We start from the raw sequence: 119,474 nt of genomic DNA, 5'->3' as shown, positions 1-119,474 counted from the left end.
GCCACCTATGCAAAGTTCACATTTATATAAACCCCCACATGCTGTATTTTACTAATGAGGAAACACATAGTTGAGACATATATAAAGGAAAAAATAATAAGAGAACCAAATAAAAAAGGGAATTATGGTTAATTCATTTTTAAGCATTCTTCACTCTTGCAACATCAGAGAAAGTTCAGTCTTTAGCTCTAAAAAGGCTTTAAAGATTTTAACAAAGTTGAAATTATAATCTTTACTGAAATTTTCCATTTAGAAAGCCTGATTTGAGGCGCCTAGGTGGCTCAGTTAAGCGTCCCACTCCTGATTTCAGCTCAGGACATGATCTCAGGTCATGAGATTGAGGTCCTGCTTCCAGCTCTGTGCTGTGTGTGGAGCCTGCTTAAGACTTTCTCTCTCCCTGTCCCTGTGCCCCTAAGCCCCCAACACACATGTGCAGGCTCTCTCTTTCTCTCTCTCTCAAACAAAACAAAACAAAACAAAACAAAACAAAAAACAAACAAAAAAAACCTGATTTACAGTTATATAAACTAAAAAGTTGCTACTGCAGGCTAGGTTGGTGTGTGAACTAATTTGGAGAAGACCTACCAAGTGGATTTTATCCCTCCAAAACCATACCTTGTTTAGGATAATAGATTTGATCTATCTACTTCACTTCAGTCCCAGGGCCAACATTATAACTTTTGTAGGTGCTCAGCATTTTTGCATATGTGGGTCTTTTTCTCCATAAAATATTTAAAACTCTGTTTTTCAACTGGTACAAAAGACAAATATGTTCGTATAATATATTAAAACAGTTTCTCAACCTAAAAATTATTTTTTTCCCTTCTAAATTAAAAAATAAATTAAACTCTTTGTGAGCCCCTAAAGGCATTATGGCCCTAGGGACGATGCTTACTATGCCCCATGGATGGTTCACTTTGTCCCTACCAGGGTGCCAGCTGGGAAGAAAGATTACTCAGAGTTTTGGAGCTAGAGGGATTTTCAAAGTAGAAGTTCAGGGGCAGACTGGGAGGCTCAGCAGTTTAGCGCCCCCTTCAGCCCAAGGCCTGGTCCTGGAGACCCCAAATCGAGTCCTACCTCAGGCTCCCTGCATGGAGCCTGCTTCTCCCTCTGCCTGTGTCTCTGCCTCTCTCTCTCTCTGTGTCTGTCATGAATAAATAAATAAAATCTTAAAAAAAAATAAAGTAGAAGTTCAGTGTTTTCTTAAGTTCTGGGCCAAATAAACACTATATTGAAACAAAAAACACTATTGGAACACATCTAATTTGTGCAATTCAAGGATGGACAGTCTATCTTCAGAGATCTTAAATTTGAATTAAAAGTCAGAGCTTAAAAAAAAAGTCAGAGCTTTACAAAGGGTATGTGTTGACAAAATATCAACACCTTTACAGTAAACATTGTATTGAAATACAACATACATGCAGCAAAGTACACACATCAAAAGTGAACAGCTCAGTGAGTTATCACAAAGTTAACATTCTCAAGTAACGCTACCAGAAAATGCTACCAATATTTCAACATGGAGAATATACAAGATATTCTTTAGAATTTGGGGCTGCAAATATAAAAAGCATGGTTTAATATATACTTTCATTCTAAAAATAAATGACTAAAATGAATGTATAAGTGTTCCATTTTCTTTTATGTTACCAATCATGTTTATTACAGATATCCCTCGTCGTGTCTTGGAACTCCATTCCTAATTCTTGACCCTTACCTATTCCTGAGCTGTATATCATTTGTGACCTTCCCTCGCGTCATCACTGATGTGCCTAATCCTGAGACTTACCCTGTCATTCATTCATTCACAAATATTTGAGGACCCATAATGTACTCAACACTGTGTTAGGTATTGGGATATAGCAGTGAACAAGTCTAGACCATCCTGGAGCTTCGAAGTTAATACAAGAGTCATAGACATTTCATGAAAAGTTATTAAATTTAATTGTGATAAATACTAAAAGGAAAAATATAACATGCCATGAGAGTGAATAACAGGGAGACCTAATCTAATTTTGGTGGTAGTTTATTCATTCTTTCCCTTTTTATTAGACTAAAGATGGTAATGATCATACTAATGACTATGGCAGCCAGAATGAGTATGAGACTTTGTATAAGAGGCATAAACAGGGGCAGCCCGGGTGGCTCAGCCCTGGTGGCTCAGCGCCGCCTTCGACCCGGAGTGTGGACCCGGGATCGAATCCCGTGTCAGGCTCCCTGCATGGAACCTACTTCTCCCTCTGCCTATCTCTGCCTGTCTCTCTCTCTCTCTCGTGTGTGTGTCTCTCATGAATAAATAAATAAAATTTAAAAAAGAGGCATAAACAGTTTCCTGCTAAATAATGAATGAAATTGTTATAAACCGTTATGCTATATTTTTTTTGTTGGTGTTAAAATGTTCGGATTTTTATGCTTCAGAAATGCACCATCAAAACAATAGCATCTTTGTGTCCATGGTATCCAAATCACTGTGTCAAATGTCCTTTTATATGTTTGTTCTCTCTCTCTCTCTCTCTCTCTTACACACACTCACGCACCACTGCCCCCACTATCGCTGCCACCACCACCACAGCGGATCCCCAAATCACAGTTTTAAGTAATTTCTAGATCTCTACATTTTTTTCCTCTTGATTTCAACAGAAACACCAGTTTATTATTTTTATTTATTTATTTTTTTAACGATAGTCACACAGAGAGAGAGAGAGGGAGAGAGGCAGAGACATAGGCAGAGGGAGAAGCAGGCTCCATGCACCAGGAGCCCGACGTGGGATTCGATCCCGGGTCTCCAGGATCGCGCCCTGGGCCAAAGGCCGGCGCTAAACCACTGCGCCACCCAGGGATCCCAGAAACACCAGTTTAAAACACTTGGCCACTTAAAAATTTTTATGGATTTGTATCAAATGGAATCAGAAAGGGGAAATCATATCACTGCCTAGTTGATCCCTTTAGCCAACATTATTTATACGTGTCTGACAGGAGCTAGCTCACAAAATCACATATGCATTTCATCTGTTCTTGCGTGCCTAGGTTCTGTTTGTGCGTCAACTGCTCAGTGAGCAGGTAAGGCGGGCCAGTTGGAATAGTGCCACTTTCTATGCATATAGTCAGTTCCTTGTTCTTAGAGACAAATGTATTTTCAATTTTTCAATATATGTATTTTTCAATAGGCTAATGGGGTTATACTTTATCACATCCTTGTCTTGTTTTGCCTATATCAACATTCTCTGTTGAAATATTCTCCAAGTCTTTGTGGTTGGCATTCCGTGGTAAATACTCCTCTACCTCAGAGACATCTCTAGCCTCTGTTGACAGAGAGAGGATAGAAACCTACAAGAGATCAACCTAGCCACCTCTTTTCTGTATCAGGGTAATTCATTTCCTCGTCTGGCCTATCACACAATTTCTTCAAGCTGACTGCTGCCATTTGGGGATACTCCTTCACTGCCTATTGGGTCTTCTTTCTTCTCACCAAGCTTCCTACTTACAACTTTTCTTAATGATTTTACTTTTAGTCCTTGAGTATACGTGCCTTCCTGTTCAGTTTCAACAGGCTTAAATTTTGGCCCTAATTAAGTGAAAGACAAGTACATGACTCCACCATTCTCTGAGGCATAGCTGTGGCAGGGAATACAAACAAGTCCAGAAAATCAAGGAGGATTTAAGTACAGCCATGTCAGTTTCCCTTTTTTCACCAGATATGAAATTGAGGTGCTTGAGTTTGGGAATATTTGGAAATGTCTCTTTTTTCCCTATCACCTAGCCTAGCACCTGACAGCTAGCAGGGACTTAGCAAATGTTTGCCAAGCGAATGAATTTCTTTTCTTTACTGTCTCATGTATTCCTTGGGCCAGCATGATTTCCTCTGCAGAAATAAGATGGACTTAGGTTAGAAGCTTACGGTGTGCAGTGGCTCAACCTTTGACAATGGTGCAATGGCTATCCTTTCTATAGTCTCCTGAGGAGGCTCTTCTCATCCCATGGAGAGGGTCTCATTGGCAAACTCTTTTCCTCTAGCATCATTGTATTTATGAAGAAAAGGATTTTGTTTTGTTTTTTTGCTTTGCATTTTGGCTAACATTTCAACTATTTCCTCCTTGGGTTAATTTAAAATTTTCAGGTAGCTACCATCTGGTCTCATGGATTTTTCTGCATTTAGTTTGTTCCTAATTTCCAGAATAGCCTGGGCATTTGCCAGTATTTTCCCAAGCTCCTTGTACCTGTATACTTCAAAAGCAATATGGGAGTGGATGACTTAACTTCTTTCCTAAAAATGTTGACATATAATTTGTTTACTCACTGTCATATTATTTTCCTTTAATAGGCCCTGCATAGCATGAATTTCAAGTGGTTGTTTTTTTGTCTTTAAAGATACAGCTTTTGAGGTACCTGAGTGTCTCAGTTAAGCACTTGACTCTCGGCTCAGGTCACGATCCCAGGGTCCTGAGATCGAGCCCTGTATCAGGCCGCACTCAGCACAGAGTCTGCTTGAGATTCTCTTTCCCTCTTCCTCTCCTCTCACTCCCTGTCTCTTTCTCTCTGTAAATCAGTAAATAAAATATTTAAGAAAAAATAAAGACACAGCTTTCATATTACAGTCCCTGCAAGGTCCTTTTTGTCTTCATTTCTCATTGATACCACACCACTTACATTTGAATGAGGTGAAGTCTTTGTACTTTGCCTAGATTTTTTTGGAAAAAGGAAGAGAATATTTCCAACATAACCCTTTTAAATTTTCCAGCTAAGGATGCCAGGTTTTTTGCTGTTGTTGTTTAAATATGTAGTCATTTTGATAATATCTTTAATCTCAAGATTCATATCAGCAATCTTAAAGAACTTCTAGAATTATTATAGATTAATGGAGCTTTATGTAGTTTCATTGAAATTTTCTACATATGTACCTTTATTTATTTATTTATTTATTTTAAAAATAATTTTATTTATTTATTCATGAGAGATACAGAGAGAGGCAGAGACATAGGCAGAGGGAGAAGCATGCTCCCTGCAGGGAGCCCAATGTGGGACTTGATCCCAGGACTCCAGGATCATGCCCTGAGCCAAAGGCAGATGCTTAACAGCTGAGCCACCCAGGTGTCCCTATTTATTTATTATTTTTTAAAAAATATTTTATTTATTTATTCTTGAGAGACACACAGAGAGAGGCAGAGACATAAGCATAAGAGGGAGAAGCCAATGTGGGGAGGCCAATGTAGAACTCAATCCCAGGACCCTGGGGTCACACCCTAAACCAAAGGCAGACACTCAACCACTGAGCCACCTAGGCCTCCCTGTACTCTTATTTATCAAATACCTACTTACAGCGGTATTAATATATAAAATGGATTTGAACACGAAACATGACAAAATGTTTGATGGTATAAATATAAGCAAATAGAGCACTGGGATAGATGATTATCATTATCTGAATTGAGGAGTTTTAAAATGGAAAAATTGTCCTCCTACCTTGAACATAGCAAGCATGAAATAATTAAGAGATTGAGTCAACCTTGAAGAAGGTGCCTGGAGTCAGGCCACAGGGCTCTGTAATTGACTTTATGCTAACCAAGCAATAGTTCACAGGAAGAATTGATGTAATCTTGGGCTACAAAAATAGTAGTATAAAAAGAAAAAAAATCAGCCTGTGTTCTTATCACATCTATTGTGTGTTCTTTCTCCTAGGTATCAGGACATTGTTGTTTTTTTAATATAGGAAGGACACTGTCAAACTGTAGTATAATAGGGTGAGCAATACTAAATGCCACATCTTGAAAACAATGATAAAAACAAGACAAGGTGGCCAATGAGGTAGCATGAACAACGACTTCAAATATTTGTGGAATATCACATGAAATAGGGACTTATTCTAATTTAGCTGTAGAAAAAAAATACCTAGGGTCAACACTTGGAATTTAAGAGGCTGCCAGCTTTAGTTCAATATGAAAAGTTTTTGAAGGTCATGCTAACACAGTAGTGATGTAGCTTTGTCAAACAGTAAGTTCTCTGTTGCCAGCTGTGAAAGCAGATGTTGGATAAAACTGTCAGAAATCCCATCAGACTAGATGTTAAAATAATTCACAGTTTTCTCCTCTAAATCAGCAAAGGTTCCAGTTAGGCTAATTTTGCTGTCCAAAACCAGAGAGGTAAGGCTGAATTTTAAGTGCTGAGCTCACCTTCCAAACCTATTCAGAGAAAACTCCCCACACTTAACCGGTCACAGTAATACCGGTGACCCAGATAGTTGTGGCTAACATCCCCTGTGTTTTCATTTCTAGAGAAAATGTTAAGGAACACAACCTACCCACAGGAGCCTGAACCTGCACTTGTGAGATGGATGCTGGCCATCTTCCTTCTTTATCAGTAGATGTAAACATCTGCTGCAAGAGGGCCATTTATATAATTGGTAGTGCTAAGGAAGAAGTTGCGGGCAGGCACTTTTGGTTGGCTGACCCGCCTCTCATGAAAATGTTTCAAAATGAAACTGTTTCTCCTAACTTCCTTCTGGACTGTCATCAAATAGAAGCAGAATCCTTCAGAGATTCCCGGAAAAGCCTTTTCTTTCCTGATACAATCATTGCCACTCCCTCCTTCAGGACTGAATCATAAAGGAGGATTGAATCACTGTCCTGACAGTGGAGCTGCAGCAGCTAATGTATAGCCATGAGCAAAAGATTCTGGAGAACTCTAAAGACATCAGCACTATCAACAACTGAACAACAAACACTCCTTCTATTTATTTAAATATTTCTGCTCAGAATTTTTTTTTTTTGTTGCCAGCACTTGAAAACGTTCCTAACTAAGTCATGATCCTTCATGATTCCCCTCTTGGCAATGGAACATTTCTAGTCGTGTGATTGCTTGAGTATCTTATACAACTAATTCCTTAAAACAACCTTCATTTGTAACCGAGAAGTCTGAGGAACATATTAGATGTTTATGGAATCATAGAATCTTGGAAGGAAATTTCAGAGCTCATTAAATTAGAAAAGATCACAAGTACAGGAGTTTCCTTCTAAAAGATCCCTGATAAATGGTCATTCATTAATATGGTAATTCATAAACTGTTTCTGGAGTGGCTACTATATTTGAATACCTTTATTAAGAGATCTCAGTACAGGGGTGCCTCAGTGGCTCAGTTGGTTAAGCGTCTGCCTTTGGCTCAGGTCATGATCCCATGGTCCTGGGATCCAGTCCTGCATCAGGCTCCCTGCTCAGTGGGAGTCTACTTCTCATCCCCTCCTCACCTCTCCCTCTACCCCCACTCATGCTCTTTCTCTCAAATAAATAAAATCTTTAAAAAAATTTTTGAAAAGAGTTCTCAGTACCTATCAAGTTAATCTTTGAATAGTTCTAATAGAAATCATTTTGTTAATGAACCAAAATACTTTGATTTTATGATGGATATATTTTTTATTATTGTTTTTAAAGATTTATTTTTATTTTTTTATTTGAGAGAGAGAGAGCCAGCACTTGATCAGGGCTAGGGGCAGAGGGAGAGGAAGAAGCAGACTCCCCTCTGAGCAGAGAGCCAGACATGGGGCTTGATCCCAGGGGTCCTGAGATCATGACCTGAGCTGAAGGCAGGCGCCCCACTCACTGAGCCACTCAGGCACCCCTAAAACTCTTGCTTTTATAGCATAATCTCTGAAATAGTTATTACTGTAAGTTACAGAATAACTTATTACGGTATAAACTACAAGATCTTTGAAGCAGAAGGTAACAGTTTATATGATCTGCTGACATTACTGTTACTACAGTATGACGTTGGGCAAGCTATTTGTGTTAGTAATTCCCTATTTGCCCTTACCTTTCCCAACCCTCCTTACTCTCTCTCTCTGTGCTGAACTTTGCAGAGTATGACACCCTAGGCTCCCTTTCCTTCTGTCACTGGGAGGGTCTGGCCAATGGGTGGCACCTCCAGGAGGCTGGAGGGTGGGAGGAGACACAGTAACAGTAGAGAGGTCAGAAGCTATTCATTCCCTTACTAGACTTCCTCATTCCCTGTGGCTCTGCCACTGGCCGCACTGATCTGGAATTCATCTCCTACAGGATGACTTTCTCCCCTCACATCTTCATGAGGCTCCAGTAACATCCATCTCTCCCCTTTTCCTTTCGGATCTAGGTGTAAACATGACTTCCCACTGTTGCTGGTTCCTATCGCCATTATTGTACATCCTTTCTCTCTACTTTACCATCCTTCGTAGGTTTCCCTAGCCATTCCAAGCTTTGAAAATTGTCCTTTTCAAATATATCATCTGTTTCCTGTGGCCTCTCAACTGCTACATTTTTAAATCTCTCTGGACTTCAGTTTACCATGTACATGGGGATATTAATAGCTACCCCATTGAGTCCCCATGAGGGATTATATAATATTGCCTCTGTCATCTAGACCAATGTCTGGCACACAGTAAGTGTTCCATAAATATAAGACCTTATAAACATTACAGCTGAAAACATAATGAGCCTAGGAGGGTGTGCACCAAGATCATTCTTCCCATTTTTACCTACTTGCAGGAGCCTTTTTCTGATGCAAATATAGCCCAACATGCAGGAGTAGAAGGAACATGAAGTATTATCAGTGGCTGCAAGTGTAACAAGGAGCATTGCTTCTTTTAAGATCCTCATTCTCCCCTACCAAGCCCATCTATCTTTTTCTCCCTGGGTGTCTATTCAGTCAAGAATGAATAATAGGTAACACTCACAGGTTGAAAGTTGAAAGCAGTGCACTACATTCACTTTATGAGCAGTATAATTGCCTAAGAACAATTTAAAATACCATATCCCTATTGTTGATTCTGTTTTTATACATAACCAAATTAAGTGCTTATTAGCATGTCATATAAAGGAAATCTTTATGCACATTCTTTCTAATGTGTATCTTCTTTCCTTAGAATTAGCACATACTTCCACATATTGCTTATGAAATGGTTTTGTAGTTGGTTGCTTGCATATTGTTCTTCTCTGTGGCACATTTTTACCCATAGCACCTTGCAGAGTAGCCTGTCACTCAATAAATATTTGTTGAATGAATGGCACATATAAGTTAACAGGGACAATTGCTTTTATTTAGGATCCAGAATAAGATGCAGATGGCTTGGCAGATGGCATGTAAGGTCATGCAATGCCTTCCCAGGGAGTCTGAAGTTATTCACAGAAAGCCATTGCGTCACCACTGTGAGCAGCTTGAGCACTCCTGTGAATCTTAGCAGACACATTAGCTTGCGAGAGGATGATTAGTGGGGGGAGAGTGCAACATCCTGTCCCCTGTTTCCAAGAGACAATACATAAAAGTAAAAAATAATGGCTTGAGGATGCCAGCATTGGCCATTGAGAGAGCCATATCTTAAGTTGAACCACTGTCAGTGTCAACCACACAAAAAAATGATGTAGTTATTTCTTCCTGAGATCTTTCAGGTCAGATGTTGAATATGCTAAGTAATGGACAAACAAAAAAAGATGATTACAAATGATTTGAAGTCATGGTTGAAAATATGCCAGCAAACAAATCCAAGGTCTATTGAGAATTCTTTCATTGAGATCACATTCTTTTATACTGACTGCTGTCAGCATATTCAAAAGATATGCAGTGATTTAAACAGTATAGGTACTTGATTTTTCACAGTGCAAAGGAAATAGGATTTGTAGTCTTTACCCTGCAAGTCTTTGTTTCTGATGCAAAACAAAAACAAAAACAAAACAAAACAAACACTTTAGCATCAAATGCTTTGCAGCATAGTGAACATGACATGCTGGCATACTTCTTTATGGGGCTTCAGCCACTGCTATACCCCTGTCTCACATACTTTCCTCTCCTTTTTATCTACCTAAATATAAATGTGAAGCCTTCCATGATTACATTAAGGACAGGATAATTACCCTTCCCATGTGCTTCCCCTATGAAAATACCTTTGCACAGTAGACTTTGTCAGTAAACTGAGTAAATAGCATCATCAGGCAAACTTACATATCGTTAGTTAACATTATTTTGAAATAGTTGTCTCATGAGTTTCCTCTGGTCTTCCATTATTTTTCCCATCACTCCCAGTAGAACTAGAGGTGCCCCTAAGAGATTGCCTGGCTCCATTTATACTCTTCCCTGTTCCCAATGTGAAACAGATACATTTCAGGGGATGTTTTGATGTACTCTATGAGACACGAAGAGTAGGCCTTATTCACCTAACTTCTGGTGGCACTACCAGCAGACAACCTCTACCTGTCAAGCCTCTTTAGAGATGGCTTCAACTGAAGACAGCCTCCTGGCACAGTTGGCTTTCTGTGGTGAACCAGTTGTCTTTTTCCAATTTGGGACACTGTGAAGGGTTGTTCCATCTCCCCATAGGAGATGGACTCCCCATAGGATCAACTGAAGCTTTGTTTGAGGCTACATTGCTATTCTAATTCTCCATATGCCCAATTCTGTTTGTTTCCTTCCCTCACCCTTTCAGTGGTATTGAGACAAAGAACATCTCCTAATAAACCTCCTGTATGCAGATCTCTTCTCAGAATTAAGGAATTCAATCTGTGAATGGGATGAGATTGATGTCCTAGAAATCTTGAATTCCCAGATCTCCTTGCATCCTATGGGCCTTCAAAGAAAGGCTTATTTCTGTTAAAGACTATGTTCCTTCCTCCATTTGGAAATGATGCAGAACCTCTCCCCACAAAGACATGTGTCCTCCATTTCCCCAGGATCTGCCATAAGCTCCCATTTGTCCACCAGGTTATAACAAGGGTTGAATTATAACCAACTCAGGCAGAGACCTGCCGAGCCCAATAAGGAAAGGGGCTGCATCTCCAAATTGCTGCAGGGTCTGCTAACATGCACCTTTGGAACCTGGAGAGTACAGAGGCCTTGGATTTTGGGAGTGCTTGATCAGTGTAGGCAAAACATAAAGGCTGGGAAATGGAGGATTTATTTATTTATTTGAGATCACTTTGCTGAGATAGACAATTGAATACCTTGGCAAGGATTTGGGGAGATGGTCAGGACAAACTACTAGTCACTGAGCACACATGAGGTATGAATGCCAGAATTTCCAAATCATAGTGTGAGAAGAAATGAGAGAGCTCAGAGACATGAGTGTGGTAGAGGGAATCTATTATGAATACATTATGCAAGGGCCAAAGTCTCATCAGAGGACTATCGTCCACGAAAGAGCCCAGAGGATATACTGTTCGCTGAAGCAATACAGACTGTCTTGGTGAGAGGGGTACCAGCATGAGTGCCAAGGTCAGAGGAGGGAGGCTGAATAGCAAGATTTGTGGTGGAGAGGCAAGAGCCTTAACACAGCAGAGTTAAATGGCAGCACTTAATGATTAGAAATCAGATACATTTTAATAAGTAGAAGATTTGGAAGGGCTCCTAAGTGGGGTCTGACTGTCGAGAGTCATGCAAGTGGTTGAGAGAACATGGTATCTCTAGGGGCAAATAATGGACAGCTAGTAAAAGTACTACTTAAGCTGTGCAATTAAAGGAAATAAAAAATGAATGATTGGGAGCCTGAGGACAGTTGGCCCCCCAAAGTTATGATACCTTGCCTAGACCTGAAATAGCTGCTGGACTTGGAAACTACTGGCCAAAGAAGAGACTTGATTCCCAGAAGTAAGGACCCTGATGTACCCCAGCAAGTGTGCATATTATGATTCTTCTGGGTTTTTCCCAGTCCTTAGTTTTAAGCTGCTAAATCTGGGGGCAATTTGTAACAGCAAAAGATAACTGACACAGCTACTCTGGCCACTTTGTGCACAAGCCCACTGAATAGCACAGGGGTGACTGGGGGAAGACCCAGAGTGAATCATCTTTCCTCCTAATTATGAAACACTTTTTCCAGAGTTGGAGCCTTTGGTGACAAACATTACTCTTCATACATTGGATCTGGCCATAACATTTCCCCAAACTTGTTGGTCGCTGATCCTCACCTTTTTTTTTTTTTTTTTGCTCCCAAGCCCAAGACCACCAAGTCAAACCACTAATTCTTCGCAAGATGGTGTAGTTCTTGATTTTGGAACAATTGTCCATTTAGGTAAAGAGAGCAAAGATGTCTACGGCCTAAAGTTTTGCCTACTGATAAGACTTACCTTATCCATTGCCTTTAAAGTGATGCTTAGTGTGGATACAACTCTCCAGCAGCTCACTTTCAGTTGTTACCAGCAAACTGAGCAGAATTATCTCTAAATTACATGGTGGTGGGTGGAGGAAGAGAAGGTGGTATTCCAGGAGGAGACACACATGTCCATGCCTTTAGACAAGAACTTGGGGTTTGAGTATCTCATTTGTTTTTTCAGCTGACAAGTGTTGTTAACAGCCTACAATCTACTTCACCTTATAGTCATTCAATACCTCATGCCCCTCATATGCCATTGGTGACACTCACTTCTGAAACCTTGCCTTTGGTATATATTTAATTCCAAGGGAACCCAGGAGATAGTTTTATTAGATGTTTTGTCATGGCAGGTCATGGGCGACCACTTTTCTGTTCCTGAAGAGTGACTGCATGTTCCCTACCTCCCAGATTTTTTGACAGTTCTGTGCTATAGAACCTGCTGGTACCATTTTTTATAAAGTCAGGATTCTTACTTAACTTAATCGACATTGGCTGAATTAAACTGAAAAATAATTTATTGAATAAATAATAGATTGCTGAAGAATTTTGGCAAAAAAAAAAAAAACAACGAAGCAGTCAGAAAATGGGCAAGTATGAAAGGGGATGGCATAGCCAGAATCAAAAATAAAACCAGTTTTGAGAAGCAGACCAGTGAGAAGACTAGTAATAATGCCACCAGACATGAACGCTGCAGCTTGCACCCACACTGTTATTGGCACTGGGCACTGGCTATCACCATGGTGATATTGCCAATCCTACTTCCAGACACTGATGTTTTTGCTGTCGTGTCTACAGCAGAAATAATTCCCCTGATTCTTGATGTCACTAGTTCCAGACTCCAAATCCGAGTCAGATACATTTGATTGTCTGAGCCTGGTTCACAATCTCAACAGTAACCTCCACAAGAGGCTCAGAAAGCAACAAACTGACCTTTTTGGCTTTTATAGGAGAAGGACTCCAGTTCCTATTCACACTCCTGTTTAGAGAATTTCTGAAACATAGAAGGGAGGTCAGGTATTAGGGAAGCAAAAGACAAATGGCCTCTGTATAAGATCCCTCTGCTCTCTTGATCCCTGGTACACATCTCCCATTATATTTTATGTCCATTTTCTTCGGGAATTCATTTGTGATAGGATTTGAGATAATACATTTCCTTAACTTGAACATGCTAACTGAACTTCTGATGAACTACAAAGCTGAATAACAAAAAAAGAATTACATTTTTTTCAAATAAAGAAATTTGTACAAAAGAAACTCTAAGTTACAGAAACATGCAAATGTTTGAGAGTTATTTGTTTTAGTAACTAAAAATCCATAATCAGTTCCAGAGTATTAGAAATTGGCAATGTATTATATGCATACAAATGAGTTATGAAAAAGAATTGCGTCAGAACCATTAGAAATGAAGTTAACAAATTCAGATTCATAAAACTGAGTGAATATTTTGAAGGTATTAGACTCTGAACAGAAGGTCTTTCACAAAAGAGTGAATCATACCAAATGAAAAATAATTTTACATCTTCTGAGACAACTTCAAATGAAATGTTTAAATATAATTTGGCCTCTGGCTTCCTTTTCACAGATGAGCCTTGACTAAATACAGAGAAGACATGAAAACCTGAATATACACATTACAGAAGACAGACAGAGTAAGTTTAAAAGACTCCTTTTACCCCTTGACTGATGGCATTAATGACTAAAAGAAAATTGCCACAGACTTATCAAAAAGACTTGGACTTGTTTCATCATCCTATTCCAAAGACATATGTTAATGAAGGTTATAGGTAGGAAATTTTTTCTGTACGGATATGTGAAGTGGGTGGTTGGGTTTTGAGCAAATCTGGAAAGGTCATGGTGCCTGTCCAAACAATTGCAAACACCAAAGAGGGGGTCTGAAATACGGGTTCTAACAAGAAATATGCAAAGTAGACATGGATGTGCAGGAAACATGCTCCAGAGACCATGGAGTCTCCAGGATGATCTTCAATCATCCTGGCCCAGACAAGCAACCCTCACCAAATTCACCTACCAGTGACACTTTCAAGTTGGTGTACTATCTATTCTTTAAAAGATTCTCTACTATTTTTTTTTACAAAGAAATTAATCACAAACAGAAGAAGTATATTATTTACCTTCATGCACCTTCATGAAGGTGCACCTTCATGCACCTATTTCCCAACTTCAAAAAGGATCAATATGTGACCATTTCCACCCTTCTCATATCATTTTGAAGCAAATACCTAACCATGTACTTGGATCTGCAAATGTTCTAGTACATATCTCTAGAAGTTAACAACTTAAAAAAATGACTGAAATTCCATTATTACAAATAAAATGAACATTTCCTTAGACTTATTTTTTATAAAGATTTTATTTATTTATTCATCACACACACACACACACACACACACACACAGGCAGAGACACAGGCAGAGGAAGAAGCAGATTCCACGCAGGGAGCCTGACATGGGACTCCATCCTGGGTCTCCAGGATCACGCCCTGGGCTGAAGGTGGCGCTAAACCGCTGAGCCACCTGGGCTGCCCTTTCCTTAGCATTATTAAATATCCAGTCGGTGTTTTAATTTCCAATAATCTCATAGATGTCATAAATATAAGCATGTTCTCTTGGAAGGTAGTGGGATCAAAATCCAGATGAGGTTCATGCATTACGATTGGTTGATGTATTTCTCTAGTCTTTCTCCATCCATAAGTTCCCCCCCTTTTTTTCCCATTTGAAAGTAGTCATTTATTAACTGACCATATTACAAAAATAATCATGTGGAAACCTTAGTTCATCCTTCTAATAAGCCTATTGATCTGGTCTTCCCTGTTGCCAGCATCTCCACCTTCTACAAAATGGGTGGTCTTTTTCTTCATTCCCCTGCATGGAGAAGATAATTTGAAGGCCCATAAAAAGTTGTTTGCTTCTTTGAAACATTTTCCAACAGTATAGATCTCGTGAATCAGATCCTCCATGCAGATGATGCCATATTTATCAAGAGATCAGGCAATCAATGTGTTATGTGTCAGGACAATTTGCTTCTTGTTGATCTTGTCATAACCATACTTGTAGATCAATTCATTCACCTACTTCAGCTTTGGGTACCCCCATGCTACAATCCTTAGCATGTTAACTAGCATGAAGTAACTAGCATGAAGCCTTGTTGAGCTTAACAAAGGTGCCATTGAAGATCTGGCAAAGGCAAAGAAGCTGTAACACCTTTCGAACCTTTGGGCTCACATCATGGATACCTCTGATCCTGACAACAAATGCCAATTTGGGTTCTGCAGGCACGTAGAAGTTGCCTGCTTTTCTCGTCATCCTCGCTATTCAAATCACAGTTCTGTACATCTGCCTATATTCCTTGTGGTGATGTTCAGCTTCTTTTTTTTTTTAAAGATTTTATTTATTTATTCATGAGAGACACACACACACGCAGAGGCAGAGATACAGGCAGAGAGAGAAGGTGGCTCCATGCAGGGAGCCTGGCATGGGACTTGATCCCAGGACTCCAGGATCACACCCTGGGCCAAAGGCAGACGCTTAACCGCTGAGCCACCCAGGTGTCCCATGCTCAACTTTTTTCATAGATAAGCTCCCTCCTTGCCTTTCGAAGCATCTTTTGGGCAAACTTTTTTTCTCAGACATTTGATCTTCAACTCTATGAAATTCCTTCGCTTTTTCTTAAGGGTTGCTGGCATAGTAGGAACCTTCTTTTTCTTCTCTTCTGCACCCTCATGGTTCTAGCCAAAAAAGAGGCCATAAGTTCCCCATTTATCTTTGTTTTTCTGTTCCCCCACAACCTCCACAACTTATTTGTGGAAGAAATCAGGTCATTTGTCCTGTAGAGTTTCCCAGTCTGGAGCTGTGAATTTCTGAAAACAAAAAATAGCAAGATAGGAAGTGTGACTATTCCCAGTTCTGTGCTCCTGGCCCCTAAGAGAAGTCTGACTGAGCCATGTAAATTCTTTGGGATTTTGTGCCACAGAGTCCATGCAATGATACAGAGCAATGAGGATGGGAAATTTGCCTCTAAAATCCCTAGGTGGCGCAGCGGTTTGGCGCCTGCCTTTGGCCTAGGGCGTGATCCTGGAGACCCAGGATCGAATCCCACATCGGGCTCCCGGTGCATGGAACCTGCTTCTCCCTCTGCCTGTGTCTCTGCCTCTCTCTCTCTCTCTCTGTGACTATCATAAATAAATAAAAATTAAAAAAAAAATAAATAAAATTGACAACATATACTTGTCCTGGTGCAAGGAGGAAGGAATGAAGGTAAGAGACAGAAGAGGGAAAAAAAAGAAGCACTGGAAAGAGATTCATCTGTGCCTGTGAGGAGCTGTAGATTGTGAGGTAAAATTGGGAAAAAAAGAGGCCAGGGGGAATTGCTGGTATTTCTATGAATAATGTTGAGGTCACAGAAACAGAGAGAAGCTTTTACTTTTTTATATAAGTTAGACACATGCTAATCTTTCCCCCAAACCTTTTGGTGTTTTTTTTAAGAAGCCAAAGAAATATTGGAATTACTTTTATTTGTGATTATTTTTTCATAAGACTGGTGTGTGGGGTTGTTTTGTTTTGTTTTAATGTGACACTGAGCAGAAGTTGGAACACATGAATTCCCAGTTCCTTCCCTTTGATCTATTTCCTCAGGGTTTTTCTTCCAGAATGAAGTGCAGGATGGTATTTTGCTAGCTGGAAGTCAATGTCTGTCCTTTCCCTCACTCCACTTTAGTAGGGCTTTTATCATTTGGTAAGATTTTGGCTGCAAGTAATAAAAACCTTACCTTGAAGTTGCAAAAATAAAGCAAATTTAAAATGTCATATAAAAAGGAGCTGTGAGGTAGAGCAAATTCTTCATACACCTTCCATCTGTTTGCTCTCCAATAACTCAGTTTTGCCCTTCTTTAGCAACTCTTGGTTTTAAGATGGCTGCAACAGTTTTAACAATCCTCCTCAGCAAACAATTTCCAGAGGCAGGAGACATTTTTTTTTCCTTCTCTAGTTCTCTTTCAACGCAAAAAAATCCTTTTTCAGAAAGTGTAGCTCATTTACCAGCCTTCCTCTCTTGTCTCATTCTCCAGAACTGGGTTTCATGCCTTTTCTTAAGCCAATGATTGGCAAGAGAAATAAAATTGCCATGATTCTATTGGCTAGGACTAATCAAGATCCACACTCTTTGGGCTGGGAATCGTAACACTTTCCATGAGTGCAAAGTTATGTGGAGAGCAAATATTAGAACAGGCTCTGTCACCATGGAAGGGTGAGGTGAGGGGATCCATTCCATAGTGTCTGCTATAGGCCTTACCAGGCACCACACAGGGGAATAAAAATAATACTGTAGAAATAAAGATATTCATAGAGAAGAGAAAGTTTCTTTTTAAAGACTTATTGGGCCCTCCTTTCCCCAAACTCCTGCTCCCAGATATCCCCCAGCTTCTCACTAAATACCCTAAAACTATAGAATCGAAAATATTTTATTTATGGGAATGAAGTGACTGAAGAGATTATGAAATGCCTTCACTTTTATCAGAGTAGCACTGCCGATAAGCCTCAGGAAAGCCTGCTAGGCTGGGACATGAGAAATTTCAGCTTTGGCAATATTTTTATTCTTTAAAATCATAAGGGTCAGAGCTGGGCTCAGAGGGGAGAAAGCAAAATTAAGATGGGTGATTCTCACTTCATATCATGCTCAGAATGGCAGGGATTCTGCATAGACAGTGTTATAGGAAATGGAACAGGTACATTTGAAAGGAGTATCTATTTTGTTTTATCTATTAGAACCTTGGCATAAAAGTTAGCAGTGGGATAAGAGAGAAAACAGGTAGAGAAACGGAGGAACTGAGTCTCCAATTCAATTGTCTAGAGGCTTCCTCAGAAGAGTGGCCAAGGGAGAAGGAAGAAAGTTTTAACAAATAGGCTTGATCATGTAGGCCTCTGGATTCTAGAAATAAAATTTAACATTTTATCATTCATTCATTCAACAAATATTTCAAACTCACCCCTTTACTCCTTCTGCTTTAGCTGTACTCAATCCTGTTAGCATAGACGAACCATAGACTATTTCAGCTATAATCTAGGAATATACTTGTATCTCGTTCTTCTCTATGTATAACATTAATTACCTCTTTGGTCTTGTGTAATCACATGGTGTATTGAGACACAGTTCAATTTTTTATCCCTACTGAGGCATTCAGACATGTACTAAATAAGATTATTTCTTCCACTATCTCTTTTCTCATGCTACAGGCTTTTCCTGAATAAGTTCACCTATTCCCAGTCTTTAAACTCCATTTACATTGATGACTTTCATCTTGGTATGTTCTGCCCAAACTTATTTCCCATTATTAAACCTTATACCCAACTTCTACTTGAATATGTAGATCTGAAAATCTCATAGGCTTCTAACATCATCTATCTCCACCAAAATGGATCTCTTCATTTTGCTCCCTGCTGAACCCTTCTCAGGTAATCCCAATATAAAACATTTGTTGACTAATTTATTCTACCAAGCCTGGTCCTGGGTACTTTGAGTAATCAAATGATGCATATGCCACAGTTCCCTTAAGATATTATTCCTTGGGGTTTCACCTTCTAATGAAATAGGAGAGGAAAAAAAAGTCAGTGACAACTCCTTTGTCTTCTAAAATTCTGCATTCTTGGTGACATATTTAAAGTGGTATATGTTTTAACAGTGTAGGTTTTAGAAAGAACACTTCTGCTTTCATTTCAATGGATGTGGCTGAAGTAAGGGATTAGGGTTATGCCAAATAAAGTAAATGACTTAAAAGCCAAAATGGCATGATGAAGCAATGTTATTTTTATCAAGATGATTGGTCTGATTGGTGGTGACCTTGAAAGCTTTCATGAAGGTTTTAAAATGACATGAATTAGGGGGACAAGATGGAGAAAGCAGTGACTCATCGTATTAAATGAAAAAAAATGTCTTAACAAGAGGAGAACTCAAGTGGACAGAAAATGAATTCAGAAAGAAGACTTGGCTCACATAATTAGCTTTCAGAGACTCAATCTACTTCTCATCTGATAAAATCTTTCATGATTATATGATATAAAAGTCTGTATTCTCTGTTATTTCTAAGTATAAAACGTTCCTGTAGTCTAATTTCTTGATGAAGATGATTTGAGAGTAATGCCTAAATTGTGATTTTTGTGAAATGTTTATACATATGGGTTAGTGATGATCATAATACTGACATACAAAAAAATTAAAATGGTTAATGTGGCTAAATAATCACTACTAAGAAAAAGTGAGTGTTTATTATGTGGTCCTTATGTCACAGATACTGCCCTTTAATCAAGCAGGTTGGAAATTTGTAGGGAAGTGAGTCATACTCACGAGCTTCTTCTATGCGAGGTAAATATTGATAAGTTCTGCAAAATATAAGCACAGAGCTATGGGAATTCAAATAAAGAGAGTTCATATATAATAGTGCTAACAAGGAGGTCTTCACAGAAAAGGAATCCCTTGAGCAGGGTCTGCCTGCTAGATCATGATGCTGGTCTATGAAGTGTGGGGTAGCAGGCAGGAGCAAATGAGCATGAGGAGCTGGACAGTATGCAGTGGGAGTGTGAGATAGCAAATTCCATCCCTTTTAAGGCTAGGTGATAAATCAGGGTCATGATAGAAGAATAAAAGAAGGAACCAGAGAAATAAGTAGGGAGTATGGTAGTAAGCTGATTAAAGGGGGTCTAGATAAAAATAAAGGATAGATATTTGTGGTGACCTCTCTTTGGATCTCTGTGTGGGTTTCTATTACTGAGTTGTGTTTATTTCAAGAAGTTCAAAGACAATAGGTCAGAGATTTGTTTCAAATATAAGGGTATGCATTATACCTAAATTTGGATAAAGACTTGACTGTCTTGAGAAGCAATAACAGATCCAGTTTAGCTGGTATTTAGTCTATGTTTAGAGAAAGAGAGATATTCAGACAGGACCCTGGAGGATAGTTGCATTTAGGTATTGGAAGGAGGAAAAAGAGCCAGAAAATAATCAAGCAGTGGTGAACTGTTGCAAATAAATATATACAAGAGATACACAAATAGAGAAAAGACCTTTGAAAGACCAGTTTCACTAAGGAAAAAGCTAAATTTCAAAGTGGATCCCTTCCACTGGGGATGTGCATAAGCATAGTAATTAATAATGCAACTCTAACTATGCTCACAACAGGAGCCATTTCATAATTCATCCTTATTTCATTCTTGATAGTTTCAAAATACAAAAGGGGGACACCTGGGTGGCTCAGCAGTTGAGCATCTGCCTTCGGCTCAGGGTGTGATACCTGAGTCCTGAGATGGAGTCCTGCATCAGGCTCATTAATGAGGAGCCTGCTTTTCCCTCTGTCTATATTTCTGCCTCTCTCTCTGTGTCTCTCATGAATAAATTTTAAAATCTTTAAAAAAATACAGAAGGAATAGATTTTGCTAATTACTATATTTACTTGTTTTGAAAATGTTAACTTAGAAATTTAGGATCTTGGACAAAATTACAGATCATCCTTGCTCTGGAGCTCTCAGCCTGGTGGGAGTTAACAGAATTGATATATGGGAGTAGAAAATAGAACCATGGGAAATTTGCAAAACTAGGACTAGAAACAGGGAGGCAAAGATAGATGAGGTCTTTCAGTGTCAATATTATCTCCTTTATTTATAGCTGCATAATATAGCTCAAAACTTAGTGGCTTAAAATAACTACCATTTTATTCTGTGGGTTGCCTGGGCTCAGCTAGGTGGTTCTTTTGCTCCACATGAGATTCGCTGGGAATGCAGTCATCTGAGTCTATTAGATGCAACGTCTAAGGCTTTTATTCATGTGGCTGGAAGTTAATGCTGGCTCCCAGATGGGTGCTTACCTGGGGCTTTCAACTGGAATATTTACATATGACCTTCAATGTATTTTGAGTGTCCCATAGTACGGTAACTAGATACCGAGATAAAATGTCCCAGAACAAGCATCCCAAAAAGGAGGAAGTAGAATCAGCCACCCTCTTAAAAGATAGGCTTAGAACTGGCACAGTGTCATTTCTACCATGCTCTATTACTGAACAATTACAGGACCAGCTGTATTCAAACAGAAAAGAAACAAAGCCTACCTCTCGATGGGGAGAATGAGTAAAAATTTGCAGCTGATTTTAATATAGTACGTGCAAGAGAATCAATTAGGTAGTTAGAAAAAAACCAAGGCAGATAGCTGTTTTGCTGTGAATTTGTGTAGTGTTTATGTATATTATGTATGAGGGATTTACTGAGATATCCAAAAATGCATGGAAAACTCACTTAGGTAAATATCATATCATGCCTAAACCAGATTTGGTCAGGAATGGAAAGATGCCTGTACCTAAAGGAGCGGTTTTATTAGAAGAAAATATGAGGCTGGAAAAGAAAGTTTTTTCCCCACCACTAGAGGGAGGAAATCCTCAGAACAAAGATTCTCTGTATATAATAATTTGGCTGAGCAGATTGGGTCTTGGAATTATTTTAAGATTTGCTGTCAAAATGACGTTGAGAAGTGAAACAATATTTGATGTGATTTTTATATATGTATTTCATTTCTAATTGTGGGTTAATATTTTCTGCATGAAAGTAAGGCATTGCTATGGCAAATGCACTGAAGAACATTATTCAAATGAAATGAAACCATGAATAGAATGTTCCATGTGGGAGTAAAAATAATTAGCCATTAATAATGTCACCTTTTACCTTCTGCGTTTCATCATTAAAAATATTTCTAAGATTGAAAATTAGAACAGGAATTTTTTTTTAAATGGAAAGATCTACAAAACTCACTCATTAACATTTTTAATCTTTGAAAATATCTTCAGTAGGAAAGATCCAAATTCAAACCTAGAACAATTGAATCCTGAGACCTTCAAATAGTCAAGCTTGGGAATGAAGTCACAAAGTACATTGGTTTGGAAAGTTATCACAAAGATTTACCTCCAAATTCAGTAAGAAACTGAACTTTTCTTTTTCCCTCCCTCCCTTACTTGAAGTTTCAAGTTTTTATTGTGCACTATATTCCATGTACTGGACTAGCTCTAGGTGTACATTGGTGGGTGGAAAATAAGGACTTGTTTCCTGACTTCATAGAGCTTTTAGTCTGTGGGATTCAGGCCACAGAATCTGGATATGTTCTGGATATATATGGATAATAACACAAATAATTATAATTAAAATTTTATTTAAAAGGTCAGGCCCAATTTCAAAGGAAATTGTGTAAGAACCCCTAAAGAATGAAATTATACCTTTGCTTCCTTTTTAATCCTATTTCACACTTTGAAAATCTTAGAATGTTGCATTTGTGAGGACAGTGTTCTCTGTAGGATACCCAGACAGAATTTTTAAAAAGTTTGTCATCTTTGTTGCATTTGGAAATCTATCACCTCTTCAGCCTATCCTCTTCATTATCTAGAGTGCTTGACACCACCTCAATTTACTTAAGTGCATTTGTGCCACTCTTTTCCCTAATGACTCCACTCATTCTCTCTAAAACCTACAGAGCACTATCTGTTTATTTTTAATCATCCATCTATCTCATAGTCTTTAGGTGTAGTTAATAAGAAAGAAATGTGAGGAGCGCCTTTAATTTGTCTGAATAGATGACTCTTGAATATTTATTTCCAGCTCACTTCTCCCCAGTAGTCCACTATAAATCCAGCTGCTTTTATTGCACATTTCCATCTGAGCACCTTGAACCCACCATTTTAAAAGCTAAGCTGACTTCTCTACAATACTTGTGGGTCTCCTAAGATTCACCAGGTATTCCTTGATTTTCTGCTGCAGTCTATGGAGTGTGCTACTAGGTTCTAATCAGATCATATTGTCACTGATGCATTACTTGTCAATCTCCATTTCTGTGCTCTGATTTAAATATCATTGATTTTCCAGATCCTAATGCAGATTAGGAGAGCACTAATATCTATGTCTTAAGGCTTTCTTGAAAACAAAACAAAACAAAACAAAACAAAGCAAAACAAAACAAAACCAAACATGAATGGTTCTTCAGAGCACTATTCCTCTGAAGGTTCCTTGCATTTATCATCTCCCCCACCCCTACTGTCTTCAGTATTCAAACTTTGCCATTTGCAGTCATCTTCAGTTTACATCTTCAGCATCTGTAGATCTTGCCTAGATCATCTATTTCTATAAGATTAGTAATTATGTTGATTGTTAAGTGTCTATTTTTTCTAATATTATATGGATATTTAGCAGTAGCTTCTTACAGACTAGATCACAGAAAAAAATGTTTAGCTACTCTGTATCAATAAGGGACAGGTGCTCCTAAAGTGTCTCCATGAAAATAGCTTTAAAAAATGTATCTTTAAGGGCCCAGTGTTGTGCAGGCCTATCCATACAGATGAAAACACAATCGTAAAGCCTAATAAATGACTGGAAGAATAACCCTACTTTCAAAATGTGATTCTCAACAGGCAAAATATAGAGAAATAGCAAGAAATTGGAAGCAATCACTGTTTGACTCGTAATTTCATGACTTACATAAAGGTAACTTGTTAAAGTTCTTATTTGAAATTCTTATTTAATTTGCTAAAGTTCTTCTTTACATACATTTACAAATGAAGTGGAAAGAATATTCTTTTCTTTGGTTTACCGGTCTATGATTTACTTGTTATCACTGAAGACTCTTCATTGACATCCATGTTTGAGGAAGGATTGATTGCTTAATAAGAACCAAGGCTGCTTTTGACTCCCTGGCAAGATATATATGGAAAGATTTATAGTTTAGATCATTTACTCTGATTGTGAGAGAGTTAAGTGTCTTGGAAGATTACGCTGAAGACAATCTTTGGTACAATTTAATTTAACCTCTTTATTTTACCAGATTTAAAAAAGGAAATGAGGGCTTAAGTAATTAAGTGACTTATCCAAGTTGACCCAGCTTTATTGGAGACATGTGGCAGATTTAAAGTAGGCCATAGACTATGAAGTAGAAAGTATGCCTGTTTTACTCACTATTGAATATTTAGTGCCTGACATATTGACTTGTAGAGCATTACTATTTAATACATATACATTGGATGAATGAAATAATCAATCATTAGCGATATTGATCTTTTCTATACTTTTCCAAAGTTCCTAAGTATATGACGTCGCTAACCTCAAATATATGCATTTGTCCTTCTCTGCTTAATTAATTATTATAACTAAGGTTATTGGTTTTTTTTTAGCAAAATGGTAGAATAAAGGAAGCTTGGCCAAAACCTAGAGACTATTCAGACTGTATGAGGCAAATCAAGTGAGAAATAAGCCCTACCCACGGGAGAAGGAAGAGACCATTCTGTCTGCATCTGAAAATCCAGCAGTCAGTGGCACACGAGTGATGGGTGGGAAGGCAGTGCTATAGAAAACAAGTTTGAAGGTATTTTGCTTGGTAATGTGTAGAACATGATACAAAAGATATTTGAAACCATATGGTAGGGTAAAAGCCACAAACCCGGGTTATCAGCTGACTGTTCAGCTCCCTGGTCATTCTTCTGGTGTTCAGGGTCAAGAGTCACCTCCAAAGAACCATGGAAATCCCTGTGATTATCAGGGAAGATAGGAAATTGCAATTCTAGCTGATCAAACCAGGGCTAAGAATTGTGTGACCCAAACAGGGATTGAACTACTGAAAAATGATGAAGTTATTATTCCTGAACAAACTAAACGTGAAAACTCAAATTAAAAGTAGGTTAAAGTTTTCACATAAACTTTGGGCTCCTTTGGAACATTATTCTTTTTTGGTAGCATTTTCAACAGAACATGTTCACAGGAAGGAGCCAAGGTGTTACCCTTGGCATAATGTAATATTCAGTAAAGAGGAGATAAAAACTGGCAGATTGGTGCCCAGCATTACTGTTTTCTTCCTCCATTTATTCCTGTATTTATATCAAGGGTCCTCGTCAGATACCTTAAGAATTCAAAAAATTTTTATTTCTGTCATACATAAATTTACAAAACGTTTTTAAGACGAGAATCTTGCCACAAGAATTCTTTGAAAGACAAAATTAGAATGTTCCAAAGGAAGTTCTGTGCACATATTGTAAAATTTAATGCTTATGGGAAGATCAATTAATTTAAAACTATTAATTTATTGTCGTGGAAGACAGACAATAACAGAAATTGGATTGTAGATCCTTACTCATTCTAGAATAAAAATAAGCTTAGACACATATGCCAAGGCCTCAATTGAAGGGCAACAGACCAAATAGCCAAGCAGATTTTCCATTTTAGTTTTTTGGAAGAACTTGGGATATTAACAGTAAATTTCAAGGGCAGGAATTATATCTTTGAAATGGATTCATGTAGAGCTAGTACAACACACTATTAATATGAAGATTTACCAATTAATGCTGATTGTTGATGAAGTAAATGGCAGTGGTTGGTCTAATATGATCTAATAAGATGTCTACGAAAAGTAGAAAACTATAACAGAGATCCAAGATACAACAAAATCCCAACTTCACTGCTCCCTGATTATTATCCGATAGCTTAAGCAAGTTGAATGATATAATTCATCTACTTACTTTTCCACTCCACTTTGACGCCGGAGTTGCAGATGTAGGCTGGGCAAGAGTTTTCAGGTTAGCAGCATAGGAGAAATAAAAAGGAAGAGATTTACATGCTCTTTACCTTTGAACTCTGTATCTTCACAGATACCCCAATTATTCCCATCTTGGGCTTAGCTTCAAACAAGGTTCAGAGACTATTTCTCTGTTGTGATTTAAGGAACTCTAGCTCAGCATTTCGGTGGATAAGAATTCAACCAGCTTCATAGATAGGCCTGCTCTGACACTATCTCCAGCTCCAGAACTTAAATTTTCCTTGTAGTCTTTGTGAATAAGCCCCCCACTTAACACTGTAGTTCTAAAGATACTAGTTCCTGTGGTATATCTGCTCATAGAAATAAAAGTGAGGGCCAAGGGACAGTAACAGGAACCATGATCTAGGGCAGGAATCATTTTAAGATTTTAAGGACTAAGGTGATATTCCAGTTGGTAGAGCTGGACATGATTCTGTCTAGGCAGAATTACTGGCATATTTTATCCATACTGAGTATCCTGCCTGAGTATTGAAAGGATCTTCTTTAATCCCTCCTGTGGTGAGGAATATAAATGGGGCATAAGACAGGATCAGTTATCTCAGTAGTGAGGGCAGGAGACAGTAGTTGGGCTGGTAGCCAAACATGCACTAGTATACTTGATACAATGCATATTTTCAATTATTTGTTGGGCTGGAAAGTGGCAAAAAGATTGGGAAAAATATTGGTATTATTCACCTAGGCTACGTAAGTCAGTGAAACATCAGTAAATGATTGAACATGAAGCAAACCCAACATGTCATGTTTTTAAAAGACTGCATAGAAATTTGGCATAGCCTTCTAGCCAGCAACCATGGGCATAGTTCTGAGACATCATTTTGATTGTGATTTCTAGAGTAGATTGTTTATGGACATGTGTGCATGAGCATGTGTGTCTCTCCTTGACAGAAATCTTTCATCTGAAAAGAGAGATTCTGTTTAGAAAAACTCTGAAAACTGGAATATCTTAAATCTGAGTCTTTTGATCCTAGATCTCTGCAGCTCTGCCTATCAAATTCTATGCACTGCATTTCCAGCCTGCCTTCTTCCCAGGCCTTTCTTTTTCATATTTCATGTATGGGTTTTCAGTAATTCAGAGAGCCCCCACATGTGGTTATAGTAAATGTTAAGTAATAAAAACAGTCTGAGGCCAAAAGCACTTAGGAAATGCTGGGCACAATAAAGTTGAACAATTTTCTTGTAGCATGTTGCAGAGACACAAATTTGCTAATAGCTATTAATCTCTGAGAAGAATGTTGGATCTTTATTTGAAAATAGACCCTCCTCCTCTATGTTTTCTCATCCATAGCTCTGGAAACTATTTTGTATTTGAGCGTATTTTGGGAAAAGCTGCTATGGAACACAAAGCAAAAAGCTATTTAAGCCTTTATCCTTTCAAGTTGATTCCTCCTTTGCTTCTCTAAAAAATCAGGAGGAAATAGTTCTTGTAAGTCAGATTCATTGAGATGAGCAAAAACAGAACTTCCTTAGAGTTTTAACTGTGCATTCCCTGTTCTTTTTTTCTGGCCCCGATTCCTTTGCTTTAGGCATGAATTTTCCTTTCCTAAAATAGAAAAGGTTGCTGTAATCAGTGAAGCACAATCATGGGTCTGAAAGGCATATTTTTAGATACTATTTGTATCATAGACATGACAGCTATATGCTTAAATCTACTGGAGACGTGTTTATAAAAAACAACCCTTGGCAAGGTAATATTACTAGATGTTGGACATATTTATTTTACTTACTAATAGTACATAAAGTAGTATATACAATAAATAACAACAAGGAGATTAAAGTGTATGGTATGAGCTATAAATTAATGTTAACTAGTTTTCATGGCAAGAAAGGGCATGCTTGTTTATAAACTAGTATAATGTAGAAGTATGAGAAGGTTATTAGGGATTTTTGTAGAATTCATAATCAAACTTTCCACTTTATTATTATTATACCCTCTAATCTTCTTTTTCCTTTTTTTAATAAATTTATTTTTATTGGTGTTCAGTTTACCAAAATACAGAATAACACCCAGTGCTCATCCCGTCAAGTGCCCCCCTCAGTGCCCGTCACCCATTCACCCCCACCCCCCGCCCTCCTCCCCTTCCACCACCCCTAGTTCGTTTCCCAGAGTTAGGAGTCTCTCATGTTCTGTCTCCCTTTCTGATATTTCCCACACATTTCTTCTCCCTTCCCTTATATTCCCTTTCACTATTATTTATATTCCCCAAATGAATGAGGACATACACTGTTTGTCCTTCTCCAATTGACCTACTTCACTCAGCATAATACCCTCCAGTTCCATCCACGCTGAAGCAAATGGTGGGTATTTGTCGTTTCTAATGGCTGAGGAATATTCCATTGTATACATAGACCACATCTTCTTTATCCATTCATCTTTCGATGGACACTGGGGCTCCTTCCACAGTTTGGCTATTGTGGCCATTGCTGCTATAAACATTGGGGTGCAGGTGTCCCGGTGTTTCACTGCATCTGTATCTTTGGGGTAAATCCCCAACAGTGCAATTGCTGGGTCGCAGGGCAGGTCTATTTTTAACTCTTTGAGGAACCTCCACACAGTTTTCCAGAGTGGCTGCACCATATCACATTCCCACCAACAGTGTAAGAGGGTTCCCTTTTCTCCGCATCCTCTCCAACATTTGTTGTTTCCTGCCTTGTTAATTTGCCCCATTCTCGCTAGTGAGGTGGTATCTCATTGTGGTTTTGATTTGTATTTCCCTGATGGCCAGTGATGCGGAGCATTTTCTCATGTGCGTGTTGGCCATGTCTATGTCTTCCTCTGTGAGATTTTTGTTCATGTCTTTTGCCCATTTCATGATTGGATTGTTTGTTTCTTTGGTGTTGAGTTTAAGAAGTTCTTTATAGATCTTGGATACTAGCCCTTTATCTGATAGGTCATTTGCAAATATCTTCTCCCATTCTGTAGGTTGTCTTTTAGTTTCGTTGACTGTATCCTTTGCTGTGCAAAAGCTTCTTATCTTGATGAAGTCCCAATAGTTCATTTTTGCTTTTGTTTCTTTGGCCTTCGTGGATGTATCTTGCAAGAAGTTACTATGGCCGAGTTCAAAAAGGGTGTTGCCTGTGTTCTCCTCTAGGATTTTGATGGAATCTTGTCTCACATTTAGATCTTTCATCCATTTTGAGTTTATCTTTGTGTATGGTATAAGAGAGTGGTCTAGTTTCATTCTTCTGCATGTGGATGTCCAATTTTCCCAGCACCATTTATTGAAGAGACTGTCTTTCTTCCAATGCATAGTATAGTCTTTCCTCCTTTATCGAATATTAGTTGACCATAAAGTTGAGGGTCCACTTCTGGATTCTCTATTCTGTTCCATTGATCTATGTGTCTGTTTTTGTGCCGTACCACACTGTCTTGGTGACCACAGCTTTGTAGTACACCTGAAATCTGGCATTGTGATGCCCCCAGATATGGTTTTCTTTTTTAAAATTCCCCTGGCTATTCGGGATCTTTTCTGATTCCACACAAATCTTAAAATAACTTGTTCTAACTCTCTGAAGAAAGTCCATGGTATTTTGATAGGGATTGCATTAAACATGTAAATTGCCCTGGGTAACATTGACATTTTCACAATATTAATTCTGCCAATCCATGAGCATGGAATATTTTTCCATCTCTTTGTGTCTTCCTCAATTTCTTTCAGAAGTGTTCTATAGTTTTTAGGGTATAGATCCTTTACCTCTTTGGTTAGGTTTATTCCTAGGTATCTTATGCTTTTGGGTGCTATACCCTCTAATCTTGATTTGTTTTGAAAAATCTACTTATTTTATTTTCTATCAATGACAATAGTAGTTAAAATTCAATAGAACTTTACATATTCCAAGGAAAGGTAATCTTAGTTACTTCCCCAAACTCTGTGAGGTATGTATAATTATTAATTCCCTTTCAGAGATGAAGAGGATAAGTAAATAGCTCCATTGTAACCAACTAGAAATATGTCTTAGATCCACTTATTACAATATCAAATCCCAAGTCCAAGTGCCTTATCTGTGCTATTTGAATAGCTTAATAGCTCAATGTCTGTATTTAATGTATGGGATGATTATATGTGTAGTCCTCTGAATCTTCACCTAAAAATATGTGAGCAAAGCATCCAATTATATGATTGGCAATTACATTTCAATTAGGTCAATGGTAAATCTTTTAGATTAGGCTTATTTCAAATTTCCTCCTCCCTATTCCCCTTGGTTTACCGACTTTTTCCCCATTTCAGTGCACCAGAGACAAAGCAGTGAACATTCCACAGGAGATGATAGAGAAGGTATTCATCTAAGTTGCTTGTAGAATCTGCTGTGTAACTTCACAGAATACCAGGGTTACATATTGGGATGTCCAGCATTCCAGACAGCACTGGGAGAACCAAACACATATTTCTACAACAAATGCCAGAAACTTTCCAGGTATGGAAAGGTGTCATGCACCTGATTAGATAAGCCATTTTGTTATATATTTGGTCTCTGGTTGTATCTATCCTCCTTTAAAAGGATCAAACTTAACCCTGCAAGCCCATGTTAGGGCACCTAAAAATCCATTAGTGACAATTCTGAAAATGAGGTATTGATACAAGAATACTAGGATCACCACAGTCGACCTACATCATATGGCTAGACATTAAAAATGTACTTTGGTTTATTTCAAGCAAACTACCACTGCTATGTTTTCTTCTTTACCACACATCCTTTTCCAAAGTTTTTCAGGGGCACCCATGAGATATTATTTCTTCCCATTCTGACTCGAGAATTTGATCTTGCATTTCTTCCTTTCCCCACTGTTGTTATAAATCCTTATATAAATGAGATGATGCTTTTCTTCCTAAAAATCTCCTGTCAATGACAGCATACTCTATAGTTGTTATTAGATCATAAATATACAGTTTGTTTTGAAATATTTCAAATGGACTCAAACCTACCAGGCTTACCTGCATCTACTAATCACAGTATCTTTTTTAAAGATTTTTATTTTATTTTATTTTATTTTATTATTTTATTTTATTTATGAGAAACAGAGAGAGAGAGAGAGAGAGAATGAGAGCACGCAGCAGAGACACAGGCAGAGGGAGAAGCAGGCTCCATGCAGGGAGCCTGATGTGGGACTCGATCCTGGGTCTCCAGGATCACACCCTGGGCTGAAAATGGTGCTAAACCGCTGAGCCACCCGGGCTGCCCAATATCTTTTTAAAGAGGATGTATATAATTTCCTGCCTACTGTAACTTCATTCTGAATACCCTCCCAGATGCTTAGTAAAAAATAATATACATTAGATTCTCTTCAGGATTTATTAGTTTTCATTATATTTATTCTGATTCTTTATAAGACAAAGACACTTGCGCCATAGTATATTTCCATACTTATCTCTAAGCATAATTTCACTAATTTAGAAGATATACCTTCATCAAGTGGCAAATAATTTTATGGATAAGAATCCATAAAGGGGTTAAGGTTAGCATAAAACCACAAAGCTTGAAATTTTTTCAAGGTAGAAACTGAATTTTTTTTCTACTTTTATATCCTTGTTCTGCTTTTGATGTTCTGATGTTTGACAGAATATGGGAAACAGGGTAAGAACAATGAGTACTAGACTTAAATTTAGGAGCCTTGAACTTGAATCGTATCTCTGCCAGTTACTAGCTGTGTAAAGGTGGCAAGTTATATGCCCTCTCTGGGCTTGTATTTCATTATCTGTATGCTGGAGAGAATGCAATTAATGTAGAGAGTTTGTAGAAGGATTAAGTGAGAGAGCATATGTGAATGCTCCTGGCATCAGGAGGCGCCCACTAGCTGCTAAGCAGTATTGGTAGATTTCCAATAAGCAGTTTCACTGATGGGAAAATGACACTATCTGCCTCATTTATAGATCTGACATTGGGAAAAGTGCCTCTCCCATCAATAGGATATGGGAGAGGCATTTTTACTTTAAGACAAGACTGACAGCATCCCAAGAATGTAATACTCCAGTATATGGAATCCTACAGTATCAAAACCATGCCCCATAAGGATAATGAGGTTGAAACTAGCAGAAAATTTGAAGTTCATCTTCCAGAGAACTGTTTCCCCCTAATCAGCTATTGCATCTTTCCAGACCCCACTAACAAATTCACTAGCTGTCTCTGCAGAAGCCAGGACTCAAGGTCAATTGATAATGGTGCTGATATGGTGATAGCTCAGGAACAAGCAAGGCTCTGCATTCCTTACCTAACACAAGGAATCCAAGACCCTATCCATTTATACCAGCTCTCAGAGCATGCCCATAGATCCTTATCCTTATCCTAAGATAACCTCCTGATGTCAGGGGCTAATTTTTGCCTCCTTTGATGTTAAATCCCCACCCCAAAATGCACATGGGATGTATGTTATATATATGTTTGCTCAATGCACATGCTCTATTTTTCCTCATGAGTAATAAGTTTCCCTACCCCTTTCATCAATATGTATATAATTTCCTACCCTGAACTTCCCCTTTAAAAAGCCTGCTCCTTAACTCAGAAGCTGGAAGATGATCTTTAGACATCAGTCCCCCATCTCCCCAGGTTGCCAGCCTCTTGAATAAAGCAACTTTCCCTTTCCAACCAACACTTGTCTCTCGAGTATGGCTTTCAAATAGTGATCAGCCTTACTTGTGTTTCAGAAACAGTGAACAAGAGGAAAATATCTGTGCTAAAAACTTTCTTAATGTAGAGAAAATTGTCTGAAAAATCCACCCCAGGAAATGAGGCCAGTGCACTGAGCAATTTAATTATAGCCTCAAATAAGGAAGAGGGAAAGGAGAAAGGAAAACTCACAAAAACTCTAGGAGAAGGAGTACTTTTTGAATAAGGGAAAGAAATTGATAGAAACTGGATCGCAGGATGGATTTAAGAATAGGGGAGAGTCGGCCCAAAGAGAGAATTCAAAAGGCAAAATCCTTAGACAATAATATCAGAACAGACTGCCGTATCAGAGCAGAGCAGACTCTAAAGTGTTCCACTGTCTACACTGGAAACCTGTGGTTAGCTTCTAGTCTGCACATGCCCCCGCTGTTAGAGTTCTCATTACAAGGAAATGGCCTTGACTCAGGGGTTTTTATGTTGAAGTTTTACTGACTCTTCTGTGTCAAAAAGGTAAAAAGAATGTGAAAAACTGGTCTAGAAATATGGTCAGATTCCAGAGCAAGAGCAGAGAAAAATCAGAAATAATTAATTCAGAAAATTTATGTGTTAATTATTCAGCAAAACTTCCTTCTTCTGGGATTTGATAACAAAAGCATCTAATTTTGTTTCTATTGTGAAACTAAGGCTTGCATTGGTAGCATTTATAATATGGAAGTACGGTAGTTCCACTGGACCAAAAATTGGTGAGCAAGGGATTTTTTTTTTTTTTTTTGAGCAAGGGATTGTTGATTGTGAGTCCTTCAGAGAGAAAACAACGAGAGATTGATATCAATGAGAGAATGACATCATCGCAATGTGGCATCACACTGTCATGGAGAATAAACCCCATTTATGCCAAATTGTACTTGAAGTTGTAAGAAAATCAGGGAAATCTAATCTGCTATTTAATCTTCAATAGAATCATGTATTGCTTCCTTTTCCTTTCATGATGTATTTTAAAGCCAAATTCAAACTATGAAGAAGTTGGAAAAACAACCCAAAATCCTATTCCCTTAAATAAATTTTATTTTAAGCAGGCATTTGCACAGTTCTGCAGCATAACCAACAATTTATATAATCTCTTGTGAGTCACCAAGGGAAGCTGGCATGATTGACCTAAATGCTTTTGATGTGCAGCAAGGGAGACTAGGGAAGTAATGGAAATGCATCTGGGACCCCATGGGAATGTTTACTATTTTGAGAGGATTCTCTCCCAGGTCTCCTCTGCAAGACTCACTTGACACTATATTGATCACATAAGTGACAATTAAGATTAAAATGAAACCCATTTTTCTCTGTTCTCTTCATTTTGATGTTTGGGAGTGCATTTATTAAGAGTATAAAGCAATGATGTCTCAAAGCTATAACAAAGGAATAGAATATAATAAATCACCCTATTTAAGGTGTATTCCTATAAGAATTTTTTAATTTTATTGTCTTCTCATTATTGCTTTTTGGTCCAAGGGGATGTCAGTTTTTTCGAGAATGCATAAACTTCCTTAATCTGACAGTTTGCAGGACCCTTAGGGATTATCAATTAGGAAGTACTACAAAAAAGATAAAAATTTTAAATTGTGATAGGTTTCCAAAAAAGTTACAACATTTACAAAGTTGTAAATGTTTCTTACAAATAATTTAAACAATTTTGAAGTATCCACAGTAAGAAGTGAAAATCTTGTCCTTAATCTCCTCATCTCTCTTGAGAGTGTGGTATGAATTCTTTAGGAAGTATTCTCAGTGTTAATCCAACCATATACAGTAGCTTTGTTGTTGTTACCAAAACTCAAAATAGATTCAAACTAGGTATTCATTTCTTCCCAGAACAACATAAGCTTTGAAATTGTTCCTTGTCAGAATAGAGAGAAACATCTTCTTCTTTTTAATGACTACAAAATATTCTGTAATATCAATCTACTATAATTCATTTAATTTATCCTCTTGTGAAAACCACTTATATTTTCTAAATTTTCTATTTTTTCTTTTTTCAGAAATAAATATTTTTACATATATGCATAAATAGTACTGAAAATATTTCTGTATGATAGATTCCTAGATGTGAAATTATTTAATAAAAAGATTATTTTAAATTTCGATAATTGTCCCCCAAAAGATTGTGTTGATTTGCTTTCTCATTCCAGTGTATGAGAATGCTTGTTTCCTAACCCATGCTTGCCTACTGTGGGTGATATCATTGTTCTTAATCTTGATAATTTAATAGATGATAAATGATATATCATTCCTGTTTTAAATTGCCACAAAAGAAACATCAATGCTTTTCTCTTTGCTTTATTCACTTATCCCTTCTCTTGATCAGTTCTCAGGATAGAATCATTTTATACCCACGTATTTTAAAATCTTGCTATATTCCCACTGGATGTATTATTATAGAATTGTAGCAACAAAATTGTTGCAACAGAATATTATAGAATTGTTCTCAGAGCAACAGAGAACTCATAATCTTCTGAGGCAACCTATTGCATCTTTCAATGGTCTTGCACTGTATGAAAAGATTTTTCTAAGGAGCCAAAAGCTCCCTCCCTGTAGTTTCCACCCGTTATAAAGCTCATGACCTTTTAATATGAAATCTAACGTGGGTGGTTCCCTCTTGCTCTAGCAATTTCACCTTGGAAGGGGGTACTTTTCCTAATGTTGTTTTGCATATCTAATAATTAGCTTAATTAATTGCTAAATAGAAGCCTTGCTTTCATTCTCTGGGACACTTCAAATATCTCAGATTAGAGGTTTATTTTCTTCTCAGGCAACCAATAGTTATGTGCTGTCTCCATTTCTATGCCTCCAATCATTCTTATTGTGACTTGAGACATGATAGCATCAATGTACACATTTTGTGAGATCAAGAGAATAAATATGGCATTCATAGAAAGCTATAAACTCTCTTCTAAATGATATCAGTTACAGTTAGATTTGTTACTTGGGGAGTGGATAAAAATTAGCTAGACTGGCTATGTTACAGAAGACCTAAGGGGATAATATTAAAAAATCAATTCTCAGGTTTGGTCTAGACTAGGAAGTAGGAAGACTTGTTGTTTTCTTTTTCTTTTTTTGGCATTTTAAATTCTGTGTATTTTATGTTTTCTTATTTCATATATTTAAAATAAGACATATTTTTATCTGGGTTGTCATTGCTTCTTGTTTTTCCCTTTTTTTATTTCCAAATTAAATTGGGGTATTTAACATATACATATTTCAGTCTCTATTCTTGGAGTCAAGGAAGGAGGCCTTCCTCTCACTTGGGAATCAAGTGGGAAGGGGAAGTGGGTGGTCCTAACTCTTTTTTTCCTTTTCTGAAAAGCAACTTTTGTCAACCAACTACAGGGCACCTGACTTGATAATTGTAGTTGTGAGTGTCTCCTTTTTCTGTTGCTTGCTTATGCCATATTCTAGGTGAGTGGATTATTATTAAACCTTTAGCATTGGATGAAACATTTTCAGATTTTGTCTGTTTTTTCTTTTTCTTTTTTTCAAATTTAAAAGCTACATAAAGGGAATCAGGTGGTTTGGAAAGCAAGCTCCTAGAGAAATTTTTAAATTAATTCAGTACTTCCAAGTTGCTTTCCGACCACATTTGGATCAATCTGTAAAAAGACTGCTTAGCTGGGAGAACAGGTGGCAAAGTTATTGAGATATAATGAAGTTTTTTAAAAAGCTATTTTAGATTTTTTCCTAAAGAAAGTAGGACTAGATTCCATTTCTATTGAAAAATCTTTTTATATGCATAATAGCAAGGTACAAAAACTCAAATAGAAAAGGAGCTTTATTTAAGCTTATCACTCTTAGAAATGCCTTCAGAAATAACCGTTTGGGAAAAAAAAAAGACTTTCACATACTGTATGTGATGGTTAGTACTATGGATCAGTCAGAAAGTTTCAAATAAAATTTATTTATTTATTTTAATTTTTTATTTATTTATGATAGTCACACAGAGAGAGAGAGAGAGGCAGAGACATAGGCAGAGGGAGAAGCAGGCTCCATGCACCGGGAGCCCGACGTGGGATTCGATCCCGGGTCTCCAGGATCGCGCCCTGGACCAAAGGCAGGCACTAAACCGCTGCGCCACCCAGGGATCCCTCAAATAAAATTTAATACAGACTGTTTGGATATAGATATAGATCAATATTTAAGCTGTGTCACTTGTTGACTCTGTAACTTTGGAGAAGTCATTAGATGGACTCCTAGCCTTATTTTCCCTAACTTTAAGATGGAAATAAGGATAGCACTTCCTATAGGAAATTTTCTGGATTTGTGAGAATTAGAATGTATGGCTGTGAAGGCAAATGAGATAAATGATGTAAAAATAATAATTCTGATCAAGTTATATCAATGCTCAAAACAATCTAAAGATTTCCAATTATAACTAGATTAAAATTCAGATACTTTATCTTGGCTTGCAAGTTCCTATGTGATTTGGACCAAAGATAGTTATCCAGGTTTTTCTTTTATGTTTGTTCATGTTTCTTATAGTCCAGACATGCTGACATTTGATTTTTTTCCCTGACAGTTTCTTGAACATAAAAACCTTAGAATCTCTGAATTTACCTTTCCATCTTTCTGCAATGTTTTTTTTAATAAATATTCCAGAATGGATTACATTTAAGAAATGACATAAATTCTGTCTCCTCAGAGAATTTTTCCAACTATTTAAAATAGTACCTGTACTTCTAAGTAGGAGGATAGACACAAGTGCCAGAAGTCTCTCTAGTACTGAATGAATTAGCTGCCAACCCAAGATTCCATATCCAGTGAAAATAGTTCTCAAAAATGAAGGTCAAATTCGTATGCTTTCAGATGAACTAACCCAACCAATTTGTCACCAGAAGTCCTGCATTAGAAACAAAACAAAACTTATTAAAAAAAAAAAAGCAATATTCTAAAGAGAAATCTTCAATCAGAAGGAAAATAATTTCAGAAAGAAAATTAGAAATTTAAAAAGGTTATATTGTGTATAAACGTTGATAAATATTGACTATATAAAACATTAATTGAAATGTCTTGTGGGGTATGTAGGTGGTTTAGTTGTTTAAACATCCCACTCCTGATTTTGGCTCAGGTTGTGATCTTAGGGTCAGGAGGTTTAGCCTTATCATGGGAATCTGCTTGATATTCTCTCTCCCCCTTGTTCCTACCCTCCCTGCCTTCTCTAAAAAAGAAAGAAAGAAAGAAAGAAAGAAAGAAGAAAGAAAGAAAGAAAGAAAGAAAGAAAGAAAGAAAGAAAAGAAAAAAAGAAAAAAGAAATGTTTTGTAAATTTTGTGTACAACAAAATATGTACAACAAATATGCATGTGATAACACAGCAGCTACAGGAGGGGGTAAATGTTTTTTAAAAGTTTCAGTTTCTTCAAAATGAATATATAATTAAAATTGTATATATTTAATTAAAAGGAAAAAATAACAATTCCATAATCAGATTTGGAGATTTCTTTTTAAAGATTTATTTATTTATTTTAGAGAGAGATGGAGATGGTGGAAGGAGAGTCTTCAAGGAGACTCCCCTGCTGAGTGCAAAGCCAGAAAAGCAACTGCGTGTAAAAAAAGTGGGTGTAAGTTTGACTATTTCCATTTATAGGCAGCAAATGTTTGTGAAGTATTAGGTTAATTTTGTTTGCATTTCTTTGGGGCTGGATAAATGTGTTTATTTCAGAAAAGAAGGAAAATGTTACAGCACTTAAAGGATAAGAAATATAACACTCTTACATTGTTATGGCATCTTTTAGCATAACTATTTATTTACTTGCCCACATTAAGTCTGGTGCAAACTAACAATTATAAGACAATGCCTACCTGCAATCCTCTTTAGAAGTGATACTGCCCCACTAAACAATGGTGAAAGTCTGTCACATGTTATAAGAAGATGAGACGAATGTCAGATACAACTCTTCAGTTGTTTGGGGGCATCCTATTTACCAGGTCTAGGATTTGAGTTACAAAAAAAATCAGGTTTTTTTTTTAAGTATTTCTTTTCATAAGTTTGTGTAGGAGGCAACTGTGAACAGCCAAGGACTATTTCCAGATGAAAGTTATATTGTGGACTATAGAATAATAGCAATGTGCTTTGGTCTTCTGTCTCCATTCTTTCCCCTGCATATCAGATAACAGAAAATATCTATTTCTGGTATTTTGGTGGCTTGATGAATCTATTTTTACCTTCACAGGCATTTTGCTACTGATGTAGATCAAACTGGAAGCAAAGATTTGGGGAGCCATATATAAAAGGTTAAGTGTTAGTTGACATTTGGTTGCAAACTTGGGTTTCTCTTTTGTTTCATTAAAAATGTTTCAAGTAAATGCTCTTAGGTGTTCTAAGGACTTTGTTTAGTTTTCTTTAGAAATAAATGTACCAAACAGAAAGAAGAACCCTGGAAGCGCCTCCTTCTTCTCTGCTTTACTGCTCACTCTTCTCCAGCTCTCTCCTGCTGCTTCAACCTCCGCTGTCCTATTTGTGGACTCAGGGGACAAGTCCCCTGATAACAAAAATTATTTGCATTACCCTCTTTTTTACTTCTGTCAGTTTCAATGGCATTAAGAACGACAAAGTGAAAAAGAGGTAGGGGGGAGAAAGGGAGAGGGCCTTTCCAGAAATGGAGTTCACTCTTCACCTCTCCCAAAAGCAAATCCAGAAATTAAATGATTGGAAAAATATAATACATTTTCATAAATATCATCAAAGTTTTAGGATGATTTAGACATGAGTGAGTAGTCTTTTTTGACATATTGATTAGGCAGGTCAGAGTGGAGAGGAGGCGAAGGCAATTTATTGTGGATTTAAAAGAACAGAGTGAATGAGTTAGAACTGGATTATGATGTTGATAATGACAGCAATGAAAATTTATATATCAGTTACCATGTACAGCCTCAGTGTTAAGTGTTTCAACTGGAAAAAGTAAGATTGGGAGGTTAACATAACATGCTCAAGGCCATGCAGATAGTGAAGGTGGAATAAACCAAGCACTTCCTGACTATAATGCCCACATCCTTAAAGCTCAACTACAACTTAATACTACCTCTCTTGAGGCAGGGGGAAGTGGGGACACCATTCCAGATGGGAAAAGGCATAAGCAATGATAAGGAGGAAATAGCAAATATACTGTGTGCAGAAACTGATGCATTTGCCTGTTTAAAAAGTAATTACTTACTGGAGTGTTATGGAGTCCAAACTACACCTTTCTTGTGAAATTCTCTCAGTGCTCTCACAGCCTGAAAATGTCTGAAAATGTTTTGTACAGGGGGAAAGGTTATACCAACCTGTATGATCTTTAAAAAGGAAAAAATTAAAAATCGACTTGAAGGTTGCCTGCAAAACTCTCTACTCTAGAAATTTCCCCAAATTGTACTTCTTTTGCCAAAGAGGAACTACTTTCTTTGGGGTTAGAGCTTGTCTCATGACATTAAGATGGTGCTCTCTTACTAACCAGTTATTGCCTGGTGTTCATTCATACGTATTCAAGAAAGACATTATTAATTTGGAAGTAAAGTTTGGAGAGGAGCTAATTTATTATCTAAACTTGAGTTTTTAGGCAATAAATTTTAGGTTATGGAGTATCTAAATTAAAATACCCTATGGACTACTGGGATTGTAGGAATAGACCACGAATGACAGATTCATAATGAAGATTTATATTTGAGAATCAGAGAAAAACAGCATTTCATTGCTTGAAGGGATCTTAGACAGCATCTGGTACAAACTTCTCAATTTACAGATTATGAAATTGAGTCTTAAAAGCTTAAATAACATGCCCAAGTCACAAAGCAATTTAGTGTAAGAGTTAGAACTAGCTCCCAGATTTTTTTGGCCATAAGCTGAGTTCAATATTCCTATCATGCCATCATACTATTTCCAGGATGGAGAAGATCACTAAAACTGTGAACCAAGTGAATCAAAGAGGAGTGGGAAAAATGAATTTAGAGAATTAATTTAGGAAAAGAATGCTGATTTAAGAGTTTTGGGGAACATTTATAATTAAGTTGTGTGTGGAGAAAGAAGAGCAGCATATGAGGAAGATGGGCGATTAGGGAGTTGGGAGGCAGGAAAATTCTTTTTCCAGAAATTAATCATGAAATGTTATGAAATCTTTCTCATATTGTGTTGTCTAGGAGCACAGAAGTGACCTGTCAATTGAGAACATTAAAAATGTAAGTTTTACAAGAATAAATAATGTTTTTGTGAATTTTGTTCACCCTGCACCTCAAGCACAAAGAAGAACATTAATAAATATTCATTGAATAAATGAATCAAAGTCATCCTTATGTGTCTAATTGAGTATTTTTTTGATAAATAAAACTCTTAATTGAATCATGATTTTGGAAAAGGTAACTGGAGTCTTTATTATAGAATTAAATTAATTTCTAGTTAGATCAAAAAATTTTTATATATTGCAGCCCCGGTGGGCAGCCCGGGTTGGTGGGGGAGAGCGGTGCTCAGCGGTTTATCGCCGCCTTCAGCCCAGCCCAGGGCCTGATCCTGGAGACCCAGGATCCAGCTCCACGTTGGGCTCCCTGCATGGAGCCTGCTTCTCCCTCTACCTGTGTCTCTGCCCCACCCCTCTGTGTGTGTGTGTGTGTGTGTGTGTGTGTGTGTGTGTGTCTCATGAATGAATAAATTATATTAAAAAATAAAAGATTGCAACTGGCCCATTAACTTCAGAGTCAACTTGCATTATCCGCAATTGTATTGATAATTTGAGTTAGGGACTATTCTAAAATTAAACTAGAATAGTGAGAAAATAATTCCCTGGTGTGTAATAATATAGACTGCATTAAAGATGTAATATGCAAAAAAAAAGATGTAATATGCTATAAATATACATGATATACTTTGTGTATGTTAAATTACAGAGAATCTATTACTTGGATGCTTTTATATATAAAGAAATCTTCCTCCAGAGATTAAAATGACATATGGATTGAAGAAAATTACCCATATTATTAAGATCCAATTTTTGGGGGGATATAGGCTATGCAAAAAAAGTATAGTTATGACTAACATATTTAATATGAATAACATTGGTAGTTTGAACATCTAGAAATTCATCACATTTGTATGTAGTATTTAGATTTGTTGAATTTTAGGGTATGGAAGCATAGTCATGGATAAACAGAAACTTAAAAGGGGTATAATTTTATATAATTCAACATTGTTGTACATTATCTTCATAAATACTTATTTTTTCTGTATTCCTTCTCTTTTTTTTCTTTTTAAAAAAGATTTGATTTATTTATTCATGAGAGACACAGAGAGAGGGGCAGAGACATAGGCAATGGGAGAGCAGGCTCCCCATTGGGAGCCCGATGTGGGACTCAATCCCAGGATCCCAGGATCACGACCTGAGCCAAAGGCAGATGCTCAACCACTGAGCGATCCAGATGCCCTCCTTCTCTTTTCCTAAAGTTTCCCCTTTTATTTAAAATCAGAATTTTGTGGGGATCCCTGGGTGGCTTAGCGATTTAGCGCCTGCCTTCGGCTGGGGTGTAATCCTGGAGTCCTGGGATCGAGTCCCGCATCATGGTCCCTGCATAGACCTGCTTCTCCCTCTGCCTGTATCTCTGCCTCTCTTTCTCTCTCTCTGTCACTCATGAATAAATAAATAAAGTCTTTTTAAAAATCAGAATTTTGAGTGCTAGGAAAGTGCAAGGATAACCTCTGAATACTTTTTATGTATTAATTCACATAATGTTCACAATATTAAAAAACAGTTCCTATTATTGTCCTTACATATGAAGAAAGCGAGGCAGAGTAAGTAACTTGCTAAGTAACTTGCAAGTTAAGTAACTTGCTCAAGTTTACACAAGTAAATGAAATAGCTATGATTTAACTGGAGAAATCTCTCTCTGAAGACCACATTCTGAGCTCTTATACTGCCCATTTGTAGGGTAACTATTTAATCCCATTAGCCCTTACCCATTGGGATACACTTACACTATTTGGGATTTGTTCAGCCTCTTGGATCTGTGTGCTTCTGAATATATGTTTTTTTGCCAAATTTGGTCATGATTTCTTCTTCCTTTTTTTTTTTTTTTTTTTTTTTTGCTGTCCTCTATTCTCTTGTCCTGCGATTCCAATTTTCCAATACATATAAATATATATTATGGAATTCATTAATATTCCACAGGTCACGGGGCTTGGTCCCGTTTTCCTCCTCGTACTTCAGTTTGAATAGTTTCTATTTATCTGTCTTCTGTTAACTGTCCACAAATCCATTCTTTTCCAGTGCCAATCTGTTCTTATATCCATTGATGGATTTTTCATTTCAGACTTGTTATTTAGTTCTAAAATTTCATCTTGCTTTTATAGTTTTATTTATCTGTTTTGATTTCTCATGAATTCACTCATGCTTTTATTTTACATTTTAAAACATATTTCAATAGCCGTTTTAATGTCCTTGTCTGCTAACTCCAACATTTTTGTTATCTTGTGGTCTTGGAGAAAAGACACAGGAACAGCTTTATAATCAAAGCAAAGAGGCTGGACGTTTGTGTGTTCAGGGAGTGGTCTGACAAGAGAGTTGAATAGTCCATGTATACAGTGAATTTGTATACAGCCATGAAAATAAACAATCTAGAGCTAAACACAATAGGATGGACACATTTTTAATTGAATACTGAATAATAAAAGCAAGCCACTGAAGCCTTTTCACAATATCATACCTTATTAAAGAAATGAGGAACAAGTAACACCAAACAATATGTTGCCAAATACACACATACACTAAAAACCAACAGAATAAAAAACATTCAGTATAGTATTTACCACTTGGCAGGAGTTGGGGGAGAATAAAATAGGTAGATGTTAAGGGTTACACTTGATTATAGATTTGGCTAGTGGTTTTAAAGATATTTATATATTATAAAATAAAGAATTAAATTCACAAAATAATAAAGTAGGTTCACTATACTAATGATAATGATATATCGTGAGCAAAGACTTATGATTATGTATCTGACAATTCTGTATCTCTAAGGGCCATACCAAAAATTTAAAAGAAAATAGGAATAGGCAATGGGAAATGATGCTGGGAAGGTAAGAGATATCAATCTATTGTTTTCTCTGCCCCTTCTTGTCCTTTGAACTCACTGCTAACTTCATTTGAAAACATTAAGAAAGAGATTGCAGCTTCAGTGAATTTTTGGGTCCATCCTTTTTCTAGCAGAAAGTACTCCAATAATACTGGCATCCCAGTACTCCTAGAAGGGCTTCCACTTATGAGCTACCTTTATCTGGGATACAGGAGATTAGCCAGAACCACAGGACCCCTTAATTACCTGATACTACTAAAATCTTCAGCTCTCTGTGGTTACTCCACAAGCATATGTAGCTTCTATGTGCTCCTCTCCAGTTTTGTTTTCTGTGCTTCCAAAGATCACCACTCCTTTTGCCTCCAGACACAGACACACACACACACACACACACACACACACACACACACACACAGGCTACTTTGTTAGTCTTTGTTAGCAAATTCTTATCCTTCACGCATGGTCTGCTTTCTCATTTATTTGCTAGCCTGTGGCTCTAAGTCTAGAACTTGGTTCCATATCCTTAGTCTTGTGGCTAAGGTCACTGACGTCCATGTCTACCCTGTTGTTAACTGCCTCAAATATGATGCTCTCTGACCTTGCTCTCCACAGATTAACTCATTCTTGTTCAGCTTGGGTGTATCCTTCTCAGGGGAACCATTTCTACCTGATATGACTGACTTCTTCACTCTCCCAGCAGTGATAACTCCAGCAAGGAAATTCCTTCATATTTCTTTTATTCGAGGATTTGGTTTTTTAGTATGTGAACACTCCCAAATTGTCTTCACAGTGTTTTTTCAATTCAAGCAGGGTTCTTCCTTTGGCAACCCTTTCCCTGAGGTTTTTGTGGGAATGACTGTGACGAAAGGAAGAGACAGGCAAAAGTAGAAAGGCTGCAGCAAGGATCAGTTCCTAGGTTTGCTTTCATTATAAAAAATTCTTATAATTGGTTAAAAACAACAAAATTTGAAGACACAGAGAAAAACTGAAAATCAACCTGGCTATAATGAGGACAAATTTTTAAAGATTTAATAAAATAGGCTGTAAAGCATTTGTAGAGAAGGGAGGAATTTTAGTGGACATGAGAAGAAATATTTTCATAGCATTTTGCTATAGGATATAAATTGAATTCCTGGTAATGTTTTTCAAGAAGAGCATGTAAAGACTGGAATTACTCTTGAATTACTGTCAACTGCTTGACTTAAAAAAATATATTGGTCAGTAAGTGTCCTGAATTTTTTTGATATGCTGTATTTAAAATCATTTTTGGTCCTGTGATAATAAATATAGAACTACAGGCATGGATGTGTGCCCCCAACATCTAGGATATACCTTAGGTACATAGGTACTCAATAATCTTTGTTGCGCATACAAGTAAATTGTCTTTAAATTTAAGTTCCGGGAGGAATATGGATTTTGTTTTGGGTGCAGTGAAGAGGCAACAAGGGCTTTTTTTCTTTTTCCTTTTTCTTAAGTAATGAGACAAATATCTGGATCGGATTTCTTTTAGAATTGGTAACTATGGAAACAATGTAAAGGGTTACTTGGATATCAGAGGAGAGTGGAGGGAGGGAGACTTCTTGTGAGGCTAGAACAATAGACTGTGAAAGAGTTCTATGGGCTTGAACTGGAATCCATGAGAATGAAAATAAGAAATGAACACAAGAGTCAATGCATGGACAGAGTTGTAACAGCTGGCATCACTTTGTAGGTATCTTCAAGAAGCTTCTACTGATCTTTGCCTCTGCAATAGCATGTGAGAATTCCTTGTGCTTATATAGGATTAAGTCAATGGTTCCAAGGCTGGGAATAGGTCATGAGTTAAAGGGGCAGACAACAACACTTGTATGATGAATCTTAAAAATCAAAATGATGAAGTGGTCATTACTTGGGAAGAAAAGTGCAAAAGGAAGGAGGATGAAAAATAATGTGTTCTGTCTGGAATACTTTAATTTTTATGCCTTATACTGCAACCATGTAAGATGTACAGAGTGTCTAGTTTGGAGCTTAAAAGAGGTTTCGGCTTCAGACAATTTAGTTGAGAATTATTGTGGGCAGCCCGGGTGGCTCAGCGGTTTAGCACCTGCCTTCAGCCCAGGGCGTGATCCTGGAGACCTGGGATCGAGTCCCACGTTGGGCTCCCTGCATGGAGCCTGCTTCTCCCTTTGCCTGTGTCTCTGCCTTCTCTCTCTGTGTCTGTCATGAATAAATGGATAAAATCTTTAAAAGAGAGAGAGAGAGAGAGAATTATTGCCATGAAGTTAATCATGAGAATTATTAAAATGGTATTTTTGAGGGATAGATCATAGGGAGAAACATTATGTGCTGTTATAAGCTTTGGGGAGCATTATATTTAAATGTTGGTTAAAAAAATGTCAAAAAAGTGGAGTCAGAAGAAACTACAGAAAAACTAGGCCACTACAGATGGAAAGAATGCCAGATGCCAGTGGAGGAAAGAATTTTAAGGATGTCCAATAATGACGGATCCTACAGCGGTCAGTACAAGCTGAAGGGAGAGATTGGCTTAAGGAGAGGCAAGGAGCCAATGGTAGTTAGAGACATCAGTGGTGACCAGAATGGGTCCTGAGAAAAGTCCATTTAAATTAAGACATTAGTGAATCCTAATAAAGGAGATTGATTCAAGGTGGGGATAGTGCCCAGATTATAGGGCAAGATAGAGAATGAGAGAGAGAAGTTGAGGCAACAAATAGTGACGTTGTTTCGAGAAATTTTGTTGTGAAAGAAAGAAGCTAGCTAGCTTGGAGAGAAAAAGGAGTTGAAGAGGTAGATTTGAAGCTCTTTGTAGTTTTGAAGAAGGAAGGAAGTCGAAAGGGAGAATGTGAATACGTAAGGAAATGGAATAGACTGACACAGAGAAATTGTAGAGAAGTCAGGGACAACTGTAAGTTCCCATAGGAACAGAGCTCTTGAGTGCATAAATCCTTCTCAAGAAATAACATTTGAGGAGAAGAGAAAAGAGTCATATCAGATGACTTCAGTCATTTCTGAGCTATAGGGGTTCTAATTTTCTGCCAAGAAAAGGATTCTGGTAGTGGTTTAGGGTTTCATGGGGGATAGAAATTCAGATTATCTCTTTTTTGTATGTTTCTAGAACAGGTTGGAGGGTGCTAGCTTATCTTTGAAATTCTTTCAGATTTTTTGGAGTGTAGATATGTCATAGAGACAGAATATTTCACTTTATCATACTCCCCAAATGGATTTATAGCTTTTTTTTCACCTTGGAAAGTTGGAAGTTGTTCACCTTGAATCTGTATATTATGCAATAGCCATTGCAATCAGATTGTCCTCTCCAAGTGGCAATTAGCCTTTCATCAGTTTATTTTCTGCCTATGGCATTCTGCAGAGAGTTTTCTGTAGCAGCCCTGGGTGAGTGCATGTGGAGACAGGAACAGGAGCAGCTCCAGGCCAGGCAGCCAGCAAACTGTTTCCTCCCAAAATGTCAATGCATCTAGTAATCAAGTCTCCTCATACATCATTTTAAAAGGACAATTCTCTATAGATCAGATCAAAGTCAGATGATATTATTCTAGACAAATAGCCTAGTTACAATAGTCAGTGTATCCCTAGGAGTGTTATATATCTAAATGGACTATATTTATTTTTTTACAATGAATAATTCCAGCTAATGAAATCTTTTAAAGTAGGGTTGTACTATCACCCTTAAAAATTTTCATGCCTTTTACTCCATGTAGGGAATGGATTTCTGAGTGGTCCTGGCATTTGAATTAAAGCTTTGAGCATCATCAGTGTACTTGTCAAAAATCTGAATGAGTTCTGGTCTAATATAAAGGCTGTATCTTGTGTGGTAAATGAGATAGGATTCACTTCATCTGTGATTGATCAAACAATAACAATAACAAAACAGTGGTTTAAAGAGGATAGAAGTCTATTTGTCTCTCAGTTAAAAATCTAGAGGTCTGTAAACCATGGTTAGCATGGCAGCTTTGCTCTGTGAATTCCTCAGAGATCTAGGCTCTGTCCAGCTCAATTGGGCTCTTTGTTTATATTCCAAACAGTATGACAGAAGAAAGCATAAAGAAGAAAGTAGGCAAGAATTATTTGGGAGAGTCCCCCAGATTTGCCACATAGAACTTCTGCCAGAATTTAGTCAGGTCAGAATTTAGTTATATTGCCATATCTAGCCACAAAATAGACTAAGAAATACTTGGCTTTTTCCAGATGCTTAAATGCTCAACTAAAATTTGAAGTCTATATTACTAAACTCAGCTACGAGTCTTGGCCACAGTGGTACCTGCTATTCTTTGCTCTGGAAGGGAATATTCATAAGCATGGTTAATAAGGAGGCCACCTACTGGATGATATAAAAAGAGTGAAGAAGTCTAACCAGGAAACAAATGAATGCTAGCTCTATGTTCAAAGTGGGATTGAGGGTTCTTCACCATCCCTCTCTAAAAACAAATTGGTTAACACCCTCTTTGGTGCCATCCTCACTTTTACTCTTGTGTGTGTGGTCTCAAAATTCTAAGTATGATCACCAATGCTTTGAAAGGACAACCAGGGTTGCCTACATCCTGTTGGATAGTGAGTCAGTTCCTGAGGGAGGTGTTGAATACTGGCTCTAGAGTGACAACCTCATGTATGTAATTGTCAAGTTGAAAACATTTGTTCTACATATATTCATTTAGTATAATATAGAAGTTAAGACAGCTTAGTAGTTAACTTGAGATTATGAGCAAAAAGCATTAGCTTGGGGGATCCCTGGGTGGCTCAGCAGTTTAGCGCCTGCCTTCGGTCCAGGATATGATCCTGGAGTCCCGGGATCGAGTCCCACATCAGGCTCCCTGCATGGAGCCTGCTTCTCCCTCTGCCTGTCTCTCTCTCTCTCTCTCTCTCTCTATCTCTATCTCTCATGAATAAATAATAATAATAAAAAGTATTAGCTCCTAGGGATTAATATATTTTGTATGTTCTAGCATCTTCTGCCTTAAATATATGTTAAAGTTGTGACTCAAATTTAAATGATTAGTATTAGACCAATACTTAAGAACTGGATTCTATCAATTATACATGGAAAATTTGTGTCAGGAGAAGAACTCATTTACTATACTTCATACATGTTATTTCACTACCTCTTGGTCATAGTTCCCTATCATCCTAAAGGTAATGAGTCAGTTGATATTCATCAATTTGTGTAAAATATATTACAATTAGTAGAGACATTAGAAATCTTAAAACTCTATCATTTAGCATTTTGTTCTTTCATCATTATGTTCTCAGTCCTTACAATTGTCTTCGCAAATGACAAGAAACAGAAGAGTTGCTGAGTTTCATCTTTACAAGGATCATGGGGAGTGGAAATCTATAGTACTTGTCTTGCCATTGATTATTTTTCTGATCCTGCTTGGCAGCCTGCCTAACTACGCTGACAGTCACTTCTCATCGTCTCTAGTGGTGAACAGCAATAAGAAGAGGATCAATGACATAGTGAGCCTGCCTGCCTGCTTTCTTTCCTTTCTTCTTTCCTTCCTTTTCTTCCCTTTCCTTCTCTTCCCTCTGCACTGCAATCAAACTAAAAGACAGAAAATGCATTTGCTTGGTAGCAAATCAGACTTTGCAGTATAGAGATATGTCTGAATTAAACTTTAGATCTGAGTCTTTAAGATCTGGGTCTGTTAAAAGATGTTTTCATTGATTGCCAAATCAACCGAAGAGTCAGATAGTAGAAGAGAGCAAAAGAAAAGAGAAAGACTAACATATACAGAGAAGACAGCTTTTTTCTTTTATTCCAAGTCAGCTCCATACAATGACAGATCATGTAGTAATTTATAAAACTTTTGATAGTATATTTTATCAGTAAAAATGTTTGAGTTTTCATCTCCAATATATGCACATTTATAGTTTATCAATGATATATTTTGGCATTAAAATATTTTTAAAAGATATTTTAAAGGATTAGATACAAAATAAACATGAATGTATCTTTTCCTATAATCTTCCTACTCTTCAAATGGACTCCTTCTCTCTTTTTTTGCCAACTCACTTCACAGATCCTGAATACAATGCATTTGATTGAAGACGGCACTACAGAATCTTGAATTTCTTGAGTGCAAATGTCTAAACAGTGGGTTGATTGATCGGGTTTTTGAATCTTCTGAGACTGTGTAATTGAGTGCCTGATAATATGCCCACAGATTCCCAGAACTCAACTGAATAATTTGGGATAGCAGTGGTTAACTGAAATGCGGTTCTTCAATTATTGTAAGGCAACAGGAAGGCTGGATGGTGGCATTTGTCTCCTGGGGTAGAGGATGGTGGGCTAATATCCTATAAGGCTCTGGATGTGATCAATTCATCTGGGAGAGTTGAACTCTCATGGAGTTAAGACTCCCAAGTGAAATTTGGTTATAATCTCTATGCATTTTGCACAGTAGGACTACCTGTACACAAAGTATTTAGAAAAACGTTGACGTGATTGACTCTTTCTGATAAATCCCATACACATTTGCTGTCACTTTCCATGTTTTAGGAGCTACAGTGGATGCTGTAGGGGTCACAAATAATTGAGTAAGTCACTGTAACATCTATGACTTCACAAGGAATAATGAAATTGGGTGTGAAAATAAAATACATTAAAATATGATGTAGTTATGAATAAAGTTCAAAAGAAGCAGATAAAATGATTAACTTAATGGAAAGATATTTAAAGAAAGTAATATCTGATCTTGATTTCAAAGATTGCAGGTTATAAGAACAATATAAGGGAAAACACAGAGATATAACATGACACAGTTTTGGCTTGGCCAGAATATTTATTTACCCAAGTGAGCTTCCATTTTCCTATCTTTAAAATGAGTCATTTTGGTTTTATGATTTTATTTCAACAAATCTACCTGTATACACATTGCATTTTAGAGGAAATAACAATGAATAAAATACAGTGTGTTCCCTTAAGGGGCTTTCAATCTACTAGAAGAAAGGAACAAGTAGACAAATAACTAGACTAAAGCAGCCTCTGTGAAAAATTTGTTAGCCTAGAGAGTCAACAAGGAAAAATTAAAGGATCACCTAGCAACAGGGAAGACACTTGAAGTTAGATCAGAGTTATCTTGGAATCAATGATGATGAAAAAATGATTACAACTAACATTTCTTGAGTAATTTTACGTATTAGCCCTACATGCATTGCTCACGTTATCTAATTACCTAATTCCCACAAAAAGTGTATAGGTTTAATATTATTTTTGGTATTATTATTATTCCATTTTGTGTGAAGGAAACTGAAGCTTGGGCAGATTAGATGATATATCCAAGTCACAAGGCAGTTAGAATCAAGGTGATGTTTGATTGCAGCCAAGCCAATGCCAAACTCTGAGATTGAAATCACACTATGTGACCTATTTTATCATGTTCCATCATTACGATTATGGGGACAAATCAGGGCTGTGGTTGAGAGCAGGAAGACACCATGGCTGACAAGTACACATCAGAGAAATTTGCAGTTAGTAGAGATGTAGCCACAAGAATTGGATGGAGGGTTAGGATATTAGATCCTCCATGGATTAAGGTAAGTTGGAGAAAGGGATAAGAAGAATCTAAGGTGGGGGGTGCCTGGGTGGCTCAGTTGGTTAAGTGTCTGCTTCAGCTCAGGTCATGATTCCAGTGTCCTGGGAGGGAGACCCATGTTGAGCTTCCTGCTCAGTGGGGAAGTCTACTTCTCCCTTTCCCCCTGCCTCTCCTGCTTGTATTTTCTTTAACTCTCTATCTCTCAAACAAACAAACAAACAAACAAACAAACTCTTTTAAAAAAAAGAATCTAAGGTGGGGATATAGGCTTTACAAAAGGAACCAGAAATCCATTTACTGGAACTGGAGCTCAATGCAAGAATTAATGACCAGGAACAAACACAAACTCAAGTCTAGAAAAGAATACATCAGAGAAACAACAATGGTGAGTTGTGGTATAGGAAGGTTGTTGTTATGCCTATAAGTAGTGCTTGGGGGTTGACTAATTTTTATATTCTATGGGCAACAATATGGTATATTGGATGAAAGTACTTGCTTCAAAATAGACAGATCTGTTTTGGAATGCCATTTTCACCACTTTCTAGCTGCGAGCAGTCACTTCATTTCTATGAGCCTCAGTTTTGCTACCTGTAAAATGGGTAAAATGATACCCACACTTCCTTAGTTACTGTATACATTATGCTATGTAGCATGAAAAGCATCTAGTATTGAACTTGGCACAAAGATAGTGTATTAGGAAGAATTACTTTGGCAGCAAGTGACGAAAACCCAAGATAATTATAGCTTAAATATGATAGAAATTAAATTTTCTCAGTGTGCACTTAAAAAGAATGGATATTCTGCTATTTTAGGATGGAATGTTCTCAATATATCTGATAAATCCATCTGGTCCAATGTGTCATTCAAAGCCATTGTTTCCTTGTTGATTTTCTGTTTGGATGATCTATACATTGATGTAAGTGGTGTGTTAAAGTCCTGTACTATAATTGTATTAACTATCACCTAATTCCTTTACCTTTGTTATTAACTGCTTTATTTATTTATTTATGTGCTTTCATGTTGGTCACATAAATATTTACAATTGTTATATCTTCCTGTTGGATTGTCCCCTTTATTATTATGTAGTGTCCTTCTTTGGGTCTTGCTACAGTCTTTGTTTTATTTTATTTTATTTTTTTTTCAGTCTTTGTTTTAAAGTCTATTTTGTCCAATATAAGTATTGCTACCCTGGCTTTCTTTTGATATTCATTTGCATGATAGATGTTTTTCCATCCCCTTACTTTGAATCTGCAGGTGTCTTTAGGTCTGAAATGTGTCTCTTGTAGGTAGCATAGGTCTTGTTTTTTCCTTTTTCTGTCACTCTATGTCTTTTGATCATAATGTTTAGTTCATATGTATTCAGAGTAATTTTTGATAGATATGTATTTATTGCTATTTTGTTACCTGTCTTATGGTTGTTTTGTAGTTTTTCTCTGGACATTCTCCAGAATAGATCACATATTAGGCCACAAAACACGTCTCAACAAATTAAAAAAGATTGAAGTCATACCATGCATCTTTTCTGACCACAGTACTACAAAACTAAAAATCAACCACAAGAAAAAATCTGGAAAAAGCACAAATAAATAGAAGTTAAATAACATGCTACTAAATAATGAATGAGTCATCCAAGAAATTAAAGAAGAAATTACATGGTAACAACTGAAAATGAAAATGTAATGGTCCAAAATCTTTGAGATGTAACAAAAGCAGTTCTAAGAAGGAAGGTTATAGCTATAGTTCTACCATAAGAAGCAATAAAAATCTCACATAAACAACTTAACCTTACACCTAAAGGAACTAGAGAAGGAAGAACAAACAAATCTCCACACTGGCACAGGGAAGGAAATAATAAAGATTAGAGCAGAAATAAATTGATATAGAGACTAAAAACAAACAACAACAACAAAACAGAATAGATCAATGAGACCAAAAGTTGGCTCTTTGAAAAGATCAACAAAATTGATAAACTTCTAGCCAGACTCATAATGAGAGAGTGAGAGAGAGAGAGAGAGAGAGAGGGGACTCAAAATCATAAATGAAAGTGGAGAAGTAACAACCAACACCACACAAATACAATTGTAAGAGAATATTATGAAAAATTATATGCCAACAAATAGGATAACTTGGAAGAAATGGATAAATTCATGGAAATACATAACCTCCCAAAACTGAAGCTGGAAGAAATAGAAAATTTGAAGGTTACCAGCAAAGAAACAGAATCAAAAATTCCCAATGAACAAAAGTATAGGATCAGATGCCTCCAAAGGCAAATTCTACCTAACATTTAAAGAAGAGTTAATATGTATTCTTCTCTAACTATTCCAAAAAAAATTGAAGAGGGAGGAAAACTTCCAAATTCATTCTATGAGTGCAGCATTACCCTGATACCAAAACCAAATAAAGTCACTACAAGAAAAGAGAACTACAAGCCAATATCTGATGAATGTAGATACAAAAATCCTCAAAAATCTTCAGAAATAGTAACAAACTGAATCCAACAATACATTAAAAAATTCACTTACCACAATCAAGTGGGATTTATTCTAGGATGCAAGGGTGGTTTAATATTCACAAATCAATCAATGTGATACCTCACGTCAATAAAAGATAAAAACTATAAGATTATTTCAATAGATACATAAAAGGCATTTGACAAAGCACAACATCCATGTATGATAAAAACCCTCAACAAAGCACGAGTAGAGGGGAAATAGCTCAACATAATAAAGGATTTGTACGAAAAACCAGCCAACATCATAGTCAATAGGGAAAAACCAAGAGCTTTTCCTCCAAGGTCAGGAACAAGACAAGGATGTCCACTCTCACCACTTTTATTCAACATAGTACTGGAAGTCCTAGCCACATCAATCAGATGACAAATAGAAATGAAAGGCATATAACTTGGTAACGAAGAAGTAAAACTTTCACTATTTGCAGATGACATGATACTATATAGAGAAAACTCTAAAGACTTCACCAGAAACAACTAGAACTGATACATGAATTCAATAACATCACAGGATACAAAATCAATGTACAGAAATATGTTACATTTCTATACACTAATAAAAAAGCAGGAGAAAGAAAAATTAAGAAAATAAGCCAATTTACTATTATACCAAAAATAATAAAATACCTACAAATAAACTTAACCAAAGAGTGAAGGACTTGTACACTGAAAACTACAAAACACTGATGAAAGAAATTAAAGATGATAAAGAAATGGAAAGATATTCCATGCAAATGGATTGGAAGAACAGATATTGTTAAAATGTCTATACTACCTGAAGCCATCTACAGATTTAATGAAATTCCTATCAAAATACCAACAGCTTTTTTTTCCACAGAAGTAGAACAAACAATCCTAAAATTCGTATAGAACCACAAAAGACTCCAAGTAGCTGAAGAAATCTTGAAACAGAAAAACAAAACTGTAAGTATCACAATTCCAGATTTCAATTTATATTACAAAGCTGTAGTAATCAAAACAGCATGGTATTGGCACACATAGAGCGATGGAACAGAAAACCCAGAAATATACCCACAATTATATGGTCAATTAATCAACAAAGAAGGAAAGAATATGCAATGGGAAAAAAGTCTGTTCAACAAATGGTGTTGGGAAAACTGTACAGCCACAGCCACATGCAAAAGAATGAAACTGGACCACTTTATGTCACCATACACAAAAATAAATTAGAAATGGATTAAGGACCTAAAGAGACATGAAACCATAAAAATCCTAGAAGAGAGCACAGGTAGTAATTTCTCTGACACTGTCCATAGCAACATTTTTCTAGATATGTCTCTTGAGGCAAGAGAAATAAAATAAAAAATAAACTATTGGGAATTTATCAAGATAAAAAGGTTTTGAACACTGAAGGAAACAACAAAATTAAAAAGCAATTTATGGAATGTGAGAAGATATCTGCAAATGACTTACCTGATAAAGTGTTAGTATCCAAAACACATAAAGAACTGATACAACTCAATACCCCCAAACCAAATAATCCAATTAAAAATGTGCAGAAGACTTGGACAGACATTTCTCCAAAGAAGACATTCAGATGGCCAACAGACACATGAAAAGATTGTGTGTGTGTGTATATATATATATATATATATATATATATATATATATATAATGGAATATTACTCAGCCACAAAAAAGAATGAAATCTTGCCATTTGCAAGGACAAATGCAGGGATGGACCTACAAAGTATAATGTTAAGTGCAGTAAATCAGATTAAGACAAATACCATCAGATTTCACTCATTTGTGAAATTTAAGAAACAAAACGAACAAACAATGGGGAAAAGAGAGAGAAAGAGACAAACCAAGAAAGAGACTCTTACCTATAGAGAACATACTGATGATTCCCAGAGGGGAGGTGAGTGGGAGGATGGGGGAAATAGATGATGGGGATTAAGGAGTACACTTCTCATAATGGGCACTGAGTAGTGTATTGAATTGTTGAATCACTCTATTGTTCACCTGAAACTAATATAAAGTTGTATGGTAACTGTAATGGAATCAAAATTTCAAACAATAAAAAATGAAATTAGTTTTTCTCTTACTATAATGTAGGCAAGCTCAGGATTGGAATAGCAGCTCTAAAATCATGAAGGACCCAAGTCCCTTTTACAGCTAATGGTTCAAGATGTGTGTTCCAGCTACAGCCATCACTCTGCATTCCAGCCAGCAGGAAGGAGGATAAGGACACTTCTTGGAAATTTGTTGTTGTTGTTTTTTAAGATTATATTTATTTATTCATAGAGACAGAGAGAGACAAAGACATAGGCAGAGGGAGAAGCAAGCTCCCTATGGGCAGCCTAATGCGGGACTTGATCCTGGGACTCCATGATCATGAGCTGAGCCAAAGGCAGACACTCAACCATTTAGCCACACTGGTGACCCTTTGAAAGTTCTATATACCTTCTTTTCTTTCAGTTTCCTCAGCCCAAATTAGTTAAACTAGTGATGAGAGCCTGTAAAATTTCTTAGTCAATATGAACATGCTCCAAGCTGAATATCAGTGAAGGGGACAATAGATATTGGCAAGTAGACAAGTAGCGTTTCTGGTACCTTTGTAATTTAGTCACTGAATTACGTAGTAGGAATCTTTTAGTAGTTTCAGTACTACATGACAGAGTACTAAGAAATTCCACTTGTGGGAATTAGATGAACATTCCAGACGGAATTTGGAGTTGGGAGCAGCCGGCACTGGAGAAGACCAGGTCTTCTTGTAGCTCGGACTTCTATGAGTCTTAGGAATTGAAGTCAGACTTTTGGAGCTAATGCTACCCAGCTAATTACTAAATCTGTTTTCTTACTGAATTCACAGACCATATTTTCCAGTTTCCCTTGCAGTTAGGAATGGCCATGGTATGGAGTTCTAGCTGATGAAATATGAGTAGAGGGATCATGCTTGTCCCAGGCCTGACACACAAAAACTTCCCATGCATGAGTTTTCAGGGTTTTTTTTTTTTTTTTGAAGTGACCTATGAAATCACTCATTTGAGAAGACAGATCCCACCTTACTCTCCAAACATACTGACCCTGTGTCTGCTTCTGAGTCATGAGAAGCTCATCTCTATTTCAGAGCCCTGCTGCATGTCTTCTCTCATGGCTGGAACTCCTTTTTGTTCAGGCCTTAGCTCTAGAGCTCTCTCTTATTCTTGTACCAGTCACTATCTTTTTTTGCTACAACTTTTATTTTTCCTTGATTTTTATTGCTGATCTTTTAATCTCTATCCATCTGTCTAGTCTCCTTAAATTAGAATATAATATCCTTTGTGAAGGCAAGGACCTTGTCCAGTTTGCCCATAACTGTACTCCAGCACCTTGTAGGATTCTAAGCATTAGTCAAATATTTATAGAAAGATAAGGGAGCAAGGAGCAATTTTATTGCTTATTTTTGAAGCTGAAACTTTTCGAGTATCAAATATAGAAACTGATTCTCCTATATCATGGGATTTTAGGAACCATATCCTGGCAATAGACTGGAGAGTATATAGATTCATTTATGTGATATTTTCTATAAATGCTTGATAAATAACATAGATGTTATTTGGATACAATATACAGTGTACATATGTGTGTATATGTATATACACACAGTATATACATAGGTATAGTCTATAGTAATTGTGAATTGATATAAGATGTAGAAATTATCACATCCAGACTGTAAATTCCTTAATTTTGGTGGCCATTTTTTCTACAATGTTATACCTTCTTAGAATGTTGTGATTAGACATTTGAGAAATTTGTTGATTAACTGAAGAAGCAAGCTTTACTGAAAGTTCTTTTTTTTTCTTGTGTGACTGTTTTAGCATACTTTCCACCAGAGAAACAATTTACTATCAGGTATATGGTAGTTACACTTTTCTCTTTTTCCTACTGGGATTAAGCCCAAGTCAAAATGGTATCCCTTAATATTTGCCTAAAGGGAGAAGGGAAGCTGATTATGGGGAGTTCTAGAGGTCAGGCTTCTATCTTAAGTGTATTTAGCTAGTGAGCAAGGAAAAAGATAATCAAGATAGACAAAAATGTCTGTTTTTTAAAATAAGTAAATTTAACTGATTTTAAAAAATAATAAAAAGCTGCCCACAAAATAAGCCAAAAGGCTACCTACCAGATGCAATCCCAAATTACTAGCATATGTGCAAGAATCTTGCCAACTACCTTAGTTTTTGTGCACAGACTACTGCTTTCTTAGGCAAAACTACCTTTGGCACTCAGAATATAAAAGGATAGTTTAGGCAGTCTGGCTATGCAAATATTTTGTGATATATTTGGAATAGGATGTCTTAAATTTCAACCAACCAAGGAGAGGGCATAGAGGTCTATGATGTCCTTGTGGCTGCTCAGAGGTTGGCTTGTCTGAGGACAACATCCAACACTAGTCATTACTTTTGATGTTCCAAAGGGAACTGAGGTTAACCTAATATATCTTAAAATGTATGTTACTCTACATTGTTCCAGTGACTTAAAAAAATCTACACCTATCCAAACAGTGTATCTTGTACTATTAACAAGATGCTTGACACAGAATCAGCACTGAATTAACAATTTATGAATCAAATCTTGGAACCAGCCTGTTTGTAAAGGTTAAGACCAGTGAGATAAACCAGGTGGTCTCTGTACTTCTTAAATTTGAGAGTGCATATTAATCACAATTACAGGTGCTGACTCAGTAGTTTGGGGATGATGCCTGATGTTTGATATTTCACACAATTTCCCTGGTCATGCCAATGATATTAGCCCCCAAACAACACTCGGAGTAGCAAGTATCTATTGTTCTAGTTCTCAAACATGGCCACACATTGGAATGACTTGGGGAGCTTTAGGGAGTGCAGATGCTTGGGCTCCACTTCCAGAGATTTTTTTTGAAGGCTATTTATTTGGGAGACAGGGAGAGAGAGCACAGAAGGAAAGGGAGAAGGAGAAGCAGACTCCACATTTAGCAGAGAGCCCAATGTGGGGCTTGATCCCAGGACCTGGAGATCATGACCTGAGCTGAAGGCAGGGGCTTACTAAACTGAGCCACCCATGTGCCCCCAAGATATTTTTAGTTAATAAGTATGGGGTATGGTCTCATCATTGGGATTTGTAAAATCTCCTCATAACCCATCGATGTAGAAGAACTGAGCAAGATGTGTGTGACAGGAACACAGTATTGTTGGAAAAGTTTTAACATAAAAATTCTCTTCTTTAATGTATGTGGAAATTTACTGGTAAATTCAGAACGTATATTGTCATTTCACCTTTGGATATGTCTGTTTTGAACAAGAATGGTTATCCTCTGTCAAGGCAACAGTGTCACCTGATCACTGGATTTGCCTCTGTTTTTTATTGGCAAAGCAGGTAATGTTCTCAAGCTCCTTGAGTCAAAAAAAAAAAAAAAAAAAAAAAAAGAAGAAGAAGAAGACAGAAAACAAGTTCTCTAGGGTGCTTTTCCATTATATTTTTAAATACATAGTCATATGTTGCTCATCTAATTCTAATGACATGGTTTCCTGAGGGCTGTTTAGTTCTATGGGGAAACTGAACTGAGATTGCTCCTGAGATACATGCAAACATGTCCTTTTCTAAGGGGAAACATATGGTGGCTGAAGAAGGAAGCTCTAACTCATCTTTGATAGGCCCAAGGGAAGTCAATGTGTCATTAAGATGAAGAAAGATCTGGACTGTCTGGTAAAGGCAAAATCCTGATAAACCTCTATATAAAAGTTTAGCAAGTATCTGCTCTGGAAAGATCTTTCTAAGTATAAATGCAATATAAAGAATAGTGAAAAGGGGAGCCTGGGTGATACAGTTGGTTAAGCATCCAACTCAGGTCATGATCTCAGGGTCATGGGATCAAGCCCCTCAGGGGCTCTATGCTCAGTATGTTTGAGTATGTTTGAGTTTCTCTCTCCCTCTGCCCCTCCTCACTCCCGTAATACACACACACACACTCTCTCTCTCTCTCTCTCTCTCTCTTTCTTTCTCTCAAATAATAAATACATTTTTTTAAAAAAAATTTTTATTTATTATGATAGTCTCACAGAGAGAGAGAGAGAGAGAGAGAGACAGGCAGAGGGAGAAGCAGGCTCCATGCACCGGGAGCCCGACGTGGGATTCGATCCGGGGTCTCCAGGATCGGGCCCTGGGCCAAAGGCAGGCGCCAAACCGCTGCGCCACCCAGGGATCCCAATAAATACATTTTTTAAAAAAGAATAATGAAAAGAAGTGAGCATAGCTCTGAATAGTTAATTGAAAAATATTCCTTGGGGCGCCTGGGTGGCTCAGTGGTTGAGTGTCTGCCTTTGGCCCAGGTCATGTCTCTGCCTCTCTCTCTCTCTCTCTCTGTGTCTCTCATGAATAAATAAATAAAATCTTTTAAAAATAAAAATATTCCTTGAAGATTACTGTCAGAAACATTCATTTATTCTATAAATTAAGGCCTTATTTTATTTGATGCAGGTGTTATGCTGGGCCCTGAATATATAATGATGAGTAAGATGGGCATGATTTGTGCTTCTTAGAACAGAAAGAACAAATAGAAGGAAGGGACAAACTTTGAAAAATACTTGAGAGATGGGCAGCCCCAGGTGGCTCAGCAGTTTAGCACTGCCTTTGGCCCAGGGCATGATCCTGGAGACCCAGAATCGAGTCCCACGTTGAGCTCCCTGCATGGAGCCTGCTTCTCTCTCTGCCTGTGTCTCTGCCTCCCTCTCTGTCTCTCTGTCTCCCTCTGTCTCTCTCTCTCTGTGTCTGTAATAAATAAATAAAATCTTAAAAAAATACTTGAGAGAGAGAGATTCTGGGAACATAGTGGGACAGAACACAACTCTCTGTCCGTCGTCCTCCTATTTCTAAATCTATGGTATTTGCTTCTATTAATACAAATGGCTACAGGACTTATGGGCAGGTGGGTACAAACAATGCTCTAGGCTTTTCTGGAATCTTGCTGGAGAAAATTGGTTCTGGGATTTCTTCCCTAGAGACTGGGAGAATAGCTAAAGAATAATGTGAGTCTCAGTGTAAAGTCTTAGAGTAGTGGGTCCTGGTAAGACCTTGGCCCTTAGAGAAGTGTAGATGCTCATTAAGAAGGCTCTCATTGTCCTTAGAATCTTCCTGCAGAGGCCTCATCAACAAGTTGGCAGGCTGCCTATGTCTATACCATCAGCACATGTGAGTAGGACTCTTTGCCTTCCATTACCTAGGAGAATGCTTTCACATAGGAACTTCAATGTTGGCAGAGCCCTCATAAGTAGATAAAGGGAAAAAACCACCCATCTAAGGGGACTAAAAGCCACAAATAGGAAGATTGATCAGAATAAATGGAATCCATCCCAAGTGAAATAGAGCTTCTGAAGGAGACAAAAAAATAAATTGAAGAGAAAAATAAGAGCACTTTTTGGAGCTGAAACTTGATTTTTCATAACTATTCAATTCAGTATATAAATGAAGGAGAGGATGATTTCCACTGAAACCTGAATTATTAGCTTGAAGATCAAATTGAAGAACTATCCCAAAGAACAGAGGGAAATATAAATAGATTGAAGGTATAAAATGGAAAATAAGGGAGCTAGTGGATAGATCCAAGAAAATTAAAAGTGAAAAATGGGGATTGCAGGAAGAGAATGGGACAGATGTCAGAGAGTGAATAATCAAGCAAATAATAGAAGATTTTCTCCTGAGCTGAAGAAATATCTGCATTGCCAATTGAGAGGAGAGGACTTAATAAATTCTAGACAGGATGAATGAGAAAATGTACTCACGTAGGCAAATTCTGGCAAGACTTTCAAGTTTGCAAGCATCCATGCAGAAAAAAAATAATCTACAAAAGAATAGAAAATCAGATTGATGCTGGACATCTTATTCACAACTAAGTTGAAAGGCAGTGATATAGTATCTATAAATTACTAAGAGAAAAGAACAACACAAAAATCCAAACCCAACTAAGCTATTATTTGTTCATCAGAATAAAATACTTGGGGGACCTGCAAAGTTCTTGAATGATAGGACTCACTATCATAAAAATATAAATTCTCCAAAAATTAATATGTAATATTATGCAATGCCAATTAGAATCCCCAATAAGTTATTTTTAGGGGGAAAATATTGGATAAAATAAATTTAAATATATATAATACATAAAATGTCAAGATGAGGCCAAAATATATTAATTAGAATGAGAGTATGGCTCTGCCTTATCACAGATCATAATGCTAAAAAAAAAAAAATAAATACTTTGTAATCATATCAACATATTGTCAACATAGAAATGGACAAATAGTAGAAAATATAGAAATTTAGAAATATATCTATTAAGGATACCTATTATAACATACCAAAATAATAGCTTAGTTCAATGAGAAAAATGGATTACTTAATTCATGCTGAGTTAACAGGTTATTCATTTTGGAAGAAATAAAATGACCCCACATTTTGTGCCATATGCAAACATTAACATTAAATACAAAACATAAATGTAAGAACATTAAACAATAAATATCTTATGAGAAACATTAGAAACTGTATATAAAACCAAGATGTAGGGACACTTTCTTAAAACAGAGAAAAAGACACATATAAGAGGAAGTAAACATTTTTGATTGCTTAAAAAGTATAACCTTATTAAGGCACAAATGCCACAAAAAATGTCTATATATAAATATTTGATTTGGAAAAAAATTGTAATGCATATAGCACACAAAGAACTAAAATCTATAATATACTAAAAATCTTTCACAAATTCACAGAAATAAATGAAAAGGAAAATAGGCAATATATATGGATAGGCAATTACACAGGAGGATAAATCCAAATAGCCAATAAACTCATAGAAAGATTTCCAAGTTCATTAACAATAAGGGAAATGCAAATTAAAATGACCATAATATATCACTTTATTCTAATTAGACTGGAAAAAATTATAATACCTATTGCTGGTGGGCACATGGGGAAAATTAAATTCCATATATTACTTGTATAAATATAAGATTTTGCAACTTTTAAGAACTCCATCTGATCGATCATACATATTACAATGTGAAATATATTGTATTCCTATAAGTAGCATGCAACCCTTGGAACTTGATTTCTGGAAATAAAAGTATTAGTATGTTACATTTATTTTATATTTATATTATATATATTTATTTTATTTTATTGAAGCATTAGGTATAGTAACTAAAAAGTGACCACAGAGTTAATGGTCAACAATAGGTGAATAGTTGAATAAATTAGGATTCATCTGCACCATAGCATACAATATGGTCATTAAAAAAATGGGTATCAGTTGACTTAGAAGACTCTCCTATGGCTTTAGTTACTGAGAACAGCAAGATGCAGAAAGGTGCAAAGACAAGTTAAAGCTTGTAAAGGAAAAATAATTTCATATATATATATATATATATACCCTTAGTATTTTGATAAGTGCTATGAAAAATTTCAGGAGGCTGGGAAGGCATATTAGATGTTTTCCCTAAGGAAGTAGCATTTAGAATAAGATATGAAGGATATGTCAAAGTCTACTATATGAAGAAGGAGAAAACTGTTCTAGATGGACAGAATGGCACATGAAAAGGTTGCATTTTGGAAAGAGTTTCAGTTGCCACCAAGGAAAACCTAAAAAAAATTCTAGAACAATACGAACTTGATAAGGGAAGAGGAACCAAGCTCAAGATGATATTTGAAGGGAAGTCAGGAAGGCAGATTTCTAGCATAAGCACTGCAATTGTATCTCAGAAGCAATAAACAGCCACTGAAAAGTTTAAATAAGGCAGAAAACACCAGTATATTGGTGTTTTAAGAAGACCACTCTGGCAATAAGGTGGAGTTTCAATTATAAGGGTGAAAGTGAATGTAGAACATTTGGTTTAGAGGCTTGCAACATAGCCACTCAAGGATGGACTGACCCACCATGATGGCTGTGCTGTTTGAAAGAGAAAAGATTTAAACATAATCAATGATTCAGAGGAAAAAACTCACAAACATATTATGCTGTAGCGTTATCAAAATGGGTAAAACTGGAAATCATTTAGATCTGGAAAATAAATTTTAATATATCACTTTGACATACTATTTGTATTTTTTAAACACTAAAATAAAGGTAGCAAAAAAAATAGAATGCCTAGAAACATAGTAACATTTTCAAAGTCTGTAGTATATATTGTAATCCTAGGTTCAGAAAAGAAAAAAATGTGTGTGTATGCATGTATGACTCAGAACATGTATGTGTACCTTTCGGTGGGGATCCACCAAAACAAGTAGTTATTTTCTGTTTGGAGTGATCATGTGTCATTTCCCTTCTCATAATTTGTTGTAGTTTTCAGGTTTTCTCTAGTGACTACAAATTACTATTTTAATCAGAGATTTTTAAATACATAGGATAAAAGTTGTCAGAGAATTTTTTCTGCTTATTCAAATGCTAAATTAGCTAAATTAGCTTTATTCTCTTTATTTTAAATATTCCTTCCTCTGTATTTTGATTATGAGTTATTTTAATCACTATTTTCTTTAAGCCTTTAAATATGTAAAAAAAACAACAACAAAAAAACCCTTAAATTCCCAGAAGTATAGGCAGATCTTAATTAACCTCATGAGTTTAAAAGCCATCATCATTTCTAGTTTGCTTGGCTGGAATTCTGGAAAACTAAGCAAATCCTACATTTTATTATTGGTTAGGTATAGATTGCCATAAATACTTCAGTTGTAAAAGGTTCAGAAACAGCAAGAGAAACACTGGTGGGAGTGGGAGTCTAATAAACCACAATTCTGTTTATGTGAATACTATACTTTTGTTCTTAATATAGAAGTGAAAAGATTAAGCTGATTGTATAGCGAATATAGAATTTCTATCTTAAATATCAAAGAAGGTCAGTTTCATGAGATAGGCTTTCCCAAAGTTTAAACAGGGCTGGGTTTTCATTGTAGGAATGATAAGTTGGTAATGTATATTTTCATTATGTGAAAAAAAGAGGAAATTATATATGTATGTATGCGTGTGTTTATAACGTATTTAATAGATATTAAAGTATTACATATATTTAAAATAATTCTAAAACATCTTATTTTTCAAAGTTTTAAAGATATATTTATATGAATTTATCCATTAAAGTTACTGAGAAGAAGAGTATTTTTTTTACCTCTAAAGATAAGATAAATGTATGCATAAAGATATAAATTAACATCTTACTTTTATTTTGATATAGTAGGTATTCCATACTATTCGCTTTTTGTATCTAACTTTAAATTATATTTCTGACATCTCTTTCTAGTTTAAAACTGTGTATTTATAGTATTACACAGCAAAATAACATTCATATAGTATCCATATTTTATCTGCTTTTATATTACTTGGAAGAAGAAAGTTAATCCTCATGGTAAAAAGGTAAGCTATGAGAAACACACATAAAATATTTTTAGGTACAATCTTAGGAGAATATTTTAAGTATATATACACACACACATGCACATCTATGAGTATTTTAAGTATATTTAAATTTATAAGTATTTTTAATTTGTTATAACTATGTAAGTAATTATAATTACTATACTTTAAACATGTCTGTGTGGAATTAAATAAAGTAGTAGCTAGGCATAGATGCTGAAAAAAAGTTTAATTAGACAACTCCCTGTTTCTATGCAAATACTGCCTTTAAGGAATTTTTTTTCAAATTCCTGAGGCAGGTGGCTGTTCTTCACTTTTAAGCAGATTAAATGGCTCCCTTACTTGCACTATTGAAGCTTAGCAATTTTTAAAATATTTATATGAAGATATATTGAGGTGCAACCTGCTCAACTCCATGTCCCCAAATAATACAAACAGGAAACAATGAGATTTGGCTGAATTATGTATGACTTGGTTACACTACATTGGTTTTTTAAAGGGACACTTGATTCAATTAATTATCACCTGCATATGCAGTAAATGCCGGTGCCATAAAGTTAGACCGAAAGGAGAAATTCCAAAGGCAAAACTTTCCACTTGTTTACTTCATCTTTTAAAAATATTTTATTTATTTATTTATTTATTTATTTATTTATTTATTTATTTATTTATTTGAGACAGAGAGAGACAGAGGCGGAGACACAGGCAGAGGGAGAAGCAGGCTCCATGCAGGGAGCCCAACCCGGGACTCCATCCTAGGACTCCAGGATATGGGCTGAAGGCAAGCGCTAAAGTGCTGAGCCACCCAGGCTGCCCTCCACTTGATTACTTCATATTTACAATTTCATACCCAAAACTAGTGGTTTAAATATATGAAATTAAATTCACACTATGTTGACCTGAGGGGATATTTTGAGAAATATGGTCTATGAAATGTTTTAAATTTTAGCTTACCCAGATTTAAGATGGTTCACCTTGATTTTGCGATAGATTATTCTACCCTTTATAGCCCAGAATATTTTAGTGGATTGGATGATGTGTTGTAGCTCCCCATCTTGTAGCCAAATGCACAGAATGGTACAACAAAGCAAAGCAAAACACCAGAAGAGAAAATCTTCTTATAAAGTTGTTGAAAAATGTAACTAACCCTGAAGATAGTGGAAGACTCAGATTTTACTTATAGAAAACATCCTGTTTTGTATTGGCCAACAGGCTAATAACTAAGAAACAAATTCTAGGCATCTCTATCATTTTTGCTGGTCATAGAAAATTATTTCCATTGGAGCAAAAACTCCAAAGTTCAGCACAAAGTTTGGAAGCCAGTGCAGTAGAAGAACATAGAGGTGAGAAAAGAGACCCTTTAGATGCACCAGCAATTGCTCTAGTTCCTTAGATGAACAGGCTAGACACTGTTCAATGGTTAAGTGTGAACCAAATCAAAGATGGCTGTGAGAATTGAATGAATGTGTTCTTAACTCTTAGTTTCATTTTTCTTTTGCAAACTCCTTTTGTTCCATTTTTTGAGAGGCATGCTCCCATAGATTAGCTATTCTCCATGTCAACGACAGTGGGCTACATTAGTGGCGACATGGTGAAATGATTTTCGATAGTAAACAGTTAACACTTACTTTAGTAGTTAAGTATTTATCTTAATAAGTTTTTTAAAAATACAAGTGGCACTCTGAATTGTGATTTTATTGACCTTGCCTAGGGTGAGGCTGATTTCTTCAAGCTGTTGATTTAATGTTGCTTTAACCAAAAGTACTATATACACAATAGTGCAAATGATCGACCTGCAGTAAGAAACTATGAGTAAAGTTTGTGAAATGCTGCTTTATAGTAAAAATGTCATTAGAACTCTGAGGACTCAAAGTTCTCTAAAAATCTAAATTATGGAGCCAAAATAACAACTGAAAGACTAACAAAATTGTTTACTTCAATTAACATGTGTTCTTTATTTTTGCCAAGAGTGTGCCTTTTAAAAGAACAAAAGTGACTTCCTTTTTCTTGTGTAAATTGGTTGCCTCCCCTTCATCTCTTCATCACTTTGACTCAGACTCTCCTAATTTCCTTATCGGGCTAATGCAAAAGTCTTCTGTTTTCCTGCTTCTAGTCTTGTTCCTTCTAATTATTCTTTGCAATACTCTGAGAATGATTTTTTTTGAAGAAAACCAATCTGATAAAGTAAAAAAAAATCTTGGCATGGCATTCTTTGTAGAATGAAGTCATGAAGTCCAAGCTACTAAGCAGAACCCCTCTCTCTCCAATTTTCTCATCCTTCCCTCTCCTCTGGCTCCAGACGCCTAGAGAACTTTCTGTTTCCTGAATGGGCCCACTGTGCACATCTTCACCTACAGTGAGGCATAGCAAGCCTCAGCTCGTTCCTATTTTCTTTCCCTCATCATCAAACATCACTGAGTGCTCCGCATGTATCATGTATTGTGCTAGGCAACACGTATTACTGTTCTCATGGAGTTTACAGCTCAAAGGAGAAGAAACATTAAATAAGTGAAACGATAATTGCCTAGTTGAAATGTCATTAAATTCCATGCAGAAAAAAAAAAACCCTCCGGTGATACAAAAGAGAATAAGAGGGAAACATTTGTATGAGTGCCCAGCAGCCTGCAGAGTTGACACTAAGGATGAGAACTGAAACCCGAAGTGTGTATTAGTTTCCTATTGCTGCTGCAACAAATTACCACATAATTAGTGCCTTAAAACAACACATATTTATTATGTGACAGTTCTGGAGCTCAGAAGTCTGAAATGGGTTTTGTGGGCTAAAATCAAGGTGGCAGGGCTGTGTTCCTTCTGGTGGCTCTGTTCTTTGCCTTTTCCAAAGTCTAGAGGTTGCCCTCATTCCTTCACCTGCAGCCTTCCTTCATCTTCAAGCCAAAATTCACTTCACTCTGACTTCTGCTTCTATTTTCACATCTTCTCTCTCTCTGCTACCCTCCTCTTTCCTATAAACAACTTTGTGATTAGGTTGGGCCCACCTAGATTATTCAGGATAATCTCCCCATCTCAACGTTCTTAATTTAATCACATCTGCAAAGTTCATTTTGCCATGAAAGGTAACATATTCACAGGTTCTACGCATAAGAAAGAGCATGGACATGTTTGGGGGTATTATTTTGTCTACCACAGTATCAACCATGCAACATCTCCTCTCAACTTCCTTCCCTAGTTCCTCCTATGGGGATGACATGGCACCTGGTGTCCTCTCTTAGGTTCTTATGCCATAGCCCTGAACCATATCGCTATGCTGTGTTTATGAATCTCCCCCCTCCAACTCTAAAATTCTGGAGGGCAAGATTATTCCTGGTTAATTTTCAGATTCCAGGAGCACATGGTACCTGGCACATTGTTGGCATTTCATAATTATTAGTTACAACTTAATATGTCTAATTTCTTTGAGAACATTGGGAATGCCATCACTCAGATGCTGACAAAAAAATAAGCATCATCTAGAATGGTCCATCACATGTAAGTTAATAAATAATGTTGTATATTGTTACAATTTTATCAGAACTTTTTTTTTTTTTTGGTTTAAAATAGTGGTTAAGGGTGGGTGTTGGAGTCAGACTGACTAGGCTGGAATTCCAACTCTCAATTACTGGATGATACTGAACATATTAAACAAAACAAAAACAAAACTTGATGCCTTAGTTTCCTCAAATATAAAATACTAATGGTGGCCCTGATTTCAGAGGGGTGTGCTGAGGATTAAGGGGATTAATAATATAAAAAGTTGAGACTGCTGACAATGAGTATTAGCCACTGTTATTAACAAATGTCTATTGAGTGGGGATTATAGTTAAGGCAGGGATTTGGTTGAAATTTCACCTGACAACTGTATAATCAATTAAGATTTCATGAGGCAGAGTAAAAATCTGAGATAAGGTCAGTACATTAACATCTGTTTCACTTTCAACACTTTGAGAACTCTGTTGTGCACAGAGAAGCACATGGGAACTGAAGTTCAGTTTTCACATTTACAATTTTTACTTACAAAATGGGGTTTTAAAAATATATATTAATAGCTGACCTGTTGCAAACTTTGGCATTTCCAGAGATGAAGAGCTTGTCTCTGTGACAATGGTCAAATGCCATATAGCCTTGGATAATTTCACTGAAACTAATTTCAGTGATAAAAATACAGGTTGTTTAGGGACAAAGTTTGATTCCTGGGGAGATGGGAAGAGCATTACCTTAACCACAGATGACAAGGCTTTCATTGTGTGCTGCCTTTCAAAGGTTATAACACTATTTCATTTTGTGTTCTATCCCCATATGAATGCTTGTTGGCACTCTCTTTTAATTGGAGGTATTATTCTTTTCTTATTTGTAGATAAATTACATTTTACTGTGGATGTTTTCCAAGATTTGTGACTAGGCTCTGTGGTTATTATGTGCTTTCAGTTTTTTGTCAGGTTTTATATCTTTTAATCTTCAGAATTTCAACAGATGGTGACTCTTTCCGGAGGTTAGATGAGCAATTAAAATGCTGTCTGGTTGCTTTGTGTCAGTGCATATGCTATGCACATTTCATGCTAAATGTGAACAAACCACACAGTCTTCTTTAGCCTTACTTTCCTCTTCGGGAATTTAGGAATAGAAATATTCACTCTTCCTGACTGCTGTGAGGAATGAGTCATAGGAAAGATGTGACATCTAGCTTGGTTAATATCCACCAAAGCTAGGCAAAACCAAAGATTCTCAAACCGGCTCCTGAGAGTAGTTTTACCAATGACTGTCCTCAACAGGAGTTCACAGCACATAGTTAAATGTTATAAAGGAAGGTCGTAAATTAACCTTCGGAACAAGAAATAAATTACCCAGAAGTACTTTTCTGTGTGCTTTGAAAACAAATGTGCCCTATTGTAGATCCTCTCCTCTATTTCGTTAAAAGTTAATACCCATTTTCAACTGTGCCTCATGTTATATGGACACCTATGTAGCCTTTGGTCTAGCTTCACTATCTGGAACCCTATTACAAACTAAATGAGATGTTAATTGTACTAGAACCATAAAGGTTTTTAATTAAATTCAACAAATTTATTGCACATCACATCTACAGTGGATAAAGTTCTATACTTAGGATGGAGGGTCAATCTTGGGAATCAAAAAGATAAATACAATCTTTGACTGGAAGGAACTTATACTACATTTAGAACAGTCAGAAATATATTGCTGTTGTCTCGAGGGCACTCAATAAATATCTATTAAACAATTGTTAAATGTCATGGAATGGGGGTAAAGGACTGGTATTAGAGTAGAGTAGGGATTGGTTGCGAGTGGGAATATTAGGGAAGACTGGTCAGAAAGGGAATATTTATGATTGACTTTGAACCAAATGCTTCTGAGAAGAAGGACTCTTGGTATTGGAATGGGTATATTCTGGGTTACAGACATGGGAAATCACCTAATATAATCAGGGGGCTATGAGTAACTTGGTGTGACCATGGAGAACAGAGGGAGCTGGAAAGGACATTGAAGACCATATTAAAGAAGCCTAACATGCTAAGAGTTTGACCTTTAGACAATGGGAAACACCAGAATTTAAGAATACAGGTTGTATTATGCTGCTAAACCTGTTCTCTAAATAAAATGCCTGATTTGTAGTGTTTACCAATTTTCATAGTGTAAATATTCCCACAATACTGATTTGAAGGTACCAACCTGCTATCCCTAAATTCAGAGCTGGGGAAAAAAATGCCTATCATCAGCCCTTGCTTGCCAGTATGAGCTGCCTCCAGGCACCACTGAGAGGAGCGGGCGTACTCTGATACCTGTTTTAGAAAGTTTATCATGGCATCTGGTTAGTGAATAGATTAGAGACAGGGGTCAGAGAACCAGTTGAGACACTAAACTATATATATAATTCAGATGAATGATGAAGAAAACTCAAGTGCAGGGTGTGGATGCAAAGCTGAGACAGATTAAGGAGAAAATGCTCAGAAGAGGCAGGATTTATAAGACAGAGTGTAAGGATGGGTTCTGAGACATCTGTGAAGTCCCTGAAACCGCATGTACTTTTTTTGTGTGTCTTTTGGGAGTGCATTTTTTATAAAAAGATTTATTTGAGAGAAAGAGAGAGAGCATGGAGGGGAGGAGCAGAGGGAGAAGGAGAGTCTTAAGCAGACTCTGCACTCATCAGGGAGCCCAGTGTGGGGCTTGATCCCAGGACCCTGAGATCACAACCTGAGCCGAAACCAAGTCAGATGCTTAACCAACTGTGCCACCCAGTCACCCCCGGGTATAAGTTTTTATTAGATTTTCAACTGGTCTATGACTCCCACTCCTAAAATTTGACAGAATTTGACTGGTTATATGTGGTATGAAAGGAACTCGGATAATGCAGAGTAAAATTGAAGATGATTTGGAGATTTGTAACTTGGGCAACTGGAAAGATATTAGACCATTTTTGAGACAGACAGTGAAAAACAGGGCCAAGATCCGAGGATTAAATACCCTAAATCAATGTGATATTTGAGAGAGAGAGAGAGAAAGGAGAGAGAGAGAGAGAGAGAGAAACAGGTTTCATTCCCAACTCGGAGCCTAACATGGGACTTGATTCTACAACCCTGGGATCATGACCTGAGTCAAAATCAAAAGTTGGATGCCTAACTGACTGAGCCACCCAGGACACACTAGTAAATGTGATCTTTTTAAAAAAGATTTTTTAGAGAAGTTTTAGGTTCACAACAAAAATTAAGAAGATACAGAGATTTTTTCATTTACCTTCTGTCCCCACACATGCATAGTTTCCCCCATTACTAATGTCCCTCACTCATGATTCATTTTTTACAACTGATGAGATTACACATCATCATAATCATCCAAAACCTATAGTTTAGAGTTCACTTTTGGTGTTGTTTATTCCATGGGTTTGGAGAAATGTATAATGATCTGTATCCATTGTTAGAGTGTGATACAGGGTAGTTTTACTTCCTTAAAAATCTGTGCTCTATCTATCCTATCTCTCCCTTAAATCCTGGCAGCTGCTGAATTTTTTACTATCTCCATAGTTTTGTCTATTCCAGGTCATACACGTGGAATCATACATTATATAGCTTTCTCAAATTATTTTTTTTTCACTTAGCAATACGCATTTAAGTTTCCACCATGTATTTTTATGACTTGTTAGCTCCCATTCTTTTTAGCACTGATTTATTTGCATTGTCTGATTGTACCACAGTTTGTTTACTCATTTACCTACTAAAGGGTCTTGACTGCTTCTAAGTGTTGATAATCATGAATAAAGCTACTATAAACATCTGAGCACAGGTTTTTGTGTGGACATGAGTTTTCAGTGCCTTTAGGTAAATACCAAGGAGTACGAGTGTTAGATCATATGGTGAGAATATGTTTAGTTTTGTAAGAAACTGCCAAATTGTCTTCCTAAGAGGCTGTATTATTTTGCATTCCCACCAGCAATGAAGGAGAGTTCCTGCTGCTCCACATCCCTGGCTAGCATTTGGTGTTGTCAGTGTTCCAGATGTGGGCCATTCTAATAGGTGTGTAACAGAATTTCATTGTCTAATCTGCATTTCTCTGATGATATATGTTATTATTTTACTTGCCTATTTCCCATGTGTATATCTTGTTTGATGATTGTCTGTTAAGGTATTTGGCTCTTTCAGAAGTACGGTTATTTTCTTATTGAGTTTTAAGTGCTCATATAATTTGGATAACAGACCTCTATCAGATCTATCTTTTGCAAGTATTTTCTCCCAATCTGTGGCTTGTCTTCTAATTCTCTTGATAGTGTCTTTTGCAGAAAAAACAAAAGTTTTGATTTTAATGAAGTCCAGTTTATCAATTATTTCTTACATGGATCATGCCTTTGGTGTTGGATCTATAAAGCCATCATTAAATCCAAGATTGTCCAGGTTTTCTCCCATGTGATCTTCTTAGAGTTTTATAAGTATTGTGTTTAACTATAAATCTGTGATCTATTTTGTGAAGGGTATGACGTTGTTTTTTAGATTCTTCTTTTTGCATGGGGACATTCATTTGTTGCAGCACCATTTGTTGAAAAGACTATCTTTGCTCCTTTGTCAAAGATCACTCAGGTCTGTTTATGTGCATAAATTTCTGAGAGTCAGTGTGATATTTATGAGAGTTTTAGAACAGAATACTTTCCAATGCAGCACACAATACATGAAGCACAAGAAAATTAGGTGCTAATGTTAGCTTTAACACTAAGCTGGTAAACACAGATATACTAACTCTGTACATATTTTGTTATAGAAAAAATGACAATTTTAATTATATCTTCAAGCCAATTCAAAGACCCTCTTCATGAGAAAGAGAGGGAGAAAGAAGAGAAAAAAGAGAAGAAGGGGGGGAAGAAGAAAAGAACAAATAAAGTGAAGCTTTAGTTTAAGGTCTTTCTCCTTTTTCAAGCAATACATGGTAGCAGGTATCAGAGTTAAGAGGAAGTGCAGTATAGTGGAAAGAACATAGGCTAGAAAGTCAGAACTTTTTAGTTTCTATCTTTTTGGCTGTATAACCATCAGCAAGTAACAGTCTAATTCTCACTTTACTCATTTCTAAAATGGAAATATCTAAAATATAATTTTCAAATCCATTGTAAAGATTGGAGATAATGTCTATAAAAATCTGATAATAGGGCAGCCCAGGTGGCTCAGCGGTTTAGCACCACCTTCAGCCCAGGGTGTGATCCTGGAGACCCGGGATCCAATCCCAAGTCGGGCTCCCTGCATGGAGCCTGCTTCTCCCTCTGCCTGTGTCTCCCTCTCTCTCTCTCTCTCTCTCTCTCTGTCTCTCTCCCTATGTGTCTCTCATGAATAAATAAATAAAATCTTCAAAAAAAATCTGATAGTAATTATTCAAACTATTATTAAAGCAAGATGATTCTTTGGTATTTATTTTATGAAATCTGATTTGCTTAATTACATACATGCACTTTAACTTTCAGTATGAATAAAATATTAGAAGGTGTAGGGGGTTCTGGGTAATGCAGTTGATTGAGAGCCTCACTCTTGGTTTCTGCTCAGGTTGTGATCTCAGGGTCATGAGATCAAGCCCCATACTGGGCTCTGTGCTCAATGTGGAGTTTGCTTGAGATTCTCCCTCTCCCTCTTCCTCTACCCTCACCACTCTCAAATAACAAATCTTTTAAAAAAATTAGAAGATATGGTTAAGTAAAATTTTACTTCCATGGGACTTGGGTTTATTATGGCTTCTCTCCAATCAAGTGTTACCTTAATTTATAGATATATAAAAGAAATTAAAAGAAATTCCATGCAACTAAAATCAGTGAGACTCAAATGTATTCCTATTTATTAATGGGTTTTAATAAAAAATGACTTTGTTGGTTCATAATCAATATGCATTGAGCAGGAACTACTCTGGGGCTTAGAACATGAGTCATATCATTTTTAATAATTTGCCGTTGGCCTTCCTTTGTCTTGCTGAAAGATGCCATTTCAAACAAATCTTTGTGAATTGAAAAATGTCAGTTATTACCTTAAATGATAAAATGTAGTAATAGACTCTAAAAGTTTCTTCTTAACATATTTTAGAAAATTGAATTTAAGACATAAAGCAGCTTCAGTCATTTCCTAGGGCTGCTGTAACAAGTTTCCACAAACTTAGTGGCTTCAAAAAACTTAGTATTTTTCCAAAGTTCTGAAGGCCAGAGTCTGAAATGAAAGTGTCTACGCTCCAGCAGGAGAATCTATTCCTTGCTTCTGACTGCGTCTAGTGGCTGTAGAGATGATTTTGTGTTCTTTGGCTTGTGGCTGCGTGACTTCAATCTCTGAATCTTTCTTCACGTTGTGTGTGTGTCCACATGTTATGTGTGTGTCATCTCCCTTTGCTCTATCTCATTAAAAAAAAATTGTAGTGGCATTTAGAGGATGAGAGGATCTCATCTCAAAACACTTAACTACATAAAATCTGCAAAGACTGATTTTTCAAATATGGTGGCATTTAGTCTTTTGACTATGAGGTGATATTCACAGGTTCTGAAGCTTAGGAAGTGAATAGTATATTTTTAAGGATTTTTTTTTTTTTGGTTGTTTGTTTCAGACTACCACAGTGGTTGTCATAAATTTCATGTGAATAGAAACTCTGTTTAAAATAAATTCTTTTTAAAAATACTGCTAACAGTAAAACATAAAATATGTGAAGACACATAGAGACAAGAGACAAGATTCTTAGAGATAAGAGATTTGTACTTCACCTTGGTCATGCCTAAAGTCCTTATGTGTTGTTTCTTTTTACCATAATAGATAAGGATTGCTTTTGTCTATGTTCCTTGATTCCAGCTTTAGTTGGGTGAAGGAATCTAGTGATGCTATGGGAAGGTACAAAAAATGTACTGGGAGTTCACACAACCTGCAGAACTACATGTGCCTTTTACTTATTTGCTTTCCTCTTTGGAATATTTCAGTTTTCCCAGGGAGGCTGGGAATGGTCAGTACTCGTAGGTTCGTTTATGCAGAAGGTATTTAATAAATAGTTGATTCCTCTGTGAGACTCTAGCCTTTGCTTTGATAGTGATGTATCAACATTTTAGGTATAAAAAGCTAGCCTTTGAGTAAGAGTCTTGTTGTCAACCTAAAGGTAATTATTTTAAAGATCAGGTTGAAAAAAAGTCAACACACACACACAAAAATGTGGAAAGGATAAAGAAATATAAAAACTGGTACTTTGTAAGGTACAGTAAAACAAAACTATGGCATCAGATAAGGAAATAGAGCATAAAATTTTTTGACATTGACCTTGAGGTAACAAAATCACAGATATGGAAGTAATTTTTAAACTGAGAGATTATTTATGCAATTTTGTGTAACTTTAAAAGAATATATGGCAAGCAATTTAAGGATCTAGAGAAAATGATTTCTCACTAAAATAAATACTATGGAAAATTGACCCAAGGAAAGAAAAAGTATCTAAATGGATCAATCACTATTAAAGATCCTACAAAGGTAATTGAAAATTCATCACTTGAAGAAGGTATAAGCCTGATTTTGTAGCTGAGTTTGAACTAATTTTTACAGAGAATACACTTCTCAGGCATTTAAACTATTTTAGACAATAAAATTCTTGTGAAGCATAAACTTAATACAAATATTACATTTAATATGAAAAAGAAAACATAGATCAAATTATTTATAAATATGTAAAAACTCTCATATCATAAAATTTAGCAATGAGTTGAGATTAATTCAACATAACCAAATAGGGTTCATTCCAAGAAAATAAATTTAAATCGACATTAAGAAATATGTAATCTTACTATAATTAAGTACATCTACAAACTATAGAAAGGGATTTCATGTTTATGTAAGTTGATAATAAAAAGGCTTTGATAAAATTTAATAAATATTGCCAGTGAAAACCCTGACTAGAATAAGAATGGAATATCATCCATGGTTAATTTTGTCGTATTTATAATAGTTGTGCTTTTCTCAATATCTTTTCATAAATTTTAAAATCCATATTTCAAATTAAAAAAGAACACAAGGACATATTTAAACATTATTAAGACTATTTGCTAAAGCCAAAAGCAAATATTATACCAAATAGTGGATGATAAAGTCATTTCCATTAAAATCAGGAATAAAACAGGAATATCCCAAACTGATGTCTCTATGTAATATTAAAGATGATTGTGGCAAATGGAATAAGGAAAAAGTTTCAAAAACTAGAAAGAGAGAAGCAAAACTTTTGTTTGCAGAAGACATAATTATACACCCAGGAAATCTAAAATATTCATCAAAATGAATTTAAAATTAGTGAGGAACCTGTTAAATATTAACATATTAAAAATTCACTATAAAATTAACAGCATGGTCTCAGTACTGGTATAAATAAAAATATTGATAGAAGATTAGAATCCTAAAATATATTTTTTAATGTATATGGAAACATTACACAGAAAAATTGGCATTCCAATACTGCAGGAGATAGAATGGTTATACTTAATAAAGATGGTAGTTAAAATGACATTTAATCTGGAAGAAAGGTAAAGTGGATTCCATCCCATATCATATATAAAATTTATTCCAGATGGATTAAGGATTTAAGCCTACAGAAAAAACTTAGTAGATTGTATATTTCAAATTTGGGGTAACTTTTCATTTATTAGGTGGAAAACTCAGAAAAATGAAATCTACAATACTTGGGGACCTAAAATATAAATAAAAATAAAAGTAAAAGACACTATAAGCAATAGTAAAAAGTAAGTTTTACCTTGAGAAAAATATTTGCAACTGATATATAACTCTCAAAGGATTAATATCCTAATTATTTATTTTTATGAAGTTTTGAAGCAAAAATGACAAAAAATAAAAACAGGCAAAAAATATAAAGATTCAATCCCTCAAAAATACAGGTGGCCAAAAACATATGAAAAGATGCTCAACCTTATGAATAGTTAGGAAAAATCAAATTAGAGGTGACAGGCAAGAAAGAGATCCAGCTGATCCCTTATGCTATTTCTGATGGGTCTTTTCTTCCAGAGGGGGCCCCTGGTGGTCACCCCAAGAAGTCACTCAAAGTGAGTTTGCTGACTCTGGTAATGTTCACTCTTATTCTATGTTAGAACTCATATAATTTAGAATACTTTCATACTTTCAAGTATTTGTCTGAATGTCTTCAGAAGCTCTGTCTAGGATAGGAATCACATACATATAATTTAGAATAAAGGGGTAAGTAGAGAAATGCTATAGATACTCCAAAGTCTCAAACTTTGCCTACAGAGGTCAAGGTGGGGAAGACCAGTCACCACACAAAGGTATTCTTTTCTGAGTCCATAGGTCATTAAAACTGCATTTCAGCTGTAGTTTAACAGAAGCTCTGTAGAGTCTGTAGTAATGTCATCACTCCTCCTCTTGCTTGTTTTTGTCTTCCTTCTTTTCTTTTCTGATCATCTGGTCAGTCTGGTTAGAGTTTTATCAAGTTTATTGATCTGTTTAAAGAATCAGCTTTAGATTTCATTGATTCTCTCTATTGCTTTTCTTTTTTCTATTTCCTAGATTTCACTCTGATCTTCATAATTGTTTTTCCTGCTTACTTTGGATTTAATTTTCCCTTCTATTCTTATAGTTGATTTAGGTGGAACCAGAGGTCATCGACTTGAGAACTTCATTCTTTTTTTAATAAAAGCATTTAGTTCTATACATTTACCTTGTGTACTGCTTTATCAGCACCTCATCAATTTTGATATCTATTGTTTTCATTTTCATTTATTTAAGAATATCTTTCAATTTCTTTTTTGATTTTTTTTCCCCCCAGGAGTTATTTTGAAGGGTATTTAGTTTCCAAATACTTAGGGATTTTTTTTTCTGGGAAACTTACTGTTATTAATATAATTCATTGTAGTCAGATGACATATTTCACATGTCTTAAATTGTTCTGAAGTTCTCTGAGATTTCTTTAATGGCCTATAATATGGTTTATCTTGGTAATTGTTCTAATTTGCAAAGACTGCATTCTGCTACTCTTGGGTACTATGTCCATTGAGTGTCAATTAGGAAAATCTGTTAAAATCTAATTTATTCTTAATATGTCTCTATCCCTGATTTTCTCACTTTGTAAATTTAGTTTCTATCAATGTTGATAATTCTGAAAATATTGACATCTGCTCCTTAAGTTACTATGTACAATGACATATAGCTCCCTCTAGTGACTAATTCAAACCTTTGTATTTTAAAAATCACTTGTTTCTGAATGTATTTCGTAACAATACTTTGGGATTAAAAATTATTTTTAACTATAGCTCAGTGTGATGAATTTAAGTGTTACATATAAATTTTTTTGTTATATATATATCAAACTAAGTTTAAAAATCATTTTATCACTACAGAGGTCAAAACATCTATATTGTTTTTCTAATCTTTTTGTCATTTCATGTATTGCCTAGAACTTTTATATATAAGTTGTACAGTATAAACTAAGAGATGAGTCCCTTTACCACAAACATAAAAATTGATCAATCAGAAACTCTGTGTCCATACAGGTGCTATAAATTCTTCATTCCCCAAATCAATTATTCTACATGTAGTAACTAAATACCTATTATGTGCTGTTATGGGTTGAATTGCATCCCTCCATAATTCATGTTTGAAGCCTTAACTCCCAGTACTTTAAGAAGGTGGCCTTACTTGGGGATAAGGTCTTAATTAAATTAAAATGAATTGATTAGGTTTGTCTCTATATAATACTATAGGCTTCCTTATAAACAGGGAAATTTGGAAACAGAATGCATGAACCTACAGAGATCATCTACAAGCCAAGGAGAAAGCCCTCCAGCAGGTTATTTTTCTCATAGCCCACCAAAGGAATAAAACCTGTTAACACTGATTTTGGATTTCTGGCTTTCAGAACCATGAGACAGTTAGTTCTGTAATTTAAGCCACCTACTTTGTGGTACTTTGTAACAGTAGCCAAAGATATCTAAAACATGTGCCAAACACAGAATTTAGGACAAAGCATTCAAAGGTAAAGAGTGTTGTCCCAATGCCAAAAAATTCAATGTCTAGTAGAAAAACAGTCTTGTAAACTTTCAATGTATACAGCTAATTAAATTTATGTCACACAGGAGGGAGAGGAAGGAAATACACTCCAGATCTGATCATGGCATGGAGATCTTGTCTTTGAGATAGAGACCACTGAGCTAATTTGGAAGACAGAAACAGGGTTTGTACAGAAAAGGAGTAACATCTGCAAAGATGCCAAAGTAGTAGCCAACCTGTTAACACATAATGGACTAGGAGTTGGGAGTAAGTATTTGATATGACTGGAAGTTAAATTGTTCATAGCACTTGTCAGAGAGGAGAGTGATATGAAAACAACAAATAAGCCTTCCATAGAAGCTGGCAATCTAGTTACAGAGACAAAATTTACATATGTGAAGAGTTCAGAAAAGGTAAATATGTGATTAAGTATAAATGAATATTAACTACAGAAAAGAATAGCAATAATAACTTGCAGGTTTAAGTAAATGTAGAATCAAATAATGCCACAAAAGATAGGAAGCATAAAAATATTATCAAATCTTAGTTGGGAAATGGTAAAAGTATTCATTTGTAACATATTCTAAAATGTCAAAGATATGTGATAATATGTAGGGTAATCACTGAAAGGTAATAAAAGAATATATACCCAACAAGCTAATGGAGAAAAATGTAATAAAATAAAAACACTTGATTAACCAAAAAGAAGGCAAAAGAGAGGAACAAGGAACGAAAAACAATTGAACAAATGGCAAACAGTAACATGGTAGAGTTAAATCCAACTGTGCCAGCCATTAATTTATAGGAATTGATTAATTATCCAATTAAAAGGCAGAGACTGGATTACTAACAAAAACAGAACAACAGCTACAAAACTTAAGGATATAATGCTTACAAAAGGCATACGTCAAATATCAAGACACAGGAGTTAAAAGCAGAACAGAAAAAAAGATCTACTACACGATTACTAACCAAAAGGAAATGATGTAGCTATGCTGTAATATAGATCCTAAAAAAGGTGTTAAGAAGGCTAACAACATAGCCTCACAATTTATAAAATGAAAATAGGCAGAACTAAATACGGAAATTGACAAATATTTCATAGTGAAATATTTCAGCACAACTCTCTCCATTGGATGGCCATGGTGTTTACATAATCATAGCTCCATGGTTTGACATTGCTGTTTCAGTGAGCCAACAAAAGGGAAACGGTTTACAAGATAGGGAGATTTGAATGAAAAATAATCTTTGAAAATATTTTCAGATTTATTTGAGAGAGAGAAAGCATGAGTGGGAGGGGCAAAGGGAGAGAGAATCTCAAGCAGGCTCTGTGCATTAGGGCTCTGTGGGGCTTGGCTTGATCTCATAATCTGAGCTGAAACCAAGAGCCAGACGCTTAACTGACTGTGCCACCCAGATAGATGCCCCTGGAAATATTTTAAAATACATATCCCAATTCACATTTTAAAGTTAAATAAACAAACTTCCCTTGCAGGTATAGTTAAATGAAATTTCTCAGATTCATTTTTCTAGTCAGTTGATTTCACTGTATGTGTGATCAAGAACTTATATTTTATCTTATGTAACAACATATCCAGAATTGTGAAGTGAATTTTAATTACTAATGACAAGAAATCTAAAAATATTTATGGCCTTAGGAAGCTCAGTTAAAAAAAAAAACCCAGGAATTTTATATTATTAAAGTTTATATGCCCTCAAAGTAAGGTTTGTTGACAGAGAGCCTTAACTTGCTTCCTGGAGAACATCAGAGATTCAGGTGGGGCAGAGTTACAGCAAAAGTTCTTTCTATTCTTTGTAATTCTGAGTTTCCATCAAGTACTGAGTAAGACAGAGTTGAAACGGGCCAAATACTTCTAAAAATAGAGACTGTCATTTTAAGGGAAGTGAGCCCAGTGAAAGCCCACACTTAGTGTATCACAGTTTGATTTTGCTCCTGAAGCAAATCTGGCTGTAATCTTCTTTTGGATTTCCTTTCCTTGCTACTCCTGTGCTTCTTGCATATTTTTTCCTTAATTCTGCATGCAAATATTTCTCCAGTAGACACTAGTTTCTAATGTTCCATGTTTTTAATTTCTGTGTGCTGCATTTTAAACAGATGGGCTTTCTTCCAGCTATTTTAAGATAGAGAAAAGAAGAGACCAGGGGAATTAAAAATAATGCCTATATTAGATGTGTATTTCAAGTCGCTTTGATTCTCTCAGGTGCTTTAGAGAGTCACGCATTCTTCTTCATCACTAGCTCTCTTGCGTCCTACTCACAGATCAATATTCATCGCTAGTTTTCTGGCGTCCTACTCACAGATCAATAAGCTCTTGCTCTCAGGCATACTAACCTCTTGGCATAATCAGCTTTTCGTTCAAACATGCCATCTGTGCTTCACCAGGGCCATCTTTCTCTCATGAAACTGGCAATAGTGACAAAGTACATTTGAATTCCCGGTTCTCATAATCATCAAGCAGTCTGTGGTTCTCATTTGTAAATACAGCCTCCTCTATTTGGAAAACTCCTACAGCCTGTTACAGTAACTCAAAGTTCACATTTATTTTCATGCTGGAGAAAAAATGCCTCCTGGTATTTCTTTTAGACCACTCATCATTCTATAGTGTTTTTCCATGTTCCCCCAAACAGCCTCCTTCTTTGCCATCATGCTTTTTCCCCTCTAAATCCACCAACATGGAGGCTGAAGGAAATTGGATAGAAATCTCTATGGGAACTGTCAGACCATTCTTTAATCAGACCTACAGGTTGCTGCTCATGAGACATTGGTTCTCTGCCCAGACATTAAGTATGATTGCCCAGAGGCAATGTGCAGGGAAGCATGACAGCCACCCATGAAAACATGCTAACTCACCAGAGATTTATTTCCTCCTTTACTATCTGAAAACAACAAAACAAACAAAAATGGTAAGCCCTAATAACAGGCCAGCACTCTTGCTAGATCTAAGCATTTTCAGGACAGATTAGGATGCTGCTTATAAAAAGAGGTCTCAATCTGTTTTGAGGTTATACAAATTCCAATGGATTTTCTTTTTCTTTTTCTTTTTCTTTTTCTCTTTTACAAGAAATAAATGCCTGAATGCTGCTGAAAAGTTTTTTTCCTGGCTGGTTTTAAGTCTTCCAATATTTCCAGAAACAAATATGAAAAATTATGTCAATGGAAAGCATGTGAGATTAGCCTCATTGGATAGTCCCAGAGAAGCAAGAAAGATTAGTCAATTAGAAGAGATATTCTCTGGGGCTTTAGCAGTGACATAAGCAATTGTTTTTCAGTTTTGTAAATTTTGTACCATTTGTAAAGCAACGAAGAAGGCTTTAGCTCCACTGTAGATGAGCTAACATTTCCTTTGGCTACCAAATGCTTGTTAACTCCAGGATGTGAAGGTTAAGCCCAGTTTTGAAAATAGCAATTTAGGAATCTACAAAATGTTCATATTTCCCCCTAAATGTTTTTTTACAATAATATGAAAAAAATTGAATAGCTGGCTTTGTTTATTGTTATCACTTTTGGCTGATATTTGGTCAGAGAAATACTAATCAATTCTGAAACATTGAATAAATACCTCCTAAATGTCAGGTGCTATATAAAGCATTGATGTTGGAGAGGAAAAGCATGTATAGAAATGTACAGGACTATTCTTAGTATAGGTTTGCTGATTTATGGATCAGATATATTCCTAAAAAGGTATGTATAATTCAAATTATATAGAATTTTTAATATAAAAGTAGATATAGCTTATCTCTATTTCACACATATATTTATCTATATACTGCTCAGATATAGATATAGATATATGTATTGTATCAGAGTTTAGATCACCCTGTACCTTCATATGTAACTCCAAATATATAATATGCACACACACATACACACACACACACACTTATAACCTCTCAAATTAGATTGCAAGCTGGATTTTGAATTTTTCTCAAAATGTTGAGAGGAATGCAGTATGCATTGTAGGTGCTCAAAAAAAATTGGTTGATGTTAACATACTGATTCAATGAGAATAGATCATTATACAGAGACCAAGTAAGTCATCTTCAGCAGAAAGTCCTCTCCTAGGTACCTTAAAGCATATATTTTCTTTCTCTAGGGATGCACAGAGAATTTAAATACAAAAACAATATTCTATTCCACTGAGGTCCCAGCTATATTCACACTCCAAATTTGAAAGGATCATTCCCATTAGAATCACAGTGTGTAGATGTTAGTTTCAGTCCCCAGAATCTTATATTGTAAGTCTTTGTTTTCCTTATTTAGAGCCATAGAGTTGGGTTCAAGTCAGTGGGGGATAGTAACCAACTTTTCTGTCACAAGTTTGAATAATAGAAGATAAAGGTGTGCTCTTCATGAAGAATTGGTATGTAGTAGAGAAAAATATTTAGCGACTTGATACATGGCAAAAAATAACTCTTGCATGTGAGTGATTAAACACTGAGGAACAGAGGCATCACCAAGGCCTGTATGACTAGATTCAGTGCATTGTAGCAAACGCTTGTATACACGTTTCTATTCCCTGCAAGAATACGTGCTGCGAGGCAGTGGGTGTTTGTGCCTTGTTCAGCTTTGTGGTCCATTTCACAACACACTGTGCAGCATTTGGGGATAAATGAGGGAGTCTTGGAACTTGAGTGTGACTCAGAAGCTTCCTCTCCACACGTGATTGTGCCTAAGTCTTGGAAGAAGATTATGGTTTCTGCTGGGCTCAGTTTCCTTCCTCAATGCTTCCATAATAACACAATTTTATCATATTTCTTGAATTGTAGGTTTACTCCTGTATTATCAAAGGTGGGTCTATTTTCCGTTATCTTCATTTCTTTTTAAAGTCAAGTGCAGTGCTTGCACATTTGATACATGTTTGTGAATGAATGAAGAAAATGATACTTGGCTAGCTCTAAGGTTGTATGAGGTTCCCAGTTTATGTGTCTCTACAAACAATGTGTTTATTTTCAGAATCTTGATGTTTATCTGGGAAAACTAGCCACTAATTCCTAGGGATTAATTTACCCAGAGTAAATAATGATGTTCAGAGACATAGTCTTCCTGTGTATTGAATCCATGATGAAACTATGAAAGAAAATAAATTATCCAACTTCTTATTAAGTTGGGAAATTTCTGAAGGCACACAGAGCATAAGGTAGTGATGGAAATTTACTTTTAGTGCTCACATCCAATATAAATAAAAAACAAAATTCCAAAGAAGGATAATTTTGTTTCACAGGGTGAAAAAATAGGTATGTCTCTATTTTGTGTTGAATAAATAACTTTAAGTATTTAAAGAGACAGGAAATGGACTACAGTATTTCCCAGTAGAGCAAAATAGAATTTCACATTTTTTGTTATTTTATATGAAATGAATCTTTGGAGGTTACCTTAAAAAATGGCAGCTCCTAGTGCAGAATTATTATATACACACTTACTCTTCATTTAGTGTTGGGCAAGTCATTTTGCCCTCAGATGCTCAATTGCCTTATCTGCCAAATAGTTTGTGGAGAATTTATGAGGATTAGGAATAATTAATGTCAACTATCTGGTGAAATGTATCACATATATTTGATGCTCAGTAACTAATAGGTGTTTCATTATCACCATCATAATGATTGTTGTGAGTCGTTATTATGAAAATTAACTTAAAGTTTGAAACAGATTTTAAACTTACAGCACAAAATATTACCAATAGTTCACACTGCTAATAAACAGAATATACTGTGTTCTTCCCAAATCATGGTATTTTTCTTTAGTAGAGGGAATTAAATGACCTACCAAGTCATTGGCTTTATTTTTAACTGAATTAGAGGAAGACACACATAGTCGTATACATACTAAATTTCAATGGGCTCCTTGAAAATTTGTAATTTATAATTCTATCCTAGAGACCAAGAAAAATCTGTTCCTAATGAGTTTGCCAATTTCAATGTATTTCTTGAATTGTAGGTTTACTTCTGTATTATCAAAAGTGGGATGCATTGATTATGTGATTGTTTAGAATATTATGAAAGACTTCACACAGGATTATATAGAAAAACATACTTTAAACATACTTTAAAAACCTCATACTTGACAAAAAATAAAATTTATTTTTATGAATGGTGTTTTTAAAAATGATAAGACATCTTTGACACTTGTTTCAAAACTGATTGTTAATATATTTTTATGAAATTGGAAATTAGTATGGAATTTTTAGAGAGTAGTTTATGTGTAGGTCAAAAGTCACAAATTTGTCTTCCCTTGATCAAGCAAATAAAATTTTCAAAAGGTATTCTTAAAAACATAATTTTTATGCCATCTCCATATGGAGATGTGTGTTAAACATTTTCTATGTAGTGAAAGGGCAATAGTACTCATAACAACCAATACTTATGTAATATTTACCCTGTGCCAGTGATGCTTAGATGCTTTATGTAGTCATTTCATCCTTACAGGCCTGCTCTTTGTTGTACAGATGAGGAAACTGGGGTGCAAAGTGTTTAAGTGAAATGCCACAGTGCAGCAGACATCAGACTGTAGATTTCATGCTCTAAGTCATTTTATTATTTAGCCTCACAAATAGAGAAAACAATCTATAATTTAGTAATACAGAAGAGATGATGGAGAATTTTAATTGGACAGAATATTATGCAACAGTTAAAATAGACTTATGGAGAATATAAAGCAATGTGGACTTTAAAAAATAAACTAGGGATGCCTGGGTGGCTCAGCGGTTGAGCACCTGCCTTTCATGCCCAGGGTGTGATCCTGGAGTCCTGGGATCGAGTCCCACATCGGGCTCCCTGCATGGAGCCAGCTTCTCTCTCTACCTGTGCCCCTGCCTCTCTCTCATGAATAAGTAAATAAAATTAACATATGGATATTTTTTATTTTATAAATTTCCTTTAATGTCCAAATATTTCTCTGGCAATTTAAAAAAATCTGGTAGTTTGTAGACATTATACTCTAGCAAGTATTTTAGCTGTGTACTCTAGCTAAGATTTGTAAACAGAGGATTTAGTTGAATCTTTCCCTTCCTCTCACACATAGGTACAATGCTAATAACCTCACCACTGAATTCTCAACGAAGATCCATATGCTGCCTTTAGCATGTCATCTCTTTCAGTATGTTTTTACTATCCTCACAGTAGTGTAGGATATTGACTACTCCTTCTTAAAGCAATGTTGATAAGTTCACAGTACAAGATGGAGATAAAATGATCTTTTGTTCATTTGTTTTTTTGTTTTTTTTTTAATTTATTTATTTATGATAGTCATACAGAGAGAGAGAGAGGCAGAGACACAGGCAGAGGGAGAAGCAGGCTCCATGCACCGGGAGCCCGACGTGGGATTCGATCCCGGGTCTTCAGGATCGCGCCCTGGGCCAAAGGCAGGCGCAAAACCGCTGCGCCACCCAGGGATCCCTTGTTCATTTGTTTTAAATGCCATATGTTACAGAGATTACAAATATTGAGAGGTAGTGAATGATTTTTCTTTTTCTTCTATTTCATGGGACTATTTATCAGCGCCTATCTAACATTCTGTTCAGGAGATTGTAATGGCAGAGAAATCATAGGACACCAGCCCAGGCTGATGAGACCCTGACAACAAATTAGCTGGTCCTCCGATCTTACAACAATAAAAATCAGTTTGTGAATAGGGAAGCTTGTGTATAGATACTCATCTTTCCCCTTTCTCTCTAGAAAATTTTGGAGAACTCACCTAAATATTGACTGGGTAAGTTTAAGGCATTAGGTTATATTTTAAATATATAAACTCAGTGAGTGTCTATGATAAATCAATCAAAATTTTAGAAGTAAACCGATTTCTTATTACAATGAAACTAAAAAATCAGATATGGGATAAAGTGGAAAAATTGTATTAATTTCTCTTTTATTTAGTGTCAAAAAATAAACTGATTGATCTGGCTTTGCTTTTGGATTTTCTATGGAATTAATTTTTGTAGGATACTTATACGTACTGTATTTACATTCGTTTTCTTTTTCTTTTTAAAGTTTTTTTTAAAGATTTTATTTATTTATTTATGAGAGATGCAGAGACACAGGCAGAAGGAGAAGCAGGGAGCCCGATGCAGGACTTGATCTCGAACCCCTGGGATCACTCCCTGAGCCGAAGGCAGAATCTCAACTGCTGAGCCCCCTCAGGTGTCCCTTAAAGTTTTTATTAATTTAAATAGTCTCTATATCCCACATGGAGCTCGAACTCATGACCTCGAGATCAAGAGTCATAAGCTCCTCTGACTGAGCCAGCCAAGTGCCCCTATTTACATTCATCTTCTAAAAAGCCTTGGTCACCATTCACTAGATTCTTGTTCTAGCACTGAACAAATTTTAGCATTGCAGTTCTTGCTACCAAATTATCTTGGGGGTTAAAAGAATCCACTGCTATTGGAAAGGGTGTACCATGCCTATCTCTCTAAGCCGATATTCATCAATCTGTGCCAAATAGTAAAATGTCATTCCTATTAAACCATCAATAGTATGAACTTTTATTTTCCAAGCAGCAAAATTTATTTATGGATTGGACTGTATCCCAAATAAAAGTTATTCTGAGGGATTTGTAATAGAAAATGAAAAGAGATTCTACCAAAGAGCTTTGCAAACAGCATCACACAGTCATAAACTGTAAAGCACAATCAAACTGTGTCATAAAGCATGAAAACAATGTCATAAACCATAAACAAACTGTCCCGTACTGATACCAGGCCAGCTGGATGTTAATGAACTTCTTTTAGAAGGCCTTAATTTTTGCATTTCCTGTGACTCAGCCAAGCCTCCCACTCTCTGTTGAGGAGTCATGGATCATTTTGCAGTAGTTTGCAGCATGCACTTCTTATGCTTTGATGACATCAGAAGTAGTTATATTTAGTCACTAAAAGACACATATTTCCCATGAAACCAGCCATGGGCTCTCCGCTCTCCTTTACTAAAATAAGATACCACTCTTCACCAAATCATAGCAGCTAACTTTTATTGGACATTCACTGTGGTCAGGCACTCTGCTGAGTATGTTATAATCTTCTTAATGAGCATAATTATTACTCCCATTTTTCAGAGAAGCAAACTGAGGCACAGAAGCTGAAAGACTTGTTCCAGGTCACACAAAGAAGTCAGAATCCTAAACCAAGCAATCTGGCACCAAATTACCTGCAATAGTCTCAGTCCTTCTTGGCTTGCTCTTGCCCCAGCCATCAGCTCCTGGCAGCTTCCATGTCATCTGTGCTCCAGTCGACACTGGATGACTTTGTATTTCTCCACATTCCCGGTTTTTCCATTTTAAGCTAGACCTCCTTGTCATGCACTGCCACTGCCCCCCTGAGCTTGCTGGACTCTGGTTTCTCCGTGAGGGATATGTGCCGGCCTGCATTTAAACCAAGGCACTAAGTAGGCCTTGGGAGAAGCTCTGTAGAGGAGGGGGGATGTGTTACGGGACAATGAGGAAAGAGAGCTACTTCTTGTTACCTTAGTGTTTGTCTGCTTAATTTGCAGTGGTGGTTTGAGAAGGATATGGGAAAAAAACATTACAGTAAAGGTAGCTGGGATCCCAGATCTTCTTCTGTGCTAAGCATTAACCCCTTCATTGTCAGATAATGGAAAGTTACAAGGACTGTGGAGGGAGCTAGAGTAGGTAGGAGAGCTCTAGAGAAATTTGAGGGCACTGATCTGTTTATTGATAAATATGATATGTTCCTTAAATATTTACATTTTTATTTATAGCCCTACCAGTGTGTCTTGGTTAAAGAGTCTTTCTTGGTAGCGCCTTGTGTTAGTGGTATAAGTGGAATTCTAACCACTGCACACACAACCCTCCCCCCGCCTCAAATTCTTTCTTCTTCCTCTTCTTCTCTTAGATCACACTGAAATATGATTTTGTTTAGTGACAATCCATTTATATTCTCCTCTCAAAGTGGAGCAATTCTTCCCTGTCTAGCTTTACTGACCAGAATACATTGAACTCTTTATTTCGTCTTGGAGCCAATATTAACAGGAGCCAAGTTCACAATATATTCCAAATTCTGTGCTCCCTGGTCCTATATTTTCATTTCTTTCAGAATTAAAACTTTCTTATTAGATATGTGCTGCTTTATCCTCCTGTTGGTGAATGGCAAAATTAATGTCATCTGTCAGGGCTGGGAGTTTAAGAACTGAAATCCAGATTTTAGAGAATGGATAACTCAGGATAACTCAGTTCCTACTCTGTTTTGCTTGGCCCCCTTCACTTTCACCTACTTAATACTCTCTCCCCCTTCAGGCACCTGGCTATTTTTGCATCATCCACATTACATCCTTTAATAGATGACTTCTAGCGGCATTAAGCTATGCTTTTGTATCTGTGATGTTAACAAATAACGAAGTATAACATCCCCATCATCCTCCAGCTTTGAACATCACAGTGAAACATCTCAAGAGAATTGTTGATACACACTGTTTCAATGTCACCTCTCACTCATTAACTTATTCTGATCTGCTTCTGTTTCTTCCATTTCCCCTGTCAGTGGCCTTCCTCCTCGTATTACTCAACCATTTGTCCTTCAGCTGCATATGTCATGGCTTCTCTGGAAGCACTCTCTTCTCCAGCTTATGGGGCATTTTCCAGATTCTGTTCCTACTTCCCTGGCTGCTCCTTCTCAGTCTCCCTTGCTGACATTTCTTCTTTTTGACCTTACAAGTTGGTGGGCCTCAGGTCGGTGTCTGTGCTTGTTATTCTTATTTTCTCTCCCCTAAACTTTCTCTTTGCCTAATTACAAATGGTATACCAGATAGAACCATGTAAAAACTGGGGTCTCTGTAAATAAGTGAAAATGAGATGAATATCAGCCTAATATTTCTAACCGAAACCTCTTTCCTGAGTTCCATATCCACTGTTTACCTGACATATCCACTGGATGTCTAATAGGCATCTCAAACATAAAACATGTGTAAGATAAAATTTTTATCCTGCTCAATTTTAAGTTTTCTCTGTCATTTAATTCCACTACTAAAGAGTCATTTTTGATGTATGCATTTTCCTCACCTCCAAAATAGAATCCATCATCAAGTCCTTTCTCTTCTTTCATCAGTTTATATGTTGGATTTCTAGGTCCACTCTCAGCTACTCTAATCTAAGTGATCTTACATCTTAAGTGAGCACTATAATAATTCCCTATCTGCTTTTTCTGCTTCCACTTATTCTCCTATTACCCAATCTCTAGCTACCAAGTAAGACTCTTTAATCAAGACACACAGGTAGGACTGTAAATAAGAAACATCATATTTTATCAATTGAAAATATGTATACCAGACTCTCATACTAAACAATCAAGAAAACAAAGGTAATAGCAACAAAGATACCTCCTTAAACATGTCCCAATGTATTTAGACTAATCCAAATCCTTACCATGGTTCATACTAAAGGTTAGAAAACTACAGCCTGCAGGCCATGTTGAGTCCACTGCCTGTTTTTGTAAATGGTTCTACTGAGATACAGTCATGCTCAGTCAATTACACATAATCTAGGATTATTTTTGCACTACAGTGGCAAATTGAGTCACTGCAACAGAAATCATTTGGAGTGCAAAGCATATATTTACTATCTGAGCCTTTACAGAAAATGTTTGTTGGTCCTGGTTTATACTGTCTTGCACTATCTACTTCCTACCTAGCTCTGAACTTCTCTCTAGCTACTCTGCCTTTAGCTCACTTACAACTCTTCACCAACAGGCCTTGTTCCTATTACAGGACTAGAGCTAGTGCTTTATGCCATGTGGGATTTCTTGATATCTTTATAAGGAATGTTCTTTCTCTGGATCTTTGATTGGCTGGTACTTTCTCAATATCTAGCTCTCTCTTCCTAGGACAGAGGTATTCCTTGACATTCTATCTAAAGTTGCACCTGATTGCTATCTCATTGCAAATTTTTTTATTTCTTTCATAGCACTTATCACAGTAATTACCATGCAGACACTAGCCACAAGACAGCTAGTATAGTAAAATAATATTAGAAAACTAGACTTTATGGCAAGACATATTACTGAATAGACAAGACTTTACTAGGTATAGACAAGATTGTCTGGGGATATATAGATACCAGATGAAATAGGCTTTAAAGCAAGAGAGGAGGTTGCCTGGGTGGCTCAGCAATTGAGCATCTGCCTTCAGCTCAGGGCCTGATCCCGGGATCCGGGATCAAGTCCCACATCAGGCTCCTTGTGGGGAACCTGCTTCACCCTCTACCTACATCTCTGTCTCTCTCTCTGTATCTCTCATGAATAAATAAATAAAATCTTTTTAAAAAGCAAGAGAGAGTAATAAAAAAAAACCCTGACATTTCATAATCATAAAAGGTTAGTTCATAAGAAAAATCTTAAATTTGTATGTATCTAATAGCATAACCTCAAAATATATAAAGCGAATTTGGATAAGTTGCCCAGAGAAAAGGAAATATTCACAATCACATGGTTGAAGGTTTTAATACCATTATTTTAGTAGCTCACATAAATGCACAGATAAAATGTCAGTAATAGGTCCTATCCACTCCTACTGAATTACATACATTTCCTTTTCAGGTCTTGGTAGCCCACCCAATATATTTCCACGGCACCAATATCTACCATTCTTAAGGAAACTTTCTATATTCTGTTTATTTAATAGCCTCCCATACTTTCACACTGATTGGAGACAATTACTAAGCCTGTGGACAGGTAGATGAATTGAGACCCAAAGCTAAATAATTTATAGCAGGTCATGGAGAGAGTAATGAGGCCACGTGGCTAAAACATTCAAGCCTTGGTCTTTCTGACCTGTATTTTTTCCATGGATTATACTTCCTCCTCTGATGAATGAGTTAGCAATTTACTGTATCTTTTTCCTGTAATTGCTGTAAACCATTTTCTTCTTAATATTATACTCAGGTGGGGATTAGCAGAGATTAATGTCACCATTAACTCCCTAAAGGATGCTGGAGTGGTGTTTCCTACACCATTTTTGTTTAGTTTGCCAGTCTGGCTCCTGCAGAAATGGACAGACACTAGAGAATGACTATAGTACAGATTGCTTCAAGCTCATACAAGTAGAAACCCTGAGTGCAGTTGTTGTGCTCAATGTAGTATCATCGCTAGAACAGATTTAAAAAGCCTCATGTTCTCATGGTATGCAGCCATTGATTTATTGAATGCATTTTTCCTATTCTGGTCAGATAAGAGGATCAGACATAGTTTGCATTTATGTGACTGGCACAAACACATTCATTTATGCTTTTGCTTCAGGGCTATGTTAACTCTCCTGCCCTCTGTCATAATACAGTCTGAAGAGATTCAGACTGTCTGAGTTTCTCAGAACATTGCATTAATCCATTATATGACATCATGTTGATTGGATAAGAGGTGGCTAAAAGCTGGAAGTTTTATGCTCTTCTAGTGATAGAAGATAAACTATATGAAGCATTTACTTTTAAAAACTTGTAAATTCTCTGCCCTTTTGAATTGTAAATCTCCCAGCCTCTTGCCAGCTTTAGTACCTAGGAATGTCTTTCTCAAAGACTTTCCCTTAGAAATGTAACCATCAAGAAAGATAGTTCCCAATTCCCCAGGCTCTGTGGGAGGGTAGCAGCCTAACTTGGGTAAGCGCCAATTAGCACACACAGATGGTCTAATCACATTGATCAGCAACACTCCCACCTCTAACCTCCAGTACTTTTCTAATAGTTCACCCCAGTGTTTAAAAATTCACCTTCAATCTCTCTCTCTTTCCTAATGCAATAGCATTTCCCACCAGGTTTATTGAGATATAATTGACATAGAACATATAAATTTAAGGTGTATAATGCAATGATCTGATATATGTGTATATTGTGAAATGATCATCACAGCAAGTTAACATCCATCATTCATAGTTACATATTTTTCTTCTTGTGATGAGAACTTTCAACATCTACTCTTAGCAACTTTTCAATATACAATCAGCATTGTTCACTTGAACATAGTCTTCCTTGTCTATTTAATTCCATCTATATAATCCTTCTTTGACTCAGGTTTCATGATGAAAAGAACTGGAGAAGCTGCTTTGGATGTATTGAGGTTTTCCGAGCTTCCCTTTAAGCCTCGAACCACTTACTTCTGGACCATGAAATGAGAGAAGAGCAAACATTTATCTTATTTGAGCAGCTGAATTTGTGTTATCTCTTTGTTGGAACAGCTTGGCCTATGTCATAAGTAATACAAGACCTATTTGACCAAGTTCTTTTAAAAAGAAGACAGGATGGAGTTTGAAAAACAAAACAAAACAAAACAAAAAGACATTTAACTTTTTTTTTCCCTCCGAGCATGAATATGGCACCGAACTTTGTTAAAAGTCAAAACTTAGGAAAATATAAAAGTACATGTAACATCCATCACCAAAAAATTGAAATAAATGTAATATTTAAAACTTGGACCAAAATTGTATTGTTCAGAAACAAAGAGATGAGTTTATAATATTTTAAGATTCAATTTGGCCAAGTTCTACAATGAATTATTTCTTAGAAAAACATTGCAGAGAGCCCACCTAAAACCCATTTTATTTACTCAATATTTAGATTGCTTTAAAAAAGTGAATAGAGGGGATCCCTGGGTGGCGCAGCGGTTTAGCGCCTGCCTTTGGCTCAGGGGGCGATCCTGGAGACCCGGGATCGAATCCCACGTCAGGCTCCCGGTGCATGGAGCCTGCTTCTCCCTCTGCCTATGTCTCTGCCTCTCTCTAGCTCTCTCTCTGTGTAACTATCGTAAATAAATAAAAATTAAAAAAAAAGATCTGTGAAAAAGTGAATAGAATAACATAAATGTAGAAAAGGATACTTCAGTGTTATTATGTAATGCATATTTTCTGATTTTCTAATGAGCTTTTTGCTGTGTCCATATTACAGTTTTTTGGGATAAGGCTAATCTTCACCATGTCATTCATTGATGCCCTTTCTTCTTTCCTTTATTCTCTCCATTTGTAAATATTCTTTAAATTGATTCAGCACAAACTTGTGAATACATATATTGTTCCTGGAGCTGTTTTGGGTGCCAAAGTGCTAAAGAGAACCTCAACGGGAGATGGACAATAAAGTACAAACAAGTCACAAAAACAAGAGAATATTTGTGATAAATCAGAGGTGGGCGTAGGAGAAGGAAAGTGGATGCTGCCAAGGAGACTAACTGGATGGGGAAGAAAGAGCTATGAAGCTGGCTGGGCATGTCCACTTGTGCAGAGGCAAGAAAGAGGATTCCAGACCCAGGGAAGTACAATTGCAAAGACCTCTGGCAAGGAGAAAGCTTGACTCCCCAGAAATGGTAGCAGCTAAGGAAAGGGAATAAAGTGAGCAAGGAAGAGAATTGAGTTGGGATGAGGTGGAACTAGAGGAGCATGATTAGAGAAGTAACTTATGAGACAGCTAAGGAGGTTAAATTCTGTTCTAAGCACAAAGTAGAGTTTTAAGGGGAACAGTAATAGGATCTATTTACATTTGTCAGGAAGCACTCTGGCTGTGCCTAGATTAGAAGAAAGACTATCTTATCCTTCATTATTGAAGTCATAGGCTGCTGGGGGTGGGGATTCAGGAAAGTCATGACTGCCTTGCTTTGGGAACTTGTAATGAAATCTCTGGACACCAGAACACATTTGTATATTATGGACTGATTGGTTTGAAAACGTTTCTCGTTTGTATGCTAGTCAGACTTTCAGCCAGATGGCTTGAGGCTGAAAGGAAAAAAAATCTATCCAGCTAGGCACAGGTTTTTTTGTTGTTTTGGTCCCCTGTTTTTTAGGAGGACCTGAAGAGATGTGAGAATCAGGAGTCACAGAGTAGTTTGACCTCTGAACCCCACAGAGCTAAGAAGATGAGCGATGAGAGAGGAGAAGACAATCTCAGAAGACATGCGGATTTCTCTGGGGCATCCAAAAAACAGCAAGCACCACAACACACATTCCCTCTAGCACTCTACTTTAAGTCTGCATCATGTTTATATTACTTACCCACTCATCTTCTCCACATCATGATTTAAGAAACAAAATAAAACCCTGTTCTTTAAACTTTTCAACACTATGAGTATCACAGTGAAGTTAAATGAGTTGGAATTAAATCATTCATGCGCTCATTTATATGCAGCAGAAAATCCAGAGTAACTGCTCTAATACTTGGCAAATTATTATTTAGGAGAGGAGCATATTTGAATAATTAATATAAATAATTAACATACTTTAAGACTATTCTTGCTGTAATGCCAATAGGCATTACGGGAAAAGGGATTTTAACCATCTGCAAGAAACTATATTGGACAAGTATCCTTGACGATGATTAAAACTCAACAATTTGATTTTTCTTTATTTTATGAGATGACTAAATGCATTTGAAATACTTCATTAACTAGAAAGTCTGCTTTATGCCATCCAGAGATGAATTTATACTTGTGAAATATGCAAATATTTTTAAGGTATAAAATTTTAACTGCTGTTGAATTCAACTGAAGCACCATGAAAATTGAAACATAGCTCATAATTCCATATTTCATTTTAACAACCTTGGCTAAACATTTTTCTCAGAATTGAGATTTATGAAGTAAATCAATTTTAGTGACTATGATCTCACTTCCCCAAGTAATGTCTGCCAGGCTTCGTGGGGTACAACTTCCATCCTCAGATTCCAAACAGGACTAGAGTGGGAGCCTGGCTGTGCAGGAAGTCAGGAGCCAGCCCAGCAGCTGCAAAATCCACCTTTACATATTTTCTTAGTCCTTTGTTTTAATCAATATCCTCTTCTAAGCTGTTAAAATGGGATTTAAAACTTGGCAGCATTTGTCTTGCACATGTTGGCTTTAAAAGATATTTAACATTAAGAAAATTAAGAAAATATAATGAAAAGGAAGATTTTGATTGCACCTGCAGTATTTTCATGGTAGGAAAGGTTTATTTTTATAGCCAATAAAACTATCTAGGTGTGTTGTCTGGGGTGCTCAGATATTAGTGAAAAGGGGATAGGTAGGGTGAGAGGAAGGGATTGTGAGAGGAGCTCCAGAAATTTGGAAACAGGAAAGAAGAGGCATCCATTGTTATCTATGGAAGGAAATCTGGCTTGGATGTCAGATCATCTTGATTTTTAGCTCAGGTTTATAAACAAAGCCATCTTAACCACCCCAGTAATAAGAGATCCAGAACAGATCCAACCTTTGTGTGAAGCTTATATATTTCTGGTGGAAAAAAATAATTAAAATTGTGAATACAAAATTAGGCATGGATCCCTAAAAGGGAATTATGTAGTGAGGAATCTTGAAGCTTATATTCTTAGTATCATGTTAAATTCTGCTCCAGGTAGAATGACATCTGATCAGGTAGATATCAGAATTGCTACCTTCATATGATATAGCTGAGATCCAAGGATAAGAAGTGGCTTCCAGCTGGTACCTGGTAAAGCTAAGCCTTGGACCTGGCTGGTCTCATGAAGTTGGAATCTCTGCTCCTTCTATCACACAGCAGGAGCTCCATATGTGACCTCAGGCAAGTTACTTTACCTCTTTGGTCCTTCAGTCCCATCTTGAAAAATGAAAGTCAAAGCAAAATGAACATAAAGGTCTTTCCAGTTTAATAAACATACTGGCCATTTATGCAGGTTTAAAAACAGCAACATTATCTTTGCCTCTTCTCAGAATCTCACTCCCCATGATCTGGCAGACTGTAACATGATGATGGGTAGTACTGCTGTGACATCAGCCTCCCAGGGTTGGATTGTTGGTCCTACCATAGAATAGCTGTGGATGCTCAGGTAAATCACTTCTATTTTCTCCTTTATAAAATAATGATAATAGTCCTGGCAGCAAAATTTATAATGATTATTACATAACTTCATCCATAGTGCAGTAAAAATTAGCCATTATGTCTTGATCAATCGTCAAATCAAAAACAGTTCCTATTTATACCCTTGAGCCACCTTCTTCCCCCATCATTTTTCTCTTACCATTTCAAGAAGGATGCCTTCCCAGAATTCACCTCATATCAGGATACAACCAGGGTATAAGCATACCTGCCTTTCCCATTTCTACTCTGCTGTTTCCCCACATACTAATAAAAACAATGTAGGTGGGACACATTCTCTCAGTATTTAAGAGCCCACCGTCTTTCTGGGTTTCTTTGGCCATCCCTCTGCTAAACCAATATGCTTTCTGGAGCACCTGGGTGATACAGTCAGTTGAGGAACCCACTCTTGGTTTCAGCTCAGGTCTTGAGATCAAGCCCTGAGTTGGGCTCCAAGTGGAGTGTGCTTGGAGTTTCTCTCCCTCTGCCTTGGCCCCTCCCCTCCATGTTTGCTCACTCTCTCTCTATAAAGTAAATAAATTTTTTTAACAACGGGGGTGGCTCAGCGGTTTAGTGCCGCCTTCAGCCCAGGATGTGATCCTGGAGACCCAGGATCCAGTCCCATGTCAGACTCTCTGTGTGGAGCCTGGTTCTCCCTCTGCCTGTGTCTCTGCTTCTCTTTCTCTCTCTCTCTCTCTCTCTCTCTCTCTCTCTCTGTGTGTGTGTCTCTCATGAATAAATAAATAAAGTCTAAAAATTTTTTAAAAAGCAATATTTTTCATTTATTTTTTCTTCTAAAAGACCACATTATCTTTGGAGCTGCTCTTTCTCCTTTCTGTTACTTGTCCTCAGGGATTCTGTCTTTTTCTGCTGAGTGAGGGAGCTTTGAGTTATGTCTCCTTCTCCCAACCATTTCAGCTCCTCTGGTTAGCTGCAGACTGCTACAGTCACCAACTGGCTGGGGATGTGGTGAGGCAAGAGTTTGCCTCTCAAAGCCTTTGTTTTCTCATTCACAAATTGGGATCACTGTTTCTCCATAACTGTGGTATGGATTAAATTAACCAAAGCATATAAACTAGTTAACACACTGTCTAGCACACTGCAAGCCCTCAAGAACTATTGACTCTTATTATCGTCACAATCATTATTATGAGAGGTTTGGTAGCACCCCATTTCCTTTTCCCCTGCAAAATACTTTCCAGAATGGTTCCAGTAATAGCACTATTTCACATTCTGGAAATAATGAGCAAAAGGCTAAATATGTTGGTAAGATCATCTCCTGATCAGGGATACTTTTTATGATTGTAGAATCCATTTTTATGCTGATATATAGTAATCATATTGCATTCTTTTGAACCTCTGTTTTCTGCAAAAAAAAAAAATCTTAAATGATTAAACATTCTTAAGAGATATTTACTTATGCTGTGATTGAGACTGCATTTTACTTCCCTCAAAACAATCTTTTAATAAATAATTTCAGAAGACATGTTCAAAATAGGAATGCCATCAGGGAAATGTTGATGCAGATGGGATTTTTTAGAGCTCAAAGTAATTAAGAGTTCCTGGCAATGAGAAAAAAACCTTTGAAGAAATAGAATCCAATTCTTTATCCATGATAATTTAATGTTGTACCTTTAAACTGTCTTATCAGTATTTAAACTGTACTAATAAGACAGTTTAAATACTAATTTATGATCCACTCAGGTTTAGCATAATGTCATATAACTGAAAACCTTATGTTCTGGGTGCATTTATTTAAAATATTGATTGAGTCAGTGTCCTATTTCAAAACGTTCTACTTTAATGCAATAAAGATAAGCTACTATCTTTAAAATGTCTTTAAAAATGACACTGAGTTCTGGAATTACTATTTGGCAAGAAAAGATAGCATTATATAATAACGAAAATTTGTGGGCTCTGAAAGTCCTCTAGAGTTTCTTGCGTATTAGTATTATTGATTAGGCTTCTGATGATTGACTAATGGCTAAACGTGTTTGGTTAAATGCAAACAAGTCCCCTATCAATAAAGAGTAACATTTTGCGTAATGGAAAAATGAGAACTAACTGACGATTTGCTAAAGTAAATCATAACACATAGGGATTCAAAGCATCAAAATCTCAATTATTGTCATTATAAAACTAAAATCCTTAACTGTTATATCCCGGAAACTATAAATTCAAATTTACAGGACAATTAATAGAACATCCAACCATTCTTTACTAACTTATTCATTAAGCATTATGAGTATCAACTACATACGAAAACACACACTAGTAGCTGTATATGAGAATATTAAGAGACAAACATGGAAACTGAAGCCAAAAAATGAACAAAGGAGACAAAACAAAAAAATTATGAACTGTGACCTATTTGCAGTTTGAAACTTTAGAACTTTGAAAGAAACAAAGAGAAAGAAGTGTTAGAAAATAATAGGGGAATAAGAACTCAGAAAAGACAGCAATATTCTCGGAGGATAGAATATTTATGCTGAGGCCTAAGTGATTCCAGGAGAAAGACTGGAAGAACTCTAGCAGTAAAGTTCCCAACGTACCTGTTATTTGATAAAGAGGAAGGTTAGAATGGTCCAAGGCTAGTGATAGAAGAAAAAGAGGAATTGAGAGGATTTTGGACAGGGTGGAGTCAGATTACGCATATAAGTAGGACAGTTTGATTTTAGCAAATAGGCAATGGGGACCCTTAATATCTGGAAGGGAGTCATTTGACACAGAAGTTACACATTGGCTTCTTGCTACTAGATAGCAGATATTGTTTATCTTGAATCATAACAAATCAGATATTGTTTATCTTGAATCAGAACAAATCAGAATAAATCAGCAATGTAATGGAAGGAAATAAAGGAAAGGGAATATGGTAGGGAAGAATTATATAGAAGTGGAGGAGCACACTGCAAGTATGGGATTTTGAGACAAGGAGTAGCACAGCTTTTAATATTGATTTTTTTAAAAAGATTGTATTCCTTTATATCAGAGAGAGAGTGCGTGTGCATGGGCGCAGGGGGAGGGGCAGAGAGAGAGATTCTGAAGCAGACTCCATGCTGAGTGCTAAGCCCAACATGGGCTCAATCCCAAGACCCTGATGACATCATGACGAGAGTCAAAAATGAGAGTTGGAAGCTTAATCAACTGACTCACCTACATGCCTCAATATTGATTTTTAATATGAATACTCTCCTTTCCAGAGATTAGAAGCCTCAGTTTCTAATAGATGAACAATTCATTCAACAAATATTTATCATTTCATAAGTGCTGGGATTTTTCAATTTAACAAGATTTAATATAACCAGATTGATTGGACAATAATGGAAATCATGAATGAAGGATATAGAAAGTGAAAATCTCTCTGGTATAGATCTGCAGTTGCTTCAATTGAAGCAGTTGCTTCATTTGAAAATATTTTGTATACTGATCATATGAAACTATTAGCAAGGCTCTGTACAGTCTTTCTAAAGTTATACTAGATAGATTTACCATCAAATAACGTAACTGATGGCAGCAGAGCATTTCATGCCACTACGGATGTCTGAGATGGTACTGTCACTAAACTCAGACTAAAGATCCTTGGTCATTACAGGATCCTCACAGATCAGACCACAGATGTCAGCTGTAACTTAGTCACAGAGAGCCTGCTCTGAGGTTGGGACTTTTGCCTTTAGGCCATCTGCTTAAACTGTCAAGACTAGCAATAACAACCAAAAAGATTCTTATTTCACCCACAAGGTAAGCACAGACTCTTACCTTTTCTAGTGTTTGCTAAGCAATCCTTTTGATGGTTAGTTTTTAGATGTTTCTATACACCCCTTGAGACATCTGGTGTGCGGTCTCCATGGCTACTCTTTCTGAAGAGTTCTTTTGGCAACTGTACAACCGGCATGATTCAGGACTTTCATATTTTCAGTAGAACAATCCATCTTTATGATAAGGCCGTGATTGCCAATAAATTGGGTGTATCATAGGTTTTGAGTCTGATACTTATGTTAATGTCAGTTTCATTCTCAAAGCTTTAAAAAAAAAAACATTGATCTTTAAATCAGAAATCTCCTACATCACTATAGCAAGCAGATTCCCACAATATGGAAAGAAAAGCCATGACCCAGAGTCACTCAGCATGCTCAGCTGATAGAATATAAACTAGCACTCCCAGCTCCTGACTTCTATGTTGGCATACTGTCCATCTTTACTGCAGTACCCATATGAGAGTTTTTTTTGGGTGGTCTCTGCTTAACCTGAGTCATCAATCATCACATCATCATAAAGCCAAAATAGATGCACCTGTACAACTCACCTTGCTATGGACTGAAGGTTTGTGTCTCTCCAAAATTCACATGTTGAAACCCTAATTTCCAGTGTGATGGTATTTGGAGATGGGGACTTAGAGAGATAATTAGGTGATAAGGGTCTAAGAGCTTGCTTCCTCTTTCTCTCTGCCTTGTGAGAATACAACAAAAAGGTGTCCATTTGCAAACTAGAACTCCAGTTTGTCAGCATTTGTTGCTGGACTCCCTAGCCATTGGAGCTGTGAAGAGTAAATTTATGTTGTTTAAGATAACCACCCAAACTGCCATATTTTTGTTACAGCTGCCTGAGCTAACACACATCTAGAGTAATGGATTTCTTATTTAGGATTTATTAAGGAAATAATAGAAAAAAATTCTCTTAAACACCACCCCACAGAAACATAACTCAATTCCTCATTAGATATCTTTTCTCCAAGAAGTTTTCCCCAGTACCAGAATTCTCATTTTAGTCTCTGGATTGTGCAAGGAGATGCCAGATTCAAGAAAACATGGGTATGACTGTTTAAATTTAAAACATTTTTTGCAACCCTCGACAAGCTAAAACAGTAAACCAGGAGAAGTCCTGAGTGTTTCTACTTTCCCTTTTGCTTACAACATTTGGAGAATACATAAGCAATTAAGTTGAAATCATTTAATAAAGGGAGAAAAAAAGCAAGGTGAATAATAAACCAGCTAGAAGTTTAGCTCCTAAAAAACAGCATCATGAGCCACGTAATTTTCAAAACCCTTCTAGGATATGCCAATCTCATATATTTTATATATACATGTATATATGCAAATCCATTATCAAAATATTTGGGAAACTTGCATACTGCAGTTCTCACTTTGAAATATATTGACCAAAGTTCCAATAAGGTCAAACATAACAAATGCATTTAACTTGTTTAATTCAGGATGTCCCAAACTTAGTTGGGAAAAGGACTCATCTTCTTTTAGTTCCCGTTGTTATCTTCAAGAGCATACTTTGGCTCTAAAGGAGACAGCAAGCTGAGAATGGTGTTCACAGACCACTCTAGCCACAAGTCCTTATACGCTGACTGCTTGCTTTGAGAGCCCAGTATTTTGTCTTAAATTAATTGTTTGAATCACAACCTCCTGTAGAGCTGCCCCCCAATCACAGTGTAGTCAATTAATGAATGCTCACATTCACACACTTTCTGAAACATCCAGAATGATGAAGACTCAGCAGCACAGTGTGAGGACATGGCTCTGGGTGTCAGGAGACCAGAAAAGCAGGCTTGATGTAAATGTTTAATCCTGGGACTTTGTGCATCTGAACATTAAGGAGGTAAAAACAGTATCACTTCCTCCTCCAATCTATAATTCCATAATGCAGTCTCTTCCCATGGTCCCAAGGCAAAGATCTGAAATATTTGGTAGTCTCAGAGTTTAGTAAAGGTGTTCCCTGAGTTTTTGGGGTCTTTGGAGATTTCAGCAGCAAGAAGATTAAAGGAGCTTAAAAGGATAACTACTAGAGCTACTTCACAAAAAGATCTGAAGAAGCCCCTGCAATTTCCTGAAGAGATGAAAAGATTGTAAGAGGGAAGGAGGTTTCCAGCCAGTTTTCCAGTGATATACCACAAATGGGAATTTACTGGCAGATAATACCTCCAACTGAAATAATGGTGGCTGCTTTAACAACTAAATCCTTAAACATCAGCAGTTTATGCAAAGTTTTTTTCTTATTTATATAACAGTCCATTACAGCTGTTCCTGGTCAGCAGAAGTTTTTTTATCCAGACTGTGATCCAGGAATCAAAGCTTTCCATACTTTATAGTTAAGGGTCCTTTGCATCTAGCCCCAGAAAAAGAAGGAACACCTCCTACTTAAATGCTTTGTCCCAGTGACAAGCTTCTTAACCAAACAGGCCATGGTTCCCCAGAGGCAAAGAGCTGGAAAATGGAGCTCTGGTCTAAGCAGTATTAAAGACAAAAGGAAACGGGACTGGAGAATTCTCAGAGCAGACAAAACCACATAAGCCATGTAAGCAAAATGGGTAAAATTTTGGATAATTTGGAATTGTAGCAGCTACTTTGGGAAACATTTAACTTAGATAAGATAGATAGTCAACCTTACAGGGCACCCTTGAAAAGTGAGGATCCCAAACCTCGCAAACAATGGAACACATTATTTGCTATGTAGCCACTCTTAAAAAACAAGATAACTGCAAAAATAGCTCTGAAAGGATTTTTACAGCATGCAAATAATCAATCTTCAGTTAAAAAGAATGTTGGCCTTCTGAGCAGGTAACCTTGACAGAGTCCATCTGCCAGAAACAATTTAAATCCAGCTATTTTGCTGAGTTTTACAATTATTGTACCTGAGGCATAGCTAAAATTTAAAAATGAGAGCTACAAGACCTCTGTGTCTGTCCATATGTCTATCATATATATGTAATATTTTTTAAAATTCTATTAATTGGCTTAAAGGAAAATAATCACTTATGTAAGTATTCCTAAAATGCTCAAATATAGAAACAGACCCAAATGATTTTCAAGGTCACATGATCTGGGATAATTGCCAATAAATAAAACCTAGTTTAAGTCTGTTGATTTAATAAAAGCAGACATGACTTCTGAGTTGTCAACATTAAATATAGTGCAAACATGCAACTTTTCTACCTGGGTTTACTAGTCAAATAAGCTCATGCTGTCTCTGTTTCAAAATTTATCAGCCAGAAAAAGAACTTAAGATGATAGTTAGCAAAAAAAAAAAAAAAAAAAAAAAAAATCATGGTTAGCTATTTGATGTCTAATCTAAGCATAATTGTTAAAAACAGATAATTTAGAGAAAGGAAATGATGGGCAGCCCTGGTGGTGCAGAGGTTTAGCGCCGCCTGCAGCCCAGGGTGTGATCCTGGAGACTCAGGATCGAGTCCCACGTCGGGCTCCCTGCATGGAGCCTGCTTCTCCCTCTGCCTGTGTCTGTGCCTCTCTCTTTCTGTGTCCTCATGAATAAATAAATAAAATCTTTAAAACAAATTTTTAATTATGTATATATTTACTAATCTACAATATGTTGCTAGAGTGTGGTAGATAGATGCTAATATATAATAAACAGATAATTGCCTGTTTCCTAGTTTTCACTGGAAAGTAAAGATTACAAATATTTAAAATTTATGATCAACATGTAAAAATAGAACTACTAGAAACAATGAGTGAAGGGAAACAACTTTATATGCAAAATATGGTAAGAAAACAAGATGTGTTTCTATATGAAGAGTATTCAAGGAAGAGAAGAGGTATTTTTGTTAAGGAAAAAGAGAGTAAGTTCTAAAATAAAATGTCTCCTTATTCTAAAATAAGAAGGAAAATAAGACAAATCCTAAACGAATACAGAAAGTTGCAGGTTTGTGGAAAAGAAATTTATGTTGTGAGTTCAAAGCTGGTTAAATTGAACAGATTTTATAAGGGTTTTCAAGCTCATTTTAAAATGAACTGAATAATGTGCAAATACAAAACTAGAATTTAATTTTCTTTTAAAGCCATGCAGTTTTTACATTATTGGTCTACTCACTAGAAATTTAGAGAAAGTTTTTCTTTATTTTTAAGGTAACCTGTCCAGGAAACAAAGATTCTGTGCCTTAGAAAATATTTCCTGTGCTCCACATTGTCTTTATCGGGTCTTTGATTACTTAGAAAAATGGAATCTTTTTAATACTAAATGAGTTAAGATTTTTTTACAACTATGTGAAAGGTTTCTGTACTTGCCTATGAGATCTTTTTATTGTCACTGATTGGATAACTAAGTCTTGTTTTACAGTGACTTATGCTTCTGTTTGATCAAAGGTCTTCAATCTTTTGAAATTTTTGACAACCTTCCCCAAATCAAGTTCTGGATGACATCTCCTTGACCTCAAACTAACTAGACCTTTCCAGAGGGGCTCTGGAAAATCTCAAAAGATTTGCTTTCTCTCCTTATAAAATAGAGATTGATTTATTTACACTTAGTAGATACATTGAATTGCATGGGAAACATTGTCAAATAAAAAGTAATGTTTAACCCTTAGATTATATTTAGATGAGTACATATTACTAATATAATTTAAAAATTATGTGAAATTCTTCAACTTTCAATGTCCTGATGTAATATTACCAGTCATAATTCCAGTTATTATTTTGAAATACTGTAGAACACAAAACAACCAAATTTACTATCAATTGCATCATTGTGTATGTGTGTGTGTGTGTGTGTGTGTGTGTATGTGTGTGTATGAACTCAACAGATCTTTAATCAGGGCTATTTTTAAGTCTTTTGTCACTCATAGACACTCGTGTTACTCTCAATTCTTCTCTGAAAGCATTTACAATGAACTACATATAAAAATGCTTCATCTTCAAGATTAATGGAAAGGATCCTGACAAGTATTTAGAATATAGATCTCTGATAACTTTAAGATCATTACACTGAATTAGATAAGAATTTCTGAAATTCTAAATGAAACCAATTGACTCATAAAGCTGCTAACCCAAGATGAAGCAAAAGAAGAATTACAGAAGACTGAATGAACTGATGAGAAGAATTATAATATTTATTACTTCATTTAAAACATTGCTGGTTCTTTTTTTTTTTTTTCATTGCTGGTTCTTTAATGTTTTCTTTTCCAGATTTAAAGGACCTCATTTCTCCTCTTTTAAAGCTTTCTATAACTTACAGCAATTTGTTAAAATATACTTTGTAAACAGAAGTTGAAACATTTATCTTTTTCTTCTTCCAGAATTCAGGAATTCTTAATATTCTTGTTTTCATGACAATATATGTACTTACCTAGGTTCAATAAGAATCTGTTCTCTTTGTATAAAAAAGCTTAGTTTGGCTTCTTAGTTTAGAGAGACTTTAAAGATGTAATCAGAAATTTCTTATTACCCAACAATTTTAAAGTACGAAGGTTGACTTTACAGAGACAATAAAACCCCTTAGATATGACCAAAGCTTTGACTGAAATGTATTTGAGAATATGCATAGAATTACTATTCTTCCTTCACTTGCATAAATAATCAAGCCAAGCTTAATAAGATGAGCCTTATTTTACAAATGTGTTTCACTGTAAATATCTTTGATAAGAATGGGAGGACTATTAAAAAATGTGTCTCAATAGAAAACTGTAGTATACCTATTATCAGATTCTAGTCCTGTTAATGATGTTTGAGATTTTTGTTATCTACTTATAAACTTGAGAGAAACCACCACAACATATCATATATGGACAACCTTCATGTCTGTTACTGTATGGGCCACTCAAGAGAGTTCACCAGAATACCAAATTTACCTTCAAAGACAGTCAAACTGCAAACAGGAAAATCTATCAGACTGAAAATGCCATCTTTCTTCTAACATCTGAAGATGCTTCCAACTCAAATCTAGAAATTTTCTCAACTGACTGCTCTCCAAGCCCAGAAACTGAGCTTAGTGTTTGAACTTTAACCTTTGTTAACCTTTTGACCCTTGTTTAAAATTAACCTTTGTTTTTCTTGTTTCCATAGAAATGCCTCTCATTAAGTTACCTGATTGCTCACATCATTTGGAGACCTAATTTGGGTAGATGCTCACCTGCGACACCACTTCCTAAAATAAAACATCCTCATGTTCATCTTGTCCTAAGTAATTATGAGGATATGTGATTGCTAATACATCATGTTATACCTAGGCAAATAATTCAGAAAAAAAGTGGAAACCCAATTACACGTTATCCAAAAGAAAAAAAGAAGATAATTTGACTTAGGTAAAACCTGAGTCTTATTATAACACATCTGATTTACTTAATTGGTTAAATATTGATTCCTAGGAAATTTTTCAGTTCTTGGCGGTTCTTCTTCTTCTAGTGATCATATTAACATTTCTGGTGCATTATATCCCCTCTGGTGCATTATATCCCCTATGCTTTTCAGCAGACACTCACACATCAAATGATATCTATTAGGATTGGACAGGTGCAAAAACTCAATGATCTGACCTCTTAGGTCTATGATGACAACGCAACTGTTGGTGACACTGACTACATGACACTCCATCCTGACTCAACTAGTGAAAATAGCAAATATGGGATTTCTCGGGCTGGCTACAACAGCAGTAGTATCTAAGAGGAATGCTGTATTAGCTGGTCAAGCTCTCAGCTTGCCGAGAAAAGGACCAAAAGTGGGGAATTGTTAAAATTAACAAATGCAAAATGGAGACCAGGCTTGAGAATTCCCCAAGAAGGCATAAAACACTTTAGCCATGTAAGCAAAACTAAATCAATTTTATTTCATAAATATGAGCAAAAGTTAGGTTATTTCTTATAAATGCTTCTGACAATCATAAAAAAAATTAAGTCATTTTCCAGAAAATGGTATGAGATAATTACTTTTAACCAATCCCCTGCTGTGTCGAAACCTCCACTGTAAAAGTTAACAGCTTCATTTTTGTTTTACAAGCCACCCTGTGACATCATTACCCCTGACCTTCATATCTTTGAATTTGAAAGCCTCCAGTTATAGAGCTCTTCTTATATTTGCAATAGACTCTTACTAAATACTATTTATTAAATTGATGGTTTTAATTTGCTATTTCTGGATTTTTGACATTGCAGCTATTTCCAGCAAAATCTTTGCATTAAAGAAGGGGAGGGGCATACTTTGGTAAGCAACTAGCCTTTTTTAATGGATAATAATAATAGTATTAGTTTTCTATTGCTTTAATAAGTTACTACAAATTTGGTGGCTTAAAACAACACATTTTATTATCTGACAATTTTGGAAGCCAAAAGTGTAAAATGAATTTCACTAGATGAAAATAAGGGTATTGGTAGGACTGCATTTCTCTTTGGTGGCTCTAGGAAAGAACACAGTTTTTTACCTTTTCCAGCATCCAGAGGCTGATGGCATTCCTCAGTTTGAGGCTCTTTCCCTTGTACCACCATCTCTCTACTTTTTTCTGCCTCCCTCTTCCTCTTATGGGGACCCTTGTGATTACATTGGCTCACTTGGATTATTCAAGATAACCTCGTCCATCTGAAGGTCAGCTGATTAGCAACCTCCATTCATTTGTAGCTGTAATTGCCCTTTGCCTTAGAATCTGTCTAGTCACAGGTTCCTATGACCAAGACATGGCCATTTTTATGGGGCCATTCTGCCTACCACACAGTAACTAAAGGATTAGTCACAATGACATTTATTGAGTGCCTTCTGTATAAAAGAGTCATGATATAGAATAATTCATTTAATCCTTAGGACAGCCCAAATAGGTAACCATTATTATCTACCATTTTACAAATGAGAAAATTGAGGGAGAAAGATGCTCAGCGACCTTGTGTTTAAAGTCACAGATCTTGGGTGCCTGGGTGGCTCAGTTGGTTGAGTGTCCAACTCTTGATTTTGGCTCAGGTCCTGATTTCAGGGTCTTGGAATTGGGCTCTGCACTGGGCTCCACACTCAGTGGAGAGTCTGCTTGAAGACTTTCTCTTCCTCTGCCTCTGCTGCTCCCCCCACCAAATAAATAGATAAATGTTTTTAAAAAATAAAGTCACAGAGCCAATGAAAGGGAAAAATAGGATCCAGTTCTCTTTAACTCTAGAACTTTCATTTTATCTCAGAATGTCTACCTTTCCCTCATCATATTTTTCATTCCCTATTTTTCTACAGATGCCATTGCCTCTTTTTGATAAGTGAAGCCACAAAATTCTCTTCTTTTAAAGAATTTCTACATTCTCAAGTGGTTAGAAAAACTCAAAAGAAGAATTATATTTTGTGAAAAGCAGAAACTATAGGAAATACAAATCCCAGTGTCCATAGGAATGTTTTACTGAACTACAAGTGTGCTTGTTTGTTTGCTTACTGTCTCTGGCTGCCCATGTATGGCCTCTCACTTTTCCCTCTAGTTACAGAGAAAAGCATTCCATGGCTTACAAAGGTAAGTGACTGAAGAAAATGTCCTGCTCAGATTCCCCTAGAAGAGCCTTGGAATAGTAAGTAGACAAGCCAATATTATATTACTACATAGAATAGAGCGCACATCTCTGCAAGTCTCAGACTCCAGAGCCCAGAAGAGCACCTGACCAGGGCTGGAGAGTGCCAGATGGCTCTGCCTTTGCTTTCTTAGAGGCACTGAGAATTGGAGACAGAGACTTTAGAGCTAGAAGAAAACTTAAACATGATCAAAATTCATCCTTCTATTTTACAGATAATAAAAATGAGCCCAAAGGATATGCACAGCTGGCGTTGAGTGGCACATAGTTATTTATAGCAAGGATCTAACTGCTGACCTGGAGTCCAGGTAGCATGCCTCCCAGTTTGGGCTCTTCTATACCCTCTAAACAAATTTTGTCCACCATCTGTTTTTTGTTTTTAAAACCTGTGAGCTAAGAATTGCTTTTATCTACCCTCACCATCTGTGGCATAGCCTGGAGAGGCTGCACTGGGCTCAAGATATGGGACTGTTGTGGGAAAGACAATGTTTGACTCACACATACTCAAGGCAAGTGAAAAAATGTTTTTAATGGAAATCATATTGAATACTATCTCTGTAACCTTTCTCTGGTCTGTGAATGAGGAATGATCTAGACTTTATCCCCAGAGAGAACTGTCTAATCCAGCCAACAACAATGTGAAGGATCTTTTATTTATAATCTCATTTAATCTTCACAACAAATTTTAAGAAATATGATATCCATTTTACAGATAAAGCAACCGAGACACAGAGCATTTAACCCATTTGCTACAGATCCAAACCGAGTAGTTAGTATCTAGCTGCTTTTTTTTTTTCCCCTCAGGAAAAGTCCATGGTCTTATCTCTAACACTCCCACATTGACTATCCCCTGAACTCCAGAATAAAAAACAGTGAACAAAATTTTTTTAATTGTGTTTTTCATTTTATTTCCACCTGTGGCTCTAAAAGAATGTTTAAATAAATAGGACTTCTCTTGAATGAGTATCTTTTAAAACCAAGTAAGGAACACTGCATCGCAGTGTGAAACAATACTAAAACAAGATAAAATATTGCTTTTTCTTCCATTAATACAGGAAGGGGAGAAAGCTTCAGCTCGCTCCCTGATAGCTGAAGCAAAGGAGGATCCTTCAGAACTGCAAATTAAATCTGAAGTATTTTGCCAATTGACTCCCAATCGATTATTCCAAGTATTTGTGATGCAGAGAATGTGATTTCTCCCAGGGACTCTGAAGAGTGGTGCTTAATTATTCATCATGAAATTGAATTTCAGGGCTTGTAATCATGTAACAGTTCAAAATGGAATTTGTCACTGAAACACGTTGAGAGGAAGTAGAGGATTACTTAACATCTACGCATCACACTTCAAGATCAGTTTAAAATTGGATGTGTTTTGTGATTTTATGATGGCAATCACATAAGGGCCACGTAAGCTAAACTCCTACATGTTTCCTGCTAATTTGATTATTTAGGTCATTTTGTATCATGAATTGGAAAGGGTAGTACAGATTAAGGGATATAAATTCAAGCTTTTTCTTTCCTCCCAAAGGTTCATCTCCACAGAAAACACAATTAACTTACTCTCAGCCATTCCTTGAGATGCTAAGCAAAATATTAGCTGACAAATGAAGTCTAAGGTAACAGGTGCAGAAAGACAATAACTATTAAATGTCAGAATGAAGTGGTTACAATTAGTTTTAATCTTAGTTAAACAGGCAAAAAGGATGCTTTTGAATTTGACATTATCAAAGATCACTGCAAGATTACTTTTTAAAAATGATTTATTTATTTATTTTAGAGAGAGAGTGAGGGAGAGAGCGGGGGCACAGGGAGAAGGAGAGAGAGTCTTCATTGTGGAAGGCAAAGCTCATGTGGGGTGCAGAACCCCACATAGGGCTCAATCCCACAACACTGAGATCAAGAACTGAGCTGAAATCAAGAGCCTGACACTTTTTTGACTGAGCCGCCCAGCATCCCTGAAAGATCACATTCATCAGAAAATTCTAGTCTTGGGTTTGGATATAACCAGATGTAGGGTGGAGCATCCTACACTGATGTCTGAGAATGTCCTGCTTGGACTTAAACAACCAAAAGACAGAGGATCATACGTACTACTAGTGAACAAGGTTAGTAAAGCTGAACTAGAGACATTGTTATTTAACCATCAGTGAAACAAAACACCAAGATCTCTAAGAGCTATAAGATAACTACTATTTAAAAAGTGACAATTGTCTAATGGTCAATGTAAAAGTTTAAAGTATCTAACCTAGGTCATATTATAATTCTTCATTATTTTAGGTGATATGATTCAACAAACAATATAGTTTTATAAAACAAAAACCAAAACCCCATTTTGTATCAGATATTGTTTTCTACATAGCCTTAAACCTGACGTAAGAAAAATCAACTCATATTTTAGTTTAAATCAGATGCATAAATTTTTACATGGCCTGTGAGGCCCTGCGTTCCCTAGAATCCTGAGGACATCTCCATCTTTGTTTCATGCTACTCTGCCCTCACTTTGCTGGCTTCTCTTTCATGCTTCAAAACCACCTTTTTTTTTCTTTTGCCCCCACTTTTAAGCCTTTTCATATACAATTCCCAGAACCTGAAAAGTCCCACATCTTCTCTTCATATAGCTGGCTCTTCTCTTCTGAGTCCCAAGTAAAAATCACCTCTAGCAAGGTTATTCCAGATAGCTTACCTAAATTGTACTCTTTCCTCTCTCCAATCACTTTTCTCCATCACTACAGCATCTTGTTAATGCCAATTATAACATTATATTAATAGTGCTTATCCTTGTCAATTGAACTTATAACAATTTATAAATTACATATGCATATATCTGATAACTAGTATATTATCTTTTATCTCACTTAGATGTAAGTTTCATAACTGTTTTTGGCACTGAATTTTATCTATCAGTATCTACCTTGTACATGATAAACAAGAAGTGTGTGAAGATTTAAGGAATGAATAAGCTCAGATATCTCTTCCTATCTCCAAGCCACCTCCTTCACACACATTTATGGGTAATTGACTAAAGTCGTGTCTTTATGAGGCAGTTCTAAATCTAGTAATCATATTCTGAAACATATATTGAAAGGTAGAATAAATAGGATATTTCTCCAAAATCCCAACTCATAAATGCTGTACTTTATTCTAGTGGTTAGGTGAGATAATATAAGTCTATATACAGTCTTTATCAACAAAAAGCTTATAATTGGAGCAAGGCCTATGCATGTAGAGGCAAGGTAATCAAATAACTATGCAAGATTATGAAATCAACTGGTTGGAATAGTGAGAAAACTAAAAGTGATTATCAAAGGATTTAAAAGAATTGAAACAGATAGGGTATTAATTTGGTTAAGTTTAGGAGGAAGGGAGGAAAGGCCCAGAAGGAATTATTTTAGGTGGGGAAAGAATACCATTCATGTAGCAAAAAGGAGTATAATCAACCTAGCTGAAAATTACCTGTTGGGAGATGGTTTGAGTAGGCTGGGTAGATAGTGTAGCCTAATGGAAGGACATTAATGCCAAACTGATTGTGTCACTGTGAGTTCTTGGTCAACAAATTGTCTTTGCAGGTATAAGAAAGAAAAATGATCTGATAAAACTGGAGTTTTAGAAAAATAATCTAGCAGGACATATTGAAGGACAAAATGTTACCTGTAGCAAGACAAAAATGAAGTAAATGAAACAACGAATAAAAGATGGCAAAAGAGATGAAGGAAAAAGAACCAAAAATATATTGAAGGTTATTAGTAATTCCACTGGAATAAATGACTGAGGAGTTTTTTTAGACACTTACAAATCGAAGTTGTTAATTTCTGTCGACCATGACAACACACTTAGGTTATAAGGAGCAACTTTACAGAAAAGTTTATTCAATTTGAATAGCCAAACAGTACATTGAATTAGCTTTTGAGGCGTTCATCATGCATTCGCTCACTACTAAGGGCTCTATTAGCTGGAATGAACATGTTGTTAATTGACATTGAAAATAAAATAAATGAACAAAGATTTGAATTAAAATTTCCTTGACCCAGAATGCTTCAGTTTTATTTTATGGAGTGGGCTGAAACATTTCTGGCCTGTGTATAATAGAAGCTTTCTTAGCTTGACATTATTCTCAGATGTCATCTCAAACCTCTTTAATTTATACCAAACGTTAAAAGTCTTTGAGAAGTTACGCACATAGGTCTTTTTAATGCAGACAAGCTATGAGGGAACAGTGCTCTTTTGAAAAATTAGAACAGGACTCTTGGAACTTTTTGCCTTCATATTGCCTGGTTTTATAAGTTTTGACTCTTTCACTCTTTTAGTATGTAAAAGACACTTGCATAAATAATCTTCAAGAAAAATTGCTCTTGGGTCTTAGGAAAAAAAAGTCTGCTGCATCATCTTAAAGCATCATATAAAGCACAGGGAAAAAAAAGCCCAGAAAGTAATATTCATTCTATTCAGCAAAATTTCTTTTATTATCCATGCCTTATAGACATTCAGAGGTCTGCTTTTCACAATAGATAACAATATCCATAAAGCATGTTGGTATACTCCTTTCAAAAATAATATACCACTATTTTTTCAATAAAATGTATTGGCATTCCCCCTATTTATAAAGGCAATTACAGCCCTCTGAAACACATTTGAAAAATATGGAAAAACATACAGAAGAAGAAAATTATGTTCTCATCACATAACTTAATCACATGATCTCTATATAAATTAGAATCACACTACATATTCTACTGTATAGCTTGATTTTTCCACTTGATAATATATAACAAACATTTGCCATGCTTTTAAACATACTTCTCAAGCATTTTTAATGGCTGCTTACTACATCTTGTAGTGTTGAACCATACTCTAATTTACTAGTTATCTATCAATGGATAGAAACTTTGTGACATTTATCATAAAAGATATTGCAATTAATATCCTTGTGCAAAAATGTGTATTTTTCTTTCATTAAAGTGAATTTATAGGATTGGAATTACCAAGTCAAAAGGTATTTATATTTTACTGAAGTGTGTATACATACCCAAACTATACACAAATTATATTTTACCAAGTTGTCTTTCTAATATCAATAAAACCATAATTTCATCTCAGGCTACCTTATCTATATAGTCACTCATTTTTGACTGTGTTGCCTGCCACTGGACTTTTCATTGGCTTTGTAGTTTTTTCCTTTGATCTGGTCTTCAGTGAAAATTCTATGGGAGTCATGCACACACTCTGCAGTATGAAAGCATTCTACAGCTCGGTTTCCTGCTTGCCTCTAATGGGAAGAGCCAATGGGATCATGAACAATATGGTATTAAAGACGTAGAAAAGGACTAGGTTATCCAGGAACTGTAGGTCATATTGGGCAGGCTCTACAGAATTTAAAGTATATGTGTGTGTGTATTTATTAAAGACCCCCTTTGTTTATATGTGAGGAATTGGGTAACTATGTTATTGACTGGTATGCACCAATCAGTTTACAATAGTGCAACCATAATGATTGTTTAAAAAACTGATATAATTTCATTTTTATTAAAAGTAGTTATTACCTCATGCCCAAGTGCCTTGCTGCCATTTGGGCAGTCATGACCCAATGCCAGAATCAAGCAACCAAAGGGTTAGTACCTGGGGCCACAATGGGCCTCTAGAATGCTTTCTCAGCACTAGAGCACAGCATCTATTCTTTTTAGTTGATGCCTGTCCAGTTAAGATTGTATAAATAAATATATATATATTTAAATATAAATATATTTTTAATATAACTCCTGCTGGGAAAATTATTAAGGACATTTTATAGTAGTTTAGGAAACAAGGAATAGTAACTTGTCCCCCTTTGCCTAGCATATGGCTATTAAAATTAAAGAGAAATAAAGTTAAGAGTGAATTAGGAACTAAAATCAATGGGATGCACTAGATAAGGAAGTTTAGGGGAAAATACTTTAAAATGACTGTCACAGAAAGCTTCTCTCAATTGTTGACATGTAAACTGAGTTCTGAATGAGGAAGGGAGCATGAGGAAGAATATTTTGGGCAAAGGCAGAGCAGTTATAAAGGCTCTGAGGCAGGAAAGAGCTTGACACATTGCAAACACCAAGAGAACAATGTCAATGCATTCCAGAAAGTGGAGTGTGCAAAGGAGGCAAGTAGAAGAAGAAAAGATGTAGCAAAGTAGAAGGTAAGTAGAGGTCTATAATGGGAAGAACTATTTTCCTTCTGTAGGGAGGGAAGACACCTCTAGATGGCAGACAAATTGGCCCAGGTACAAATAGGTCAGGGGTTTGCTATCAGACATTGAAGGCATCCCAATAGCTCCTCCATTTTGCTATGAAGTAGGAGGCACAGTAAGCTGCCCAGAACAAAAGAGATCAATATTTGAAAAAAAAAAAAGTGAAGATCTGAGTTGCCATTTCAGAGAGCAGACAAACATATTGACCAGAAAGATACAACAGCTTTTGTAATCTTTAAATGAGCCAAAGATTCCCCAAGCAATTTCATAGGTCTGGTTGGTATGGATGTTCCCCACAATGAGAAACATATTCCTAAAGAAAGCATCTGCTTTAAAACTTACTCAAATAAATGAGGAAATGATGGCCTTTGCTCTTCACATTGTGACACCTCCTAGTAAAACTTTTGAACCTTGTTATTGCATATTTACATTTTTTCCACCTGAAAATTTTAAAATATGAAATTTACCTCAGTATAACGCCTCTTTAATGATTTAATTTCATACATTTCATCCTCCCTATTTTCAGCAAAAATAATTGAAGCCAAATGCGCTCTGCTTTGTCATAATCCCACATGTGTGCAGTTCTGTAATTAAGCATAATTAAAATCAGCCTCTTCTGTCTTATTTTATATTCCCATCCCATATGCTATATGTTTCTTGTTCCTATTAAAAAGATGTAATTTTAATAAAAATCAACCTTTGTTCCTTTCTTATACTGCTATGATTTTATAGCTTTTAAATCCATTATTACTAGGTTCAGGTGCTGGTGGTTATTAAGTTCTCCATATTTTCTCATAGGAAAGCTTAAGGTAAGATAAAGGAGATGACAAGTCTAACCTTGTCTAGCCTTGAGAAAGAAGGCCCATAGTAATATGAGTGGAACTTATGCTGGCATGTTTCTAGATTTAAGTAAACAATTGGTCCATGAATTCAGAATGAGAAAGATTAACTTGTGTCAGGTATGTCTCTGGAATCTTTGACATTGTTTATGCATTCAGAGGCTCAACCCAGTCTACGAGAGGCTTCTAAATGAGCCCCAAACTCAGCTAGGCTCTAAGAAAGGGAGTAACATCCAAGCAAGTAGCTTTCAATTATATATACATAGCCTTCAATATGTATATATATATGTATACATATATGTATGTGTGTATATATGTATATTTTTATGTTCACTAACTCTACATGTTAGAGTCAATGAATAAATAAATTAATTAGAGTGTTTCAGCCTTTGAATTGCACAGGATGGGTTACTAGAATGCCTCAGTGCTGACCCCCTTTAACATTTAGGTAGTCTAGCCCCAACTGGGGCAGCTGAGATTTCTGGGCTTGTTGCTTTTGCTACATTTAGCCTTCTCAATTTACTCCCAGTGAGCCATACAAATTTCACAATTTTAATATATACCACGATAATAGAAGGATAGAAAGCACTAGTTTAAATTACTGTATAATAATGAGAAATGCTAGCTATAGTTAGATTTGCTATAAGATAAGCCCAGTGTATTCTCATTTAAAATAGCATTTATATGGGATCCCTGGGTGACGCAGCGGTTTGGCGCCTGCCTTTGGCCCAGGGCGCGATCCTGGAGACTCGGGATCGAATCCCACGTCGGGTTCCTGGTGCATGGAGCCTGCTTCTCCCTCTGCCTATGTCTCTGCCTCTCTCTCTCTCTCTCTCTCTCTCTATGACTATCATAAATAATAAATAAAATTTAAAAAAATAAAATAGCATTTATATCAGTGGTTCTTAAACTTTGCTTCATATTGGATTCAGCTGGGGGGCTTTTAAAATCTTGATGCAGGACACCTGAGTGGTTCAGCGGGTTGACATCTGCCTTCAGCTCAGGGCATGATCCTGGAGTTACTGCATCGAGTCCTGCATCAAGCTTCCTGCATGGAGCCTGCTTCTCCCTCCGCCTATGTCTCTGACTCTCTCTTTCTGTGTCTCTCATGAATAAATAAATAAAATATTTTTAAAAATAAAAATAAATAAAAATTTTGATGCTCAGGGGCACCTGTTTGGCTCAGTTCGTAGATCATCCAACACTTGATCTCAAGGTCCTGAGTTCAAGCCCTGCTTTGGGTATGGAGGCTACTTAGTTAAAAAAATTCTTGATGCCCAGACTACATCCCAAGCTATAGCAGAATTTCTGAGAGTGGAACCTAATTGAGAATTAGTGGTTTGAATAAGACTGAAGAAAGAGAAATTAAGGAATCAATCCCATTTATAACTGCACCCAAAAGCATAAGATACCTAGGAACAAACATAACCAAAGAGGTAAAGGATCTATACCCTAAAAACTACAGAACACTTCTGAAAGAAATTGAGGAAGACACAAAGAGATGGAAAAATATTCCATGCTCATGGATTGGAAGAATTAATATTGTGAAAATGTCTATGCTACCCAGGGCAATTTACACATTTAATGCAATCCCTATCAAAATACTGTGGACTTTCTTCAGAAAGTTGGAACAAATCACCTTAAGATTTGGGTGGAATCAGAAAAGCCCCTGAATAGCCAGGGGAATATTGAGAGCCGAGGGCATCACAATGCCAGATTTCAGGTTGTACTACAAAGCTGTGATCATCAAGACAGTGTGGTACTAGCACAAAAACAGACACATAGAACAGTGGGACAGAATAGAGAATCCAGAAATGGGCCCTCAACATTATGGTCAACTAATAATCGACAAAGCAGGAAAGAATATCCATGAGGAAAAGGACGCTCTCTTCAATAAATCGTTCTGGGAAAATTGGACAGCCACGTGCAGAAGAATGAACCTAGACCACTCTCTTACACCATATACAAAGATAAACTAAAAATGGATGAAAGATCTAAATGTGAGACAAGAATCCATCAGAATCCTAAAAGAGAACACAGGCAACACCCTTTTTGAACTTGTCCACAGCAGCTTCCTGCAAGATACATCTATGAAGGCGAGGGAAACAAAAGCAAAAATGAACTATTGGGACTTCATCAAGATAAAAAGCTTCTGCACAGCAAAAGAAACAGTCAACAAAACCAAAATACAACCTACAGAATTGGAGAAGATATTTGCAAATGACATATCAGATAAAGGGCTAGTATCCAAGATATATAAAGAACTTATTAAACTCAACAGCAAAGAAACAATCCAATCATGAAATGGGCAAAAGACATGAACAGAAATTTCACCAAAGAAGACATAGACTTGGCCAACAAGCACATGAGAAAATGCTCCGCATCACTTCCATCAGGGAAATACAAATCACAACCACAATCACGTACTGCCTCACACCAGTGAGAATGGGGAAAATTAACAAGACAAGAAACAACAAATGTTGGAGAAAATGTGGAGAAAGGGGAACCGTCTTGCCCTGTTGGTGGGAATGTGAACTGGTGCAGCCACTCTGGAAAACTGTGTGGAAGTTCCTCAAAGAGTTAAAAATAGAGCTACCCTGTGACCCAGCAATTGCACTGCTGGGGATTTACCGCAAACACGCAGATGCAGTGAAAAGGCAGGACACCTGCACTCCAATGTTCATAGCAGCAATGTCCACAATAGCCAAACTGTGGAAGGAGCCTTGGTGTCCATCAAAAGATGAACGGATAAAGAAGATGTGGTCTATATATACAATGAAATATTACTCAGCCATTAAGGAAATATAAAAAGATAGTGAAAGGGGGGATCCCTGGGTGGCTCAGCGGTTTGGCACCTGCCTTTGGCCCAGGGCAGCATCCTGGGGTCCCGGGATTGAGTCCCACATTGGGCTCCCGGCATGGAGCCTGCTTCTCCCTCTGCCTGTGTCTCTGCCTCTCTCTCTCTCTCTCTCTCTCTGTCTATCATAAATAAATAAATAAATAAATCTTTAAAAAAAATACTGAAAGGGATTATAGGGGAAAGGAGAGAAAATGA

General features: G+C 36.4%; 1 long non-coding RNA gene and 1 pseudogene across 1 annotated transcript; both read right to left on the bottom strand.

Annotated features, from left to right (window-relative positions):
- Positions 1 to 14,602: 14,602 nt before the first annotated feature.
- LOC112662502 (60S ribosomal protein L7-like) lies at positions 14,603 to 25,786 on the bottom strand (annotated as a pseudogene).
- Positions 25,787 to 42,973: 17,187 nt separating this feature from the next.
- On the bottom strand, positions 42,974 to 99,823 carry LOC125752413 (uncharacterized). The gene is made up of 3 exons (XR_007401876.1): positions 99,660 to 99,823; positions 61,203 to 61,261; positions 42,974 to 45,603 (listed from the first exon to the last, which is right to left on the bottom strand). It is a non-coding gene; the product is annotated as an uncharacterized LOC125752413 (long non-coding RNA).
- Between the last annotated feature and the right edge of the window lie 19,651 nt (positions 99,824 to 119,474).

The sequence above is a fragment of the Canis lupus genome, chromosome 13 (genome assembly GCF_003254725.2).
Source record: "Canis lupus dingo isolate Sandy chromosome 13, ASM325472v2, whole genome shotgun sequence".
In the NCBI taxonomy this organism is placed as follows: domain Eukaryota; kingdom Metazoa; phylum Chordata; class Mammalia; order Carnivora; family Canidae; genus Canis; species Canis lupus.
This window is presented reverse-complemented; position numbering and strand designations above follow the sequence as displayed.